The sequence below is a fragment of the Cyclopterus lumpus genome, chromosome 22 (genome assembly GCF_009769545.1).
Source record: "Cyclopterus lumpus isolate fCycLum1 chromosome 22, fCycLum1.pri, whole genome shotgun sequence".
In the NCBI taxonomy this organism is placed as follows: Eukaryota; Metazoa; Chordata; class Actinopteri; order Perciformes; family Cyclopteridae; genus Cyclopterus; species Cyclopterus lumpus.
The window spans coordinates 7014945-7159123 of NC_046987.1; the positions used below are offsets into that span (position 1 = coordinate 7014945).

General features: G+C 43.7%; 5 protein-coding genes and 1 long non-coding RNA gene across 12 annotated transcripts; 2 read left to right on the forward strand and 4 right to left on the reverse strand.

Annotated features, from left to right (window-relative positions):
• Nucleotides 1-10017: 10017 nt before the first annotated feature.
• sdsl (serine dehydratase-like) lies at nucleotides 10018-13050 on the reverse strand. Its single transcript, XM_034563706.1, has 9 exons — nucleotides 12951-13050; nucleotides 11978-12146; nucleotides 11827-11863; nucleotides 11598-11737; nucleotides 11412-11500; nucleotides 11104-11337; nucleotides 10898-11028; nucleotides 10665-10751; nucleotides 10018-10405 (listed from the first exon to the last, which is right to left on the reverse strand). The coding sequence occupies exons 2-9, from the start codon at nucleotides 12122-12124 to the stop codon at nucleotides 10302-10304; spliced, it is 969 nt and encodes a 322-aa protein (XP_034419597.1). The 5' UTR covers nucleotides 12125-12146; nucleotides 12951-13050; the 3' UTR covers nucleotides 10018-10301.
• Nucleotides 13051-14088: 1038 nt separating this feature from the next.
• Nucleotides 14089-54608, reverse strand: LOC117751468 (apoptosis-stimulating of p53 protein 1-like). 3 transcript variants are annotated; one of them, XM_034563352.1, is made up of 23 exons: nucleotides 54073-54608; nucleotides 44432-44579; nucleotides 42674-42781; nucleotides 40667-40728; nucleotides 29922-30017; nucleotides 28013-28069; nucleotides 27718-27838; nucleotides 27433-27512; nucleotides 27164-27316; nucleotides 26934-27074; nucleotides 26638-26833; nucleotides 22247-22314; nucleotides 21820-22021; nucleotides 20602-20823; nucleotides 20267-20479; nucleotides 19791-19941; nucleotides 19641-19678; nucleotides 19173-19540; nucleotides 18826-18963; nucleotides 17520-17653; nucleotides 16871-17037; nucleotides 16556-16755; nucleotides 14089-15850 (listed from the first exon to the last, which is right to left on the reverse strand). In XM_034563352.1, exons 1-23 carry the CDS (start codon nucleotides 54079-54081, stop codon nucleotides 15809-15811), a joined length of 3114 nt encoding a protein of 1037 aa, XP_034419243.1. In that variant the 5' UTR covers nucleotides 54082-54608; the 3' UTR covers nucleotides 14089-15808. The 3 variants fall into 3 exon arrangements, with proteins under 3 accessions (XP_034419243.1, XP_034419242.1, XP_034419244.1); XM_034563351.1 differs by having other exon boundaries at nucleotides 40667-40731; XM_034563353.1 differs by lacking the exons at nucleotides 40667-40728; nucleotides 42674-42781; nucleotides 44432-44579; nucleotides 54073-54608 and adding an exon at nucleotides 33615-33916.
• A 2082-nt stretch (nucleotides 54609-56690) lies between these two features.
• LOC117725231 (protein tyrosine phosphatase type IVA 2-like) lies at nucleotides 56691-61507 on the reverse strand. Of its 5 annotated transcripts, none has more exons than XM_034525268.1 (8): nucleotides 61393-61507; nucleotides 60470-60535; nucleotides 60182-60307; nucleotides 59142-59885; nucleotides 58940-59032; nucleotides 58204-58334; nucleotides 57743-57817; nucleotides 56691-57554 (listed from the first exon to the last, which is right to left on the reverse strand). In XM_034525268.1, the coding sequence occupies exons 4-8, from the start codon at nucleotides 59235-59237 to the stop codon at nucleotides 57443-57445; spliced, it is 507 nt and encodes a 168-aa protein (XP_034381159.1). In that variant the 5' UTR covers nucleotides 59238-59885; nucleotides 60182-60307; nucleotides 60470-60535; nucleotides 61393-61507; the 3' UTR covers nucleotides 56691-57442. The 5 variants fall into 5 exon arrangements, with proteins under 5 accessions (XP_034381159.1, XP_034381156.1, XP_034381157.1 ...); XM_034525265.1 differs by having other exon boundaries at nucleotides 60397-60535; XM_034525266.1 differs by having other exon boundaries at nucleotides 60150-60307; nucleotides 60397-60535.
• A 1381-nt stretch (nucleotides 61508-62888) lies between these two features.
• On the forward strand, nucleotides 62889-65655 carry LOC117725123. Its single transcript, XR_004608905.1, has 7 exons — nucleotides 62889-62989; nucleotides 63681-63818; nucleotides 64035-64129; nucleotides 64482-64503; nucleotides 64715-64759; nucleotides 65117-65220; nucleotides 65302-65655. It is a non-coding gene; the product is annotated as an uncharacterized LOC117725123 (long non-coding RNA).
• Nucleotides 65656-70295: 4640 nt separating this feature from the next.
• Nucleotides 70296-70907, forward strand: LOC117725252 (S100P-binding protein-like). Its single transcript, XM_034525311.1, has 3 exons — nucleotides 70296-70408; nucleotides 70521-70620; nucleotides 70742-70907. The coding sequence occupies exons 1-3, from the start codon at nucleotides 70381-70383 to the stop codon at nucleotides 70869-70871; spliced, it is 258 nt and encodes an 85-aa protein (XP_034381202.1). The 5' UTR covers nucleotides 70296-70380; the 3' UTR covers nucleotides 70872-70907.
• Nucleotides 70908-75473: 4566 nt separating this feature from the next.
• Nucleotides 75474-87526, reverse strand: fndc5a (fibronectin type III domain containing 5a). Its single transcript, XM_034563476.1, has 7 exons — nucleotides 87386-87526; nucleotides 86555-86649; nucleotides 83935-84055; nucleotides 82726-82924; nucleotides 76370-76459; nucleotides 76022-76155; nucleotides 75474-75533 (listed from the first exon to the last, which is right to left on the reverse strand). The coding sequence occupies exons 1-7, from the start codon at nucleotides 87524-87526 to the stop codon at nucleotides 75474-75476; spliced, it is 840 nt and encodes a 279-aa protein (XP_034419367.1).
• Nucleotides 87527-144179: the final 56653 nt, after the last annotated feature.

Genomic DNA, 144179 nt, shown 5'->3' on the forward strand with positions numbered 1-144179 from the left:
ACAGAGGCACCAGAGGACAAATGACACGGCACAGGCACTTCGGCTTCGAGATTTGAAGGATGCTGTCAAAACACACATCATATTTCCACGTGCTAAACACCTCCTGCTCTGCCTTCTCTGTGCTTGGCTGCAGCTCAGGGCTCGACAAGGCTTTCCACACGCCACACACACACACATCGAGAATACCAAGTCAAGCGTTCTTTTTTGAAATCCCAGGACTCAACCAGGATCCATCTCATGCCCCCCCCCCCCCCGAGATAATGTTTGCGAGAGACGATCCTCTTTTTGTCGAATGAAGATAACAGCTTCTCTAAAAGTCTGTGGATTTTGCATGTTTTAATTTCTATTGCCTTCATTTAACGGAAATCTTTCGGGACATGTGCACTCGGTTGAGTCGCTCAGCGATCTTCTCACAGAGCGCATGCTGCATATATCCAATTGATTAGCCTGGGGAGCTCTCATATTTTGGGAATTCGATTTGATGATGGTAGTTTTAAGATGACGATTCGGGGCACGGAGCACAATCTAAATTAGAAAAAGTGACAGACTTGATCACACGCCTGGATGTCAATTCATACATTAACAAAGTCTTTAAATAGCTAGAAATGTCGAGTCACACTTGAGGCTTACTACAGTAAAAGGGAACGTTATACCATCTAAGAGAGATAATATAAACCTAATGCAATGCTTTCACTATTTCTTTTTACATTCAATACGCTCAATGAGTAAATGATTAATTAAAATAACGTGCCATCTTAATTGACAATGGAAATAATTGTTAGTTGCAGCTGTATTGTGCTCCTGTATGTAAATGTTGTATAAGTACTTCATTTGTTTATATTTAGTGATCGTGTCGGCACAGAAAACTTCTGGAGTTGCACTTACATGTAAACTTTAAATGAGACAACAAGTTGAACTGTAAATATTTGCACTTTTCGAACTAGAGGCCCTCTTTCTTTGCGATCACACCAGCCGCAATGCCAAATCAGAGGCTTAAGGTGTGTGTGGGAGGCACATGGCAGCTGTCCCACTTCCTACCCCATTACTTCTCACGCTCCTGCTCGGTACACGGCCAGCTTCAAACTCAACCTTCATTTTGATCTCAAACTACACAACTGTAAAGTTCCATCGCCGCATCTTGCGATACTATCGCGGTGATAAACTCTGTCCACAGACAGAATTAAAAACATCTGGCCAAGTACTCCAAAGTGCTCCCGTGGTTGTTACTGCCACTGTAGGTGTCTCCAGGACCACACATTGCCACGATGACTAGTGCACACACAGACTCACGAGGCGAAAACAATACCTACGTAACTGTAGCGGCCGGGGATAACATAATTACTTGCAAACACTGATTCATGTAGCCACAAAAAAAAACATCAGAACATCATTCTTTGCTCTAAAATTTCAGGCCGAGACAACTTGTTCCTGTTTTTTGGTGACACCTCATGATGTTCATCCAACCTAGCATCACAAGTACAGACGGAAACACAGCCTCCCCCTGGATGCTGCAGGTGTCAGTCAGCCCGACAGCTGCTGCATAACGAGCCAACTAGCAAAGATTAAATATTGCTATGGGGGGGGCCTTTTGCTGACTAATGTGGTGGGAAGTTCAGGACAGTGGGCGGGTCAGAATCAGCTAACTCAGGTGAGGTGGGGTGGCTTGTATGTGAAAACATGCTTGGCAATAAAAGGTTCTGATTCTGATAATGAAGTTATAATCGTAGTGATTTAGTAATGCATGGGTATAGACCGGCCCCTTATAATGTGTCTTATGGGGACTTTATGGTTATAGGAACCTTTTCTTCAACCATTTCTTTCGTGTGGCAAAAAAGACTCAATCTTGGGGGAAAAATAGAAAAGTCTATTAAGCTAAGATGAAAACACTGGGATCCAATTTGTTTTTAATACCTCCATTTGTTTTTAATAGCTCCATTTGTTTTTAATACCTCCATTTGTTTTTGATACCTCCACCCGATGGTTAATGTCAGCAAAAATTGTTCATTAAATAAGTTCCGTATTAGTCCATGTGACTGTAAGGTCTAACACGACTCAAACCAAATGAATCACACTCTCAGGGTGACTGGCATTCATTTTAACTGTTGTTGTCAGATTCTCCAGAACAATGTCTTTCTGAATTTCACAAGTGGTGTTAGCGAAGCCCCGAGGGCTGCTGGGTGGTCTAGTTGCCTAGTTTACAGCAGGGACTGGATAGTTCACATTCACTGTGCTAGTTTCCAAACAGGGCGATCCTGTTTTCCTTGTGGCCTACTACTTTCCCTCTTTCTCCTCAGACTGGAGCTCGACCTCTAACCTTTACAGGTTTGGGGCGTCCTACTGGCCTCGTGGTTTAAATGTATACTATATACGGTGATTACAGCGTTCCCCATTCAATTCCGGCTGGGAAACTTTTTTTTTCCTGTGTCATTTCCCATCCCTCTCCCTCCTCTCTTGTCTCCTCTCTGCTGTCCTTCCACATGAAAAGAAGAAATGAAATGAATCCTAAATGTTAACGGCCTTCATATAATCAGACAATGTGACCAAATTGACTCATTTTGGGAAACACCCTGACAATCAGTGCGGCGAATGGTATTTTTCTTTTTCGGAACACAGCTTTATAATCTGACTGAAAAGTCAAAATGCTTCTCCTCCCTCTATTAATGCGAAACAGCCCATTTGTTTACAGCGCTGTGTTCCACGGCTGCAAGCGCTAGGATATTTAAACTGATCGAATAAACACTAAAGCTGCTTACAACCTGCAAAAGTTACATAAGCAGAGTTAGGTGTACCAGCACATATCTGTTGGGGGGAAAAGAAAGAAGAAGAAAAAAATCACAACAATCAAACGCAAAAGGATCCACACTGGAAATAATACATTTCATCTAAACATCTGAAGCTGAAATAGAGCTTCTCCCAAAGTCCAGGCTTCTGTCCTGGGCTGAAACTCGGTCTGGTTTCACTCTCTGCCTTCCACAACTGCACCCTGTCTGAATGAACCCTCAGACCCCCATCTTGGGGAAGTTCGCCCTCGTCTCGACCCAAAGTTGTGAAGTACCAGCATGCAGCGAGGCGACGGAACGACCGGAAAACACCGAGACGAAGACGAACGTGTTATTGACCGTCAAAAACACAACCGGCGGATGGAGACGTGACGCCTCCGTCGCACTCCGGTAAACGTCGTGCGGTTGGACCGGCGGAGCTGTCCTTTCAGCACCGCCGTGAGAAACACCGCCGACACGAGCACCGTCTGTCTCTTCAACTCTCTCTCACACAGCGGGGGGAACACACGCCGCTTCAAAGAAAGACAACAACTACTTTTAACGGATTACAGCCCGAGCGAGCATCATTTGCACTTTTTTTGTTGACATTTATTATTTCCAGCTGGAGATAATCACGAGGAAGGGAGAAACGTTATTGGCCTACTTACCATCAATCGCCATGATGTTCTGTTTGGGCTTCCACCAAAGCGGGCGGTGAAGAAGGGGGAGCGGCCCACTGCCGGGTGAGGGGAGGGGGAGCTTCATGGCGTGGTACAGTCCACGAGGCACCGCAGATATATATATATATATATATATATATATATATATATATATATATATATATATATATATATATATATATATATATATCTGCGGTGCCTCGTACATATATATATGTATATATAGGTATATATATGTATATATATAGGTATATATATATATACGTATATATATACATATATGTATATATATATATATATATATATATATATATATATATATACGTATATATATAGATCTGAAACAAATGGCTCAACTGTCATTTAGTTAAACGCTAATGTGCTAATTAGTGTGGACAAAGTGCTAATTCATCATAATATAGGAGCTTAGCTGACCAAAAATCTACTTTTATGAGAAAAGAAAGGTTTCTTATCTTTTATCCGGATGAATAATTAAAGATATCTTTGCTAACCCCAGGTTGAATACATATTTCAGCTGTATTAGATGCTAATACACTTTAGCTAGTGGTGAGCTACCAATGCTAGTTTTAGCCCAAGGAAAGATATATTTTTCGGGAAGGTTAATTAAGTTAATAAGCTGCATTATATTCTAACATGCTTCTATTCTAAAACAGCAAAGTGTGAGAGGCACTACAGTGACATTATTTAGCTAATTAGCTAGGTCTTACTTTCACCAGCTTCATCTTTAATTTGAGGCTTAAAGACAGATGGCATATTGTTCATGTACTTGAGGGCAGGGTTCAGCTTGTCGGCAGTGGTTCTCAACGCTTCCTCGCGTAACAGAGCTGCTGGCTCACCCAGTGACGCTACCGTGGGTTCATATCATCCTCCTGATATGCAGATGGCCGGAAAAGCGACCAGCAGGGCTCTGATTCCTGAGAACAGAACGCTGTGTTGTGTCAGGCAGACAGGAAGAAATCCGTCTTCACTGAAAAGCATCCTGGGAGTGACAGGAAGTCAGTACCAGAAGTACAACAACAAGACAACAACATGAATAGCAACTCCTCATGTATCTCCTGAAACGTTCTGATTAGCGCGATGACATATGGGAGTGTAAAAGCATGGGATGCTTGAGTTGAGTCCCTGGAGTGTGAATCCTAAAGGTCAGGTGTTAAATACAGAACTGGAGTAAAATATTCATAAAGCAGACATTAGGCACTGTTACTAATGAGGGTATCTGTTCGATACAGTGATGTTTCCCCTATAGAAAAATAGAAAAAACACCAAGGAAGTTGGAGGATATATTGAAATAGTACTTGCTTTCTATTTGTTATACAATCCCACAATCTGCCGCACAGCAGAGTGTATTGCTTCAATATGGTATTAATGTTCATAAGACCCTCACAGTGAAAACCCATTGAGTCCCATTTTGAGGTTTGATTTACACTAATGTGCTGTAATCGGGTTTCCATGGATACATATAGCAAATGCTGAGCTCTACCTTGTGAAAAGAGAGATAGCGAATCAAAGCCTCACAATAATCAGGGAGGCCAGGAAAAAAAAATCATTATGCTTTTGGCAGTATATCGCCACAGTTCCCTAATCGTATGAGTGCAGCCAAAAGATGTCTCATATGCGTGCACTTATACTGCCATGCTGCAAACTGAATATGATTAGAATGGAAACCTTTTAATGGATGAATTATAATAACTATTATAACAACATCAAGCAGCTCAACACCTCTTTGTCTCATTCTCAATGTGTTCTATATCTATGAGTGAATCAAAGAGTGATCCCCCCCCTCCACTTCAATTTTTCTCATATGAATTATTTTTAGTGGCCTGAAAGGGTAAACAGCATTTCACAAGAAACAAAAAAAGATTAGAGAAAAGTCCCAAAACAAACCATATTTTGTGTACGAGAAGCAATTACAGAATAAATTACCAAAACATGTTAAGATTAATACTTTTGGCATCAAACGTGCACAGGAAGGAATAGGTTGGATTTTGAAAGTTTAAGATGTGTTGTTCAGTTTACTGATACCAAATGTTTTTTTTTAACATTTGTCTCTATTTAAGGACAATTGAACAAAAACCCGGACGGCCCAGAACGCAGTCTGTGAGGGTATCGAGCTACAAATGTGCGCAGATGCACGTGCGCACATTTCCATCTCTGCCTCTAGCTCCATTCATTCTTGTTTACTTCGTCCTATTTTTAGCTTGACTCAAATGCCCTCTGCTGGGCTCATCAAAGCAGCTCCTTCCCGTTGTCATAGAAATGAGCCGGCACTTCCATTAGGTTTTCCTGTCCAAAAGAGCACCTTCGCCAGTGGAGGGGGTGCAGCAGTGGGTCAGGTGGATGTGTTAGACCAGGAAAGGGGATTGTTTATCATCCAACTGTTGTTGGTTGCATCGTGCACGGGCAAAAGAGATCACTGCTCCCATCACAACGACACCTCCCATTTCACCTTCAGCCGTCTCCACCAATGGACTGTGTCTTCGTCACAGTCTGTTAAATCATAGGTTGTGCTGGAGAGCAGCATCTCCAGTACAACCATGTCCACTCCATGCATGCCCTTGTGCATGTGGAAACCAACGGCGCTCCTGGGGGAATCATCCACTTCAATCGGGCCCCATGCTGCTGTGCGGCGCTGCTGGGAGGATCGGTTGTGCAGAGGAATAAGAAGCGTTTCGTAAATGCAACATACTGGACTAATAACACCTGTTTCACATTAAGTGTACTCGAGCCAAGAAAGCAAAAGGTATTGCTTAGCAACAAGCGCCTCGACGTATACCAGATTCCGTTGCGTTTTGCACGCATAAAGCTGATTCTGATAAAGGTCATTACTTGTTCAGGGCTGTTTCACTGATGCGGGAAATCTATTCATGCACACAGGATGCACCGAGCTTTAGGAACACCTTCCCTCGGGATGGATTTGACACGAGGGAACGAGTGAGTGATAATGGATTTTTAAGCTCTTTAATATTCTAAGCATTCATGTATAAAACAAGGCTGGAGGAATACTACAGTTGGTAGTATTCCTCGAGGTAAACACACCTCCGCTGCAGAATGTTTGCTCAAAACAGAAGAACTGAAGGTCAGAGTTGTATTTTTGCCCCCATAAACAAAGCCAAGTAATATCAAAATAAAACCAGACTCATTCTGCAACGGCTGTCAAGGGATGCAGCGGTAAAAAAAAAAAAAAGGGAGAGGAAATAAAATCACACACAACTATTATATTGTCAAATATAACACAATTAAGTCTACAGTAAATATAGCTTTCTATTTGTATTGGTTTAAGTTATTTTCATGTGTTTTGTTGTTGTATTATATCATAAACTAAAACACATAGCATGTTTTTACTGACTTGGTATAAAAGACCTCATATGACCGTCTCCATTTGCAGATGAAGGCCGTGCACGATGTGGCTGAAAGCTCCGGAACAAAAGCTGATAAGCAGAAATCAAACGGAGGAATTTTACAAAGTGCAAATGCTAGTTCACGATTATTTCAGATGCATCTTTACTTCGCTTTCTTTCCCGTTTCCTGTTTGCTATATTTCAAAAAGGAAATCTTTTGTTTTGATCAATAAATGCCTCGAGGAGCTTTTTAATAAAGAAGGCCGTGCTACAGAACGTCACCGTTAGTTATGAAGTATATCTTCCGCTTGTACTCCGTGAACCCGATGTCTTATGCAACTGTCTGAGAGGGAAGAAGGCAAAGACTAACAGCGGGTTGTTAAGTGCAACACATTCCACCTGCTTCTCTGACGCAGACAGAGCAGCGAGGAGCCGTTTCCATAGTAATGACTTCCTGCGTGTAACAGAAGGTATTAACTGGGCTGAAAATTACGCAAAACAATCCATCAGTAAAAAAGGTGCCGAGGCTGTAAATTAAGTTAGAAAAAAGACCACAGGAAGACTAGAATGTTGTCACAGTTCAGCTTCCATTTTCTCCTGTTGACACTACTGCTCTCACTCCCTTCTGCATCACCCCGTCTGCTCCATCACTCTCACCTGTCCACTCTGCTGCACCTACTCCCTCTGGTACATAAGCCCCAGCTTCACTCACAGTCACTGCCAGTTCATCCTCCGTGTTATGCCAGCACTTCTCACCCCGGTACGACCCTGCGGGTTTCAATTCAATTCAGTTTATTTTGTAGAGCCTAAAATCAAAAAAAAAATCTTCAGAGGGCTTTACAATCTGTACACATACGACAGACCTGTCCCAGGACCTCACGTCGGATCAGGAAAAACTCCCCAAAAATAACCTTTGACAGGGAAAAAAGGGAAGAAACCTTCAGGAGAGCAACAGAGGAGGATCCCTCTCCCCGGATGGACAGAAGCAATAGATGTCATGTGTACAGAATGAACAGTGTTACAGAGTTACAACACATTCATTGAATATTACATAAATGATGAATAATGAGTACTAGGCATGGACCACGATCCAGACCTCCACAATCCATGAAACAGAAGGAGGATGAGAGGGAGGGGCATCAGCAGGGCCACGGCAGGAGTCAGGAGTCCGGACCATTACGCAGGAAGCATCGCGAAGGAGGCGGGGCCAATGGGGCATGAGGTCAGGCCCAGGCCACAGCCAAGGGGCAGGAGGCAGAAAGCAGGGGCAAGGATACAGGGGGCAGGGCGCAGGAGCCAGACCGGCTCTAGACACAGCCACGACCAATGGACCCTGTGAGGCGAGAAGGCACAAAGACTCCGGGGAAGAAGTAGAATTAGTAATGTGCAATAAAGGGATGTGAATTCATCCCGGAGGAGAGAGGGGAGAGGAGAGAGGAGCTCAGTGTATCCTAATATGCCCCCCAGCAGTCTTCTCCACCTTGCCTCTGCCCTAGTAACCACCCTCGTATTCTGTCCCCCCGACCCTGAATAAACGTCTGCATTCAACCCACCATTCTGTCGTATTCCTTTTTGGGTCCTTCCACCACCCTGAAAAAAATGTACCAACATATCAGACTCCAGAGTGTTTCTGAACAGTGAACGCTGACTCCACCGTGTGGGGGGACGTAGTCATTGAATTCTGAGTTCATTGAGCCGAGCGCGGTCCAAAACACAGGTATATCTTCCGCTTGTGAACCCGATGTCTTATGCAACTGTCTGAGAGAGACGAAGGCAAAGACTAACAGCGGGTTGTTAAGTGCAACACTTTCCACCTGCTTCTCTGACGCAGACAGAGCAGCGAGGAGCCGTTTCCATAGTAATGACTTCCTGCGTGTAACAGAAGGAATTGACTGAGCTGCTTACGTTTATGTGCCGGTGGAAATGACACAAAACAATCCACCAGTAAAAAGGGTGCAGAGGCTGTAAATGTAATTAGAAAAAGACCACGGGAAGACTAGAATGTACCAATATTTGGGGGTAGTGTGATATTTTGTAACGCTCTCCAGACTGGCAGTGCTGAAGTACAATTCATTTACAACTTACACTCACCGGACACTTTATTAGGTACACCTGTTCAATTGCCTGTTAACACAAATAGCTAATCAGCCAATCACATGGCAGCAACTCAATGCATGTGGGCATCTAGACGTGGTGAAGACGACTTGCTGAAGTTCAAACTGGGCATCAGAATGGGAAAGAAAGGGTATTTAAGTGACTTTGAACGAGGCATGGTTGTTGGTGCCAGGGTCTGAGTATTTAAACATATGCTGATCTACTTGGATATTCACGTACAACTATCTCTAGGGCTAAATAATGTCCAGTGAGCTGGCAGTTGCGTGGACAAAAATGCCTTGATGTCAGAGGAGAAGGAGCAGAATGGTTGGAAGTGAAAGAAATGCAGCAGCAGCTCAAATAACCACTCAGAATACCATCTCTGAACGCACAACACGTGGAGCCTTGAAGCAGACGGGCTACAGCAGCAGAAGACCCCCCCCCCCCCAAAAAAAATGGACAATAGAAGATTGGAAAAACGTTGGCTGCTCTGATGTTCAGATGGTAGGGTTCAAATTTGGTGTTAACATGAAAGGATGGATCCATCCTGCCTTGTATCAACGGTTCAGGCGGCTGGTGGTGTAATGGTGTGGGGGATATTTTCTTGGCACACTTTGGACCCCTTAGTACCAATTGAGCATGGTTTAAACGGCACGGCTTACCTGAGTATTGCTGCTGACCATGTCCATCCCTTTATGATCTTCTGATGGCTACTTCCAGCAGGATAATGCATGTCACAAAGCTCAAATCATCTCAAACTCAGTTTCACTGTTCTCCAATGGCATCCACAGTCACCAGACCTCAATCCCATTGGCATAGAGCCCCTTTGGGATCATCATGATGCTATCATGTCAATATTGACCAAAATCTCTGAGGCATGTTTCCAACACCTTGTTGAATCTACGCTACAAAGAATTAAGGCAGTTCTGAAGGCAAAAGGGGGCCCGACCCGGGGCTAACAAGGTGTACCTAATAAAGTGGCCAGTTAGTGTATATCATATCAAACTAGTATCTGTTTAAAGCAAAGGAAAGAGCTTTTTGTTTGGTTTTCATGAAGTGTTCTGTATCAGACTCCAGTGTGTTTCTGAATAGTGAACACTGACTCCACCGTGTGGGGGGACGTAGTCATTGAATTCTGACAGTTTATTGAGCTAAGCGCAGTTAAAAACACATTGTCGACATGGAATAACTTAATTATGTATCACTTAAGAAATTAGTTTTTTTTCTTGAAATGTTATTGCATTTTATGACCACAACATCAGAAAAAGCACACATTTCCAACATTGCAAATACAAAATGTGCTTCTAAATTAGATAATAGTTATTTTTCTGTAATTGATCTTTCCAATCATCCATCTTTGTATCTCAACACGCACACACACACACACACACACACACACACACACACACTTAAGCCTGCAGTTTGTGTTTGAGGTGTGTTAGCTGCTCCATGTCGATGCAGCTGCCACCGCACACGATCACCAGCAGGGGGCCCAAGAGAGCCGGCAGCCGACCTGAAGAAAGAAAGTAGTACAATTAAACTTATTATCTTTTCCAGAAGTTTCCCCTCATCAAAAATTTTTTTTTTTCAAATGTATTTATTGTATTTTATTTAATTCCACTGCTATAATACACAAATGGAGAAGAAAAATAACCACGATAAAAACAAAGAACCACGATAAAAACAAAGAACCACTAAGAGCTGACCCGGGACATGTTTGCTATGGATTGTCCAACAGACTGAATAAGCAGCGAGACCTCCTGAGTGGTTACCTTCATCCTGTAATCTGCGTATGAGTCCGCTGTAGACGGCTGCCAGCGCCGCTCCGCACGCCATCTCCACCAACACACGCTCCTCATCTACAAGAGAACACCAGTTGGACATTTAAATGTAAAAGGAAAAGAAAGGATTATTTCATTTTCCCAGATGTTATTTGGGCTGTTCATTCCAGTCTTTTCTAGCCAAAAGAAAATGAAAATGCACATTCAAGCAGACACACACAAACCTAGGAATGTTTCCACAGCGCTCAGGGCCTGCTGGTCAGTCACGAGTTCAGAAATGACGGTGAGCTCTCCACATTGGCCGTATTCAAAAGCTCTCCTGCAAACCGTCTTTGCTCCGAGACATTTGGCCTCACTGCGGAGAAACAGGATGAAGTACAAAAAAAAACAAAAAAACATTTGAACCCCCCCGCCCCTCGCACCCTCTTACCTGGTGATGTCATCCAGTGTGACCAGACTCCCCGCCTTGACCGCGGCGTTAAAACTGTCGGCCCCCGCCGTCTCCATGGCGACGATGGGTACATCCGTCCAGCCGGCGTCCTTTAGGCCCTGAGCGACGCCGCAGAGGAGCCCTCCTCCGCCCACAGACACCAGCACCGCTCCGGGCTTGGCGCCGGGACCCAGGGAGGCCGCGACCTCCGCGATCATACTGGCGTGGCCCTGCCTGAGGGAGAGAGCTTGTTGCGGTCGCATTGCAGGAAACCGGAAGACATGGATCATGACTGAGAGTGTTTGTACCAGAGCAGCGGGTGATCGAATGGAGGAACGTAGGTGAGTCCTTCAGTCTCCTGCAGTCGGAGAGCCTCTGCATTGGCGTCATCCCAAACCTAAAAATGTTCTCTTCTTAACTTTGTTTATTCTGAAGACCAATATCTGTGCATCAATAACACAGCACTTGCATATATGTTTGATATTTTACTTTACCTTGCCTGCAATCTTGACAGTGGCCCCCTGATCCTGGAGTCTCTGAACGACCAGCTGAGAAGATGAGGAGGGAACTACGATGGTGGCTGGGACACCCATTTTTCTTGCTACGTAGGCTGCGGCCATACCTGCATTACCACCTACAAAAAAGCCAATATTAAGTTGAATTATAATCAACAATGTCACCTACTGATACTGTAAAGTCTCTGTGTGTGTGTGTGTGTGTCACCTGAAGAGCAGACAACTCCTTTGGATTGGCTGGTGAGCTGCAGAAGAAAGCGATGAAATGAAAAAGGGGCAAGTTAGGGTGATGGAGGTGATGGAGTTTAGTTACCTACAAGCTCTTTCAAGCCCCAGCAGAGAGGGCGGGGGGCTCCTACCTGCTGGCAGAGGAGTCCGATGCCCCGGATCTTGAAGGAGCCGGAGGGCTGTGCATTCTCCATCTTCAGGTACACGGGGGTTCCCACGCGCTTGGACATGCTGGCGCTCTCCAGCAGCGGGGTGTTCAGGTGGAAATGCTTCGCCATGGTCGCACCGGGTTTCTTTTTGCTATAATATTCGAGTAGACGGTTGAGTGTGTGTGAGATGACAACTGATGGGGAAACGCCATCCACCCACCTGACGAGGACTGTGAAGTGTGTTGGAAAGCTCCAGAAGAAGAAGAAGGAAAAAGGAAAAGGAAACTACAGAGTGGACCTTGAGTTAAGGTCAAAGTAGAAAATTAGGACTTTGATCGGTCTTTCAAGACATATTTTCGTCAAGGTGGTTTGGAGATTAGCAGGAAGGCAGCAGGTACAAATACTTTACTGCAGTTATATATTAATAGGTGGTCACACTGTTTTCTGCTCTATTGTGTGCAGGGCATGGGCCAGTCAAGTGCCCTCAAGTGCCTTCAAGTGCGGCCAGTAATAGTAGTAAAACATGTATATAAAGGTAGGTGTGTACACATGAACATGGAAAAGCAAGATACATTGTAGCTAGTTGTACACATGTTGTACACGTGTTGTACATCACCAAGCGACACTTAATGAGCACAGGCTAAAAGTTCAAGCTTGGCAATATAGCTCATTGTTGTTGTTATTGTTGTTGTTGTTCAATGGGAACATATTTTTCTGATTGGGCCGACAGAAAGTACCAACACAGAACAAACTCACGCGACATTCCTTCACACAGTAGAATAATTGTCGTCCTTAAATAAAAGTGCTAGTAAGCAGGCTGGTTGAACAAGAATAGTTATCGCAGACAGAAAGTTACAACATAAACCCCACGACGTAACGTGAACGCATCATAACTTGCGTGACCGTAACGTCGCCTGGTAACAGCGTGCTTTACGTAGCTCCGTGGTTGACTTACGTTCGGTTGAAGCGAGCCTCGGTTCAGTTGACGCAACGTGAACCACAATGCGCGCTTTGTGCGGCGTCTCGCGCGGAGTGGAGTAGTTTCTCTATATCTGAACGGACCGACGAGACACACTCCCACTTCCGGTTGGACTTCCAAAATAAACTTGGCACTTGATTCACCTTTTCAGTTATAATAACAGATATATAGAGCATCGTTGATAATATAAATAATAATGATACTATTAGAAAATAATCGTCAACACTTTCACATCATAATATTGTATCGCATGCATACAACATAGGATTGTGTAACTTGGGGTGGCTCACCTCCATTTCATGTCATGCCTAATACACAAGGCAATATATATAAATTTTGTTATCGGTATAGTACAATATTGAGAATAATAAATCAATAAATGTTTCTATTTTTTTAGAGAAAAGAAAGAAAGAAAAGAAGAGAGGACAAAATGACACCAGGGATGTGCGTTCAGCGGAGGCAGAGCCTCACCTGTTATCATGAAAAGTAAAAAACAATTTAAATTATTAATATTTCTCTACTGATCTGCTCTATAAATATAATTTCTGTATGATTCCAATAATTTCAGGCATTTTTATAATCAAAATTGCTGAATTTGTGCATTTTTGTTCAAACAAAGGAGACATAAAACCACGGTGAAAAAGCAGAGGGGAGGCAAACAGTACCTCTGCCTCAAGCAAGGGGACGCGCGAGACCCCACGAGTGTATGCTTGTTCTGACCATGCATACACTGCAGTAGGCTATACAGACTATTTGTATTTATATTGAATGAGTATTGCGATGGCACAAAAAAAAACACGCTCTTTCTCTGAGCCGCTATAACTTGGTGGAATCAAATACTACCATACCTATGTATGTGTAAATATTGCTGATATGAAATAACAAAAAACAGTACAGGCATGTCAGCATGTTTTAGGAAATTTGCTTGACAAACTCGGTCACAAACTCTAATGGTACAGTCATTGAAATATAAATAAACTTACGTGTAAAGAGAACAGCTGTCGGCGCAGAGACTTGAGTGACCTGTGAACTTTATTTCCCTTCTAAAGTCCACTTTTATTACCAAGGCTTGAATGTGTGCATGTTTTTGTTCAGTCACAGCGTTAATTCTTGGTAGGGATTATAATATCTTTATTATTCTTATTATTATAATACATTAACTGAATAGTTACAGGTTGCATATACACAAATGAAATGAATGGTTCTCCACTCCTCACACCAACGTGCCATTCACACTTCAAACACGCAGCAGGTGAAAGGAAACGAGGCTTTGTGTCAGAACCCTTTCTGTACACTGGGGGGCAGCAGTGAGTGGCGTCACCACTCTCGGCTAATTGCGCCCCATTTTAACACCGAAGCAGTTAGCCCAGGGATAATGTATACATACCATTTTCAACCTTCTAAACTCAGGTTTGTTTAAAATGTGCTGAGCGGTTTTATAATATTGTTAATGTTAGAGCCTGGTACCCGTACCACCCGGCATGAGGGCCAATATGTGCCAGGCCCTAGTCTGGACTAGGTGTATCTTGTTAATGGGTAAACAACTGGCAGAAGTTTGATTACAAATGAGGAAAATGCTGTCTCTTCAAATCCTCCTCCTCCTCCTCCTCCTCCTGCTCCTGCTCCTCCTCCTCATGTTGTAGCTGCTTTGGTTTCACGAAATCCTTTCACAAACACGCTTCTCACTTTCTTGTTTTCCCTCTTTCCTCCACATTTCCTCCTCTCGCAGCAGCAGCAACCATGTTGCCGTTGAACAGATGTTGCTGTGACGTGCATGCACCACCGCTGAGTCAACTTAAATAGACTATCATGAAGGGTTGAGAGGCATCCCTAACCATTCACAGATGCTTCTTTTATCATTTTGTGATACATCTGAATCGAAATATTCTTCTGATGTCAGTTCAAACAAAAACTTCTTCTTTACCATGCCATGATATTATGCTATTGTCAGCATCTTTTCGTGCTTGCGTGGGTTGATGTGGACCAGATCCACCATGCATCAAAAGCTGGCTGCATTTAGTTTCTTAGTCTTAGGGGGATGGACTTCCATCATTATTCCTAACCAACACTGCTAATAGCTGCTCCGCTTACAACCTGAACCCACACTTCCTTTAACACACATTCAGTGTCGCTCTATCCGGTTCTCTCCTCTCACCTTCCTCCCTACCAACTTCCCATTGAAAGTATGTGTGAGCCTGTACAGCCTGTAACTGTACTGCACTTAAAGCTTCTCACCACACAGTGTGACATTCTCCCCCCCCCCCCCCGACATGTTCATTGCCATGCGGTCGGATGGGCTTGGCTTCACGAAGATCCATCTGGGTGTTGAGAATTAACACCGTACAAAAATAAAGTGGGGTTATTGGGATGAGTGTCAGATAGAGGCCTTGTAGAATCCAAGCTCATGCTTTCATGTTCTGAACTCAAAGAGCCCAAAGCTGCTACCAAGCGATAGATATTCGTTCCTTTGTCTTCTTTTCTATTCAGCTTCTCTCATGCGGCTGAACTCGTGTGAAGTTGCCAAAACTACTGTTGCTTTAAATAAGATCCAGGCAATTTCTTTTTTTACTGCTGCAACTGAGTGAAAATATATATTTATGATTCTACCATAAAGTGGCTCTGTGGTTCCAGCATGGCATCCAAACGAACAGGGAAAACGTTGCTTCATTAGAGTCGTGCGCTCCGGCTTTGTTTTCCTCCGTCTGTCTCCCGACTACCTCCATCCTTTGTTCTTTTTTTTCCCGGCTAATGCTCACGTCCACATGCCGTTGCTCCTCTTCTGCTCCGGGTGCATGCGCCCTCCGCGAGCGTGCACGTGGCTCCCAATCTGGGCTTTACGCCAGTGAGCGTTGTCTGGGTTTGATCCTTGGATACAGCTGGAGAGGGAGAGAGAGAGGGACGGGTCATTGCATCATGTTAACATTGTTCTCAAGGTGCCTGAACATCATGAAGGCTGACCGTAACACGACTGTGAAGGGAGATAAATCCGCCAATCAAGAAGTTGTGAATCGTGGGAATTCTCTCAATGCGTTTTGGTCTTTGGTGTAAATTGAAACTTCACATGTACCTCCGACTGTAAATCCAGCATTCAGTTATTTACACTGAAAGTGACTCAGTACAGTCGGTCGCTGGTTGTATAAGGGGCACTCTGACGTACGGTTTTATTTCAAGCTATATTGTTCAGCCTAAGTGGAACAATAACTGTGATCTGACCATTAGAGTGCGTACATACTGAACTCCCCGAGGCTCAAACGGCTCAAACTATCTGGTGAACATTTCTTTTTAACCACCCACTGATGAAACCTGTTCATTCATTCAGCTCCATCAGTTCACCAAATTGAATTTAATAGAACTTCCGTTCAGAAATTAGAATTCTTTTGATATTTTTCTCACAGATTGAAGTGTATAAATTAAGATTTGTATTATTATAATTTAAAGAATATTTGTTTATATTGTATTGAGATTAAAAAATAACTCCTTGACACTGTGCACATTCCCTGTTTGTCTTTTGGCCAACTTCTGTGGCAGCCATGAGCCGAGTATGAACCATGTGAAGGTGTCTGTTGCCAGTGTTCCCTCACCCCCAGCAGGTTTCTGGGTATGTATCCCTCGTGGTCGTTAAGCCGCGCCCACCACCACTCCGTCTCCGTGTCGTCACGCCGACGCAGCACGGTGAGGGCGTCCCCCTCGCTGAAGGACAGCTCGTCAGCTTGCTGGGCCGTGTAGTCCCAGAGGGTGTAGACCAAGCCTTTGTTCATCACACCCAACTTTTCTTGAACACCTGGGAGAGAGGCAGAGAACTTCAATCCTGTTGCTTTCAGTAGTTCACATGTCTCTTGTGGAGGGGACCTGTTTCATTTAGTCGACCCATCATGTGCCTGTCTGTATCTACGTACCGTAGAGAAACTGAGAACACTGTGTGTAGCCCTCCTCCATTTCTTCACATTTGTCCGCCGCAGTTTCGACGTCGCTGATTGTTGTGGCAAAAATGGCGGCCCCCGACTCCACCAGCATCTTACAGAGGTGGACGCTGTTACATGAGGCCGCACAATGCAGAGGAGTCCTGGGAGGGCCAACAATAAAAAATTTAAATTAAATTTAAAAAATATATATACATGACTTTAAACCGATTTACTCCCAGGCTGGAAAAGGTCCATTCATGACAGTGTAAAGATGTTCAAGTGATGCACTCAAAAATCGAATTAAGTCGAACACTATTAATGTCACTGTCAATCAGGCTGACGTTGAATAGATATGAGTTAAGACGAATCCATTGGTAATTAAATAAAGTAACTTCTGAATGCGGATCAGCACTAGCTCTGCTAATCTCTTACAGCAAAGGCAGCTCGAGTCAAAAAAAAAGAAGAAATAAATAATTTAGAAATGCAATTATCTCCGCCATTGTTGCCTCTGAGCTGAGCTCCAGTCTCGCCGCCACAGAGCGTGTTCATTACCCAAACACCCTCTGGCCCCGCAGCAACCACTGTTCTATTATTAGCCCGGCCTATTGAACGCATGATTGAGCGGCTGTTTGAAAGCACTGACCATCCGTCACTGTCGGCTGCATTTACGTTGACTCCGAAGTCCAGCAGGAACTTAACAATGTGGTGATGGCCGGCGCAGACGGCATTATGAAGAGGAGTTATGCCCTCGTCGTTGGGCATACTGGGATTTTCCACCTTAAAGACAGAGGTGATGAGAAAATATACGGAGATATTAGACACAGCAACAATGAAAGACATCAACCTTGAGAAACCCTTCCCTTAAACCCACTAAAGTGTCAAGCACACGATTTTCACTGCAAAACTGCGAACAGCGCAGCACTTTTTTTGAACAGCTTGGAAGCCGTTGAGTCTTACTGCCTCGGGGCTTGATGACGTCAAACTGAGCTTGAAGCATCTGCATGTTTCCTTGAGAGTATCAACTCGAGTTTGCAGTCTCTGTGAGTCCGTAAGCACTTTTGCCCGCTCTCCAACTGAGAGGGCTGCCTTTAAAGATGTCAGACGTTGTTCTTTGTTCTCAGGAGCCCCGTGCTGCTGTGATACAGAGTGTAAGTGTGTCCTCGCCGACCGGCCCATGTTATGTCAATAGGAAATTAGGAATACAACGTAAATAAGTGTACATCGTGCACGGAATACAGCGGCATTGCTTTTATTTTGATTTACAATGTCCGTACGTTAGTACGTTGGTGAATGGAGCGCCAATGTGCTGAGCTTTCAGGGAGATGTGAGTTAGCCGGCAGCACTCAGAAATGAATCAAAAGATTGATACAGAGTGAAGAATGTAATTACTGAAGTCGGAGGTAAAGCCGTGTCTGTGGGGAACAGATCGCAGTGTTTAAGGATTACAATTTGAATCGCCATTACGAGACGAAACTCGCGCAGCAACACAAAAATAATAATTTTTGGTTGAGAAGATGTTGTTTCTCTTTGGATCTACTTCCATATGTGAACGTACATTCTCCGTGATGACGTTGAACAAATCCAGACGATCACTGACGATCACCTGTCCGCTGTCCTTTGCATATCCACCTCAGACATTGTACAGAAGTTGACATCAAGATATTGTGCAGCCCTATTTTGAATTGCCTGTCCGTACAGTCGGTGTCTCCATAGGATTTCTAGGGGGTGCTTTTTATCTGTTTTCTTGTAAAGCACTTGATGGCTTTGGAACCACCACTAATGGACGCTTGTAAAGCCCTTCGACTCGCTCTGATATTGAGCTGAGCAAATAATCGTGGCCTGGATTTGATTTCCAGCTCTGCACCCAGGAAACACGCATTCCAAATAAAAAAAAAAGAGGGAAGGTATTATAATACAAATACCGTGACAACAACGTAATCTTGTGTTACCTCATATATAATCCTCTGCACCAGATCAAACTCTCCCTCCAACGACGCGTCCAGCAGCAGAGCCAGAGGGTTAAATTTCACTCTCAGACCGTGGCCTGTTCGCTCTGACGACGGCTTCTTCAGGTTGGTTCGCTTCGCCTGCGGCACAGAGGGAGGGGAAACTGAAACGTGTTCACGCGCCGCACAGGAACGGCCAAGTGTGTACTTACTGGGCTTTAATCTGCCACTAGAGCGTTCACAGGGAAGGAGCATTTTGCTCAGGTTGGGTCAGTAACGTATTACAAAGTACAATAAAACAGAGTTTTTTTTAATATGTGTACCCCATCCCAGATACACTGCATGCCTACCTTAGGCAGTGAAGGGGGTGTGGGTGGTGACGGAGAAGGGGAGGCGTGGCCGACAGAGTTCTGTGCAGGACTAGATCCTCTCTTGTTGTTATTGTTCTGGTCCTCTGGCCTCTCGGGTGCCGAGGCCGACCTGGTTTGGGCCGGCGGAGAAACAGTAACGGTGGTATCTGCTTTTGCCGTCGTCTCTTTGGGGGTTTCTATGGCGACAGAAGGAGGGGACAAGCGGCGGGAGTTCGCGTTCAGGTTTTGCACCTCGCCCACCACGTTTCCCACGCTGGCGTGCTTTTCACCAGGTTCTACGTTTCCATTTGCCGAATGGATGTTGTCCATTTCCCCCAAAAGGCAGTCCGGCTGGTAGAAAGTATTGCCTGGGAATTAAGAGGGAAACAGCTGATTTAAGCATCACCAAGCCCTTCGGATCAAAGGGAAATGCTATCCAGAACAACTGATGTCACATCAGTGTCTCACCTGAGCCTCCTTCCATGCCTCCTGCCAATGTGTTGAACCTGCACACCACAACAGAAACCAGCTTTAACCAAGCAGCAGAAACCTTCATGCATTGAATGTATTTGCATTTATGGTACAGTACGCCGCAGGGGCTTCTAAATCCAAACAGACCTCTGGTACAGCAGTTTCTGGATGTTTGGCCCCTGTGGGCCTTCAGGCTCGGTGATTGAGCTCCGCTTCTTCAAGGGTCGTGGAGCGTTGCTGAGGCGACGGCGAAGAACCTCCAGGTCAGCGTCACTCTGGTAACGCAGCTGGGAGTGGGCTGTAGAACACAGAGGTGGGATTCTGTACTGTGTAAAAACTGCACGTCTTCTTCTGTTATTCGTTTAATGAAATGCTGTTATTAATTGGTCAGATTTTGGCACAGATGAGTTTTTTCTCCAGTGAAGGACACAAAAGTGTCTAAGGAAATTATCACAAGGGCGAGGAGCCCTTTAACTGAAAATAATGTTGTGACACCAAGCGTATCAAATTATTATTAGACGTATGTCACAAATCTATACTTAAGTTAAACTACAAAATCTAAGAAATCAGACGGAAACAAGATTATGGCAGCAACAGAGTTTGATTTATTTTCTGGTACCTACCAACTGGGGTGAGCTTAGTGGGACTGAGGGGACGAGGGATGTTGTCCACAGTGGGTGGTGGGAGGATTTGCCCATCGCTGCTCTCGCCTCCTCCTTTCCTTCCTTCTTTATCCGTGACATCCTCTCCTCCTGCTCGCCCTCCTCCTCCCCCCTGGAGAAAAGGGACAGGGGACGGAGAAGTGGAGGAGGTTGGGAGGATGGGTTTACCGTAGACTATGGAGGGAAAGAAAATGGGACAGAGCTTGGATGAATTAGTCATTCCTTCACCATAAAAACCTTTATATGTGGCACAATCTGTAAAAACACATATTAATCTAAATCTGCTGTTAAATTACCGGCTTTGACAGTAGTCCTGTTGCTGAGAGAGCCATAGTTTTTGGTCTGAGGCTGCTGGAGGTACATGCTGTAGATGGAGCTGCTGTTCATAGTGGCGGGGCCCTTCCTGGGGGACTGGGGTCTGGAGGGGTGGTCCGGGACGTAGGGACGTACAGCCACTGCTGGAGGGGGATCTGTTCGCTCTGTTTGCGGGGACAAGGGAGCTGGCTGGGAGGTGGAGCCTAAAGAGAGAGAAATATACAATACATTCCCAGATGCAACACCGACATCTCCATAACAACAAAAGGTATCTGTTGGAGCTATTTAATTGATATTAGTATTTAGTTGTTTTATTGACAAGTAGTATTGTTTAATCATTCAGGTTGTTTGCTTATTTAGGTTAGATGTTTTGATATATTAGAATAGCTTTTTTGTTGTGATAGTTTTTAGTTTAGTTTAATTCTTTATTGTTGTTGTCTAGATATATTTAGTCTTTTGGTTGTTCATTGGTTCGTTAATTGGGTAACACTGTGGGCACCTGTGGTTATATGTAGGAGTAGGCAGGTACAGGACCAGCATGCACCTGGGTAGGCCTATGGTTTTTTACCAGTGCAGGAGAGGCAGCGTTAGGAGTTCCTTTGTTCTTTTGTTTGTTTGCTTGTTTTGTTTAGTTAAATAAATTATCAGAAAACCGGAATCCTGAATGGACAATGCATTCTTTTGGCTGCGTAAACCACCAAATGGCCACTACAGTATCCTTTTCAGAGTTCATCATTCAGTTTCCCTTGAAGGCTTGAAATATTATTCTAGAAATGACTGCTTGAATAAAACCAAATCCAATGAACCCTTTGTGCATAACTAGGGCCATTTTGTGGCTTTTTCACTTTTAATTTTATGATTTGATTATTAATTTTTTCTGGGGTTTTTTTTCAGTAAAAAGTTGAAAATAGTAATTTAAAGGGTTAACACTGAAAATGACAATGCATCAAAAATCAAGGTTATTGCTAATCGTTGACATATTCTAGACTGATTCCAGACAAATTTTCTTTAATCAGTCCAATATTGAGTACTTCTCCTTGGACGAGACTTGGTTGAACACAATATCAAACAGTGCAGCTCAATGCTGGACCAGTTTGAATTTAATTAATTTGAACGGTTTTCCACACTTAGACAAGAAGAAACATGGAAAAATAGGTTCAGGTTGAAAATGTTTCCCTTTAAGAAACTCTTTAAATTACCTTGAGATGAACTTGGAGAGACGGAGATCCGCTGCTGTATTTGCTGCAAAGCCGAAGACGATGAGGATGAGGAGGCATTTGCAGCATTGGATCGGGGCCAGCCCAGTGTACCAGGGGCAGAACGGGGCAGGGAGCTGGTGGTACAGTGATGCCCTGCCACCTGGTGGGTGGCACTGGGGTACGTACCATAACCAGAGGGAAGCTGGTGAGAGGGAGGGACAGGAAACAGATTAAAAGCCTTCTGTGAAAACCCGCATCGCCGTTTTGGTAAGAGACATTTCTTGAATTGAAAAGATCACGGTCGTTTACTGCACAGGTCATCAAAGTGGGAGGAGTCTACGAGCAAATTCACAACAATCAGAATGACTATTTCCATGATAACTTCCACCACTATCTCCCCATGTCTTGTGTAGAAACAGCACAGTACCTGTTCTGGACGGTTGGTGCTCCAATCCGACGCATTCTTACTGATGCTAGGCCACGACGCTTCATTAGCTGAACAGACAGAGACAGCGTGTTGAGAACGGTTCAAACGAGAGAGGCAATTTAGGAGAGGAAGAGGCAAAGACAGACACATACTGAAGGGAAAACAAAGTACCAGCTATGTTATTGAAGTAGGCAAGACGTAAGATAGAGATAGAGAGTAGGCGGCCCCTTGGTATGAAGGTAAGTTCATATATGTTACGCTCTGAAGAAGTTGGAAGATGTGCAGATACTAATTAGTGGCCTAAATATTTTAACACTGGCTACCAATTATTTTGACGGTGCCCATTCTACTGTACTAACCCACCTGCTTCTTTGACATGTTATCCGGGCCAAACTAGTCCGCATAATCAACACCACCACCAGGACATCTGATCTCCCCAATACCCCAACCTCCCACAGCTAAATAATAAGGCCAATGCACACACCATAACCTCAATAGAGCAGGACATCACACACCCACTCAATCCCCACCTCACCCTACTGCCCTCTGGGGAGCAGAGGAGTCCGCTGCACCCATATGGCTGCTAACACGCTGAGCTCTTAGAAAAAGAAGCTTGTTAGCAATGGAAGATAGAGGTTTAACCGGCTCCTTCTCCACAGACGAGGTGTTGCATAACCAAGTGGCACCGTGCAATGCAGCACTAAGGTCACAGTACAGGTCGATCACTAAATCTTGATCCACTGTTTCTTTTTAACTCAGGGGTCGAGATTAATGCTTTACAGTTTCACGACAGTTTAACCTCACCGTACCTCCATATAAACTGAAGACTATAGCTGAGAGAAAATGGCCTCGCGAATCTAATCACAAAGCTTTTTAGCTCTGATGAAGAAGAAAAAAACTCTATTGACGTTCCATGTTAGCGTGCTCGCGGGATTTTTGAGACTGAGCCTGATACCAATATTGTCCTGAAGCCTTTGGCTGCCTACATGTCTACATTAATAACTACAAAGCCTTTGTGTGAGCATGCTGAGAAAAAAAACCATTTAACACAAGTCTACACCCATGCTGTACTTTGGCCCGGCGCCACTTTGAGCTCAAAGGTAACTCCAGCATGCTAACATGCTCCACTGAATGTATCCATGTACCCAGATGTATCCAAAGTGTGTGTGTGTGTGTGTGTGTGTGTGTGTGTGTGTGTGTGTGTGTCTGTGTGTGTCAGAGCCACGTTGCAAGACTGGCTAAAAAATAACTGGAAAAAAGTCCATTGAGGGAAATGTTGGACACAATATTGTAAAAGTATCATTTTAATCTGTTACCTGACCGTTTGGTTGAGCTGTCGGTGGTCCAGCCGCGTCACACTTTTGGCACATGTCAGACTAACACTGATTAACCAGAGAACCTGGGAGTCCTGCTTGCCTGTGCAAAGCGTTCCCGGTAAACTGTTGACATCAGGATGAGCAACGGTCACGACAGGAAACAAACAGCTCTGTGCGAGGTGGAAACTTGGCCGTCTGCCCGATTGCCGGATTATAAGCAGTCATGCAGGGTTTTAGAGGAAAGAATGCAGTTTACAGCGCTGGCACCACCACAATGCGTCCTGAGGCCACAGACAAAGGACTAAGGTCATGGTTCAGGGTTTTTAGATCATTGCTCTCTTTAGGGGACATATCATGGGAGTTTTTGAAGACCAATCTCTGTATTCTTGAACTGAGGTAGGATGAATGGTGATAATTATAGGCAATATGAAATATAATGTAGTCAAAAGAACGCACACTCAATAGTGGGACTCTCAATAGTAATGAGAAAGCACAATGATACATATTTATGTTCTGCTGATCTCATCAATGTCTCACAGTTCAACATCTTGGGAAGAGAAGATTGATACCACTCTTGTATCTGAACTGTAAATATAAAGCTACTGACAGCAGCTGATTAGCTTAGCTTAGCAAAGTTTAGCACGAGGACTGGTAGGAGGGGCAAAGAACTAGCCTGGCTCTAGGTGGTGTTGATATGTAGCAAAATGCTCCTTTCAGCTTACGTATCAACAAGATAAGACTACAGGAAGTCACTGAAACTGGACACAAAATAATCCACCGTAAAATGACGTATTATTGCGGTTAAACTTTCTATGATCCCCATGTCTATTATGCATTATGAACATTTTCATGAACATTTTCATAATGCATCATAGAGCTCGTCGGCTGCTGGCTATATAGCTCAATATTTAGCATACAAACATGCGTATCTTATCGATCTTTCAGCAAGAAGGCGAATAAGTATATTTCCCAAAGTGTCGAACAGTTCCTATAAATCAACATATATTTGAAGATGAATCAATACTACATTAAATGATGCGTAGTGTGTACTGTAATCAATCAAGCTGCACCTACCTATCGTATCACAGGTAGCACTGACTGGACCAGATCAGATTTAACATTTTGAAAGTTCATTTCTAAAGCTTTCCTTTTGATCATTAACCATGACTCCCAATAGGACATTAAAAAAGTTTGTTTCTGAAACGCAGCCCCTGGGAACTGTGACAACCTTCCAGCAAATATTAGTTCAGGTCATTGGATCCTGGACATAGGAATATGAAACTATTTCTCTCAATCATGCAGATTTTCAATGAATTAATAATATGATTCACTTCTAATGCTCATGGGAATCCATGGAATTGGCATTCGACTGTAGACTGCTATGCTTACACTAAAATAGCATTCAAACTATTATAGGTATTCAGCGCCAACCTTAATCGATCTGATGACAGCTACAACAGCTAATTTGACCCCCCCTCCTTATCTGACAAACACACACACACACACATGCACACACACACACACACCTCAGCCTTTTTTTAAAGCTACAAGCGTACCTCAGACTTCCTTTCATTTATTATTTGTTGCGTCATTTGTTTGACTGTTGACATGATTTACAACTGTGTGTTTTCCACATTACACAAAAGAATGTAGCTCTGGCATTCAATAGCACAATGGGATTTGTATGAGTGCTGGTTCAAGACACTTATGGACCCGGTAGTTAATCTGAGTGAGTAGAAATACGTTGCTGCTTCCAGCCTGGGTGTACTGATGTATTACGAGAAGCGGGAGTGTCAGACGGGCATACTGCAGGGTACAACATGGGCAGTGGTTAATGAGGCAAGGCAATGTTATGTTGACGAAGGGGATTCTAGCTATTGGGAATAGATGTTGACATTGATAAGTTAAGATAGCGTGATTATTAACCAGACTCAATAATGTGCTGTGTCAGAGGAATGGTTCCACATTTTGGGTAATACACGTATTCGCTCGCAGAGCGTAAGAGGGAGAGAAGATTGACACCATCTCATATGATACGGAGCTTCAGCCACCTGATGTTAGCTTAGCGTGAACCCGCTACAATTCACCGGCAGGAGGACGAGAAGAAACAATTCAAGGCGTCTCAGTCCAGACTGCGGTTTGCCCTGGGTTTATTTTCTTATGCTGGGCGTCCTAACCCTGAGCAGCTGCTGGCTATCAGATGTCATGTGACTCATGTACGTGTCCTTATACACATGACCCTTACATTCAGAGGTTGTTTTTCTGTGGCTCATTCAATTATGTTCTCCGAACCATGTGTTCTGGTTAGTTAGACAAAAACACTGATTTCCTGGGCTGAATGCACCCTTCGATTTTTAAGCCCAAACGAAGAACATCTCTGCTTTGGGATTCAGGCTCAATAAAGCAAATTTAGGACAAATTGTCAACAGACCCACTACACCTTAAAGTGCAGATGAAGGGGTGAGGAAGCAGGTGCTGCTAATCTAACACGATGGAGCTAGTGGGTGGGGGGGGGGGGTGTACGTTTCTCTAGCGCCTACTAGGGACTCACTGTTGTTACCGTCGCCCCCCTGAGGGGACCGAGGTCCCTCCCACGTCTCAGTGGGCTCTGACAGGACGATGTCTAAATCTGACTCTTTCCATTGGCTGGGAGGCTTCCTGCTGCCACTTCTGTCCTCTTCTGCACGGCCACGCCCGACCACCACAGACAGTAACAAGACCAAACCACGACAGTGACAGCCACCAACACGAACACCATCGAGATGATGTCACAAAACAGCAACAGCAGAGCACCCCCACCACATCGACACGTGACAAACACAATGACCACGACATCCAACACCAACATGAAGACATCACATTTAAGATAACGACGACAACAACAACAGACAAGGGAGGAGAAGAAAAAGGAGGCAACACACGGAACAAGGAAACAGACAGAAAATTAGAGCCCAGACAGAGATGCAAGATAAGAGATTGATGAAACTTTGAAATAAAAGGCGGAAAACAAATGATACAAGTCAAGTGCAGCGTTGTGACACCCTCAAACAAAAGGAAACGTAAATATCTACCAACCTGAGAGGGAGCGGATGTGGCTGAGCGGCGTGGGTTTGGGCGGTGGGTCAGCTGGCAGGGTGTAACCCGCCTCCTGTCTCCCCTCCGCTGGAACCTGGATATAAGGGCAGACGGCCGCCACTCGCCCCGAAACTCCAGCACCTGGGTGGGCAGAGGTCTGCGGCGAGGACGGGCCCCCTCCGTTCATGCGGCTCAACTGAACGCGTGCGAAGACAGACAGACAGAATGTTGATCTACGGGAACTGTCAAGCTCACAAAAACACAAGCGAGAAAGACTTATTAGGCGAGTTGTGTACTTCTGCTCTCTTCTTATGCAGTCGCTCCCTCAGGTCTCCGATGCGTTGGTCCATCACCGTCACCTGGGCGTTCCTCTTGTTCAGCAGCTCCTTGTTCTGGGCCAGCTTGCCGCTCTGCTCCAGGTTGTGGCGGTTGCGAGCCTAAAAACGCACAGCAGTGGGAAGTCTCAGACACGCTCTTCTCTTCTTCCCCATGCTGGAAGAAGGATATTACGAATCGGATCATTTACCTGCAGCTCCTGGTAGAGTTTCCTCAGCTCCAGGGCCGCGGGACCGGACAGGGGTGATCCTTTCCCCTGGGACCCGGTGTGTGACCCCTGAGCCGGTGCGACCGAGTGCAGCTGAAGGCGACCCCTCCTCAGATCCTCCAGCTGCTGGGTCAACTGGTGAGACCATTTAAAGAGAGCTCAACAACTCGGCCGACCTAAACTCTGTTTTGCTTGATTTTGACATCCTGAGAACTCACTCCACCTCAGTGACAAACGGGCACCCGCATTACCTGGTCGACTCGGACCACAGCGGACTGCAGTTCCGCCTGCTTCTCCTGAAACAGGCTGCTGACATGGTTGATCTCTGCAGCTGCACACATACACCAGGGCAGGAGAAATAAGACAAGTGAGATCACTACTATTCTCTTTGACGACTAATAAAGACTATTTAAGTTTGCCTCGATGTTTGCATGCCTGCACGCATCTCCAGCAATGTGCACGGGGGTTCCCTCACACTATTCAATATGATAATATTAATATGTAAACATAAAGTGCATTCTACTGTAATCTCTCACAGAGATTCCCGTTGATCAGTTTGCTGTAGTCGACTTGTCCCCTCATGGCTCGGATCTTCTTCAGCTTGGCCTCCTGAGTCTCCACTCGCTCCTTCAGCCGCTGCAGCTTCTCAGCTTCAGACTGAACAAGAAGGAAAAGACACAAGATGATGCTAATCGGCATCTAATGTGGCAAAAACAAAAAAGTGTCTTGACCGACCACCCACAGTATGAATGCAAGATAAAGGGTTTCGACCTGAATAGGTTTGAGTGCCTTATATTTGTTTTAAAGACCGATAAAAGACAGACAGCGCACCTGCGTCTGCCCCTGATTAGATCTGCCTCCCTGGTGAAGGTACCTCAGTCTCTGCTCCTGGAGGAAGAAAAATAAAGGTGAGCACTTATACAATGTTAAGATGTTTATTTCCAGACACATTTTCAGTTGTTGTGGTAGCAACATTTCTTCCAATGGGAGAGGACACATTCCTCCTTCTGCTCTCACCCACAAAGCTAAAATGTGCATTTCCTCAATGGGCTCATTACGACAGCGAGAAGGACATGAACGCAGATGTTTTCTATTTAGGTTTGAACCGCTTTGTTTATTTCACACAAGAAGTATCACGATTGTGCTCACTTTTCTCACTTTTGGACTGTCGGTTTGCTGTCTCACTCCCACTTAAAGCTATTGCAACTTATTGCCACACTTCAAAACCAATTTGTTTCACTGGTTCGTTGTGTTGCAATCGAGGGATTCAATGATGGCAGAGTAGCTTAAAGGTGACGCATGCAATGTTGTTGCATGCGAAAATGTATCGTCTTAGTGAGGCCGTTATCGGCGCCTGGACGTACTGAAAGATGCCTCATGACTTTGTACCAGCAGCATGGCGCATCACCCACCCTTTTCACCGTGTCATGTAAACACGTTAAAAATTATTTATTTAGCGAATTTACACACATCGTAAAGCAGAGGAGGAACAGAGAGAAAGAGAGAGAGCGAGAGAAAGTGAGAGAGAGAGGGAGAGAGAAAGAGAGAGAGGCCTGTCAAGTGTGATGCTGACTAAGGCAGTGTGCACCTCTCTCTGTATCGTGCTGGCACAAAGTACAGCTGACCTGAGTGTCTCTCTCAACACACACACACACACACACACACACACACACACACACACACACACACACAACGCGCAGAGAAAGAGAAAGAGGGGAAACAGGATGTTGGCAAGAAGCCTCCCATCATTCGCTGGCAACACACACGTCCACACACACACACACACGCTCTGATAACCCATTACAACAGTAGCTTGTTTCACAACATAGACAGTGCGGGAGTTTAAGTGCATGCTGTGGGTGCCGGTAGAGTAGCTGTGTTTTGGACTCTTTCTTCCTGGAAGTAGTCAATAAATGATTTTAATGTTACGAGGCCAGATCTGGCAGCTGGGAGCCCTTTCCATTCAGTAGGACAAGGGAATACTAGAACACTTTAGGACACACTTAATAGCTGTCATTTAGTAGCCTACGGTTGCCAAATAATAATAATAAAATGTCAGTACCATTGTTGGCCTTGAAATACCCAACATTGGGTAAGTATTCATTGTTGAAAAAAATCCCAGTTCACCTTCGACTAATGAACTGAGAGACTTTTAATAATTTAAAAGAATCCGATTGCTTTGTTGGCTTCCCCTTTTGTCTCTGGAGTAGAACTCTGCTTCAACTTCCCAGCAGCTTCCCCGATGGCCTCATTTCCTGTCAACTCAAAGGTCACTTCCTAGTGTGGGAATGGCCATGATTGGTGTCTCACACACACACACACACACACACACACACACACACACACACACACACACACACACACACACACACACACACACACACACAACCTGAAGCTGAATGGTTTTCTATTTGCTCAAATGGAGCTGTTCTTTCCTGCCAGTCCTTAAACCCTGACCTGATCACATGTCCTGTTTCCAAGGAAGATGTATGACCTGAGATCCTCACACTCACATGCACGCATGCATGCATGCATGCATGCACACACACACTTGCACACACGGATTCCTACAAGGCCGAATGGTGCCTCAAAGCTGACCTTTTCAGACAAACTCTCAAGTAGATAACCTTACACTCAGTGACAGGCAATCCATCTAACAGCTCTGTCTCTGTGTTTTTTGTGTGTGTGTGTGTGTGTGTGTGTGCGTGTGTGTGTGTGTGTGTGTGCGCGCACAAGTTACCTTGGCGACCAACATCTGTTGCTGAGCCTCTATTTGTTGCTGTTGTCTTGTGGCCATTTCCTGGAGCTCGGAGAGGGTCAGCTCCACACGGGGAACCTACACCACACACACACACACACACACAAACAACACAAACACAAGCATATATTAATGCAGTGTACCACACAGAAAAAGCTGTGTCCCCCCCCCCCCCCTGTGTATCTCTAATTCCTGTTTGCATAGATCACATATAACTGAGTTGAAGACTGTTACTGGCGAGATGAAAACTCCAAACAGCGGCAGGAGATAAATGCTAGACCACAGCTGCACATAGATCACCTCGCATTTCAGGTCACAGAGCGCCTCCAGTGTGCTACAGAAATGTCATTAGGCCCGCAGCTGGTGGCCTTGGCAGAGTGACAGAATTACAGTTTTGGTTTGGGTGGGAAATCCTATCCACTCTGGTCATTTCAGGGGCGTGACACAGAAAAAAATACAAATAAATCTAATCTCGCTGGTCATTTGAGAGTTCTATTGAAACCGGGAAGAACACTTGGTGAAGTTTCTTCTGGGACAAACACGTCTGCGATCGTACTTAGAAAAGCCAACGCGAGTGGGGAGGGAAATGCCTTTTGGAGACAACAACGGAAGGTTTCTGCCCAGTGACATCCTGCTATTGTGCACGGTCACACACACACACACACACACACACACACACACACACACACACACTGCACCTTGTCTGTTGCGTCCATTTTCAGCATGCCTTGAAAAATGACTCTCCTCCGTGTTAATAGTCAATACGTCGGATAACATTTCAACGGCTTCAGAGCATTGATTATCTAAACATCGGCTGTTTCCACGCGTCCAACAGAGGACAGCTTCTTTTAGACCTGTGACTGTATAGTTGTAACACCTCACAGCGCGCCGCATGACAGCTTTATTCCTACGGTATTAAATAAAGCCAAAATGTGGTGTAGAACACAATACAGCAAATGACTCAGTATGTTGTAACATTATCAGTATAGGTTATTGCGTAATGTATGTATCCACTACATCCCAGGCCTACTTAAACATGCCTGGGGCCAAAGCTGTGACGATGTAGTTCCTAACACTTTAATTTCTGTCTCGATCCAGACGAGGAACACTGATTGATTATAGCACCTAGAGAATATGTTATTAGGAAATTGCTTTTTTTGGTTGTTTGAACTGTCCGTGAAGCAAGAGCTTTCATCAAATAAATGTAGTCACGTCAACTGTGTGCTCTGAACATTGCTCTGAAACAGATAATTAGAGAGGCCTGTAGTCAAAAGGATCAATTTTGTTAAATGTTTTTTTTTAAGTATTCATATATATACCAGTGGAGCCTTTGATGCCAGAGGAGCTGATGACAAACTCAATTACCGTCATTAAATAAACCCACTGGCCTTTAACAGCTTGTGGGTTTGGACAGTTGAACTCTGGCGGCATTAGCGCTATATGCCAAAAATCAGCGCCAGTGATTAATGACACTGATAGCCACACGGTGCTATCACGGCCTCCAGGCTGACTCAATTAATTGACTCATAAAACATAATGCAGACGCACAGTATTTCCAACTTCATGCGGGGCCGCATCATGTTTTAGGCGACGACACTGTGCACAATACACTGCTTTTCCAGTCAGCGGTGGCACGTGTCATTAGCTTACTGCTGACCTGTGGGATTCTGCAGATTCTCACCTATGTTCATGAGAAAGAGTCTGCAGATACAAACTGGTATCTTGCCAGAGCATTCTGGTTTCACCTTAAAGGAGACTCCGGCAGCATGATGAGCGGCAATGCAGGGATACATAAACTTTTCCCTGAACATCTATCATCATAAAACCTGAATGTACATGTATGGAAGTGCATAAAGGACATCATAATTAGAATTGGATAAGGGTTTTATATGTAATTGCGGAAATTGAATGCTACGGAATACTGAAAGCTGAAATTTTAACTGAATAGCATGTTTTATTTTGAAAAACATTGGGGTGAATTTATGTGGCCAAAACTCTTTCAAAAAAAGTCTCGATGGCAAGTTTGAAGTTTCAAAATATTTCCAATTCAAATAAAAAAAATGAAAGTTCCCGAGTCTTGGAGCTACACATCTGGTTCACAGGTAAGCTGGTAGGACAGACATTTGAGATCCTCCTCAGTTGCCCAGATGTTTGAATATTCTTGAAACTTGAATTTAGCGGACAGGAAATGATTTTTTTCTTATTTATTTTTACTATACTTGATTCTTTATTTTTTTTATATAGTCAATAATACTGGACTACATTTCCTGTCTGAATTTGCAAAGCCTAAAATCACATTATCCACTATACACACTTATATACTATGTATACTATGGGGAATACATACCACATGGAGCTCTAGCGCAAGTTCAGACAGGAAGACCAGACCCCTCAGCCCGCCATCTATTCCTCACATTCCTGCCAATCATTTCTCACACATGCTCACGCATTGTTTACTTGCTGTCATCGTCCTGCACCGTCAATCATGACACCAGCTGCGCAGATCAGCTGATCCCCTCTATCCAATAAGCACACGGACACAAGGACACGGCTAGCCAATCATCTTGGTGCTGTCCCATTTAAATATGACTGTCTCAATACCTTCAGTTCTTTCATGCTGCTGTTACGCACCCCTCCACCTCCCCATCTCCGCCCAGTCTCCACGGATCCATCAGCTTCATCAACTCATCATTCATCAACTCATCAGCCACCACCAGGTCTGGACTCCACGGGGGGGTCTATCTCGTTGCTGATCAGGGGCGTCGGCCCTCAATTGCAAATCTCCCCGCAGAGTCCAAGCGCCAAAGACGCTGAGACTTCATCATTTCATATCATCTGTTAACAATAACATGCATCCTTTCTTTATATAACTGGTCTCTCCCTGATTGAAATACATTTAGAAAGATGGTTTTCCAAATGAAGTATCGGAAAGCTACGAATTCAGTGGCATTCATATTCAATTCAATACGCTTTATTGGTAAACAAGTGTTGTTGCCCAAGCAGAACAATCAACAATGAAAAACTATATAAGAGAGGATATACATTTGATAATTACATCACACTTTTAAACCTGAATAGTTCTAATCAACTTGTTTTCTCTAGTAGTTGGCAGAATATTAAATAGTGTGCGACTGGATGTGGGAATTGTGCATATTTTCAACACTACAACAATAAAGTAGTGACTCAAGTTCACATTTAGTTGCTTGTAAGATAAAAAAAATGATTGTGGTGTTTCTTTTTGCTTCCCTTTAATTGCACCAGATGCATTAAAAGAAAGTGAGTAAACAGATTCTGAGTTTTCAAAACATTTCACAGTTCTCCCTTGTAAATCATCACCAAAAAAATAAAAGAATATGTGGATACAATAAGCCACACTGAGTTGTTGATTTGTTGTTGATCACTTGACTGCACAAACAGTTTGGTCAGCACTGTGTGACATGTGTGTCTTCCTAAATCCCTCCAATGATGAAATGCATCCTACAGCTACAGAAAAAAAGTTAACAATTTAGCCGGACGCCCAAACAACAACGGTGCCATTCAGTCCGCCGCGTGCACGCTGTCAACACACACCACCCTGCGGACTGCACTGCCGCGAGCGCCTCCGGGGGGGGGGGGGGCTGACGTAAACATGCGGTCCTCTGTCAGCCTCCCCCTGTGTGCTGTGTGTGTGTTTACCTGCAGGCTGTCCCATGTGATCCTGCAGGAGCGCACTTTAATTTTGCTGCATTGTCCTTCAACAGTAAACTCCTGCACCAAATCCACCTCATTCCACTCCATCCTTGCGGAGACACAGCGGACCCCCTTCTTTCGTGGGTTGTTTTTTTCGTGACTTCCAGCGCTGCCAGAGGAGCTCGGGCTGAAGGAACGAGAGCGAGATCCTTATCACAACTTTCCCTTCTCGTCCGGCCGCTGATGTGCTGGGATTTACGACGCACTCTCTCCCCCCCTCTCCCTCTCTCCCTCTATCTCTTTCTCTCTATCCCTCTCGCTCAGCCCCAATGCTCCCACCTCTTCCTCTCTCTCTCTCTCTCTCTCCCTCCCTCCCTCCCTCTCTCTCTCATACAAACTCTCTCCAGCATTGGTGTGCTCTCATGTGACGCGTAAAGCCCACTAATGTGACACTGCATTCAATTACTAAAGTAAAGATACATGTACACCTGAACTAGTACAAAAAGAGGAGAGGGAGTTTAAGGGGGGGGGGGGGGGGGGTCATAACCCCATCCCTTTTTTAAAACTCTGTTTCTATCCTTCCATCTTCCCAGACCTTCGTCCCTTCTTACACCTCTCATCATGTTTCTGTATGAGCCTCCCCCCTTCACCTTCTCTCTTCTTAATCCTCTTTCTAAATCTGCATTCCTTCATCTCTCAATCTCTCCATCCTTGTCATCCATCTGCGGCTTTTTGCTGCAGCGACATCCCCTTCTCTGCCCCCCCTCACACCTCCCTCTTTCTTTCTCCTACTTTCTCTCAGAAGGGGAAATCACTGCACCACAGCCCTGATAAGGGCAGTGGCTGCTCTCATTCAACCTCCCAGATGCTCCAGATGTGTGTTACACTCGGACACACCGTGGAATAATAGCTGACTGCTGCAGCGACATATTGTCCTCGTCTTTTTACACTGTCTCGTTCTCTGCAACACACACACACACACACACACACACACACAAATACAGTGTCATGTGACTGCTGCGTCACACATTTTTGTATTCACTCTGTGAAACAGACACACATCTGTCTCACACAGATAGACACACACACACACACACATGCACACACACACAAACACACACACACACACACAAATACACAGTGGCATGTGACTTAACTGCTGCGTCACACATTTTGTATTCACTCTGTGAAGCAGACACACATCTGTCTCAAACACACACACACACACACACATGCAGAGACACACACATCCAGCACTGAAAGCAGACTATAATTTTTTGCAAGTGCTGCTGTTCCGGGTGCAGCAATCTGTGAAAAACCTTCATATTGATGAGGTATGACTTTGCACATTTTATATTCGCAATTACGACGTGTTATGGGCGTGTCTTCAGGAAGCCTATTTAGTCGCTTCTGCCAGACTTACTTGTAACTTGTTTGGGCGCTTAACTGGTTTCACAGCGGGATGTAAGCATTTCATTAATCTAATGGCTCAAAAGCTGGACTTCATATTTCATATTTCTTGCATACATGTGAAACACTATGAGACCTTGGCAGAGCTTAGCCAGATTGGAAAATCTTCTTTAAAAGTTCAAACTCTTATTTGATCGGATTGATACAGATGACTCCGGGCGACTTGTGATCATTTGGGCTCCTTGGTGAGTTCTCCTTAATTAAATGTTAATGTGAATGTCAGCCATTACTCCGAGCCAGTCGGCATCGAGATCGTAAAGGACACCATTGCTGCTGTCCAATCGGCCGCAACTTTAAAAAAAAGAAGAAGAGGCATGAAGCGGGCACTGACTTGGGTGGGCTCGGCCTACTGGGATTAATCCTCATAAAAGCTTCCACTGGATCATGCAAACGACTGTTTCAGTGTTTGACACAATGTTACCCGAGACTTTCGATTGATTTACTTGGATAACTTACTTTTTAAACACAATAACTCTCTTTGAGTTTTCCCAAACCACAAAGTGCACTCTTTTAAAACAGAAGACCCAAGCGAACACGTCCTCTGAACACTGCTGTGGTTTTTATAGCACCCATATTATTCAGCCACAGAAAAGATGTCTTGGAGGCTCCAGATTTCTTGCAACCACACAGCATACCCGATTATGGCCATACGTGTGTTGTCTAGTGACACAGTGACAAATGGGCATGTGTATCATTATATCCCACAGATATGGTATTTTATAAATACAAACTCCTCTCCAATCCAAAGGAAAAATAAAAACGGGCTACTTTTGTGATAACTGGGGCAGACTCAAGGCTCTGACTGGGCCGGCAACACTGGTACTTACAGGCTTTGCCAGTTGCAAATTCTCACTGTGTCAGGAACAGACCACGTGACACAGAAACGTCCCTCCACACTGTTTCCTCTGTATCATAGCGGGACCGATGCCATGCATTCAGCATGCAGAGAGACTCGCTGCGAGGGGTTTATACGGGATGAACGCAAAGTAAGGACAACTCATGAGTTTGGCTTAGGAAGTCCTGCTTGGTGCTTCAATGTTAAATGCAAATACTGGCCACCGTATATGTGTCAATAGATTATCAAGTCGTGAGAACTGTGACGAGCGATCCTCGTGCACTGACGGCAATCGCTCAGAACAACTCCATTGTAATGGTCACCACGACCCCCTCTCGTGTTGCAGCTGTTGGCTGGTCTTTTGTGGTCCGTTATGTATGTTGAATTCACGGATATAATCTGAAGCACATGGGGATTTTTTGACCTTCTCAGTGTGCGAGTATTACATTTCCAAACAGTGTGTATGCACATATACGAGACAGACACACATGCACGCACACACACTCACACACACACGCACACACCCACACAGACAAACACAGACACGTTGTTCTGATCACACGTCCCTCCAGTAATGAAACCCATCCCCTTCCCATCTGCTGTACGCCTCCAGTAAAAATATTCATCCTAATCTGCGATAACAGCCTTCAGACGTTCCTGCAGCCCTCGGCCGAACCAAACGAGGAAGCTCTTGTTGTCAGAACCGCACTGGTGACCCAAAGGTTCACACAGCGGGGCGGCCTGCTGGTGTTTCCTCCCTGGGCAGAGAGGTGTAGACCGTCAGCAGGATTTAGGAAAGAAAAACAAGGCGACTTGCTGGTTTTAAGAGATGTTTACTTAAATCAGGGGTTGTGCTCGCAACACGATCCCACCGAGTTCATCCAAACGGGGACTTTCCAACAACTACGGCATGATTTTAAATGTTCTGGATGTATGAATAACGTCAAACCGCCATCACAGCATGAGCAAAGTGAACTTTAGTCACATCTAGGGATCCGAGTCCCTGAGCCCAGACTATCGCATAACCTACAGAGGCCTTTCTAGCGATGACATACAGTGAAAGCATTCATCTTGATCTGCATCAACACGACCCCTGACATGTGCGTTTCGTCGAGAGCATCCACACACACACAAATCACACCTGACGCCTCGATATATCCCTCAGCAGTGCCCTCACGCGCAGCTGCGCGGGGTAGAGTTACAAGGGGTCGGATCAAGAGTCTTGATCCAGTTTGTCCGTTTGAACGCGTGTTAACTCAAAACACGCGGCAGTCTCCTGTTTTCGTTCTGACTTCGGGGGCGGGGTTTAAGAACACGAGCGCTAGAACAAGTATCCCTGCTACCTGTTTGAATAAAACAATGACATAGCCTGGTTTCCCGTTTACAGAAAGGAGGGACGACTGCCTCGTCCTGAATTTACTGCATTCGTGTAAGTGATATTGAAAATACATTCTGCTGCAATGAGTAATGCCATTAGTGCTGAGGTGAGCGATGGATAACACATTTCAAACTGTGGTAACCTTTAACAATATGCTTCTTCTCACACACACACTTGTCATCACTGTCATGTTGACATCATACTGTGGGAGGAAACATCATCTGTCTGTGTGTGTGCGTTAGTGTGTGTGTGTGTGTGTGTGTGTGTGTTGAGAGAGACACTCAGGTCAGCTGTACTTCGTGCCAAACTGCCTTAGTCAGCATCAGTGAGAGCTTTTGGATATGATTATATATATAGCCAAGTGTCCCACTCTGACTTGGGGTCATGCATCCAGAAAGAAACACACACGCGCAGAGAAAATAACGCTGTCAAATGACTAAAAGATGCCACACCTCGCCTGCACATAGCGTCCAGCTCAAACCACACTGACCTAAACACACACTGTGCTCTGATTGTGTGACACAAACACACACACACACACACACACACACACACAGAGAAAAGCACTGACACACAGACAAACTGCCTCGTCTGCCAATGTGTGTGTTGTGCAGTCGTGTAGGTTGGATCGTGAACAAAGTGAGAGAACAACTTTGAAAAACTTAAGAAGGGGGAAAAGTAAGGCCCACTTACACACACAAAAAGTCACCTTTAAATTCACTCCTACTTCCTGTTTGTCAAGCATTCACTTATGTACGACAAGCTGATGGGAGAAGAAAGTGGAAGGTGGGTAGACACACACACACACAGACACACCTACACACACATATACACACCAACAGAAGGGAAACACATTTCCAGAACTCACCCGCAACGCTGCTGTCTTGTCTAAAACTCTGTGTTTGGGCTTTCAACCAAATGTTTAAAGGCAGAGGACGAAGGAAGACGGATACCTCAAGGCGACCGTAAAGGAGTGCACGAGGTGAGAGGAAGAGGAGAGGGAGGAGCTGTTTGGCTAGCTAACAATCCTCTTAGCCTGGTTATGTCATGGGACCAAGCTAATCCTACCTTCACTGACTGACTGACACATACCCACTGGCTGAATAACCCGCAGACTGACCAGCACAGATACGCGCCAACACGGTCGGTGACTGGCTAACCGAGGCCGAACCAACGTGCACAAAAACAGTCTCGTCTGGGGTGGAATACAATAGCTGCCATGGTTGAAAATAGCCGTTAGTGACGAATAAAAAGCTGCCAGCGTGAGGTCAGCTGCTCTTTTTACCACATGACTCATTATTGTGCAGGGAAGATAACAGGATAAAGCTAGCAAAACAAAACACAGTTAGCTAACGGCAAATAGCCAAGCTAGGGACAAACGGCTAATTTCTATTTTATTTATTGTCTCTCCGTCTGTGATGACAGTAATTATACTCTATGTGTATATAATATTGTGTACCACGTGTGTGTGTGTTTGTGTTGCCTCGTACTGGTAGAGAACTATAATCATCACTGTCACTAATCCGTGGGCTAATCCGCTAGACTACACATACAAACAGGCGTGCACATGCATTGCCCTGTATACATGCGGATACTCACACACGCACGCAACAACCTTTTAAACGTTGGAATGACATTCCCTGCATTAAATGAGCCGAGTTTAAGAACACTTAAGATCCAAGCTCTCTCTAACATTAAGCTCGGGACACTTAATATTTGAAGTCCGCCAAAAATCACAAGCACCAGGTTATATTATAGTGGATTAACAGCTGAGTTTTTTTTTTACATTTGGACAGAGCTAGGCTAGCTGTTTACCCCAGTTTCCAGTCTTTATGCTAAGCTATGCTAAGCTAAACTATTCTTGTAAGCCCCATGGTGCCCAATTGGACGCCTATTTACACATCATAGTTAGACTGTGTAAAACCTTACAATAAACATGAGCAACTATATTGATGTTGTACATCAAATTAAACAAGAGAACTTGGGCTACAAGACTCAGTAAGCCATTTCCACAAAACTCAAAGACCAACTGAAAGAATTATGAAAATATCATAATCATCATTTTGTCAGGAGTCAGCCTACTCAGCACGTTTCCGGAACTAGAATCCCGTAGCTCGGTGCTATCAGAAAAAGCCAGATAGCAAAAAGCAAGAGGATTTAACACAGATTCTAAATGTCATTTCAAAGCATATCTGAGATATGAGCCAAAGAACACAGCAACATGAATCGATTTAGCGCTTACAGCCATAAATGTTGCTTATTTTTTGCTCTTTGTTTTTAAATTCATTTTTCTTCTTCTAATCAACAAAAACTGCTATATTTGGATGTATTGAACACCATAAGTAATATAAAAGTGAAATATATGGTTTGGTACATGAGAAAATTCAAATTGCCCAAATGCCCATTCGCCTAATTTATCTGTACTAAAACCTCTCTAACTTTGTTCTGCTTTACTTTTTCATAGTCAAACTTTGCAGAGAGACTGATCACATATATATGATTTCTGATGTGCTTTTCTGTTTCTGTGCATCATTCAAAGAGATAATCGTCCTGAAAGTGCTTTTTCTTCTAGGCGAACCTGTTAATTCAACTTTCATCTTTATTTACTCTTAACCAGTAACATATATACTAATATGTACACATCTGAACAGAAGCCCACATGTGTTGCCTTTATTATAACACCAGCATTATTCAAATAGCCTTTGTGGTTGCAGAGATACACCCTTTTTAGTTTGGGTATGATATTTCGAGCAGAAACCTAGAAAATAGCTTGGGGCTTAAAAGGTTAAAGAGTATTTGTATGTGCAGCTTTAAGAGGACTTGTGTAGGCAATAGGTTTAACATAAGTGAAAGAGGGTTTAATACATATTGTACTTTGAAGGCTAAAGATAATGGACGTTAAGGTTTAGAGAACAGTATTTGGTAAATCTGATTTTTCTCGTGCTCTAAATATATGTACATATATATAAACATAAATACATATATATGTATATACACATATATATACATATATAATACATACCTGTATATATATATATATATATATATATATATATATATATATATGTGTGTATATATATATATATATATATATATATATATATATATAATATATATATTATGGTAATTGTGTCTATATATGCGTATTTTTATCACATTTGGGTACAGGTCTTTACCAGGTTGCAGTGTAGAGATCTTTTTATACACAATGCACAATAGAACCTGGATGTTGAGGTTGAGTTTATTAGAGATGCATAACACGGCCTGTCCTGCACCCTCAGCCCAGCATGTGTGTGGGTGTGTGTGTGTGTGTGTTTGTGCTTGCGTGCGTGCGTGTATGCATGTGTGTGTGTGTGTGTGTGCGTCTCCACCCACCTTGTCATTAGCACTCTCTGTTGATTCTGTAGTCCAGCTCTGCTCCAAAGGCTGCGGACTTCCTGCTTATAAATGAACAATGACAAGAAAGTCCAAGCATGAAATATTGATACAAGGTAAGGGTGAGTTGAGCCTTGTGGTCTTTTAAAGATAAATGGAACATATTTTGATATTTTTCCCCATCAGTCACTTCTTGTCTTAGTGTACTACAGTGTATTCTGGTGCTGTGTACACATTACTGTGTGTGTGTGGGTGTGTGTCCTTATTTATATTCAGCCTCTCTTAAGGATGCAGCGAAAGTTGTTGGCAACTTGCCTGAAACAAAGAGGATAAGGTGTTGCAATAAGAGCGGTTATTTATGTTTATCACACAACAACTATGTCGTGCCACTGGATGAAGACTAAACCACATTAAATTTTGAATGGTAAACAAAAGTTGAAGTCTCCCCCATCTTATTTGTACCCAGCTCCATCTTCCTCTCTGTGAGTAATCTATAAATAGCATCATTCCTATTAATTCTACTAAGACCAGACAGGCCTAATGTGGGCTAATCCCAGCCAGCTCCAAGTTTCACCTCCAGTCAATAGAGCAGTCAGCGCATTAATTGAGCTGACGAATTAGTATCTCACAATCAATAAAGAACTCAAAACATGATTTGCATTCAGTTGATGAGTATATTCAACAGAGAAGGTATTGTTAAAATAATATGCTAATAATCTAAAGTAATGTATGCAAACAGGTAGAAGTACAGCATCATTAGTCGAGATTCACTTCTGCCTGATTAATTACCGCTGTTCCTTCCTAATACGAACATTTCGCTGATTATCTGGAAGGTGAGGCAGGCGGTGTCCCTGTGTGGGAGGTGCAAACTCGCCACAGGCCCCTTTCGATAAGCCACAGAGGGCAGATGATGTTAAATTAGCCGGGTTGAAGGCAAGTGCATTACGGAAATGTGTTGCTCCGCTCCACGGAGAGCAGTTGGCTAGTTTAAGAAAGTTATTTTATGAGAATGGGTGAGGAAACAGTTGGCAGCAGACTGTAAGGACCGTTTGGCTCACGCAGGGGAGGGCGGCCATCAACCTGCCATCGACTGTTGCGTGTTGAATAATAAACATTCATATCAAAAGCACATCTGCGTTACAGTCTGGTGCTGGAAACGGGGAAAAAGCAGTATCTTCTCTCCACAGCTGCTTTTTCTTTAGTTTTTTATCTTTTGACCTCGATCTCACACTGCTGCTCCTAAACCTATTACAGATCTGCTCGCACGCGAACTGTGAGAAATTACAGGGATCGGAAAAACCTGCCGAAAGTCTGCTCATCGTCAACAGACCGTTCGATGGGAACGAGAAAAAGCAAAATTGCGTTTAGATGCAGCCACTAAAGCTCAGATATTATTACAAACAATCAAAACACACGTGGGGAAACCTAAACGGACTCTTTGACTCAGATGGGTTGAAAACAAATCTGGCCAAAATAATGTTGTGATTCATTTATTTTTCGCAATACACTTCACAGCTCACAAGCATATGATAATGATGGGATTCTAATGAATGGTGATTGTGTTTTTAATGAATTGAGAGGTGGGGGGGGGGGGGGGCAGACCAGCAGGTGGTGAGGTTGTATAGCTGTATATGTTTAAAAGAGATTCATCGCGACTATTTTGGTTTAGCATCAAAGCTTAATGCTGAATCTATAGTGAGCTGTCTGGTCTTGTCTCTGCCCGCCCTCCCCCCCACCCCCCGTCCTCAGGTTTACCCTGTTCATGTTATGTAACACTAATCATCTTACCTGGCTAATTACTGACCGAGCCCCTGACCTCACCTCTAAATACACACCACTGGCTCTCCGTGTTTGCGAGATTTCTACATTTGAGTTCATGGTGCTCAATACTGGGAACAAAATAATCTATTTGTAAGCTGTAGCTGAGTCAGCGAATATTTTCATATGAGACATCTGGGTAGAATTGTGTGTGTGTGTGTGTGTGTGTGTGCGTTTGTTTTGCTGTACCTTGTGTCCAGGAGGGGCAGTGTCGGAGGTAGAAGCTGACCTCCGGCCTTCTGGCTCCCCACTGCTGGAGTAGATCCAACAATAACACCTCCTGAGGGAGAACTCGCTCTGAGAAGAGATAGAGAGAAAACAATCAGCAGGTTATTGCAGAGTCTACAGGTATATATATATATATATATATATATATATATATATATATATATATATATATATATATATATATTATGTATATGCCCATTACATACTTTAATATGAAGTTCTATTTATCAGCACATTTTCACATTTACAATTAAAAAACACATGTAAAGTTATTTAAATAATATAAATAATAATTAATTATTATTCTCATCAGAGACTTGTTTTTTTTTCATACAATTGTAGATCCAAAAGTTCCAAAAGATGCCAAATATGTCCAGCGAACTTGTGAAAATGTGTATAAAAGTCTTTGGGTTTTAATATTTGACTCGTGAACCATCGTTTATTTCAGCTTAGATAAAAACTAAAAAGGGAACCGGATATTAAGCATTAAATGCTTAAAATAATGTCTACCTATTCTTAAAAGCTTACTCCATGATGCAAATCTCTTCAAGGGTTTAAACCACTTCACAAAAAAATGACTTGTATTGTTTATTCTTTATCTATAACTCAAACTCTTCAATTATCTGTAATTATTATTTTAATGATGAAAGCAGACAATCTGAAAAGATGAAACCCAGCAGTGGCATTTTTTACAGCAAAATCAATAAATAGCTAACAATACACACACACACGCACACCGGTGGTGGCCAGTTGTGGCCTTGAGGCATGGCCTCTCATTGCACAGGCGACACAATTTACGCCACCATTTATTATGTACTGCTTCACAGCGTCACCCTCTGAGAAACAGTATAATATTAGAGCCATTTATAGCCTTCCTGACCGCTCGGTCACACCACAGGGCCGCACAAACACACTGTGTTGTCGTGCGGGTCGCTACTATGATTGACTGAATGTGGGCCACGCTTTAATAGACACAGTGGCTTCCAGTGTTTGCATGAGACGGACCGGTCTATTCACCTTTACAATGGCGTGCGGTATACAGTCTGCACTCTATTGATTTCTCGAGGTGACTTTGTTTACAGTCGGCTTCAAAAGCAGACGATCTAGGCCAAAGGCACACTGTGATTATCTTCTGTCATCTAATTCCAGATTATAATCATATACAAACTTGAATGCTCTAAAAAGACGGTCAACAGGATGTCAATAGTAATTATATTAGTAATCGACATTGTGATGAACGCTGTTTGTATATAAATACGGGTCTTACTACTATGAAAACAGCAAAACAACAACAACAATTATTATCATCACCATACTTATTTAATAGAGCTTCACTCATTCATGCTTCCCGATATCAATGTTCTACAAAAGGACTCAAGACAACAAGATTAGCGTCATATCAGTTTAATTCTTCTAATTATCGACTAGCAGTCTGTTGGCGACTTGTTGCGTAGCTATACTAATAAATAGTATGTTACAGTAAAGTATCAGATGAGCTCATGTGCTGCAGAAAGCTGATGCTACAATTCATATACAATAGTTTATCGTCTGCATAGACGGAGTCTTTCTGAAGACCATATTTTACCTCTCTTAATTATTCTTGTCCGTCATTCCTGGCTTAGTTTGATTGTTTTAGAAACATTCAAAAGGTCCACATTTGACTAATCTGACATATGTCGATGTACAGAAGGGTGTATATGAATGCACGGGTGGACTCACCATGCCCATTCCATACTTCAGCGAGGTGACACTCCCCCTCCCCGGCTTCTTTGCAGTATTCGACAACGTCAATCACTCTGGTTGCCGGGGTAACTGGGACCTCAGTTAGCATTTGCTGGGTGTCATTGAGGTAAACGGTCAGGATCACCTGTAACCACGGAAACAAAGTGAAACATCTTAACGTTTACCACCTCACCTTTTCGGGAACACGGACCCGATGGATGACATATTTCTCATTGGTTACTGATTGGAATCACATAATTAAATAACTTGGCTTATCAACACATCGTCAATGATAACTACAGATACATTACTCAGCCATATTCTTATTTCAGCAATAAGAAGCAACCTTGAAGTGGAAAACCCAGCTGAACGCTTCAAGATTAGCTCAAATAAACCCTGTCTGCGGACAGTTGAAGACGCGTGAACAAACAGAGTGTGAATGCGGAGGGTTTCCAATACACACATGGACCAAGAGAAACTGCATTCAATCCAATCTGGAGTGGCTCTTTTAAATCCAGGAGGTTTAAGGCAACTTGGCCTGGAAAGCAGAAAAAGAAACCTGAGCTGCAGATGTGAATTTGAATCCAATTAAATCTTCAAGACATCAAGAATACAGCATGTTATTGTAACGTGGTGAGAAGATCTCTGGGAAGGTGAAAGAAGCAGACCAATGACAGCAGCTGGTAACAAGATGCAGCCATCCATCGGACTGAACAACACATCGATCATGACTTTAAATACCTATCAATAGCTGCTTGGATACACACGGACACAGAGGGTTAAGGGCAAAGGTTTAACCTGCTCTAAATTTAATACAATTAAAATGTGATGGATTTTGTCTCTCCATATTTAGTCCGTACAGTTCAGAAATCCAGTTAATCCAAGTCTTAAATGTATTTAGTTGAGAATAATACAGCGTAGGACAATGTTATTACAATAAAGCTGTACGTTTGGTTTATCATTTTCGATATATATCCGAAAAAAGCAATATATGACTTCAAAGTATCAGCTTGGTAGTAATGTGATCCCCTCTGAAATCATTGCGTTATCAAATCCTGAGAATTCTGCAACCACGAGATTAAAACAGTAATCAGAAAAAGGACATCCTGTGTTATCGCCAGTGACGTCATCGCCAGTGTCACTCGTGATGTCATGTCAGATAGTCAGTCGGCAGTTGAAAAATAAATTTAGGGTAATCTGGGATAGGAGCAGCCAGGCACACGTACAGATACACTTTTACTCTCTCTATGTGGTCCTTTCTCCCTCCCCCTCCCTCTCAAACATGTTAAATATACACTGAACAGTAATCCACAGTAGTCCATACACCTGTCCTAGATCATGTGAAGTAATCTCTGTTTGCATGCAGACAAACAGAGTGGACACACATTCTCTAAAGCTTGGATTAGACACACACACACACACACGCAAAAACCCAGCAGACACAGCAGGGCTTTTACTAGTCCACAAATCGTTTAAAGCGTGGCTAACCGAGGTCGCCCGAGGGCTGTAATGTTTCTGTTTTACATGGTAGGAAACAGCATTTGTTTCACCGGACGGCTGCTGCCAGAGATGAAAGGGTGTTTTATACAATCAAAACCATTGCTGTTTCCGGTTGGATACTTTTCTTTTTTTTTACTCTAGCGTACTCTTGCTAGTTTCTTAACATTTGCCAACCATAGTTTCAAACTCGGGAAACGTTTTGTTCTGCGGAACAGAACTACATAAGTAGCAAGATTTAAAAAGATCACTGCACTGGACACCCTCTCACATTTTACATTTCACTGGAGTGCATTCACACAGCGCTTTACCCAAAGCACTCGACATTGTGCCTCTCATTCTCCGGAGCAAACACATACATCAAAAGTAGCAACGCAAAGAACTGGCCTCATTATTGGGAGCATTGTTGGGGTCCAGTGCAGAATCTTGCTGGAGGACATTTCAACATGTCGGGGACAGGGGCCCGTCTCTGGTTTCCATCCCTGCAGTGTACCGTTTGTACCGCTAATGAGCTGCTTTGTGCAGATGTCTAACATTCCTTGCTTTTTAGTATAAAGTTACGCTTACACATTACTACTCAATAATATTGGGGACTAAAAAGCCAACACTTTTTACACACAATTAATTAAAAGCGGTTGTTGTGAAATGATGATTTTCCTCATGTGAATTGACCATGTATAGACCATTTTCACAGCATTTAGACTTTTCCATGAAAGAGAAGTACAGGTGTTACTAATAAGATGGCTCAGTTCAAGTGTCCAGGACCTCGTCACTGAAGCAGCTCAATGGAATTCCTCCTCAATCTTATTAGAAAGCCTGTGTGCTGTTAACACCCACACTGGTGGACTTTCAATATGTCCACTACAGTGTAGATTACAATACTGTCTCCAGCCCAAAGAAACCCTCTATAGATAAACCAGACTATATAGGTCAAAAGCTTAGATTTACCAAAGCACCCAACCCCATAGTTTGGTGGCTCCCATCAGCGCACCGGCATATTATATCTGTATAAGAGGAACGTGTCCATGTCTATGCGTGCACAATAGTGCTCGAGAAAACATCACAGAACATGTCATGAAGCGTCAAGAATGAAATACAAAATTGAGTCACAAAAGTGCATTCAACGTATGATCTTTGTGCATTTTGAACATCATGAACTATCAATGAGGACAACTTCTTATAACTTTATCAGTGGACAGGACTCACAAAGAAATAACACACACACGGGCCAATGAAGTCGTGGTTCCTAAATTGGTCCTGGTGCTGAATGGAGAGACTATTTTAGGCATTAGCGAGGGAGAAAGAGATGGAGTCGGGCTCTATGCAGGCGAGAGTGACAAACAGCCTGGTCTTCTCTTAGTTAGTGTTGCTGCAAAAAAACACATCAGTGCTCATTTTATGAGTTACTCCGGGGCAATTCAATGCAGGTTTTTTTCCTTTACGGAGGCGGGGGTTGCGGGATGGCAGTCGCCCCAGTCTGATGCTGCACAACAGCAAACTCACCAAATGTCTGTGCTTTCCTCACGTACGCTGCATGACACCGCGATGTCAGCTTGACCACTTTGGTGATAAAGTATATTCAAGCTCACCGATGGTGTGCTGTTCCTGGTTCTGAGCTTCTCCTCCTCCTTCTTCTCCTTCTTCTTCTGTTTCCTGCACTGACTCAGTTTGAGGTTCTTAGACACAAACACCAGTCGCTCCAACACCAGGCCAAAGAAACGCTTCATTGGAGAACCATCGGCCAACAAAACACACACAGTAGTGTGCGCGTGTGCGCGTGTGCGCGCATGTGTGTGTGTGTGTGTGTGTGTGTGTGTGTTTGGTATCGATAGCTATTCTGTGCTGCCGATAGAGAAAAGGGGTGTCTCTGGAGGGTGAGAGTGTGTTTGAAATGAATGTCAGAGTGCAAGGGTACAGAATACAAATATGAGAGTGTGTGTCAGTGAGGGAGGGGAGGGAGGGAGGGAGGGAGTCACCTTTCAGTGAATATGAGGAGAGGGAGGGACCCTCTCCTCATATTCACTGAAAGGCGAGGAGGAGGAGATTTTTTTTAAAGAGGATCTGGACACTTTTCACGGATGTTGGTGGGAGAAGACCGTGATATTGAACTGATATTGCTTTTTATTAGAAAGATGATGTGGTCCATGAACACCATCCACCTCTGAAATGACGGAGGTGCTTCTGTTCTTATTGTTAGAAGTCGGGCGTAACATTAAAAGTGATTTGAGTCTGGTGGGAGGATTTTACCCATCAGCCTTGAACGTAATCCTTAAGAGGTGGTTTTGCCATTATAGAGAGGTGTACCAAGTAACTTTTAAAAATATTTTAAAAAAAGAAATCCGTATCACGGTGTAGTAATGAAACGGTTAAGATGGCAGTTTAATCAGATAAGCTCATGTGATATACACTTTACATGTTATGAATATACTTTGTTTTCATGCTCATATCTTGCCATATTTTGTATCCACTTATTATTTATTTATTTTCTAGTTAGTAGTATATTTGCAATGCTTAAATGTTGCTGTCAACATTTCCCACTCACCAAATAATGTACAAAAGTCTACACATCATCAGATATGTAGACTACCACACAACTGACTTCTTGATTAGTTTGAGCATGTGTCAACGGATTTGTTGAGTCTTCAAAAAAAACTCCCAGACGCTTCGATGCCAAAACATTTTGTTTTTAGCTCAGAGTCCAGCAGGACTGGAGCCAGCCGGGCCACTTAGGGTCAAGACTAACACCCTCACTTACAAGATCATTAATATACACAATACCGGAACATATTACAGGACTTTGTTTACCTTCTACTTGCATGCTCATGATTTGTAAGCTTTTTATTTCAATGTAATATTGTCATAATTATTAAGAAAACATTTTGCAGAACTTCTCACCATATTTGAACTGTACTTTAACAGTTTGTACAAAATAATTTAATTTTGTTATGTTTCGCGGACAATTACTGTAAAACAACAAGAAAAAAAAGCCGTAACAGTATTTTGAATGACAGGCACCAGTATTGACTTGTGGAATGTAACTTTGAAAATAATCCTGAACATATTACTTCTTCATCTTCGAAATATTGGCAGGATTAATGTTCCAATACGAATATGTCTGTGTATTTGTGGCGTGTGTTGCTTGGTTATGGTGCGGAGTGAGGCTGTCCAGAAGCAGCAGTGGTAACACTGAAGGGGACAGATTAGAGAGGCTACACTGATATACTGCAGCATGACTGCACCGAACAAACACACGCAGTCACACACACACACACACACACACACACACACACACACACACACAGAAAGGACACATAAGGTACATTGGCAGCAGAGCTGTCTCGCTCTCTGTCATACACACACACACACATGGTCACATGTTTGGTGCATGTGCTCCAAACAGAAACATTGAGCCCTCTACTGCATCTATTGGAATTGACGGAAAATCAGTAGACAGTGCGGCGCAGGAAACATAGAAGGTGAAGCAGAAGACATGTGGTGTCATGTCAACATTACCTCGCTAAACAATGAGAAACAACATCCTGAACTCTCTTTTTCTCTCCTCTTCTCCTCTCTCTTGACCTCTCGCTTATGGTCTCACACACACACGCACACATACACACAGACACACACACACACACGCACACACAGACACACAACCACACAATTGTAAATCTTCAGTCGCAGATTACTTGTCGCGTGGATCTGACTGATATTTATGTCCCACAATCCTTTGAAAAAGCTGCTAGGAGACGGCACACTGAACTGTGACCCTTTACTTGAAGCGCATCACAAATCAGAAGGATTAAATTGCAAAAAAGAAAAAGAATCATTAGACAATTGAGGGGGTGGGTGAAAACGGATCATTAGATGCATATCAAAACAGTAAGATGAGTTTATTTGAGAAGAAGCAGTGTTTTGTTATAAATGGTCAAAGCCCTGTCTATGATGCCACATTTATTCTTACAGCACTCAGAGGAAGATAAGAGGTACTGCCTCGTAAGAGAGAGAGTGCGTGTGTGTGTGTGTGTGTGTGTGTCTCCGCAAGAACTGAGATTTTTATAAACAAAATGTTCTTCCAAGTTTGCAAGAGCAAAGGGAAAGTACTGCATTCCACTCACCACAGACAGTACAACACTATACTGTCACTGAGCTAGTCAGATTCACACATACACAGACACAGACACACATGCACACACACACACACACACACACACACACACACACACACACACACACACACACACTGACTTCCAACAGTAAAATCACATTTAGATTTGGAACATTTTTGCTTTGTCTGTATCCGGTAAAATAAGGTCAGCTGACCAGTGTGAATGTGTGTGTCTCGGTTCGGCTCCTAGAAGTGCTTGAAAGGTCACATGACGCCACGCTCACCAGCTGCACACTGAAAGGACAACTGTGTCGAGGGCACACAAAAACTTCCAGGTTCTGTTCCAGACGTAAGACAAAAAGAAAACCTCATACAAAAGCCTATTGCCAGTGTAACAAAGCAATATTACAAAATAGAAAAGGAGCTCACACCAGATGTTTAGATTATTATTATTATTTCTGTTTTTAGTTGCCCATTCCTGCTCGACTGAAGCCGGGCTGCCATTGGTCCCGTGCAACAGCAGGACAGAGGGGGCCCGAACGCTGTCGAGGTCTCCAAACATGTTACAACTAAATTGCATTGGCACATTTTCATTGGCGCTGTGGTTTTCACACAGATAACTTTGTTTCAATTTCTTATCTTAAGTGTGTGCTTCATCTTGGAATATGAAAAGTAAACTCAGAGCGCAGGCCTATTCGGTTGATTGTGCATGGTGAATGTGAATTATGTAATAGATATGATTGGATGCTGTCCAGGTCACTGAAGCTTTTTTTTTTTGTGCCAGTAAATCATTTTAAATGATGATGGACTCTGTTGGGATCTGGGGTGTAGCGTGCTTATACCTGCTGTGCCAACCAATCAAGGAGAGTTATCCTCCTGGAAGTGAAATAGATGTACAGTCTGTTGCATCTGTCTAACTGTTCTTATGTCAGCCCAGTGGCTTTTTGTTCTTCTTTCTCCCAAAGTCCAGTCCATTGTCCCGGCTCTTCCCATGTGTTTGGTTGAAGTCCATAAAATAAATCGCATCTCATCCTCCGCAATCTTGGGCTGCACCTGAACTCTCTTTAGTCTTAAATCAAATCGGGAAGATTATTGGAGAGCAGCTGGTGGAAGCCCACATAATCTTTAATTTGATTTCTGAGACATTTCAAACAACGGTCGGCTCGCTAATGATACATCATGGGAGGGCAGAGCAGCTAGTGTGGGTGTGGAAGAAACGGCAGCCATTTATGAACCACACATGAAGACGTTCTATTTTTATACAGTGCATCAACCAGAATTAGGAAAGTATTACACGTTGGGGAGAAAATAGCTCGGCCACGCTGTGTTTGCAGGGAGGCAGCTTCAAGTAACACCTGCTAATAAGAGTCTACAGTATATCGCATTACAACTACGCTTTATAGGAACTTGGCTGTGACGAGCAACTACGACGAAAGAACAGAGGAACAAACTCTGATCATGTTCCAAAAGTGAATGTGCTTCTCACATCTGCATAATGACGAACACAATGAGGCTCCTGTGGTATTTATCTCTGACAGCAGAATAAAGAATGAAGGTGACAAAAGACAGAAATACATTTGAAGCTTAAGAGTTTTCAATAAAAACAAGAAGAGTCGAGCGAAAAGAAATCCCGAAAGACTAGCTTTCCCCGTTGGCAGTGTGTGTGTGTGTGTGTGTGTGTGTGTGTGTGTGTGTGTGTGTGTGTGTGTGTGTGTGTGTGTGTGCGAGTGCGAGGCACAGTGGAACACAGTGACAGCTGGAGGTGATTTGCTGCGTTTCGGACACCCCCACTGCCCACACCCCAGACACACACGCACACACACACACACACGGTGCCGTCTCTATAGGAACCGTATGTGACCGGTGAAGCATGAGCTTCCAGCTCATTGAGAAAGAAAACAATCCCGACACTTCTGAGTAATACAGTATATGGTGCATCTCACTGCGTGTATGCCTCTGGATCGTTTATGTCAACTTCATGGACTTTCATGAAAGCTTTTCTACAAACGACCTTGTCTTCATTACGTCTCCAACGTAACGTTTGATAACAAGCACTGAGCACAAAAGTGAGGTTGGCAGCTATTTGGTCGTAATCCAAAGTATTGGACCGGTTGTGTTGGCTGCTCAACATTTCAGAAGAAGCCGCGAGATGATATCACGCTTTGTTTTGCATTTGCTGTGTCAATCATGTGAGCTGCCCCATATTTTGCAGTTTTGAAGGCAAAAGCTGAGATGAGAGACGCGAGGAAAGCGCTTCAGGAGCCGATACGTACAGCTTTCCAAATAATTATGTGAACTTGTTAAAAGCAGCTTGAGGCAAATACGTTCACCGGGGAAATCGAGGCTGGACGTCACAGAGCTAGAGGTGGACGCCGGAAGGTAGAAGCTAAAACTTTGTTAACAAAAAGAAAAAGGGATGAAAAGAAGGTCTGAAACAGGAAAAACATTCAGGGTGAGGTCCAAGGTCAAGGTAGAAGGGTTATCTGTCTCTCTCTCTCTCTCTCTCTCTCCTCAGTAAACACATCTCTATATCTTCCGTGTATTGTCCGAAGCTGACAGCAGCCCAGGCCAGCCACAAAGCAGTGTAGTGTTTTCAGTGTGTGTGTGTGTGAGACAGAGAGAGAAAGAGGGAGCAATGAAGAAAGAGGAAGCTTGAGATAGGAAGGAAGCAGGAATACTTGTGGTTTACTCATTTTAACAGTTGGTTTTGCAGGTGGAAACTCTCTGATGATTGAGACTGGTGCAAACAGATTTTTACAATAAACTTACAATGTTCAAACTTTAGCCTCCATGTATGTTACAAACATCTACCCAGCTACCGTTTTCTACTCACCAGAAACGTATCATGCATCAATAAGACAAATTTAAAACAGTTTGACAACTTCATAAAATGCATGCCATTTTAATTCCAAGTATTTGGGCTGATTAATAGTGCATTAATGCATTTCTATGTTTATGTATTATTTATATATGCAAATACATCTCTCTAAACCCAAATATGAAAAAGTATTAACCAATTATGGATGAGCAATTTCACTACACACACAGACTCTCTCTCTCTCTCTGTAGTGTCAAGGCAGCCAGAAGAAAAGTAGGACTTCTGATTGAAACCTTCAAAATAAAAGCCTCATTCATAAACGTGACTATCATTTAGTGATGCAACAAAAGTGAAAACCACAAATGCATATATCCATTGCCAGAAAGAATAGGTATATGGAGAGTATGTATGTAAGGTCGTCTATCTACAATTATTACAACAACAAACAAAAAAACATACTTGTCATATACCTGACAACTTTTTCAGGGTATCCAGCAGTTTCAAAGTCTAGGACATTTAACTTAAAACTGTAGCACAGGTTTGGATTCTGCCGATTGCTACAGATGTATTTAGCAACTTTACTGGCCAAAAGAAAAAGAAAGCTGTCATTTATTTGCATTTCTTATTTAAAAAAAACAAAAAAAACAATGAGTCGTGCACAGACATTTTGTTTAAAAAGTGGGATACTTAAACTTTACATCCTTGGCACACTTGGCTTCCTCCATTGCTCATTGAAAGCTCCAATACTTACTAAAAAAGTTTCCATTTTGAAAGCAGAGCGCGCAACTTCCGGTTTTGATCCGTTTAAATTTAGCGGATTGGTTCAGCCCGGACAATGAATATACACCCCGGTGTTTTATAGTTGTCGAAACGTTAAATTCTTTGTCCATTTAATACACATTACCGTAACGCTTCTTGACCAACGGGCCTTTTCTGCGAAATACAATCACTCTTTCGGGGGAGAAGAAAGTTCCACGCGCCCCTCTCTCCTGCCCGTTATTTAGGGGAATGTTGTGTTGTTGTATTGTATCTGGAGAAAGTGTACAAAACGTGTTCACACCGAACCTTCCTGAATCTAAAACGACAGTAAAGCCGGCGGTAAAGCCCTCAACGTGCGCGAGCTTTGAAGTCTTTGAGCAGGGAGTGTGCGCGTGAAGACGACACACGTTTAAGTTAAGAACATCAAGTTGGGTTCATGTCATCAAGGAAACTCACCGGCAACATTCCTGCAGGTCAGGCTTCCTGTCCCGTTAGAAAATACAACTTTATCCTCTCGTTCCCCTCTTCCCTGTCCTCCACTCTTCTTCTACTGGGCTTTTTAGGTCTTTATCAGGTCATTTTCCATACATCCAAATTCTTCTTCTTCTTCTCTGCAGCCAGATATCTAGATGTTCAGACAACTAAAACTCCTGCTCCTATCTACTTTCCTCTTTCAATCCCTCCCTCTTCCTTCCTCTCTCTCTCTCTCTCTCTCTCTCTCTCTCTCTCTCTCTCTCTCACGCGCACACTCTGAGTCTGCTGTTTTACAGCCGGAGAGGACACGCAAACTGGATGTGAGGACTCCCAGTCGTAGTCGGACGTGTCGCTGGTTTCATCCTTTGGTCCTCCGGTTGGGTCTGCGGGGTGAACTGGGTCACCGTGCCGATGATCCCTCCCATCTGCCCCCGGTCTCCTCCTCCTCCTTTGCGAGAAATAGCCTCCAGGTTCAGTAACAAATGTAGCAACAACAACAACAAAAATATTTGGTGGAACAATCACCAATATAAAAATCGATACTATTATCCGGAGATTCTAAGTCATGTGATTTTGAGCGAGAGCGCCCCCTGCTGTGTGACGATCATTGGTTACCTGCTGTGTGACAGCTATTTTGTGACAGTGTGACAGCTATTCTGTGACAGTGCTCCAATTATGTGACTCTAACACACTCATAATAATATTTTGTATTTTTTGCACCATGACCGTGACAATTAATGCTGTTTTTAGTATAACGTCATGTCACATGGCATTTCTCAATACAATTGTTTGAGGACATGTCTATAACACATGCCGCTCCCATGTATTTCTAACCCGAACTTTCATCTTCATTTGCCTTCATTTGTAATTAATTACTTTTTTTTATCAAATAAAAAAAAGATAGCGGGACGTTGAAAACACACACGCACGGTGCCGTGTAGCTTACAGCTGGCTTAGAGATGTTCAGCTGTCATATATTCAGCAGATTATCACAGAGCTGTCCTTTGCTGCCAAGGACGCTGTAGGCCTCTCTCTCTCTCTGTGTGTGTGTGTGTGTGTGTGTGTGTGCGCGTGTTATGACTGAGGTGACATTGTACAAACTCTAATAATATGGAGCGTCACATTGCAGTACAGTTGGAACTTTGCTGTATTCATCTAACACTCAATACATTTATTGCCTCACTGTGTTCGAGAAATGGAATCACCGATCAGCGCCCCCGAAAAACATGTAAAAAGATTGAGAAAGTGTTATTTTTTACATTTGAACAGTGCAAATTACTTAATTATAAAGTTGACTATTTGCGAGGACGTTGGCGCCCTCTGCTGTCCATAGGAGCTACAAACACACCTGATTGCAATTTGTTTTTACTTATTTTTTAAATGGTATTTGTGGCAGAAAAGCTTTCTTTCCTATTGGTGGATGTGTTGTCTGTATCAGTGTAACAATCTATTTTCTAATGTGTTATCACTCTGCACAACACTTTAACTACAATTCTATAAGATTGTGCTCAACAGATCAAACCACGCGAGCAAATAAGGGAAATTAAACGTTGGACTTTCCTCAGACTATGAAATCCACCAAGATAATTGTATTTCTTCCCGGTTCAGTGCTCTAACGTGGTCTTGAGAAATCTGCTCCAGGACGTAGAAGTGAAATCCAGTCAAGCGTTTCTCGGTCTGAACATGAACAAGGAAAGCAATGAAAAGCAGCATTGTCTATACACCTCATCCTCGATGTGTATTTTAAGAATTAAGTGGTGGGCATGTACTGCATTCATGCACTGTGGCTCTTTTGTTCAAGGTTGGTTCATATATTGTTGTTGTCAGGTCAGTCAATAAAACCAATCAACCTTGAATTGGCTCCATAGGATGCTGTCACCCTGCCCTGACGGCCACGTTCACACAGCATTACCACACCAGAGGCGCACACACACACACACACATATTGGATAGCTATGACTGTGGAACAGATCGGCACTACGTAAGTCGTTGATAATCGGGAAAAAATATTTTTTATCAAAATATTTTTTATCAAAATATTTTTTATCAAAATATAAATATATGACGACTCCTTGTTCTCTAAATTTACACCACAGACAGACACATCTAACTAAAATCAGGGTGATGAAATGTGTTCCGCAACAATTACTAAACACTTTAATTGTTCAACAAGACTACTGGACATTTCACCCCCCCAAAAACAAAACACTGTGGAATCAATCAATAAATGACAAGTACAAATAGTTAAATAAGGAAAGAAAAGTAAAACCTATAGAGAAAAAATAACATCACAAGTTCCCAAAAGCTTCTTACAAAGCACAGCAGCTGACCAGGTAGCTAATACAGAGCTGGAGATAGACCAGAACCAAAGGTTTCCGTGGCAGCCAGGCGTCGGCTCCGTAGTCCAGTTCTGTGGTGGTTGTCGTTGTCGTAATTCAGAAAGTATTCGGCAGATTATCCCATTTGTACACTCATGTTGCATTACATGGTTTAGCAATAAAGTGGCGGTATAGAGCACAGGGGTCAACAAACTCATATATATATATATATATATATATATATATATATATATATATATATATATATATATATATATATATAACATGCTGGCCCTCTCTGCCTCGGCGACATCATGAAGGACAGTGACGAACATTTACAGCCAACAACAAGTTTGTTTTCTGGAGACGCAGACTGCCTCAGCCTCCGACATGGGACATACAGCAGACGGGGCAGATGGTCGCGTTTGTGTAATACAGCACACGTCACATGTAGAACTCGCTAATGGTGGACGCTTTCTAACTGGTCCGAGTTCTCTGCCACCCTTCCGGGTGCAGGGCTTTGATTTGGTCGAGGGGGAAATATTGGAATAAACTAAATCAGCCTGAACCACTGCATGGATTGATTTGCAATAAACCAGCAGGCCTCTGAAAGCACAGACCAGCAGACCAGTTTCGACATCACAAGAAGGAGCCTACGGCCGACAATACCTGACTACTGACAGTGTTTCATGTCTGGCCCCCAATGTCAAAGTTAATTTAAAGATCAAAGGGGGGGGGGGGCTACATATAAAAGTGAGGTCACAGACCAAGGAAAATAAATAAAAACTTTTAAAACCTCAAATTTCATTTTTTTAGGCTCATTCTTTGTATGTAAAGTTGTCTGTTTTCAAAAGATTTTCAGAAGATTTCACATTAGGTCCCTTTCATTTTGGTAAATACATGACATTTTGATTGGATTTCACAGGCCCTAATGTTACCAAACATTTACCCTAAAATGACAATTTCTCCATTTAACATCAAACGGTGAGAGTCTCCTATGAAGCTGCAGTGAAGATGCATGGAGCTGTAGATTCCTACTGTATAGAGCAGCTCTGACCGTTGGCTTCTTTGGAGCGCAGACGCAGTTTAGCTTTGTAGTTCTCCAGGTAGAGCAGCTGCTTGGAGTTGAACGCTCCGCGGCGCTTACTGACAACGAGAAAGAGACAATGTGCTCAAAACATTTCTTTCTTTCAAACAATTACAGGTGTGTGGGGGGGCAATTACAGGTGTGTGGGGGGGCAATTACAGGGACGGCACTGAATATGGTCCATGCAAAGACGGGGCAGTTGTGAGCACGGTCAAGAAAACAGTAGAATCAGTGGTTTAGTACTCACAGTCTTATGAAGTGCACAGCATCTTCATACTCCATCCCACACTCGATGAGAGCCAGGGCCACCAACACAGGAGCTCTGAGGACAAACGGCAAATAGATGCAAACGTGCAAACATCTGTTTGGACAATAGTCCTGCAGCTCCGTGTGAAGCTCAGACTTCAAAAACATTATTTCAACTCAGTGCAAATTTTACTTTTTATCAAGTTAATGTTAAATGTCACATTGGTCCCCTGTAGCTACAGATCAAAGTGGCACAGCGGTGGCCAGTATTTTACCAATTTGAAAATCTAGTGCCATAGAGCTATAGTGTGCAACACTACTACACTGACAATGATTGCATTTAAACAACAGGTTTTGTGCATATTGGGAGACAAAAACAACATCTGAGAACTAATTGACTTGGGTGCATATTAATATGTGGTAAACACAACACGTTCAAACCTGTGTGTCACACATACTAACCTTCCTAATCCAGCAACGCAGTGCACGGCCACGCAGCTGCCCGGCTCATCTCTAAACTTTGTCTGCAGTAGGTTCAGCCAATCATCAACCACCTGTTCCGGGGGGGCGGAGCCATCGTCAAACGGCCAATCCTGGATCGGACATCAAAACGTTATTTGATCGCATCAATTTGTTAAAAACTTTTTGGTTTTCCTAAACTGACAATCACTTTCGCCATTTTGTAGTGCTGTCCGAATGTATAGTAAAAATAGTTTTCAGTAATAAAGTGGAAGCATTAGAACGCAGTTTATTAATGGTTAATCTTGACCAAACCCTGAGTTGGAGATTGTTGAAAAAGTGGAAACGGGAACCAAAGCTGTTTTGGCAGGTCAATTTTCTTTCAGTTGTGTTTGAATTAAATGTGTTTTATAACAGGGTAGAATTACTGCAGCATGTGTATACATTGTGTATACAAGTGTTGATGTGCTGCACTCTGTTAGTTCTACAGGTTTTTTACGGAGAAAGATAAGCATTTCTCCTTTCTAACACTCCAGTCGGACCATGGTCAGCCGACTGATGCTACGCCATGATTGGTCAGTCGGCATTTGAGAGGTGGGACTTAGCAAGGGATTCAATTATACAGACGCTCTAGTATTGTACAACATTACCTTATTGGATTTAGGATCCGCATTGTATTTTAGACTTTGATAGTAAGAAAATGAGTAGGCGGGATCTGCTGTGCATCCGTGTCACTTACCAGGACTTGAATACCTTCTTGCTCCACAGGTGTCTTGTCATATGTGGCAGCACACACTCTCACCAGAGTGTTTACTCCATATGCCTTCAGGTCCTACACATCAAAAACACCCTTTTAAAATGCAGCATGTCACTTTTGCTTCCTCTATTACTGAAAGAAAATGACTGATGGATATGCATGAATTATTACAAAGTTGCGCTACCTCTATAAACCTTCCGAGTTGTGCATTGGTGGGGTTGTGCGTAATGAGAAATCTCAGGCAGTCATAAGAGATCTCCACTGGAGCCGGTCGGTTCATTTTTAGACCCTCAAGAGGTTTATTGATACAGGAAAAGAAAGGTGAGAACAGTTCTGTGCTTATAATTGAGAAGATAAATAAATAATTCAATAAAAGACAGTCTTCAAACAAATCAAAGGGAAAGTATTTTGATTGTTTAAAATGTGTAAAAGGAAAACTGTTCACAAGCTCAAAAAAAGCGAATAATTTCCCTAACTAATGCATCCATATGAATTATGGGCATAAAAACTGTAACCCTAACACTACTAATAAATAAAAAAACTAAAGACAATACAAATTTCCTGGGATAGAAATATTAGGGGGTTTAAACTGTTCTTGGCAATAAAGAAATAACTCAAATTGGCTTGGTTCAAAATAAATATTAAACTCTAGCAGATTGGAATCAAAAAGACTGGAGCGGACCACCAAAGTTCAGAAGGGGAAAAAAAGTAAAATGAAGACAGAAAAAAAAAGATCTGTCCTTCCTTCCTTTCAAATCTACTAGCCCATTCAGAGAAGACGTGGCCGAATCAGGGTAGAAGCAGAAAAGGAAAAGAGCTGTGAGGAAACTCCTGGGTTAAACCCACAGCCTCTCCCACTCCCCAGGACAGGTGACAGGCTGAAGGTTGGCTTGTCTTCATATGGATTGAACAGGATGGCAGTAAGGACCTATGAGGACATGGAGACGCCATTAAGGTTTCCTACCATATTGATTTTTGTTTTGTGACTTTATTGTGAATATTTTCTTTTTGTGTAGAGATGTTAGTGTGGATAAGAAATGATATCCATGTACCTGTCCATTTTGTAGGCCAACACTGGATAACTTAAATGACTCGCTACATATATGGACATGAACTTACATCAGTATCTCTTCTGATTCAGTGCACCTCTACTCTCTGCTACCCCATAGACATGTGAGTGGTGAAAATGCACCTGAATAAAAGACACGACCAGCCTTGACACACCTGTGCAAATCGACGGCAGTGTTTACGCCTGGCTGGCGTCTCCTCTTCACTTGTCCACAATAAGCAGCAGGTGCTGGGCTTGGCAAAACTCCCCTCCGAGTTTCGCAAACGCCATACATGTGCAGCCTGAGAGAAAGACAGAGAGAGAGAGACAATAGTAGTTTGCAGTGCGTCGCGTAGGCGACTGGTTTGCGAGTCGCGGGCGAGACACTCACTGTGATGAGCGCCGAAGAGGTGGTTCATTGAGCATACACAGGAAAATGTGTCGGCTCCGGGATGTAGACACACCATTGATGATGATGCTGCTTCTCTGGGTCCTGGCTGACAACGGCCCGCTAGCGTGCTGCTAACCTGCTACGTGTGAGAGATGGAGAACGCGTTAATAGTGGTCCAGTGAGCGTTTGCCCGACTTCAAGTAACGTCTGCTAGCCCCCTGCATTGCGCGTTCACGACACCGTTTGGTCACGTGACACACGTGTCCCAACGTGACACATATGTCAGCTAACTAGTAATGTGCTGTACGCTCACAAAGACTGACTCGAATTACCCACCAACCGACTTGTGTGTCTGCTTTACGGAACATACAATATTCCACTTGCGTCTTTACGCTGGAGTTTAGCGTTTTAAGAAAGCGAAGATGTTCCGTTAGCTAGCAAGCTAAACTATACGAATTGACACACTTCATAAACGGACACCGCGCATACATTGCTAGAGGCTAAATGTTTCTAGCTAGCTCGTCATGTAACTATGCCCCGAACAACCACAACCGTATGCTCAGAAACGACAGTGGTCGTTACTGTTAGCTTGGGCTCTCAACGACAGCTACCGTTCGTGTTTATAACACAACGGTTATAACATGCCCAGTTTACGTCAACATTATTCAGAAACTAACGCTAGGTTAGCTCACTTAACGTATCAGCAACGCCATATATAATAATATATTTAACGTTATATATGTATATGTAACGCTATGTATATGTGACATTAGAGGCTCAGCCGCCCGCCAGGTCATGTAAAACCAGGTCAACGACCATGTTCCTAGAATAAACAGCGTTAACACCATGTTAATGCGTTGGCTGGTTTTCAATGACAGCCTAATGACAGCGGGAGATGGAGGTCTCGTGAACGCGGCTAACTTCAGTTACACGGTAGCAACGCTTGCTTGCTAGCTGTATCAAACGCACACGACTGACACAAATAACGTTACTTACAAAACGCAGTTGTTTCACGAAAATCCAGACGTTTCTACTGGCAGAGAAGAGTCTGCGAAGGATACATGTTGAACAGAAGTGTCAAGTTAGCCACGATAAAGAAGACGCCTTTTCCGGTGGCGAGCTTTTCAAAATAAAACTGATAAATTAATTCACCGTGAACTGTATGGAAAATAAAGCCTGACCGTTTTAATTTGTAAGTGCACTTCCGGTACTATTCAGCCTGTCTCCTGCTAATTTATATGACGGTTTTATTTCATCACTTTCTTCACATTATGTTGCTTTATTTCAACAAACAAAAGCCATTTTATTCCTTCCGCAGACAGAGTAAGCGAGGTTTAAAGTAATAAAAAAAGTAAGTCAACTTGAATGGATTGATAGGGTCTCTCTCCTATGTCACATTATTTTATCCAGACATAACTGAACATTCTAACTTCCTAAGTCATATTCACTTCATATACTGTTACCTGTATGATAAAATAAGGCTGTAAGCAGGCACATTGTGACCGTCAAGCAGATGTTGAAGTCATTGCTGCCATCTACAGTTTGCATAAAGTAAACCTAACAAGATATATATTGGCTGTATTAAATAAAATAGTCATCTATCTATCTCTCTATCTCAATCCTATTTAATTAATTTGTATTACATTTATTTAGACTTTATTGACATTACAGTTTCTAAAACCAATGTTGCCAATGCATCATAACACAAAAGTACAAAACAAATTTTAAATAGGATATTTAAATAACCATCTCTCATGTTTCTCAGAAAGGTAATATTTAATCAGACACCGGAATATTTCCTCAATCAGTTACAATATACATGTAACAGACATAACCATCACACAAGGAACGCTAGTTTAGGTCACTTGATACCTCCAACCCCAAGAACAAACCTCTTTAAATGTACAGTTATTTGTCATGCAAAGTTCATTCAAAGTGTTAAATACAGAGTTTGCTGTTTTATTACAAACTGACACGAGCACTGAAGAAAATACTGTAATGTAACTGTTCTCCTCTGTTATAGATTTCAAACTCAAACAATGACTGTAAGTGTCACATGATCTTCATCATTTCTTTATGATCTTGAAGGATTTACTGCAGCATTCTGCTAATGTTCATCTTCATGTTGACCAACACAGACCAGGTGCTAGTCTGAAGTCAAGTGTGTCTAAATACTCGACAAGATCTGTTCATTCAAGAGCAAAAGAACAAAGCACTTTAGTTATTTGTATGTGGATACCGGCTCATATAGGTATCATAGGAAATGAACAAGTGGAAAAATTGAGGAAATGCAAAGACTAGGGATGAGAGGAAGAGATCTGAATGGTAGACTGAAGCGGGGCTCTAGTAATCTGGGAAGAATGTGCTTTACAAACTTCCTGCGAACAGCAGGAGTGATGAGGAATGGTTAATAGTGAGGAACATAGATACTGAGTGTGACCAGTAGATGGCAGTATTGCAACAAAAATGATGCAATCTGCCGTTAAATACAACAGAAGAAGAATAGAAAGGTAACCAAGTCGGCTTGTTAGCCTAATGGTAAGAAACCTGACAGCGGAGAAGATGCATATTGTGGCTTGGTGCTTTTTAACATGTGAGTATTTTTTTGTTTTTTGTTATAAAAGATTAATTTGATTGAAACCAAAGCCTGTAACCTGCTCAGTGAAAAACAAAGACGTCAGTGTTCAAAGTTTGACTTTTTTAAAGTTCTTATCACTGTGACATCTAATGTACTCCGCTTTGTAATTATTCTTTTTTTTTTTTTAACTAAACGAAAGTTTGTCATATAGAGACATGTTTATTTTCGAAGTGGTTTCAATGCATGTTGCCTATTGATAGTGTATTTCAAATGTTAAAATGAGGTTAGTGTTGGTTCTGGTCTTAGTTGGAAACGGGGGCGGGGCCAAACATGGCTGAAAATCTTATTTCAGCTTCCTAAATAAGGAATATACAGGAAGTCAAATAACAGCCACTTCCTGTTAGCTCCGATCTGTAGGCTACTTGTAGTTTCCAGACCTTGTTTGGATATATTTATTTTTGTGTTACATAAATAAGCTTTATTATTATCAACCTCACAATAATAATCTTTAGATTAAACATGAGACTAATAGCTAACAATCATGCGTTAAATATACTATTAAAGGGATTATTGATGTTTATCTTTTGAACAGCGGTGTTCTACTTTGTGCAAGTTTGCCTCGTCAGTTTCAAAGGCCCATATTTGCAGACAGGAGCATTTTGTCACCAAATCTTGCTTCTGGTGATGTATTTTTTTCTTTCTACAGCTTGGAAGTGCATGGAGCATTGACTGCACTGCCTCGCCTTCCTTCCCGTAATCTGACCAAACAACCTGCAGCATCTCGGATGACTGTCGTGTCCCAGATGTAACTGGGTCTTACTGCGAGTACTCTTGGGCAAATGATGTGAGTTACACCAGCTGGTTTTCAGATACATGTATGACTCACAATAAATGATCAGTTACTTGCAGTGTGATAGCTGAGCTTGTTCGGATTAACACAAAACTGTCGCCTCCCCGGTACAGACATGTACATGAGGGTTTTTGTTCTGTGGTTTGTGTAACGGACTGATTTTAAATGTTCCTCTCCACATTGACTTGTGCTTGCTAATCACATTACCAGTAACCCTGAGCTGGTGGTGAATAACAGCATCAACGATCTCATCACCCCGAAAATGCTTTGACATTATCATCTACACACAAAACTGCATCTCAGAGGTAATTCAGAGGTGATTCTACCAATGCAAACAAGTAGTCTTGCACACGGCGAGGCTCATTAGAGAGGCTCTTATTATGCAAAGATATAAGTGATGCGGGGGGGAATAAATAATAGTACAGTAAATAACAAATTATTTTCTGAATTCTCTAAAGTAAACTGTTTTAGTCCAAATAGTGTGTTTTGAAGACTAAAGAGGGTTCAATGTCCCTTGGGAATCGGATAATGGCACCATAGATAAACTTTGATAACATTTGACTACTAAAAACATAGAGCTGAAGATATTGATTTGGAAATGTCGTCTTCCTGACAGTAATGAACTCACTGTTTTGCCCTTTTGTTTCTTCTCTATAGGGGATCCGTCACAGGGTTCACTGTAAGCATAAGTAATCTTTTCCTGTCAGACTTAACTCAACTATTAAATCAATATTAACATTTTCAACATTTTGTTCTGCCATATTTACCTTGTGTCAGATCGTCCCGTCCAGTCCTACCGTCGATTTTAATTGTGAATGTTTTCATACATTTATTTTGAAGGTAAATGTGTGTTTCAATGTATCTACTGTTCTGATGTCGTCTTTTTACAGCCAACTGCACTTTAGTTTTCCTCGTGAAGTCTCAGAAGCAAAAAGGTAGGGACATTATGTTTGTTAATCTGTGTCTCAGATCACATCCTCGGGTAGCCGTCTACTCTGTCGCTTGCTCTTTGTGTTTTGCAGCCCAAGCATGAGATGTGTGTGTATGTATATGTATATATATATATATATATATATATATATATATATTACATTTGGTGAAATGCTTATGCTCTTTAAAGTGTGTACAGCGAATGTAAGGGGGCTACATGGCTCCCTGGTGTCTCAGTTATGCATGCTTGCTAGTGAACTAAAAAAAGAAAATGCCATTTATCACGATGGAGAATTGGACTTTTGAGGTCAAATAAAATTATAAATATATTAACTGTCAAACTCTCTTTCCTCCTGACACAGATTCCTGTTACTGTTGGTGCTATTGTTGGTGCTATTGTTGCTATCCTGCTGGCGGGGCTCCTTTGTGTCTGCCTGTGCTACAAATTCAAAGATAACATTTCCAGGTATCTTCATTCACAGTATATAAAAGGCATGCATTGCACTAATCTAGCGAGGTTTGAATAATGCTTTATATCTATTCATAGGATGTTCAACCGGAGAAGATGCAGAACGGTGACCCGAGGGCAGCTGAAGAGGAGGCGGGGAAGATGTAGAAAGACCTTCTTGTTTTCTTTTTTCTATTTGGAATATATTTATACATGCATACATAAAATAGTTTGCTAATATTCTTCACATGTGGAGTTTGTGTCCCAAAAAAACCCAGTATTTTAACAGTCTCAGACTTTATAATAATAGAACCAGTAATTCTTGGGGCAAAGGAAGCAGGCAGACCTCTGAGGACCAAAGCCAAGTAGCACTGCAGTAACCTCCCCGGGTCCAGCCATGTTCCCCATGTTGTTTTTAACGTGAACCAATAATATTTATATGCCAAAATCGGGCTGCACAGTGGTGTAGGGGCCTGGGTTCTCTGTGGAGTTTGCACGTTCTCCCCATGGCAGCGTGGGTTCCCTCCGGGTTCTCCGGCTTCCTCCCCCAATCCAAAGACATGCAGCTCAGGTTAATTGGACTCTAAATTGCCCGTAGGTGTGAATGGTTGTCCGTCTCTATATGAGCTGTGAGATAGACTGGTGACCTGTCCAGGTGAACCCCGCCTTCGCCCAATGTCAGCTGGGCTTGGCTCCAAATAGGATGAGTGGTTTAAATAATAGTATAGAATATTCAATAAGGATGAGAAATGGATGTGAAACAATGCTTGCGCAACAACGTTGAACATCCCCTCACAAAAAAACAAACATCAAAGCTTTTGAGAGAGTCTAAAAAAAATGGAGCCCATCACCAGCGTCTGCATATGTATCTTGACTTTTATCTTACCTTTAGGCCCATATGCACGAGTTTAAAAAGAGTCTTCATTCTAAACTTGATTACTTCAACAAAACCAGACACTCTAATCTCCTCCGGTCATCTCTCACCACCAAAGGTCTCGGTCTCTGTCAGTAGGTCGTGTGAGTGAGAGCTGTGATGTAGTTTGACTTCAGTATAGCCGATCTCTCCGTTAAGTAACATTAAGTTAACGCTTAACCACACCTGACTTACTGTGATCATTTCATTGAGTTTAAATCTGAAACATACTACAGATTCTCTAATGCTTTTCAAAGCGATCGTTTGCCTCCTCAAAAGAAGCGGAGTGCAAAACGCCATTGAAAATCTCCCTTAAGCAGGATTTTTCATGTTCGACAACACTCAAGTAGAGAAGTCTGTCAACTGCCATGATAATTGTAATGTCTTTCTTTAGTAACCCCTGGTCAGGTCAGCCTGGATCTCTGTGTAGCAGCAGCATTTACACAGTTTAAAAGTGTATGTGTGTGTGTGGGGGGGGGGAGATTATTATGCCTCTGCTTATCTGGCCGTATAAAAGATCTACATGTGTTCTCAACTACTTTATATTTAATGTTACATTTCTGTGTCCTTAGCAGATGACTGCGATGTCTACATGCACAGTATACAATTGACCTGTTCGGCAGATAAGACATCAACCAATCCAGCGCCGCATCAGGGATGCCGCCATGGTTCTCCTGACCACGAGAGAGGAGTGGCCCCTGTAGAAGCACTTGGATTCACATTATCCACTCACAAACCATGGGGGAGCACAAGGTCTAAGGGCCTTTGTTGTGGCTCGGTTGCATCACAAATTGGGTCAAATGAAAAGAATCTAAGAGTTTGATTAAAAAATCTGCCGTAAGGGTAGCAAACATGGCTATTAAAATCACCAAGAATAAGAACTCTGTCATATTATAATGACAGAAAAAAGGCCAGAAGGTTCAAGATTCTGTGATCATAAAAAAAAAAGTTGACATTGTTGGTCATGATGAAAACCTGGAAGATTAAAGACTAATTGGCAGGGGATCTAACATTAAGTAGTCTGAGTTGAGCTTTCAACATTGATGTGTGGACTGTGAGAACATTTGGGTTTTTAATATTTCCTTACAGAGATCCTAAATGGAATAAGGGCAGTGAAACAGACACCTGTCATGGACAGGGCTATAAAATGTATAGAGTGCCTGGGTGCTGGGCAGGGTCTTACCTTCCTATTAGGATGCAGCCTGTCATATTTAAAAAGGTCCCACTTAGTCCAAATATAAATGACTAATAAAACCTGTTCCTTTGTAATGTATGTACCATTATATTCAAACTTAAACCCTTTTAAAAGTAGTGCAACAGAACAGCTGTTTTGTTTGCAGTGTGAGAGGCTGCACTGCCATCTGCTGGCAGTGGTATTGTAAGCGTCTCCTGATCTTTGCGAGTCTTTTTTGCCTCAATAATATGTGTTATCCTTAGATCATACATCCAGCTCATCTTCTCTCTCAGCAGAACAAGTGTGGTTCTGACCTTCTAAGGCTTTTCACCAGCTGTTCTTCACACTGAAATGCTTTTTCAGGCATTTTTCCCTGATATTTTGTTTGATTAGAGTTGTCAACATGAGAATACTAAATGATATGACAACAATGTAGTAGATACACTTTAGTTTAGATATGAACTTGAACAGCCCCCGCCCCCATCTGAGTAAACCCGCGTGTGCACGTTCTTGTATCAAGCACTTGTGCGCGCGGCCGAGAGACCAACGCTCTAACCTAATGAGCAGCGGGTAGTTGGTGTTTTCCTGGCTGACGTTCATCCGGAGGTGAGTCACATTTCGGCAGCGCAATAATGCAAAATGCGGTCGACTCGGGCCGGCGTACCTTTACTCGCCGCTTACAGTTCACCTTTGTACGCCACGTTATTAGTGACTAGTGCTTATGGAGCACACGAGCATTAGCGCCAACCAGCTAGCTGAAGGGTATGAACGTGTGTTAGCTCGCGCCGACAGCCGCCTTCATTGGCGAGTTTATTTTCTAGTTGAACAGAAAGTTGAAGGTGAACATAAAGCGACATTTCTAAATGTGCAACTCCACTAGGTTATGGGTAGCTTGTTTTCTTCCATCCTGTGAGCCACATTTTAAAATATTTGGCATGTAGCTAGCTAATGCTAGCTTACTCCAAATATAATTTAGCTAAATAATTGAGCTAACCTAGTTAGCAGTTTAACTGTTGTGTTCATGTTTGCTTTGTTCACAAAAATAAGGACGTGGTGTCCCTAAATGTAACACATTGTGTCTAACGTTAGCTGTTAACATTAGTAACACTTAATGATATATTATAATAATGCTAGCTCATTTCATTTCTAGCTCGAGGGTTTAACAAATATTAGCTTAATGATATGTATGAGGAGTCTGCTATTTAAGATGCCACATACAAATCTAACGTGGTATACACATATAAAACGCCGTGCCACATTTTATATTCGTGCATTTTAATCACCCTGACTAATTTGGTGTCTTTTGAAACTATTTGCTATTTGTTTATTTTCAAATGTAATATACAAAGCTCGAGCTAACCTTGGCTCGCGACATGAGTTTGTGAAGAACCCGCCGGTGTAGAAAGTGTGAGGCCTCTGTATTGACTTAACTGGGTTTGTAGGGATTTGATCCATTGTTAGTCATTCACTTCTTATTGTTTCTACTTATGTAGGATGATGGATCTAACAAAAAAGATTTTCTTTTTTATTGAAATACTCGATCATGAGCTTTTATTTATTCATATTTTAATTAATAATCAAAATATAATAATTAGTATTACTTTGATTTAACTCCATTAATATGTGTTGCCATATTCTTAATGATGATCTGAAGGTGATTTTTCTTTCTTTTCAACAGACATGGAGACAATAACAAAATTGCCACCAAACAAAATCGTCAATAGGCTTGATCCAGCAATGCCATTGACACCTCAGTCTGTATGTTCGAGGATGATCTTGTGTGAGCAAAAGACCGGTCTCCAACAGAGAGAGTTCACAAATCCTTTTATAAATTTTAAAATAGAATATGTAAATGATTGTTCCAAGAAAAGACCATTGCAGGATTCAAGTTCTGATGATGGATATGAGACTCCAGCAAAAAAGACCTGCAGTTCAAAGGATTTGTCCCCAGACCTTGGGTGTTTCATGGACTACTGCAGCCTGTCCGCAACAGAGGACTTGGTGTCACCTTCTGCCATCTCTATGCTTGCATTGCTAGATAAGGCACACACTATTAGGAGTGACATAAATGAAGTTGCAGGTCCCTTGCTCCAGGATGTGGAATGTGGGCCCTCAACAGAGCCGGGGGTTAACAAGGAGTCAGTACCACACAGTGTGAGGTGTGAGAAGGTCCTCTTAAATCTTGCACCTGCCTTTGACTGTGATGTTGAAGACGCCTTGTGTCTCAATCCCCATAGCAATATAGAGAGCAAAAGTAGCAACACATTTCTACAAAACCTGTCTCTTATTGTAAGTGGGTCAGTGTTGCAGTCTCATAACTCTCATATAGAGGCTTTAGAAGGACATACTGAAGAGGCGTGGGATATTGGTTCCCCCATATTTGAGTCATCCATTTTTCAAACTTCACTTGGCGGAGAGGAAGACACTTTAGAAACTAGTTATGAGACGACATTACCCCTCCAAGTTAAGGTAAGCTGTGCACCAGGAGGTACTGGTAATGTGGTACTGCACAAATGCAGTCATGTTTTTCTTTTTTTTTTCTTTACCGAGTTCAATTGGTACAATATGTAGTGTGCATACTGTATATTCACACACACAACTTGTGTGCTTTTTCAAGGTGAAATCAGTTGTTGTGGATCGCAATCAGCAGACCGCCATCAGTAAAACAGCAGCACCTCCTCTGCTAAAGCCAAGCACAGATGAGAACAGAGGCTCCAGGACTGTCAAACTTGTCAGCAGTGCCGGGATTCAAAGGTACCGTAGTAGCCTCTGTCGTGTCTAGGGGGAGCTGCCCGACCATATAAAACACGATGTGGAAATATTTGGCCATAGCTTAATGATTGTAAGGACAACTTTGTCTATGTTTGATAATAGTCCATTTATTTTTTGTGTCTATAAGCCCATATTTAGGCAATGTTTTATTTTCACTATACTCCTAGATTCTGGTCTGAAGCATAAGATGTCTTATATGGCTGAATTTGGTTAAGTATGCCTGTATAGAGATATTGTCTCTTTCAGGCCGGAGGTCTTTGACAGTGAGCATGACTGGGATCATGGCAAACGGCTGTATGTCCATTCGGTCACCAGACACATGAAAGAGCATCAAGGAGAAAATCGAGGTAGACTGACCTATAATGGAATTTTACATAGCAATACAATGCTTTGATGCATCATTAATGTGGGAATAAGAATAAACGGTACAGATGAAAATCCCATTTGTGTTCCCTAAAGGTGTCATGACTGAGCTGCTGACCCTGATGAACCAGGTGGCTGACCAGAGGCAAGGCACTGATGGAAAACAGTGGCAGCATCCCTCGGATCTCACACGCAGGTACATCATTCTCGTTATTTGTCTTTGTGGTTATGAAGAGGTGTGAATTTAAAATAGTCCTAAGGCAGACCTGTTTTAGCCACTGTGAAATATGTGCCTCTGGATGTATGCTTACTTGTAGGAACTACCAAAAACGGTTCGGAAACGGGCTTCCAAAAATGACCCTCTGTGAATGGCAGTCCCAGAACCGTCCATCATACAAGCGCTTTGCTGAGGTGCCGACATCTTTTCAAAGGAGTCACTGTCCCTAAATTGGGAGCAGATAGTCCTATAAACCAATTGCAGTCAACATGCAGTCCTAATGTATTCAATGTTATACCAGGTACAAATTTAACCTCATATGTTAGTACTTTTCTTCGTTGATCTATGCTGTGTGTTTTGGATTGTCAGTTTTCTCTTGCATGTATGCATGTCCCTCTATTAGAAGATTAATGCATGTTTGTGATGTGGAAATTATGCTTAAGACCAAGCACTCGCGGGTTTCAAGGATGTTAAATTCCTTGCATTCTTTTACTATATTTGAAACTATGCATGTTTTAAAAAGTATTTAAGTATGTTTTGTACTACTGTTTGAAATATTGTAAATTTTTTTGTTTATTGTATTCCCCATTCATGTTTACTAATGTCTGTGATGGAAACCGTGCAGGCATGCACTGACAAGTTTCTTATCTGTTCCGGTTGATTTCTTGCCTCTTGGCCCTATTATATCCTCACATGCTCGTAGAATTGAAAGTTATTCAATTGAACAAATGTGTCAGGCTTATTGGGTTACATTATATTTAGTGTTCCTGCATAGTCCAACCTTGTACAACTTGTCAAGCCGAAATATTGAATATTGAAGTTGGTCTAAGGGTAGAGAAAGATGTGCAAAGAATCATTTATGTAAATGTATTATGTAATCCTGGTAATGTGAGGCGCTTGCATACAAACCTCTAGAGTCATGCAAATGAATATCCCTGCACTTACAACTCAATATCGAGGAAACTGATGCAAATATAGGATTGCTTCTTTTCATGACATGACTGTCAACACAACTTAGCATTTATATTGTGATTTAATACATTTTATATGGGGTAAGGCTTAAATAGTTTGTTTTTTGTGCCCCGCACGGTGTTAGCAGGAAGTGATTGTTTATTAAGGTCAGTTCACCCTAGTCTTACCAACATTTTTCAACCGCACCCTAAATTGTAATGGAAAACATGTGTCCTGACTAATCTGGATAGTACAGACCTCTGGACACTTAACTACTTTTACTATATCTTTTTAGAGTAAAATGTTTTTCACTGAAAAGAGACCCAGAAACGCCTTTTGAGCTCTCAAAAGTAAATTTTATGACCTCCACAAACATAAATCCTCTGTACCTCCCTATTGGGAGGTCAGCAGAAGTCTCGGTGGTTATTTGAAAACCCGAGCAAGAAGAAGCTAAACGCTTGTGTGAACTGACCTTTTTGTAATTGTAGAGCAGCAGTGGCCCCAGAGTACGGTCAGCTGCTTGGAGGAGTATCTGCACTGAAGGTGTCACTAAACCCTGTAAAGCTGGAAAATAAATGTGTAAGTGAAACGGGCGCTGATGAGGTATTCTACTCTAATAAAGCCTGGCGTGTTCGACACCACTGTTGTCCCCCCTCCGTTTACTCTGCCTGCGTTCGAGGGCTGTGCACAGGTACGGGCTGACAGGAGTGACGCCAGGGGGCCCAAATACACAGAACCTTTTCAGCACGGGTCCCGTTTGTTGAATAATGCAGTACTCATAAAGTACTCCTGTCTGTACGGATAGTGGGGCGGCCTCTCCCGGGCCAGCCATCCAGAAGGTGGAGGAGGAGTGTGGACGTCCGCTGAAGGCCTCGTGACGCTCGCCACGTCGGACTTTAGCGCACGTGCAGTCTGCAGTGCGTCTAACAACCTTCCGCCCCTCCAGGCCCAACTCCTTTGTTGTGGTTATGTGTGCTCTTGACAGTTGAAGCCTGCATGAGGTTCACATGTATTATTCACTAAGAATTTCACCACTGACCTTTTTTTTTTTATATATATTTTTTTTTTGTCCAGAAATTTTGGTCACTCATGTTTTAGTTTTGAATGTCGCTACTTATTGTTAACAATTTTAAGATCAAACAGACTTAAGTGTGAAATAGTAGGTATTTTGTATTTTATTGAAGCATACACAAGTAAGCATACACCATTTGTGACCTTGTGCACAATAGTTGAACCATGCTAGCCCTCGTTAAGCGATGACTCCTGTACACTTCATACAATTAATATAAACATGGCATTAATAAAGCAGTTCATTTTTCCAAACCATGCTTCTTTGCGGATGTCATTCCTATTTCAAAAACCCGAAAATGAAATGATGTGTTCAGTTTCCAGCCGTCTTTGTGGTCTAATACAAAATAAACAGTCTGTTGTTTTGAAAAGAAATCCAGTGCGCTTTTACTGCCCTGTGGTCTTGCCGCAAGGCAATCCTCCATGACTGATACTGTGCGTGCACTATTTTTCAGGCGTCGTTTCGTAAACCACCGCAGGGCTCGAGGGGAATGTTGAATGTTTCCAGTCTTCCTTAATCCAGAGGGATTATGGCAAAAGGTCAACCGGTGTACTCTTAACCCGGTCTAACCGGGGGGCTGTCCCAATGGCTGTCAATATCTTTAGTTTTATTTAATAGTGGCAACAGTTGATGGACTCTTAATGAGATATATGTCTTACCCCCCCACGGTCACCATCTAACGGAGGCTGTGTGTCCTCTTAAAGTTGGGCATTTTTTTTAACAAATACACTTTTGATGTGATGGAGAATTGGATGCGAGGAGGCGCTCTACAAGAAAGTGAATAGACGTGTTTCGCAGTGATCAATTTAAACCGACACAAACTGGCGCCCACCGGAGGTGTTGAGCTTCCCCTCTTATCCAGGGAGCAGAAGGAGAGTGAGGTGGGGTGTGATGGAAGCCACTGCATTAGTCATCATCATCCCCGCTCCGCTGAACCGCAGCCTGCCCCGCTCCAACACGGGAGTGTGTTGGTCTTGAGTTTACAATCAAGTGACGCGCCAGAGTGAGAGAGCCAAGAGTTGCTGATGTGTTTATCATTTCTCCATTATGTGTTATTGGACATAAAAACAGTGCAACGGCGTCACGCAATAGAAATAGAACAGTAGAGGAGTGCGATGGAAAACAAGGACTTGTGTAGCAGTGTATTGACAAAAACAAGTGCCTACATTTCCAACAGTAGTGGTACCCTTTTACTTTAGGATTCTATACATTTTTCCACACAAGTCATATTTTGTGAAGGCTCCCTAAGCTGACACCACCAAACAAGAATGAAATATAAAATGTGTTTACAATGTTAACCATTTCCTCCGGCTTTTTCAAACTTACCTCAGCTCGGCTCTACATGTCGTCCGTAATATCTCTTTTAACTTCGCACACATATTTGAATTTTATGTGAAAGCTTACGAATATGACACAAATGTGAACTACAGGGCCTTCCATCCTACTAGGTAAATCATAGGATATAATTTGTGTTTAAGGCAGTACTACTGAGTTTGAATCAGCCCTCAAATGCATCATTTGCTTTCTTAAAACAAATTCCATGAAAAGTTTAGTTATTTTGTCAATGCTCCCCATCAGTTACTACAACGGCGCCGAAAGACCTTGCTCTGAATGTTCAGGAGAGGGATCACCTGCAGGCGAGGCTCAGGATTAATCTCCCCACCCCTTTGATGTGCATCTGTCAGAACACTGCATGCTGGGAGGTCGAGTTTTGGACGTAAACAGGCTCCCAAGTTTGAGGCCTTGCTTCCAGGCTTCACTGAAGGATGTTATTGCTGATGTAATGAGGGATCTCTGTAGAGGCCACTTCTCCGTAGACGTCCTTAGAGTCCGGCCCCCCTTTTTTTAAAAGTCCCCTATTACATTACATTACCCTCAAAGAGAAAGACACAAGGGAATACTAAAGGGCTGATCCTGGATGTGGAATGTAACAAGTTCACAAATCCATAATAAAAGCATGAGAGAAGTTGGAGGATGAAAGCGCGTGTGTGTGTGTGTGTGTGTGCAGATCAGAGATGCCTTTTCATAAAGCGCTCCATCTTTTCTGACTGGCTTTAGTCAGCCCTGGCGCAATCGCATGCAACACATCTAAGGAATGGCTCCCAAAATTAGCCAGGTGGCGCCTGGATTCCCTGAGGGGGGAAGAATGAGCAGATTGAATGAAAACATTTCCCCCAGGAGTTTCTGCCTGATGAGGTGAGGTGGGGGGGGGGGGGGGGAACAAAAAAAACAGGACTGCTCTGGTGGCACCTTGTTAGAATTAAAGAAAAGAAGAAGAAAAAAATCAATAACACACTCGAATGGTCGAGAGTGTTTATCTTCAATTCTGAAAAGCGTAGAGAACAACATATTCTGAGGGACATAAGGAGTGGAAGAATAGATTGAAGTACAGGGGACAATTTCAATAAAGTTGATGCATCTCACGCTGGTCTGGGGTTGTGTTGATAATGAGAGAGAGAGAGAGGATGAAAGATATCTAGCGCTGTTCATGGGCTTTGGTCCCGGGTGTGTGTGTGTGGACAGGGGGGGGTTTGGTTTATCTGGAGTCTCTCCACCACCGGAGCCTACTCTCTGAATCTCTGCTGCCCCGTGGCACTCTGAACTCTCGCTGCTCTCAGAGAGGCTCCGGCCGTGCCGGACCCTCCGGAGTCATGCGGCCTCGGCGACGGGCCAAAGCAGAGCAAGCGGTCGCCGAGGGGCCCATGAGTCCCGGCCTCATCCCGACGAGCAGATGGGCTTCAGAAAGGGGGGCCCGCTTGTTTGTGCGAACACAAGGACTTTTGGGTATAGAGGAGGCGTCCCTTCCTGGCTGTCACACCTCGATGATGTTGACGGATGGCATTCTATTGTTGTTGTTGTTGTTCTTGGGAAACTGTGGGAGGAGAGGAGAGGAAGATGGCAGGTCTGAGAAAGGCTGGGGGACTCACAGGAATCAAACAATAATAATAATAATAATAATAATAATAATCAAACAATAATAATAATAATAATAATAATAATAATCAAACAATAATAATAATAAACAATGAGCTTCTCCAATGAGCATGAGGATGCCTCTGTACGCGGTTGTTTTACTGATGTTTGCAGCGAGAGCGTGAGAGGGATACAGATTTGTTCTCTGCACTGGTTTGGAGACAGGAAATGGGCCTCTGTGCATTGATTATAAAAATAAAAATCAGAAGCCATGACTTGTTTCTTTGCAAAGTCATGCACATAATGGTGTCGTGTGGAAGCACTGTTAAAGCCGAGGTTTGACGCCATGATTGTGCATGAAGGGTCGGTGGCCGGGATCATTCACCTGCCCGGCGCCGCTGTAGGGGGGAGGCACCCTGGGGGAGGGAGGAGGAGAGGGGGTTATACCTTACTGCGCAACAGCCCCCCCGTCGGATGCTCAGGAGTACTGCACTCGGAGGAGTTTTTGGCTTTGTCCTTGTTGTTGTTAGGCTCGTTGTCTTTGATTATGTCGTACTGGCGACAGAAGAGAGCGATCACACCTGGAGAGGAGAGGAGAGGAGAGGAGAGGAGAGGAGAGGAGAGGAGAGGAGAGGAGAGGAGAGGAGAGGAGAGGAGAGGAGAGGAGAGGAGAGGAGAGGAGAGGAGAGGAGAGGAGAGGAGAGGAGAGGAGAGGAGAGGAGGTCAAACACAAATGAACGCTCCTGCATTTATATTTTCTGATCCTGGTTTCAATGACCAGTGTGGCTCCTTTACCTGCCCACATGATGAGCACCACCACGATGATGATGAGCTCCCCCGCCCTCAGCTGGGTGCTCTGGCCCACTTCTTCCATCGTCACCTCGTCTGAAGGAGTCAAAGGGCGACATGTTTAACTGACTGTCGGTGGGACTGAAACACCAGTAAAGAAATTAGCAATAGTTATCATGATTTATCATTGAGGGATTTGCTCCCGTCACACTTGCCGCCTCCCTGTAAAAGAACCAGGTTTGCTGATCTTCACCAGAGCCCATAATTCAATTACATTTTCAATTCCGCCATTATCCGCTCAGTGGCCTGTCGTAAGGTTTTTGCGTCATGGCAGCCTGTTTTTATTCTGCATCGAGGCGCCAGTGGTTCCTCGCCTCGAGGCAAGTCGTTGATCGGGAGACGGAGAGCTAATTGGCTTCGAACAACATATCAGGAAAACAGTTTCCTGTGCATTCAGGATTTCCACTGGAGCTGATGACTGTCACTTCAAGCCCACTGAGCTTGGAAGCAAATAAGCCGGCGTCGCTGTGTTCACGCCGCACTGCTCTCTCGTAACAGGAAGTTCCGGTTCGCTCTATCGCAGAACGAGCACCCAAAGCCCGAGCATCGATTGGACCGCTTTGCATCGACCGCCCCGTAAGACGTGGGGAGATCAGAGAAGGAGGTTTGGAGTGTGTGACACTGCTGATCTAACATTCAGATACCGGACGGTAAACATCTACTGACGTCCATTTCTTCTTGAAATGGACTGAACAACAATCATTATTGAAGGAGGGAGGTCAGAAAAGGGAAACGTGGGGTTATGTAGCTTTTCTTTTGTCTTAGAGAGCTGGGTTGCACAAAGGTATACTTTTATTTTGGCCTTCACTTGAGAGACTAATTGAAGAATTGGCTTCAGATTCCAGAGAGGGTTATAAAAGGTGCACTTTAACATAAGCAGTTTCAAGGCTTCATTTTTCCCGTCAAAGTCGCTCTATCGCAGAACGAGCACCCAAAGGGAACAATATCTCCATGAATGTAGCATGGTTGAGATGAGATGATGCCACCTTAATGCTTCTTTTGGTTTGAGATATTTGGGGAAAGGGTGGAGGCCATCCAAAGAAAATATGAATGATGTAGGGCAGTAAGTGTAGGATTGAATCCTGCTCCACTGCAAAACATTCTGTACAGTCCCTTCAGGAGAATAAACCACTGTCTGCATACAGATATTAACTGGAGCCAATACTATCACGGATAATATGCTACTACAGTTATTAACTGTTTCATTAACAGGCTTTCAAAACTACTTCATTAGTTAGATCATTAACTTTGTCACCGCTATTAATATCTGATCACATAACAAGCTCTCGTGTCTCGGCGGGGCCCACCTTTAACTTTTAATAGTGTGTTCAATATTAAAGGAACTACTCTTCCAACTTTCTTCCTCTTTTACCTTTGACCATTCTATTCGGGGTTTCATTGTCAGTCGCAGTTCTACACTTTGTTTGATTGTTCTTACTCTGAGGATCTTGAACTTCCTCACACAGTCCTACAGGGCTGGTGTCACCATCTCCACAACTGTCTCATTCCCTGAACGCTCAGATCTCAGTCTAGACTTTACACCCATAAGGAATACTGGCTCTCTTATGTCAGCTATAGTCTTCACATGCCGCTATTATGTGTTAAATTACAGGTGCAGCGGCGGAAATGTCAGGGGAGCCGAAGCACACAAGAAAAATACAGATTTTTTCGAAAGACTGTCTTCACACATCTCGAACAGAATCAACACAGCCAGACACACGCAGGCGGGAGCGGCCATGGAGATGTGATCACTTATAAGACAGGTTCTGTGAGCGCCCGCTGGAGTCAAAAGATCACAGGCAAGGCAGAACATGAAGGGAATAGCCGAGGCTTCGTCGAGGCCACTGGGGATCCTCCGTACTAGAGCGCAATGGAGCGATAAAGCAATGCAAAGAGTCAATCACACCACTCTGGATCCGTTCTTCCCAGACTCAATTAAATCCCATCGTGGTCTTTGAAATCGTCTGATCATCAGGATGAATATCAGATGGAGTAGCGCTTGTTTTCTCTGTGTGTGCAGCACACATGTTGGCAGGTTTCCATCGGGGCAACGGGACTTTTTCTGGTGTTTGGCAAGTCAGGAGCTTAAAGTGTGCCTCCCCTCCTTTTTGTTCAATGCAGTATGTGATATTTCGGAGGGTCCAGTGTGGTGGGGGCCCCACGCTCCTGTAGATCCATTGACCTCTGTGGCCTTTGAGCTCACGGCTCGACACGAGAGCTGCTGTTTTGTCGCTTTAGTATAATCTGATATTCAGTTTTTCATATTTAAGCCCGAAGCTCCGACAGATGGAGACCACTATATGGTCGGACCTACATTCTGTGTTGTCTTCATGATTTTTGCATATAAAGAATATCCTTTGACAGTTGTGTCCTCCATTACGTAAACAGCATCTTTTGAAGAGGTGATTTTTGGGAGTTTGGGCCTTGACCTTTCTGTAAAGTTTTTTTCTTTTAATTTAGATGTTTTTTTCCCCATGTTTAATACATTCAGCTTCTTTTTCATATGTTATGTTAATATTTGATTTATCTAAAAACTGCTGCTGCAGTTTCTCTACATTCCACCTGGAATAAATTGTTTGATTACAAAAGAAATACATTGAATTTATGTATTTCTTTAATGTTCTTTGACCCATTTAATAAGTTTAAAGATATTAGCATCTGTCTTTTGAGGTGTCACTGTAAATTGCAATGTGTATACTGCACTTCAAGTCCCAGAAAACAACACAAGGACATGAAGTCTGTGCGCTACAGTAAGACCCTGCTCTTGTTTCAGGTCTTTATGCTGAGCTACAGATCCCTCTTATCTCACTGGAGGAATGAAAGCGCATGAAAGTGTATTTACCAAAATGTTGAGCTTTTCCTTTCAGGCGTCAAAGCTATATAGGAGACTTCCTCTGTCTTCTTTGTAGGCTGCTTCTACTTCAGTGGCCACAAAGTGTAAAAGAAGAGTAGTTTTGTTCATCCGACGGGACGCAGCAGAGCTGAGGAGGGATGCTGTCTGGGCGGATATCTCACAGTATTTAGCTGCAGCCCTGTTTTGAAAAGAAAAGTTTCCTTCCTCCTTGTTTTAGGGGAGTTTTTCTGTGGGCCGGGGGGGAGGAAGTTCTCCATTTATCAGATCTGAGGAGACCGAGGAGCCTTTTGATCGATCGTGTACATGGACATCTGTGCAAAAGCCCACATATAGACTTTAATTGTCTGTTACTCACTGACAACCACTGCATCCTCCGTGGTTTCTTCTCCTTCTCCCCCCACCACCCCCATCTCTCTCGCTTCCTTTGATATCCTGAGTCCTAAACCCATTGTTGAAGTGGAAATTATATGAAAGATGTAATAATTCGCATGTAATTCTCCTGTCATATCGCAACAATGGACGGCCATCTGTATTCACAGATTCTCTATCTCTGACAATTATCTGCTCTGAAAGACAAACTACTTTTCTCTTTTTGCCTCATTTTGTGCACCAATTCTTTACAATAACCCCTCAGCACCTTTGTTGTCGTCAATGTGCAGAGTGATGAGCTGTATCCTGCAAAATGAAGCTGGTCAGTATAGAAGCCCAACATATCCTAGTAGACTTGAACAAATCCCCACCTCGCTCTTGCGAGAAAGCGAGCACTCGTTTGGACGCCGTGTCGTGGATCCTGACTTCCAATGACTCTTGATTTCCCACTGATTTACAAAGTGTTGACAGGAAGAACATCTGCTCATCTGCCATCAAAAGGTTCTGTTACGCCGACGTAGGTCATCTAATTAAACAGACATCCAAATGAGACAGGGAGGGGTGTGCAGAGCGGAGCTGTGACGTTGTTGTTGTTGTTGTTGTTGTAAGAGCGAGGGGCGATGAATCACAGACATGCCCTCTGTGGAGACTTGCTTTGTAAAGCGTGTGCATGGTGGGGAATGTGTGTGTGTGTGTGTGAGTGTGAGTGTAGGAGGGGGGTGGAGGGGTCTCTTGTTTTGCAGTGGATAGGGATCTTTCACTCGCTGTGTGTGTGCACGTGTCCCTGCCAATATGTGGAAATCGTAACAATTTTTGTAAACGGATGAGTGGACCGAGGCAGAGGACTTATTCATTTTAAGGGAAAAAGTCAATGTTTTGGGAGAAATGCTTATTTTGATTGCGACCACTGTAATATTCGTTGGGTAAATACGAAGCCACTGCCAGCAGTTGGCTAACTTAGCTTAGCATAAAGACTGGAATCAGCAAGACTGGGTCTATCTTTTTACCACACTACATTACTTTTTTTCAGATTGCAAATTTTTCCTTCTCCTGTGGAAAACATCTATCTCCAGTTGTGTTGTTTTGAATGTTTCTGGTAAACTGAAGGATGAGTTGTTCCTTTATGTGATGATAAAATGATCCTACTTCTTCAACCAAATCAACTGTTATAGAAACGTCTAGGATCACCTTGAATATGCATTGTTGCAAAGCTGAAAGCCGTGTTTTGTGGACTTTTTAGAGACACGTGGTTCTCAAGGGACAGAGATGCAACAAACACATGATGATCTTATCGAATGGGATGCATTGATGTAGATTAAAGGAGGTCAAATTAGGGCAACATGTACAGCAGTAAAGTGCACAATAATGCAGCAGTAATATTAATCCAGAAACATCATAAATATAGTAAAACACAGACAATTTACTGACCTTTTACTTTTCATACTTTAAGTATAATTTGCTGATAATACTTACATACCGTTACTTGAACAAGGTTTTACTCGTAGTGGAGTATACAGGGTTGTATTTTTACTTTTACTGAGGCAAAAAAGTATTTGAATACTTCCTCCACCACTTCAAAATCTGCAAAAGTACTGTCAACAAAGCACAGACAACAACAGACCTTACTCCACTACATCTTTACATGTGCTCTATCAATGCTCTGAATAAAAAAAGAAATGAATTACCAGCCTCAATATAACTATGTGTTATGAGACACTGTTTATTCCTGTGCATTGTGCAGTTGAGTTGGAGGCGCTGTTGTGTCTTCACGGCTTTTAAAAGCAGCAGGAGAGAGAATCACAACTGCAACCTAAAGGACACGAGCATGTGCATAACTCCATTGTTTATCCGGATGCTCGGCGGTTATTGATTTCAGTCAATTCTTCCCCTCGCAGAAACAACACCACCTGTGCAAATTGGGCATCGGCGTTGAGAAGATGATGTCGTCAGCGCAGTGATTGTATTTATCTTGGTCATGTCTCTGCCCATTGGCCGCCATGACACAAGTTGCCTCTGGCTCCACATCCTGCAAGTATCGAAGTATAGCTCACACGTTAGATGGACCTGCACTTTTCTAGTCTTCCGACCACTCAAAGCGCTTTAACACTACATGACATCATTCACCCAGTCACACCCATTCATACACTGATGGGAGGGGCCACCCGCCCATCAGGACTAACATTAATTTCATTACATTACATTACATGTCATATAGCTGACGCTTTTATCCAAATTGACTTACAATAAGTGCATTAAACCATGAGTCCAAACTCAGAACAACAAGCAAGTACAATTTCTTCAATGAAGTTAAACTACAAAGTGCTATCAGTAAGAGCTATTTAAGTGCTACTAAAGTGCTACTACGGCGCTACCTTCTCTATTCAAGGTATAGTCGAAAAAGATGTGTTTTTAGTTTTTTTGCGACGGAAGATGTAGAGACTTTCTGCTGTCCTGATGTCAATGGGGAGCTCGTTCCACCAATGAGGAGCCAGCACAGCAAACAGTTGTGATTTTGTTGAGTGTTTAGCTCGAAGTGAAGGAGCTACAAGCCGATTGGCAGAAGCTGAGCGAAGTGAACGAGCTGGGGTGTGAGGTTAGACCATGTCCTGGATGTAGACCGGACCCGATCTGTTCGCAGCACGGTACGCAAGTACCAATGTTTTGTAGCGGATGCGGGCGGCCACGGATAACCAGTGAAGGTCGCGGAGTAGTGTGGGTGAAGACCAGTCGAGCAGCTGCATTCTGGATGAGCTGTAGAGGTCGAATGGCATTAGCAGGTAGACCTGCCAGGAGGGAGTTACAGTAGTCTAGCCGTGAGATGATCAGAGCCTGGACCAGAACCTGTGCCGCCTTCTGAGTGAGAAGAGGTCGTATTGTCCTGATGTTGTACAGCATGTACCTACAGGAGCGTGTTGTTGCGGTAATGTTGGCAGTCAGGGAGAGTTGACTGTCGAGTGTCACACCGAGGTTCACACACATTCACACACCGTAGCACAGCTACGGGAGCAATTGTGTGTGTGTGTGTGTGTGTGTGTGTGTGGGTGTGTGCGTGCGTGTGTGTGTCCTGGTGCCACTTTACCTTTACTCTTAGAGGCCTGAGTCTCGGCCTCCTTCGGCGTTCGGAAGCGCAGGGTTTCGCTCAGCGGGCTCGTCCCAGACATGCTGATGGACTGGACATGCACAATGTAGTCTGTCTCGCCCTCCAAGTCCCATAATGCACAGGAACGCGTGGTGGTGTTGACTTCCTGGATGAATCGCAGCATGCGCACGTCTTTCTTCTGTTAGGAATGTGTGACACGGGAGAGGAGAGCAGTGGTTCTGGCTGAATAAAAAGTACACTAGCATATTTTACCACCGAGGGCAAAGCGGCTGTTGTACCTCGCTGATAAAGCGCTAGTTCAATATTTGAGGAAATTATACATTTTATTTATGACTGAGAGACAGATGGGCAGATTGAGACCACTCTCGTGTCTGAACGGTGAATATGGAGCTGGAGTCCGGGGTTGGTTAGCTTAGCTTAGCATGAAGTAGGGCGAAGGAGCGAGGTGCTTTCAGGTGCCGGCTGCAGCTTCATGTTTCTAATGCAAGAGCGGCCTCAATCTGACAAACTATTCCTTCAGAAATCTACTACTATGAAAATCTGACCGTATATATATATATGTATATGTATATACATATATATATATATACACGGTCAGATTTTATATTCCTGCTGGCACTTGCTTTTCTGGAAAGAGCACAGTTGTGTGAACATGTGGAACATCACAGTTCAGTTCTCCTGGACAGCATCTCTACTTCCTCTGCAACGCTGTGACCCGCACTGACTGAAGCTGTCCTCCTCAATCCCGTCACTCCCAACTCCTGTGTGTGTGTGTGTGTGTGTGTGTGTGTTTGTTTGTGTTTGTACATATACGCTTGTCAAGTAATGTGTTTGATGTCTGTGTAAACCTGACTAATGTGTGTGCGTGAGTTTGTGTATTTATGTGAGCACAATGGCAGAAAATGATATCAGGTTTCACCCACAACACAGAGCTGTCAGAGAGCAGACAGGCAGTCCGACAGGATCCAGCATCCTGTGATAATTCCCATAATGCACTCTGAATCCCAGCAAGGAAATGACGAGGTAAAGAGAAGTGCACATGGCAGCAAACGGCCAATGATTAATTTGATTACTGTGTGTGTGTGTGTGTGTGTGTGTGTCTGTCTGTGTGTGTGTGTGTGTTTGCGTTCTCCATCCACCCCGTTGTTTAGTTCTCCATCCAGTCCGTGCTGTGTGCGCGCTGCTCACCTGCTGTGTGATGGCAAAGCCAATAACGGGGTCTCCCTCTGGGATGTCCCATGTCACCACAGCAGAGTTTGCTTTCACCGCTTTGATGGTCACATTGACAGGAGGCGACAAGCTATCTGCAGAGAGAGAGAGAGAGAGAGAGAGAGAGAGAGAGAGAGAGAGAGAGACAGAGAGACATGAAGCAAATGAAGACAGGAAGACAAATAACACCTCAGACACTGCAGACTGGACGTATGGGAAAGGATCAAAACTGTCCGTGAGGTTAAATTTGTTAGCTTGGAAATGGATCGAATGGATTCCATGAAGTGTTGTCCAACTATTGGATGGATTGCCATGAAATTCCTCAGATATTTCCTCCAGCGCCACCAGCAGGACAAAAGTTCAACTTGTCCGATACGTTTTGGTTTCTGCCCAAGAGACCTGCAGAGCTTCCCATCAGCCCCTGCTGCACTTTGTGTTGAGGCAGAGGGAGCTAATGTTAGCTAAACTAAGATGGTGAATATTGTGAACCTGCTCAGCGTGTTCTTCTTTGTGAGTGCGTTTCCATGGTGACATAATCAATTAGCTCAAAGGGCTCCTAAGTGCAGCCAGCAGGCTTTTATCGTTTGGACACTCAGCACACACCTTCCCCTCAGTCAAAACTTTCCTTTTCAGTAGTGCGTATAATTCTAATAACACAGTTCTAAAGGATGAAGAGAGTCTTCAAGACAGAGCAGCACCAAATCAACTGGCCCATGAACAGTTACGTTTAATTAACCGTAACTGTGCCAGTGAGAAATCTTTCCGTATTGCACTCTGGTTTTATTCTTTTCCGTCTGTCTGTCTGAGCAGAGCGAATGTCAACAGAGATTTCCAGCTATTCAAACACCAAAAAGCTCCCAATTCTACATTTGGTTTTGTCCCTCTAAAACCCAAAGAGACATGAATGCAGTATTTCATGCTTTTTAATTCCACACCAAACGCATCATGTTGCATGATGATGCCAGATAAAAGTATTTCTCATAATGTGTTCATACTTGAACCGAATGAAAGTCTTTCCACCGACAGGGAGCCCTCATAAAATGTCAATATTTTGAAATATTTTTGGTAAGCTCTGAATCCGAGTGAGAAAACCAGTATGGTTAACTGAAAACAGAGGGCAGGGTCACAGGCTGCACGATTGGACAAAAATGAATAATGACGTGAAATAATTAAGTGTGAGACCGTGTGTGTGTGTTCTTGTGAACTATGGTGGCCTCAGCTGCTGCAAAATAGGACTCTCTAATTACTGGTCATGTTGCTCCAGAGTGCACAATGGAGGAAACGGCTCATTGAGATCATTGCCTCGCAGTCCAGGTGTGACAATCGCCATATAGTGTGACACAAACAACAGAGATGGATCAGAGCATCATGTGAATGTAATCCGTCATGACTACCAAAGTCCTACTCTTTGTTTTTCGTTTCGAGGCCCGAGGCGCTGATTAAACTTCATTCACGGAGGTCGGACCTGCTAAAGAAAGGCCAGGGAATAATCAATCAATCAATAGAACCTGTTGGGTTGAAGACGCTCCATATGAATCAGAACCTGTGACCAACTACGGATTTTATCTTATCGTCTGAATGAGAACATTCTCAATTAAGCATGCGTTATTTTTCAATTTTACTGATTTTAATTTCGTATACAATGCTTATTTCCTTTGGACAGAGCCAAGCGAGCAGACATCAAGTCTTCTGAGTGTCTGAGACCTTTTTGGGGACGGATTGATATTTGTAATGTGAAGCAGGACCCAGAGAGAGAGGCGAATAGGGACAAGGAGAAGTGGCCACTCTCAGCGAGGCCGCTGCTCGGTCTTCAATGGGATGTAAATCTAATCTAGCCCACCAAATGCAGTTAAAGGGTTATTGAGCGAGTTAACGCTCACTTGCCCTTCGACGGGTACAATTCACGCAGCCGGTAATTACGGGATGATGGGCCGCTGTAGCACTTGCATACACACGGACGCTGCCCTGTACATTCAGAGACAGCGCGCCACATCCGAGAGGGGCCTCGTGTGTCACGTCTCCGCCCGCCTGCCGCTGAACGTTTTTGATGGACGGCCAGAATAACGGCGGATGACAGGACGGAGACCCGCTGCATCTCTTCATCAGCTGGGAGTCTGGTGATTGAAGTGGCTTTCAAACCGTTTTTTTTAAATTGCAAACGTCTATGTTTTCTTTCTCCTCTTCCCGATCTGACGAGAGCCGTAAATGACAGCGGGAGACTTTAGCACGTTCATAAGGTGGAGGACTGTAAAGGTGTGACAACCAGACACAAATAAATAGATACAAATAATAAAACATTGGTGCAGCGGAGGCTGAGATGTCCCAACTTTCACGTCACTTTCACATCTGTAGTTTGTATTATTTTTGATCTGGACCAGAGAACAAGTAATGCTTCATTCATGTCTTTTAGTTCCACTAATTGCATTACTTAACTAGTTACTCAGCAGCGACAGTAATGCGTTACAATACATCATATGATACTTTACTTTCATGACTCAGCAGCCTCAGTGAACACAGACAGCCAGAACTGATATCAACCCTCCAACAGCTTCCACATAAAAGAATTTAACCAAATGTGCAGACGCAAACAGAACTGCACCCGACAGGTTGGGTGTGAAAGCACCAGCGGTTCAAATACAGGCTCTCCGGCGTGAGGTCGGGCCCAAGGGGCTCGACGAAGGCTCCATAAAGCTCCTGCAGAACCACAGAAGACATACGTAAACCACGAGAGCTGTTGATGACATGAATATAGTATCTTCCAGAAGGATAGCAGAACCAGTCTGGTGTCACTCCATTTCTGATGCCGATAATCAATCATTTCATTGAGTATTTGCTTTATTTGTTTTGTATGGTTCGACGGAGCTATTTGTCAGACGAGACTCTGACTGGCACCTCTCCGATACTTCATGTCTTTTGAATCCTATGATTTAGCACAGAGCCGGTTAGCTTGAAATAAAGCCTGCTGTATATTTCTGATATTTGTGTTCATTGTTTGTTTACATGCCATGAAGCAGATCTTCCTGCTGTATCCGCGCTCGCGAGTTCTCTGCCGTCATCACGGTTGTTGTTGAATCGTTCCTCGTTCGGCTCGGCCAAACGCTACATTTCATTTTCGTCACAAGGCAGACCGCCGGCACTAGAGCTGCTATTATTTTCTTTCACTGTCGGATATTCCTTTTAATATTTGAATGCTAAATCAAGATTATTTTGGAGGAAAAAAACAGATACCCATATGTGTGTGTGAGTTTCCAAAGGAAGTTTTTATTAAAGTCTCCTTTAATTAAAGTGGAGACAATGGTAAAACAATATGATTAAATATATATTTATATATATATATTTATTTTTTCTGTTTTGTTTTATTTGTCACGTTTTTGTTGTGTCACAAATAGACATCAACAGAATTTCGCTGTGCATCCTTGAATCCTCGTACCTTTGAGACTGCAGGAGATTGTGGAGAAGGTGGAGAAACAAGTGACCCCATCGCTTTGAGTGTCCTCACGTCCCACAGGTTCACTTTTCGCCTGTCTTTGTCCGTCTCCTCTCCCCCCGTATGGCCCTTAAATATCCACATGGCACGAGAGTCCGCTCTAATGAAACACCAGACAGATGTCTTCGTGAGCTCTCGCTCATCACGGTGGCACACGGGCGGCCTCCCGCTGAGAGATGGGGGTGACTTTGAGCCATGACCGATGTCCCTCGTGTGTGTGTGTGTGTGTGTGTGTGTGTGTGTGTGTGTGTGCGTGTGTGCGTGTGACTTCGCAAGCCCAATGATGATCAGAGTGACAGCTAGTTGTCCGTCCCATGGTGAGGAGTCTGAAGGGCTGACAGCTCCTTACTATCCCCGTTCATTAGAGAACGCACTGGGAGTGACTGTATACAGTCAAGGAGAGAGAAACACAAACACACACACGCACACACACACACACACAAAAACACGGTGAACAGCCCTGATTCATTATTTAATTAACGTTCCCCTCGCCTCTCTGACCTCAGAAAGACAGGATCCTTCCTCCCACTCCTCCTCCAGGCCGGCTGCCGTCTCTCCCTCCTTAACTTTTCCTCCTCTCAGTCTGTTGTGTGTTCAATGCTTTTAGGGAAAATATTGCAGGTAAGATGGGAGGATGTCACGTGGAGATCACATGGTGCCTTTACCAGCTTTGTGTAACGTCGTTTTTTAATGACGTTTCCGAATTGGTCTCTCTGGAAAATGTTTTCTTTTCGACAATCGTTGTGTTTAACTGACCACATTTACACCTGTGATCTGTCTCCGGGTATCCTGAGAAAAGACAATAAATAAGATGAAAATGCAGAAGGTGAGTGTCAGTCAGAGCACATCTTGCAGGACATCCCATTGACGGTTGACGGCCAGCTCTGCCTGCAGCCTTTGCATATTGAGTGCACAAGGCCTGTGAGCAGATGTCATTACCCAGATATCCGGTAGACAAATCCTACGCTAATATAGGGATGATGGCGTTAAGGCAGAGACGGAATAACCCACCAGGAGGAAGATTTCTTGATTTCTTGAAATGATGCTATTCGGTTTCAAATAGGCCACGAATGAATGACGGCTGAGTGAAGCTGAAGCGACTTCAGCTTACTGGGAAACTTGAACAGAACCAAGCTATCTATGTTGTTTGCGACACCCGTGCTTTTCCTACTTTGGTCAAAATGACCTATTTGATTTTGAGTTCGGGGAAAGTTTCCTATGTACAAACCGAGGACATCTTTGTATGTGCACCTGAGCAGACAGCGGGGGCTTTGAATGAGAGATCCTGAAAGGGCGGTGTTCCAGCCTGCATCCGCCCCTGTGGGGAGATATTACCGGTTTGTACCACCTCATTAAAGCTCTGCAATACTTGGAGGCGCATTTCAGAAGTCAGGCCTCTGGCTTGGCTCGTCTCCGCGGGATGCTAATGAGTCGGGCTGTGGGGCTTGTGAACTAACATGAAATCTGCCCGTTAGCGACATCGTATTCCGCCGCTATCTGGCGCTTCAGAGGCGCAGGCGAAAAGCCTCGGGGCGGTCGTTTCTTCCTGCTCCTTCATTCGAATCCCTTTCGGGGAACAAGGCGCCGCTACTAATTCACGTTTCGCACCTCAGACCACTTTAGCTCATTTCACGGCTAACGGTCAGTAAACAGTCGCATTGAAGGTGTGGTAATAAGCAGCTGTCGGGGGGTGAATAGCATGCATTTGAAGGAAGGAGGAAAACATCAAACAGGAACAACAACTGCTTGCCGCTTGTTTCCTCCCGCTAGCATGCTATTGAGTCTCAGAGCTCGTGCATAACTGCGGTCGCACTGTGCTCTAGGGGGGTTTGGCGCACATGCAGCTGGGGGGGGGGGGGGGGATTAATGTGCCATGATAGAACCATCAGGATTTTTTGTGCTGATCTGGTGTTTGCCTTTGTGTGTTTCTGAGGAAACCGTGATGTCATCCTCTCCAACGCTCTTTGCTATATTTCGGTACAGCCGCTGTACGCCCTTTGGCAGCTCCTCCATAGCCTGGCGTGTGAAGCTCTCTGCCTGTAAATGACACTTTAATGGGAATCTGGGTGGAGAGGGTGGCTGAAAAGAGAGAGACTGCTGACTGTTCTGCTATTGATTAGCTTCATGTTACTCTCACACGTGGCGGCTGATGAGCTGGTTCACCATGTGTTATGAATGGAAGATGTGCATTAAGTCATGCAGATTATTGTCTTCTTATAGATTTCCATTTTGGGTTCACACTGGACGTTACAGGCAACATTTTGTGCGTGCAGGGAGGCTTCATGTGTGCATGTTTTCTGCGTGTGCACCATGACGACGTGAGCCTGTGGGTCCTCTCACACAGCAGCCCGGACCGTCGGATAATCACACCTACGGGTCTTTTTGTCCTCCTTTGTGGAAAAATGAGTTATTTACTGATGGGAAATTCATTTTCCAGCCCCCACCGGAAAACAGATATGCTGACGTGGGGAGGGCGGGATTGCTAAACAGAATCTTTCTCCCTCTCTTTCCATCGGATGAACGCTCACACACGCACACACACACGCTTTTCTCTGATTAAATGTCAAAAGGCAGGGTATGAAAACCGATGCAGCATTGTGTGCAGAAAGAATGCAGGCCAGCTAATTAAAAAAAAAAAAGGTGCCGCGAGGTTGATTATTTGAGCGGAGATGGGGCCCGGTGATGCCAAAGGAGCCCTCAGCTTGAAAGAAGGCTACTGTATGAATATATTAGATATACATAACTGCATTTTCTCCAGGCACACGTCTCGTCTCTCTCTCTGTCTCTCTCTGTCTCTCTCTGTCTCTCTCTCTCTTTCTCTCTCTTTCTCTCTCTCTCTCTCTATATATATATGGACACAGCTGGTAAAGCAACATTGCAGCCCCAGAGGATTGATGTCACAGACAGGTGGAGGGGAGAATGTGTATAACTCTCTCTGATTCCTCCATGTCTCACGCTCCCTCCTGTTGCCGTGAGCGCTCCCTGCGTCTCTCCGGGTTTGTCTTTCTCTCCTGTGGCTCCCTCCCTTCTCTCTCTATCCATCTACACATGCTGTGTGACTGACTACTGGATCGAGGCCCCCTCCCCACCTAAAACCAGACTGACAGCTCCAGTGTTAAAAGCAAATGCAAATAATTACGAAGCAAATTGAAACATTCCTATGACGAATTCAAATTCGTCATAGGAATGTCTACCTCTTCCTCCGGCAAGTCCAACCGGAGCACATTTGCATTCGCAATACTTGACATGTGGACTTAGAATTGTTGTAGAACAAGATGTAAGATACAATAACGGCGCAGGAACACACATACAATGACTGTTGATAAATACTTTGCTCCAGTGCATGCTGGGAAAGGTTTTTGAGACGTTAAAATACGGAGAAAAATAAATGCATTTAAAAAGTTGTCTTTGTCTTCAGGGTCAGCTCTCAAGTTGCTATGAAGAAAAGTGTCTCCATGTCTTAAGGGGGTTTCAGGGAGCCTTTACGGTGTGGAAGGAAAATGTTTCTTTAGAGGTGTTATATAATATAATATATATAAGAGGTAATAAAAAATATTTAATACTGAAGTATGTTTTATCTAATGGTTTATATCACACACTAGAATGAACACTGAAGTTATAAAACATCGCAGTTGGGAGAGATAAGAAGGGTGGGAGTGAGCATGGTCATCCTCAGGACCTGGTCCCAGTGACCTGGCACAGTTCCCTAAAATGACCAATAGACCAATAGGATGAGAGGAGAAGCAGTCAACAAGCCACAATGGTCTGGGAAGTGGGGGGGGGGGGGGGGGGGGGTTGTGAAATAACCATATCCTTGAGAAGACCCAGCTGGGCCTAGTCTCCATGATGAACGTGAGCGATGAGAGGGAAAGTGGGGGCTAAGGGGAGGACCATGGTCCGCATCTGAATCACATGTAAACGATATATGAACGTTGGTGTTTTGACCTTCGATCGTGATAAACCGGAGCGTTTTATTTGCACTTTGTATTCTGCAAATAAAATCCACGTGAACTGAACGTTGCTTCAACCTCTTTCGTATTCTGTGGGGATTCGATTGCTGAAGTCCAGGAGTGAGTTCCTGTGGTGACTCACACTTAGTTAGATAGGAAATAGCAACTGAGTTTATACAGCCCCAATTTGTAATAAGAATCGATTCGGAAGCAAGAAAAGAATTTATCCACAACAACGGGATAGTCTCATTTTCTCAAGTTTGTTGTAAACACCTCTCGTAATCCATCTACTGTGAGTGATGAGAGGTGTTTGCTGTGGATTCAGAGTTTAAAAGATATGTATTGGTGACTCGTGGGGCGATAGGGGAAGTGAGGAAACGTGTCCAAAATGTTTGATTTGAAAAGAAAAGAAACATAAAGGTCCGCCAAACCGAGTGGAAAGCTCAGCAAAAGAAATACACTGTTATTATAAGGATCATCAATGATATTTATGCCTTTTATTAAACCAAATACAAAATGTACGGTCTGTCAGTGAAGGGCCAGACATATGATTATTAAAAACTGTAGCATGAGTACAGGGCCTGTGTTTTTCTGAACTGGGCCCAGAGTTTTACTGACCCAAAGGGAGATTCATCATCTGGATTGTGCAGTCAATATATGATTTTCTGGATATGACACGCCAACACGTAGAGTACTTCCATTTGATTTATACAAATGTTCTTGAATGCGCGGACAAATGCACGTATGCCGCTGATTCCCTCCAAACGGCAGCTCAGACCCCCCCTCCACCGGCACACATTCAGACGAGTCACTGGACAGACAACAGACTGCGTCAACAAGCTGCCGCGTCAGTCTGTTGGCGTTGTCATCTCTTTCTCCCACCGGCCCGGTGTCCAGATGATCGCACCAATTGGTCCTCTAACGCCCGTTTCTTTCCATTTTAGTCCTGGTTGCACAGTTACAGAAAAAGCTTCCAAGTCAAAATGAATCCAAATTATAATTTTTTCTGAGAAGAAATACATTAAAATCTGAATGATTTTCTTTGTGTTTCCTGCTGTTTGTTCGTAAATCCTTTAACAACATAACATATGAGCCGTCCAGCCAATGGCGATATCTCAAGGACGCTCAGCAGCACTTATGTAAGAGGACTCTGACGGGACATCACGAAACTGCACTCTCATCTCGGTTCTCTTAATTCAGCCGGTCAGGTGACAGTCAGGCTAAAATTAAAAGTGGGAGCGTGAAGAAGAAGATGACCGGGGGAGCTTTGACACAGAGAAGCTTCTGAATGGGGACACGCCAGCTCTGTCTAGCTGATCAATTAGTTCTGGCTCCATCTTTCTAAAGCTCGGTCCGTGTACACACAGATCCACACTTGCCTAAATACCTGTGTGCGTGCAGCCCTGTGGCTTGTTGAAGCTGGAAGAAAGTTACTGTGTTGAAAAAACCGAAGTGAAGCACATATGAGAAAAAGAGTATAGCCCTGGATCATATCTTACATCCTATCTCAAAGCCAAATGTTTTCAGTTTCATTGTTGTGAGCAGCTTCCTCTGGTTTTTGAGGTTGAATAAAAGATGTTCAGATTTGGGAGAAGTGTAAAGGGACTCGTTTAAACCCGCCGATAATCTGGCGTACAGATGATATCTTTGACTTCTTTTAGTTCGCTAGCTTTGTCTGAAAAGAAGCCAAGATATTCCTTTAGTGATTTAGTTGTAGACGCAAAGGTCAGAAAATCAGATTTCCCAAAGTTTCTTTGTATCTTTCAATCCAGTTTTCTTTCTTTTTTTAAACGTGTGAGCAGCCATTAGGATCTGGCGTATGTGATTCTGCGATGTCTCGAGGTGACGCGAACATTAACGTACTGGAGTTCTAGTGTTGCACGCTATTGTAACACAATAAGGTACTTACTTCCCTGCGAAAAGCCTCCAAACCTGACGCAACAAGAACAAAAGGACATGACCATGTGGTACGCTGTGAGAAGCTTCTATTAAAAAGAAATAAAAAAGAAAACAGCAACAACAAAACAGCAATAACAAGATTACAAACAGCTAGTAATTGAACAGATAATAGCATGCACACACACACACACACACACACACACACAGTAATGATTCCCTCCAGTCAGGAGGATAAAGGACTCGCATTTGAATAACATCAGTAGCTTTTGGAGGATTAGAACCGCACCACAAGACGCTGCTATCTGATGTGGGCAGTAACGCTAACGACATCATTGTTTCAGTGTCCTGCAGACTGTGTGCTTATCCTCCAACTAGTGCTGGACAATATACACAGTATGTCGATGTTACATTTATTGTGAGATGAGACTAATTATAGACTTTAGACTTTGGATGAAGCAATATATGACATATTTTCCTGGTTTTAAAGGCTGCGTTACAGTAAAGTGATGTCATTTTCTGAACTCTGCTCCAGTTGTTCTATCGTCTGTCGTCATGTCCACATTACAGCTAATTATATATCAAACACTTCACTGTGTAAGAACCAATGGGCTCACTCTGTATTGAGGTATTTGGTAAAAGATATCGTGATATTTGATTTTCACCATACCGCCCGGCCCCATACCTCTGTCACCAATGAGCGACTTTGTGTTCGGTGACGATCACTCGTCTCGTTTCAGGCATGTGATATAAAAAATAATCTGCCAGATGGAAACACGAACAACAAAGACCCAACGGCGGTTTTCTCTTTTTAAACAAATAATGTACCTTGTTGCATCTACCGAATAATCCTTAAGGCACACACAAGTACCTTTCAATATGTGATAGAGAAAAACAACTGTGTGTGTGTGTGTGGGGGGGGGGATAAACAGCTGTGGCCTCGATAACTTTTCTTTCATTGCTCAGCGCTTGACACATAATGTATTGGTACTCCCAGCTAATGCATCACCTCGCAGGTGGTTGCCAAAATGTTCCTAGAGTTTATTTTTTGTTTACAGCATAAAAGATGACCTTTGATGACCTTATCTCAAAGAGCCTGGAGCCTTTCCACCGTTTGCGTCACTGTTCAGTTCGATTATTGATTCGTTGATTTGTTGTTTTGTTTTTTGTTAGGACCCGAGGAAATCTGCCTGCGAGGATTTATGGCCTCATGCAATGTGTTAAAGAGTCGATTTACAATTTAAATGGAAACATTACCTTTTCCGTTTCCCAGGATCAACGGACAGTTTATGAGTCACTATAGACGCAGACACAGTAAAGACGTCATCACAGTGTACATTTGATGGCGCCTGCCAGTCCTCTCCGCCTCGACATCGATTTGGCCCGCTTTTCCTGGCGGAGGCGTCTGACGGAGTCTTAAAATAACCTCGGATCGACTTGGATTGTGAATCCAACAGGAGTGCAGTTACTCTTCAGGCCGCAAGATTCAGGAGTTGGTCACATAAACATTTAAAGCTCGTTGGGCTTCATCATTTATTATTGAAACAGCAGCTGACACAACTCAAAAAGGCCTGACATGAAGCAAAAGAAGGTTGCTCCGTTGTCATAGAATGGACAGTTTTTTTCCTTGCACTTTTTTGGGGCATTTTATGCCTTTTATTACATCTTTACGGTAACAAAGGTACTGGAGCACACTAATTGATTTGCAGCTTTTCAAAGTGCAAACATACCAACACTTCAACACCATTGTGTTAAAGAGACAAAGACTTAAGGGATCATTCTGATTATTTTACATTTGGTTGGATGAGTTATTTACGGGGGCGGCAGCTAAACGTATTTTAGTCACATAAAACATTTATACATGTTTATGTTAATAATTTGAACTTTATGTTAATAATTTGAACTGAATTACTCATCAGATACAGAATATATCAAACACATTAACAAATTTGTACAAATGGATATAACAAAGCAATCTAAGCTTGTTAGTGTGTTACGAACCTTTTGTGACGTGATAAATACATGCAGATAAAGTGTTTTCTCATTCAAATTCTGCTCCTCATATTGGACAATCCAAAATAAATCAACGTGCCAGAGTCCATTACAGACATCCCACAGTTTACCAGTAAAATGGACTAAATACTGGAGGGAATATTAATGTGTGTGTGGGTGCGTGCGTGTGTGTGTGCGTGTGTGTGGGTGTGTGTGTGTGTGTGTGTGTGAGTGTGTGTGTGCGTGAGAAGAGCAGCTCAGCAGTGATCCGTCGCCATGGGAGGATGCCGAGCAAACCAGAGTTGCATTTTTGATGGCAGGAGTGAAGTTAGGCACGCCATCACAGTAAGTGGTCAAAGTGTGCATGTTTGTGTGTGTGTGTGTGTGTGTGTGTGTGTCTGTCTGTCTGTAAAAAGCATGTTTTTATAGATGCACTCATACAGTGTTGGACATCATTACAAACTAACACACACACACACACACACACACAAACACACTCACACACACGCATGCACGCACACACAGTAATGGCGTTTCCATGGATCTCTTTGAAAGAGGACCACTGTCACTCCTCTGGTGATCCAATCATGTGTTTCCAATGGTCAGCGGCAGTCCGTCACAGTTTGGACTAAACGTCTCGTGATCGGTGGTCAACAAATGTTAATAACAATAATCAATTATTCTCATCGACTGACAAGCTCCGGTCAACATTGAGCTTGCAAATGTGCACGTGTGTGCAGCATATTGCATACCTGCCTAAAATTAGATATAACGGTGAGCTTGGCTTACATCAACCACACACACACACGCACACACACGCACACACACACACACACTGCTTTGCTTTGAGGCAGACGACAGTTGGTTGCAGGTCATTTCAGCCCCACTCACGTCATCAATCCACCTGCAGCTGTCTGCACGCCGTGTTGCTCTCTCAAGTGTGACTCACTCAGATGCTCTTTTGTTTCCTTTGGAGGTGACAAACACGGAAATGCCTGCGAACACATCCGCTACAGCCTCCCTCTCCACACAAAAACACCAGACGATAGCAAACGTCTCATAACAATACCGGTTGCAATCTACAAAAACTCCATGCTCCGTGTGAGACGGCGGCATGTCTCCCACTCCGCAATCCCTCCATGGTTACCTTTATACAAATTAAAATAAAATATTAATAATTAATTTTTTTTAAAACACTCTTTGTGAGCCGCACGGAAAACACCGTCCGTCCAGATGCACATGAACAGAAACTTACCCGCTGTGACTCGAGGGACGCAGAGACAGCTGAGGACGAGCAGGGGGACAAATCTCTCCATCTTTGTAACGCTCGCGCGACGTGTGGTCCCATTTACTCCGGCCGGGGACGCTGCGTTCACCGCCGGTGTGCCGCTGAGGCGCCGCTCGGCATTCTCGTCAGTTCATGCGTACCGTCTCGACTGGGGGGGGGGGGGGGGGGGGGCTGGGCGGGGGGGGGGGGGGGGGGAGGGGGGGTGAGAAAGGGGCACTGGCGACCAGGTCTGCCAGGCGGCTTCTCAGCACCTCGGACAGCGCCTTTCAAGAGCCTCGCATATCCCCAACGAGCCACCGGCGCAACCCGGCAACCAAGCCGGTAAAGCCGGTGAGATGTAACCTGTCGACTGTTCTCGAGCCTGCCGCTGTCCCCCCCCCCCCCCGCAACACACACCACCCCAAACAAAACCCTCCCAGATCTGCTGCTGCTGGAGGTGGTGGTGATGCTCACCGCTCAGCGCCGTTCGGCTGCTGCAGACCGAGTGACACGTTGCTGGCTTTGTGTGTGACTCTAGACGGTCCCTGCCTGCCACTCGGACTCCTGCGGGCTTCACGGCGACACAGAGAGAGAGAGAGAGAGAGAAAGAAGGAGAGAGGGAGGCTGCAGGAGTGTCAGGACAATCATCCTCAATAATTCAGAGCCAAATGTCAGGAAAAAACCTGGAATACATAATGACAAGTTGTGGATTTTCTATACTTACAGAATCCCTTTGTTTTGTCTATTGTTCGACAGCTATGGGGGACCACCAGAACAAAAAACAGCCACCTGGTCCAATGCAAACTTGTCACACAGAAAGCCCCCTCCCATCATCGGCTATGTCTCTTTCTCTCTCTCTCTCATCCTCCTGCTCTACTTGCCCACTTGGTGAGCCGGTACTCACTGCCCACTCACCCGTTAAATATGCACACACTGGCCCACGCAAAAAAAGTCTATGTGGCGCTGCTCGCAAACACTTTTGTTTCTCTTTCCCTCCACTTCAAAAACAAACACGTGCACTTGACTTCGCTGATGAGTTGACCCCCCCCCCCTCCCTTTCCCTGCTCACATTGTTTTAGAAGCCAGAGCGCTCATGATGAAGCGAGTGAAGAAGTAGATAAAGTCTGCATACAGTACCTGATGGTTTCCCTGCAGCTCGCTGTGCACTTGAAGCATCCTGGGATATGATCGTATGTGCGTGTGCGTGCGTGCGTGTGTGTGTGTGTGTGTGTGTGTGTGTGAGAGAGGGAGAGTATCAGTCCCGAGTCAGGAGAGACCCGCACTGTCCCCTAGCTGTGTTCCCAAGAAGTGTTTGCTTCACCCCGCTGTGTGCCTCGATTCATAGCCTGATGCCTCTGACGTGCTTCAGAGGCACACTGTTGGTGGTGGAGGAGGTGGTGGTGTGTGTGTGTGTGTGTGTGTGTGTGTGTGTGTGTGTGTGTGTGTGTGTGTGAGAGAGAGAGAGTTTGTCCTGTACAAAACACCTCTATCACCAGCAGCGGTGGTGGAGGAAGTATTCACATCCTTATCTTAAGTTACAGTGGTATATGCGTAGAAATACTCCTTTACAAGTAAAAGTCCTCCACTGAAAAAGCAAAAAACAATACAAAATACTGCAAGTATCAACAAATAAATGACACTATATGTATTATAGTCGGTATATACTGCTATACTGCTGAGATGTGTAGAGGTGGACAGGCTTTTGACAGTTTCAAATCATTTTAGTAATTGGAATTGTTACCACTGGATCATATGCTATAAGATAATATTCACTGAAATACTTTTTAGGTTTTGTTTAAAAAAGCTAATAGAGCAGTGTTTAAGTCAAGCTCGATGTTAAATGATCCTAATGTCTTACACAGAGAGGCACGCAGTTTATTAATTAAATCGGTACTCGGTATCAGCTGATGGCCAGAGTCAATGTATCAGGAATTGAAAAAGTGGGATATTTATTCCTAGTAAAAAGTACAACGTTTTCCCCTGAAATGTGGAGGCATAAAGTCACAGGAAATGGACACATGCTGCTCAAGTAAAGTGCAACAAATATGTTCTCTTTTAGTACGAATGCTCTTGGAACATTGTCAAGGCACTTTGTTTAGTGTGTGAGCTAGTAGAGCAAAAATGTTTCCCTACAATGAGTAGGTGTCACACCCAGTATGCCATATCATTTAGGGGAGTTTTGGCCAACATGTTGCTTCACACAGTTCACACTCTCTCTAACCATTTGGGGCGGGAGTCAGAAAGAAGCACTCGCCTGGTAGCCGCCCATCCTCACAGGCTCGGGCATCCTTTGTCCACTCTCGTCCTTATTTTGTGCGTCGGATCTCTTGGCTTCATGCCACGTTGTCTTTCTTCCTGGACCGAACGAGTGGAGAAGGGACGCAACCCAGACTTGATGTAACCTTTTAAGCATGTGCTGGTCTGGTCATACCAAAACAATGGAATAAATTGGAATAAATACAACACAGTTAGTCCACAGAGCTGAACAGATATTCAACCTCGTGACAAATGCAATGCAGAATGTGTTGGTGATATGTCTTTGAGGTGAAAACGGTATGGATTGGATCTTGAATATATAATTTAAGTGTTCTCATCCAATTTGAGAACACCATCGGGATACCCCGAGAGGAAGTGGCTGGGATTAAAAACCTCTTGGGGTATTTTGCTTAATCTGCTACTGCCATCTCGTCAAAAGTCAGCAAATAACCTCGATCCCGAACCGCCATTATGGTCTACATTTACATTTTTTGTGGATATGAATTATCCAATCTTATGTACTGTATGTTGCAGCCCGTGGGTAATTAGTCTGTGGTAGCTTGAGACAATTCAGAAATTCTGTTATGCGTTTAATTTCAAAATCGCTGAGGCATGACACTAAGTCACAAAGTCGTCGTACCGAGCACTACGGCCACAGAGGATTATAAAAAAAGCCAAAACAGCTGCTAAAATCCACAACCTGATATACTGTAGCATTTTTCTTGAATGAAACAGCAACTGGAACACCCCAGCATGAATATTTTACACGCCCCATCGGAGCTTACTGGGACTTTTCTGCCTTTCAAAATGAGTTTGGATTATGAGCTGTGGCAGGTCGCTCAGAGGTAAGGACCAGGACCAAGAGGGTTTTTTTGTCCTATTTTTGGGGAGATTGGTACGGGGTGGATGCAGGGATGGAGGGAGTAGGGAGCGAGGAGTCTTTGCTCCTGTATCAGCTTGATGGGATTGGGACTGAGGCCCAGAGAGAGGAGACACAACATATTCTGAGCTGTGTTGGCAGCGGAAGGTGTGATTAAACCTGCGACAGGAAGACAAGTAAAAAAAAAAAAAAAACACCTCTCCTTTCTCTTGTCCTTTTTAGTCTTGAAGGTTTTGATTGACAGCCACTGTTGACACACTAAGAGGAGCGAATGTGTTGGTTGCGCTCACACGTGGAGCAACTATGACTGCGTTGCCGCTCATCATCCCATTACAGCGCTCACAGATTCAGAGTTAATTTGTGGCGTTGTGGAAAGACACGCTCCCGTTGGAAAATACGGGGAATCTGAACCCGGCATGCAGCTCACCGACTCAACGCGTCTTATGGAAGAACACGGAGAAGATGAGGCTTTATGAAAACTAAACAAAAATGAATTACACCGGCAGCAGAGGGCACAGCCACCTCTGACAGGCAAAGAAAGTGAGCTCCTCTCTCCAACAGCGTGCTGTCTCCTGACTGAGCCCAATTACTCTTGTGTGTTGCTTGAGTCATTTTTTACTATATTTGATGAGCGGCAATTCCATCTGTCAACATGCTCTGTTGAGACGTGTGACAGCACACGCCTGTTGGATTATACAAGAGCAGAGGCTGGCAGTGATGGATTACCACAGTTTGTTTTTCTCTAATTTTTCACTTTGCCGGCTTCTGTTGACGGCAAGTTATCAAGCGACATTCGGCTGCATTTTATTGGTTGCGAGGACAACGTCCTGTGACCCAGTGCAGGCATTGCATTTGTGATGGTTCAGTTGACCTTTTGTTTAACCCCCTCCCCTGGACTGCAACAGTCCTCTGTCGCCCCGCCCACTTTTAAGTGGCCCAATTAAGCACGACTGACTTGATTTTAAAACCCTCTGTGCACCTCTTCACTATATCTTTTATAACAATCTATACACAGTATTTTACAGTTGAAACAATACACTTTATTATTAATGATGACAACAAAAGTAATTAACAGTCTATTTTTATCTTCTTCTTTTTTTTGCATAGCTGCCAACATACAAAAAACATGCAAAGACGAAGCAGGATTTGGCTCACATTGTGCTAAACGTGCATGCAGTTTGTTTTCATACAGTAGTCTATAGGCGCTTACCTGTGTGTGTGTTAGCTGAAGGCCATAAGACTGTAAATCACTGAAGGCAGGAGGCAGACCTGACTTCTCTCTTGAGCAAAGAGACCGTATCCCTCTCTGGGACAGATAAAAGGATTCGGGTCAAGGATGCAATTACATCGGCCTCCTCTTAGCCACCCTCCCCAACCTCCGCTTCCGCTGACTGAGTCCGAGGAAGCGGAGGCTCATTAATGACATTCAGTCTCTCCCCTTGACCACGAGAACGCCTTATCTTTTAGTTTAGTTTTCTTTCACTGCAGTCTTCCCTCCTTTTATACTCTCTTTTATCACCTTTGCCTTTTACTACTGTTTTATCTATTCATTTCCCTTTTTGTGTTTTGTAATCTTTTTTTAAATGGCTTTTCTGATACCATCTCGCAGTCTTTTAAGCGTTTGCTCATATGAGCCAATGAGATTTAGAATGGGCATGCGGGTCGGGGGCCGTTACGCGGGCAACGAGGCCGTTCGCCCAAATAATGACCGCCATGAATCAACCCGTGAATGAGACAGCCATCGGATTCAGCACCACGGTCAGCACTGCTTTTAACTAACCCTACGAGTGGACGACAAAAGCAGAGTGGGGGCTGTTTGTGTTGGAAATGAGTGTCACAGGCGTCTGCTCTCGGATTCAGTTTGCGCTGACTGACTTGATTTGGCTGAATAGTTCAAGTGGAGAGGGAGCTTTCCTTCCCTTGGCAGTCTAATTGGCCACGTTTTGCATCAGAGTACAATCACACAGCAATTTAATTAAAATGTTTCATATGGGAGACTGTTGCTGGCCTCATTGGGATAAAGCTCTTTGATTCCTGCTGCAGCACATATTCATCAAGACTGCAATCTTTACTTTAATAGGGAAGAGTTCATGTTTACTCTGTTAAGTGAGGGACATGACCTGCTGTGGATACGCCAGGCAAAAGATAGGAAACCATTCCTTTTTTATTGTGTTGTGGAAGTACTGTCTCAATACGCAGGTGCTTTCATTCAGTTTTCTTTTCTTCTTTTTCTTACAGCTCTTAGGAGTAGAGCATTATAGTGTGCTCAACTTACAGTCATTGAAGTTCCCTTAAATGATCTTTAGAAGAGCAGAAATAAAATTTAGCAGCTTAGGTAACTCTGTGGGCGTGTGAGCGCTGAACTCTCGGATTCAAAGCCCAAAAAAGTAAAAACCCATCACTTTATGGGGAGAACCGTGTTCTGCTCACACTCGCCACTGACGACAATCTGATATCCAAACAAGAATCGGCATTTGCAAATCCCCCCCCCCCCCCCGTAGTGTTCATCAAAGCTGGGCCGAACTCTTCTAAAAAGCTCAAAGTGTGCAGAGTTCATCTGAGATGAAACGTCAACGATTGATTGAGAGAAATCCCCTGAGCTGCTTCTGCATCTGGTTTCTGCCTCTCCGACTCTTGATCAGCAATGTCATTGAAGTCCAAGAAAGCACTCTAGAAAACTACTGCGGCTACTGGAAAAGAAAAAAGACAAGCGGGAAAAAAGGCTGACATCACCTTCCGCTGTATTATGAATATTCATAGCGCAGGAGGAGTGGTGAAGGTGTTTATTGTGTGGTGTGGCGTGTGTGTGTGTGTGTGTGTGTGTGTGTGTGTGTGTGTGTGTATAAATAAAGTTAAAAGATGAAGACATGATGAAAGTGCACATTTAAGAAGCTTATCAACGGTTTGTGACAAGAGAGAGGTCACCATATTCTCTTTGGCACTGATGGGTCTCATCTACTCACGTCACTGACCCTCCCTCTGACACACACACACACACACACACACACACGCACACAAAATAACTTGGTTATCTTTGTCTAAAGAATAAAAAGCGTTCTAGGTTGAGATTTTTAGTTTTGCCTTGTAGAAGCATGCATAATGTTGAGCTGTATAAAGATTCCAGATTCAAATAACTTGGGAGTCATTTTCACGGTTGGTTTTGGCCATCTTCTCTATAATTATGACATTCTACTCATCAAAAATATGAGTGGCAAGAAGCACGGGAGGGTCAGAGGATTATGTTTTACATACACTAACCACAGTAAGATAAAAGGAAGCCAAACAGTCAAACGATTAACCAAAAGCTTTTCATCATATGACCCCATGAAATATTCCATGTAAAACAACTTAATTAAAATGTAAACATGCCTAAATACAACATGCTGTGCCCCTGTGGGGCTAAACCCAAACGAGACCAACAGGAGAATGGAATAGCACCTTGTAAGCTTGGTTGGGCGGACTCACTGAACACGATTACTGACACACCACAGCGCTCATTTGCCTCCTGAAAAGGTGCATCGGCTGTTGTATTCTGGAGTGTGTCTCTCAAAACGTGCTTCCCAAAACAAACAACAACCTCAAAGCAACACTGCCCTCCCTCTAGTGTGTGTGTGTGTGTTCTCTTTGCCCTGCTGCTGTAAGACACTATAAGGATGCTGCTGCAGCTGTGCTCCGCTGTTCACACTGTCTGCCTTTTCACTTCAGCACCTCCTCTATTCCTTCTAGACATTAATACTCTGAGCAGTAGCAATGTTTAGCCTAAAACAGACAGACACACACACAGACACACACACACGCACACACACACACACAGGCAATATATGTCTTGCATTGACGTCATCTAGCTTCTGTTTATGCATTCTGCTCAAATGGATGCGCACACACAAACACACAGACTTGTTCCTTTTTATCGTTCATTTCCTTGCACATGAATTTCACATTTTCGAGATTGAAGACACTAGAAAGCAACATCCTTTGCATGACACACACACACACACACACACACACACACACACTCAAACGCACACACACTTAGTTACACTGAAACACATAAAAAGGAGCTGGAAGAGGAGCCTCTGACTATGCGTTTGCCATTTCTCAGTGTTCTTCCGTGGCAGGTCAGTAAATTGAGTGAATGTACACATCCCTCCTCCCTCTGGCAGCAGCATCCCCATTAACCCGCTCACCTGTCAATCAGTGCCTCTCTCAATTAAATGGACCATGTAAGATCATAATCATTACATTTGTCATTAACAAACAGAATAATAAAACAGTGATCCTCTCTTATGCTTCATAATACATTTCTCCAGAATATTCCTCATAATATCCCAAATTAATTATCATAACTTTCTTTATGTATTCATTTAAAACATAAATGTCTCTTATTCACATGTGCAAATATATATAAAATCCACTACAACTCAACAACCACTAAGCACCGGTGTTTCTTTGGGGATTCGCGGGGCCGAGCCACAGGGCGGTCAGGTGTTTGTGTTTGTCGGGCTGGTTGAATCATGTGTTTTTTGTGTATGTCTGTGTTCACACAGGAGCTGGATTACAAGCCTTAGTGACTCTGATCTTTTCACGGCTGTCTAGCCTCGGAGCAATCCGATCCTGTGGGCTCGCCCTGTTAAGGCAGACGCGAGGACAAATTCAGGACTTTCAATCTTTGTGTAATCAATCAAACGTCGGAGCCGAGGAACGCCGTTAGAACCCCGAGATGAAACGCGTTCCCAAAGACACTCTTGGATGGCTTCCTCGGAGCGATTGAACGTGATTTATCTCTTGATATTACCGCATCTGTGTTTCTTCTTTTCCTCTCCTCACTCTTCTCCTTCCTTCTGTTGCATATACCGTTAAAACCAGCATGTGTTTATTGTGTGTGTGTGTGTGTGTGTGTGTGTGTGTGTGTGTGTGTGTGTGTGTGTGTGTAGGTGTGTGTGTGTGTGTGATAAAGGGAGGGAGAGCACTTAAGGAAGGCAGCCCGCTGGGGACCCATGCTCACTTCAGAGTGTGGGCTGAATGCTGGCCTCTAATCGAAAGGCTCTCTCGATCCAATCGCCCCCTCGGTCCAGCCTCTGATGTAACGGGTCACTTTCACACACCTACACTCTCTAGCACCCTGTTGTTCATCCTCCATTGAACTTCAGCTGGTCACAATTGTAGTAGTAGTAGTAGTAGTAGCAGTAGTATAGGCGAGTAGGAAAGCAGTAGTAGTAGTATGAGCTATTCATCTAGAAGTGTTTTGGCAACAGTCTGATTTTAAGATAAATATAGGAGGCACAGTAATGGTAATATGCCTGTACTTGAAGTGCTTTAACACTACATGACGTCATTGACACACTCATGGGAGGAGCTAAGGTTCCACCTGCACATCAGGAGTAGATAACATTCATCTACCATAGGCACTGCTATGGGAGCAATTTGGGGTTAAGTGTCTTGCCCAAGGACACATCGACGTGGACTAGCGGAGCCGGGGATCGAACAGCCGATCTTCTGATTTGAAGAACGACCCTGCTCTCTACTGAGCCCACAGTCACCTGCACGTCTCCACTTTGTGAGCAGCGTGTCCGGCGGCATTATCGACCCTACGGAGCAGACATTTAAAGTTAGCCGCGGTGTTGAAGAGGACGATGGAGATAAAACATGACTATCCTTTTTTAACAATGCCTATTTTACATTAAATTACATTACATTACATTATTTTATTCTGCACAACTATTGTGAAGTTCACAAGGAAACTGTAAACGAACAAAAGCATAAATGCTGCCCTCCAGCACGACGAATGTGAGAACAGAGAACCACGAAACAATTAGGAGAAACAATTAATTTCATGTGCTGACCAAACTTCTGAGATCTTAAGTATCAAACAAGACCGTTATGTGTAATATATAAGTGCAATATATTTTTCTAAAATGGTGCTGAAAAGCTTGTGTGCATGGAGATCGTGTAGCCCCAGCCACATTGACCTCAAGGACACCGTCAGAACACCATTTCATGAAGCTTCCTCTTCTGCAAAACACAAGGCTGTATCATCTGCATACTTAAAAAAAAAGGTGTGAGAAGAGACTGAAGCCCGACGCTCATTGGTTTACATATGGGAGACAAAACACATTATTTATGAACTACTGCTGCGTCCAATTCAGGAAGCAATCATTAATCCATAGAATGAGCCTTGGACCCATAGGGTTTGCCTCCCAGCAGGATGGTGTTAAACGCATTGCTAAAATCACCCAACACAGTCTTCACAAGACAGTGAGCTTGTTCGATATACTCATATTGTGGTTCATTACCAGCACACAGTGCATCCTCAAACCCTTCTGTTATACACTGTGAGGCCAAGTATGTAAACACTTGCTCCCGCTGCACTGTAACCTCAAATCATCCGCTCTTTCCCTCTGTCTCTTTTTCGGTCCTCTTCTTCCTCCCCTCATTGTCTTTGTGCCTCCCTGTTTATTTATATTGGACATTATTCAGCATGTGGCTGACAAAGACCTGCCTGCTGCATGCTGATAAAGCCACGGAGTCGCGGACTGCTCCAGCCTCTCCTCTCTGATGCTACGCCATGCACGCACACACACGCACACGCACACACACACCCACATGCACACACGCTCATACAATAACTCCTCTTTGTATTTAGAGTGGTATGGTGTGTGTGTGTGTGTGTGTGTGTGTGTGTTTCTGTGTGTCGAAACTGAGAAAGACAGGAAGGTTTGAAGCATTAACAATTGAATATTTCCCTTTGCTTGGCCGGAGTTACAGTGGACAATGGACACGACACACAGATTTAGATTCTAGGATAGCGGTGCAATCGGAGGGAGACAGGCAAAGGGTCGCAGACAGTGATGGATGCACGCAAGCGGTGGGCGACAGTGACAAATGAGAGGATGGGAACGGTTATTGAAGTGACGTGTTGGCGAGGGATGAACTAAAAGAGGGCTACAGGCGAGGGGTGTGTGAGATGAACCCGAACTAAACACAGAGTATAGCTGAGGACGATGGGATTGTCAAGTTTTACAGGTCTTGGGTTATAATCATTGGCTTTATATGAGAAGTGGGAGGTTCTGAAGTGGTTTTTGGCCTTCCCCCAACGTGCTTTTTTTTGCCACCAGAAGGCGACACGAGAGGGTCGAGCTAAAACACGTACAACTCCCAGACCGGACAACGGCGTGATAGCGACCTGTCAATCTCAAAGCACACCCTGCATTATCGTCTACTTTACCATCATTTATTAAAGATTTATTGAAGAAGACTTGAAACTAGTGACCATGAACACATGTTTACAATGTAATAAATCAAGTGAGAAGTAGGGTCCTTTCCTCATAGATTTCTAAAGACATTTTACAACAAGAGGAGTATTCCCCTGATGGTCATTAGAAATAATTTTTGAGGCATTTAGAAATTCAAATTTTGATCTGAAGATGACGTGAGATGAAATATCAGGGGAACGCCAAAGTAATTGCTTTACTGTCTGAGTAAGTCATGCATGTTTGTACCAAATGTGTCATGTCCATGAAACACTGTCAAGTTAATTTAATCAGTTTGTCTTGTGTCCATGTTGTCTCGTGATTTCCTCTTTTATTTTGAAAATTAACTTTCCTCTTGTTTCAGGCAACTTGCTCCTCCCCCTGTGCGTTTCCCCTCTGGTCTGATAGGCTGCCTCCTCGCCTCTGATTGTTTCCACCTGTGCCCTCACCCTGTGTATATATTGTCTGCATCTCCCTTTGTCCTGGGCCAGCTCGTCTTGTCCTTTGTGCCAGAGAACCAGCGTATCCCATGACATTTGCCATTTGCCATTTGCCAGGTCTTGTTATTTTGTTACTTCAGATTTGTTTTTTTGCTATTTGTTCATATTGGTTTTCTGTTTGTTTTTTCCAGTTTATTAAACTGTGAATTTTTGTTGAAACTTTGCCTCGAGTCGTGCATTTGAGTTCGAATCCATAGTTCAGTCGTGACAAAATGACATCCACCCAATAGTTATTATTATATAACAGTGGACTTTCTCTTAAACCTCAACTTTCAGCAAAATACATGAGATCAAAGTTCATCACCACCATTATGATTCATCCTCTGGGAAACTTTAATATTATAACGTTAATTAATTTAGTGGATCACCCTAGGGTCCCCATTAGAGTAATTTAAAAAAAAAAGAATATATATATTATAGATTTTTTTTACAGAAATCAGGGATTTAATAATATATCATACACTTGTACATGCTCTGAACACAACTTGAATAATAAAGAAAAGATTACAGAAGGAAGGGAAGAGAAAATGCCAGATCTCGTCTGAATTTTCTTTACTAAATACTAATTTCTTTTCTGCTTCGCTTTATTACAGCAGAGAGACTTATCACATATTGTACTATGATTTAGGAAAGTTTTAAACAGTCAGCTGCATCATTCCTAAATATATTTCTTCCTAAAAAGTGCTTTTGAAACATGAAACTTTTTAATTTGTGTGCCAACTTAATTTAATAATAACCAGTAACATATAGACTGATATTTACATATCTGAACAAAAGCTCACAATTATTTTTGTAATAATATTGCAATTTTCGAGCAGAAGCCTAATAAATATGTTAATTTTCAGGAGGTTTTTAATATTTATCCTTTTGGGCTCCAGATATCTGTATTTCATGGCAAGAGATACAATAACGGTCCACAGCTTCAATGTGACTGTGACCCAACATAGGCATTCATGTGATAATAATGGGAGAAATATATATATACAGTATATTAATATCATAAACATATACTGTAGTTCGTATCCAAGCGCAGAATGTAAATTAAAGATAATTTATACCATGTTATTAAATATGTATGACGAGGGAAATTAAAAGGAAACAAATATATTTTCCCATTAAGATTATGTTTGTGAGACATGTAAATATTTCAGCATGTATATATGTATATGCGCAATGGAGCATAGATACAGGCATTTGTGTTTGCGTGTATATTAGTGCATGCATGTGGGGATGAAATGCAAATGTTTCAAAACAGAGGAGGAAAGAAAAGTGTGCAGAAAGCCAGGTGAGAAGCTGGCTTGAGCAACCTGCAACACACATGATGACTCACAGATGTGTGTGTGGCTGCCAACAAACATCACATGAGGCCCAAACTTCCCGACAAGAGGCAATTAAAGAAGAGAAAGTCTAAAATAGAACTTTAATTAAACCAGTGTGACAGTCTGCTGTTCGCCCAAGTATTTCACTGATTGGACTTTCTCTTTGGCGGCGGGCCTTTTTAATCTAAATACCTGCAGCGCCAATATATTTAAACCCTGTTAGTGCCATAAACATACTTCTCTGCATCCGGTGAAGAAATGCCCTTCAGTGCTGAAGCAATTAAGAAAGTGAAGTATCTCAGTTTGATCAGATCGATCACAGCACGGGGGAAGTGCTTCTTATTTAAAGTGTCCGAGCTCAATAAGGTACTCGTTAGCGCGTGATGGATAACCAGCGCTTCCCTTAGACGTCACAAAGTACATCTCCTTCTAATATCAGCCATAAACAACGTACAGCGCGGATTTGGCGTCCATCAGCCAGGCCATCAATCTGTCATTCAGTCGGGCCCACTGAGGACGACTAAAAGGCACGTCGCTGAAATAGTGTGCCGGGCTGTCAACCTGTCAGCGTCTCTGCTACAATATACCGTAGTGCACTCTGAGAGTCAGAGTGGAATTTGGCAGTCGAACGACGTGCTAAGCCGAGAGAGAGAGAGCGAGAGAGAGAGAGAGAGAGAGAGAGAGAGAGCGCTGCCGGGCCAACCGAGAACCGAGTGAGGGGCCGCAGCCAAGAAGTACTCCACTGGGGTCTCATCGTACACAATACACGATGCCCCGCGTGGCATCAGTTCAGTGTTGTCTCGCTAGTTTCGATGCACTTGTGTCTTTTGCTTTTGTTCTCTTCACGGCACAGGGGAGCAGCGGAAAACACAAACTTCAATCGGACGGCGATGCCGCGTGGCCGAGTGACTGGCTGAGCTTAATGAGGGTATCTGTGGAGACAGGGGGGCTTTTCCTTTGTCGTCTGGTGGTCCTGTCTTCTGACGGCTTCATCAAAGCCGGCATTAGTGTGCGGTTGACTTTTGTTTCCCCTCTTTTTGCTTTTTGATCTCAAGGGATTCCTCTCGGTATGAAATCCGTCCGTCAGCATAGTTTCAAAGAAGTAATCTCCGAGTTGTTCATCTGTGAGAAACAAAAAAAAACTGCCCTTCATTTTGACAAATAAGAAAACAAGTGAACCGTCAAAGCCCCCCGACCAGTCGTCCTAACGAAGCACGTCCACCTCCACACTGTCCACACTGGCCCAGTCGGCCTCAGAAAGCTTCAGCATCGCGTTTCGGGCCCGGCCACGTCTCTGTCATTCACCACCACTCGGCCTCTAATGAACTAGAGGACGGAGGGAAACAAGGAGGGAACTACAATCAGTGGCCCTTTGTTTGAATACCGAGACTCTTCCCCTAATGAGAGTGGCCACTCTCACAGGAACGGGTCTTAGCGGTCGAGGGGATCTGACCACTCGCACATTCAGCTCTGTGACAAATGGCCAAGCCGTGACTTATTTCTTCCTTTTGTGAGGTTTTTCTTCACCGCGTGCGCCAGCTCTGAATAAAGCTCTCATTTTAACTGATTGGTTCTTTTGTGCCTCGGGGTTCACGCGCCACACTCGCAATCTCTCATCCTATGAATGCAAAATGTACATTTCTTGGCCGACGCAGCTCTTTTGCACTGACTGGGAAAGTCTCAATAAATCAATACGAGAGGAGAGACCGTGAACTCCTGAATCACGAAATGCTTACTTTTCGTTCATCAAGGCCCAAATCCAATCATAAAACTTAGAACTACAACGGAGGTGCTTCTCAGAAAGAGTAATTAGCCGAGATGTATCTCCACTTAAATGTTGTGTTTGTGTGTGTGTGTGTGGAGAGGGAGGGGGGGTCAAGGAGTGATGAAGACTATTACTTACAGCACATTCCATGTTATGATCGAGCATATTCATCGAGAGAGATTGTGTCTCTAAATATAGTCCATCCTGTTCTCTCTCTTCCACACACACACACACACACACACACACACACACACACACACACACACTTGTAACGCTTTCCCTGTAGCCATGTTGTCTCTCTGATTGAGCTCCCAGTATATAACTCACTTTCGTATGGACAGATGCCAGAGGGAAGCCAGTCAAGTTGGAGCAGGAACACTATCTGTCTCCTCCCGGTGTGTGTGGGTGTGTGTGTGTGTGGGTGTGTGTGTGTGTGAGTGTGCGTGCGTGCGTGTGTGTAAGTGTGTGTGTGTGTGCGCGGGTGTGTGTATGTTTCTGATCAGCCGTAGGCCGCAGAACTTGATGCCCCGTTTAAACGGCCGTTTTTTTTAAACACACTTGATTCATATGGTTATTCTCGTAAAGTAAGCCATGGCGACGACGGTGGTGCATTTCCATGTAGAGCAGTTTTATTGAGGCTCGAGAAATGATAAAGCGAATGATTTATGAGCCGGAGCGACATCTAATCCCGCGGTGGGTTGGCCGACTCCAAATTGCAGATAGCGCGAGGAGATGAGAGCGATGTAAAGGGATAAAGGTTTTGTGTGCAGAATATGAACACTTCAACGCGGTGGCTTAATGCATCGCAGATTTAAATCTTTTGCCCTGCTGAATATCAGAATACGACAATCAACACGTTTCTCATCGATGTGACAAACAATGTGACGCAGTGGCGCACGCGAGGAGGGTTCAAACAAAGTGCGTCCCAAAAAGTCCTTTTTTTTGGGACGTGCCCCCTAACTGTAGCATCTGCCAGTGTCTTCTGGCTAGTCTGCACTCATTAGCAGGCAGACTGGTACAGGTCCTTCTCCATCTGGTAGCCCCGTGCACTCAGAAACGGATCACTAACTACCGTGCATGCACACGGTGTATGCAGAGTAACGGAGGCATGTATGTTTCCTCAACAGATTGCTAAGGAAGTGGCCTCTCTGTGAAGATGACACAGTTCATGTAGACTGTTACGTCTGTATTAGCTTTTGCAGTCCTGTATGCGGCAGCTGACGCTATCAGACAATCCCATCAAAGTTAGCACTAAACTGATGCTGACAGCGATAAATCGTAAACAGGTACGACAACAACAGCCTGGACCATATTTTCATCCAGTTCTTCTGGGAATTTCGTCTCTCAGAAGAGCCACGTGGTTTTGGTGTTTTGTTTATGCGGCATTGAACGAAACCTCAACTCTTCTTGAACTACTCTGTAAAAGTATGGCCGTCTGTGAATTATATAAATTGGAAAGTGATGTGTTAGCGCAGCCAAAGCAGCTTTTAGTGAGCCGGGAGTTCCTGTAAAAAAAAAAGAAGAACAAACGATACCGCTTGACAGCAACTCCTGTAAATGAATAACAACCACAATCTTACTTTTTAATGCATCAAGCTTCAAAAGCTGCATTTTGACATTCTCAAAACTTCAAAGTGAGCAACATCCATATTCTGTGGTTGCTGCTTTTTTAATGCAGAAAAATGCAACTATGGCTTTTTTAGTGTGATTATAATGTGGCTACATTATGACAGTAGAGGACAAAAATATCAAAAAAACATTTTTACTGGGATTTCTCCCAGTGGGAGCAGAACCACTAACCTTGGCAGAGATAACGGCTTCCTCTCCAGGCCCTTATGTGTTTTTCACTTGCAAATCAGCTATTTTGGGGGGAAATATGGAATACTTTTGGCTGAGCAGAAAGAGCCTCTGTCTTCGCTGTGTACAGAGCAGAGCCGCTCATCTGCAATCTGAATGTCGTTAGAAGCGCTGACGGTTCGTGCTGTTTTCTGTCTGAAGTTATAAATCACCCATGAGGAGTAATTAGCAATTCTCTGTAAACTTAGTTTTCTCTGAAAAGCTGCCCAAACCAAACAAATAATATGGGTCTGTCTGTCATTCCTCTCATACATATTGCAACAGTGGATCACTGCTCCTGTAATGCTGGATGGGAGATGTGACAGCATGCGCTGTGGCACTTCAGGAAAGAAATCGATGATCAAATTGAAATCCTCTAATGTGCCTGATAAAGATCGATGAATAACTTGTATTGGCTGCGTTCCCCTGACCCTGCAAGCCGTGTCACTTTGAAATGATTCAGTGCAAATATATCTATATAACAGGTGTCACACCCAAACCAACTATATGATAAGAAACACAGGGCTCAGCATGTGACGGCGAGGACAACTCCCCATGCAATTCATGTGGCACAATGGCAAGATTAACGCTTTTACATTCACTGGAGGGATTACACCGAGGGGCGGGTGGGGGGGGGGGCACAGACTATATCTGTCTGCAGATGAGACTTTTCTCACACACTGAAGATGATTTATGGAATGGATTGAAAAGGCCGGAGAGGCGAGGAAACAGAGGAGGAGGAACGTGGGACAGTGTCTTGGGAGTGGGAAGGAAGCTAGAAATGAGGTTGGCTTGAGTGACAGTTGGCTGAAGTACCCGTAGAGAACAGATAAGGTCCACAAGGTACAACATGCAGTTCCGCTGTAATTACACACGGAAACGTAATTTCCTTTCTAAAAATATTCGTGACGGGATTCATTGCATTTGCATTCACACACGTGCGTGTTCACGTCATGTGTTTGATCTGCTGGACATTTTCAGCACAAAGCGCGGCCATTAACAAGAGCGATGTCTGCTGAGACAGACCCAGCATGTGCGTGCTTTCAAATGAATATGGTGCAAAATTAATGATTGTTTATATAATTGGGCCTTTTCTGCAGTCCATATATTACAGAATAGCCATCTCCTATAGAGCCATGCCTGAAGTTCAACCCGGCTACAAAATATAAAAGACAAAGAAGAAGAAGAGGGAATTAGAAGTAGAAGCAGGCAGCTTTGTTTTCCGGGTACCTCCATCTCTTCTGCTTCAAAGGGTGACAGAGCCAAGACAGAGCTGAGAACTTTGAGTGAGCAAAGTTGAAACGTTAGTAGAAGGACGGCTGGAAGCTCGTTCCTGTGACATTTCTTTGAGAGAGAAGTCTTTCTGAGGTGCGACTCCTTTTCCTCTTCTTACTCTAAGACACATAACTACACTTGAGACAGTGGATACCTACACTTGAGTGTTTTACTAATTAAATGCCACTTCACCGGCCCACCTGTGTCCCCAGCTGAGGAGTGGCAGCTGACAGTGAGGCGTGATGTCACTGACGGACGAGCCTCCTCCTCCCCACGTCTAAAGGCCACCGGGACCGATGGAGACCCGATGGGTGGTTCCTTATTGATGGGCGCCACACACCGGGGGAATGGGTCGATGGAGAGGAAGAATGACTTCACCTGTGAATTTGGAATGGCTTTGACTACAAATCAAAATGGCACCCATGGGGGTTAGCTATTATTATTATTATTATTATTATTATTATTATTAGCCAGCTGTAATGTCTGCAGCATTTAGCAATTAGGGGAGAGCAGGTTTAATGATCTCATCAGGGCTCATGGATCTGCCAGAGGAAGGTTGTGGTGTGATGTGGCCACTGACTGAGGGGTAATGCTGCTTCTGAAGGAAGTCACACAGAGGTGTTGGCATGTTTCAAGGAAAATGCCATTGCATTTGTTCACAGTGCTGATCAATGAATGAACAGTAGACAGTTTGTAAATTGGATTAGTTTAAGGGTTGGGGTGCACTTCAGATTTCAGTTCTTGAATCATCCGAGGATAGTGACCTTAAATCTTCCACCTCGCTGCTCTACTTCTGAAACAAAAGCATTGTTGTGAAACTGCTTTATTCAAAGTGAACTGTGGAACTGTAATAACTGATTTTGTGTAGTTGCCGTCTTTTTGACCGCGAGATAACATATTATAGCTCGATCAACAAGATCTCTTTTATAGCTCACAGAAGAGCCTATAGGACTAGTTCAACACTTTGGGAAGTTGGGATAAAACGTCCGTTCATTCAATGTGAAGCTACACTCAGCTAGCGGTTAGCTTACCGTGGCACGAAACACTGTGATCAATACTTTGTTTGTCCAGATGTTTTTTGACCCATCCATCCACCCCGACCTCTTGCACTTTGTATGTTGTGTTTAGGGCACTGGCTGAGCCGACTAATTCATCTTCAAACAAAAAGCACTTTCGCATTGATCCATGTGTCCATGGATCGATGCACATATTTGCTTATAAATGAGCTGAAACTGAACACTGCCAAGTGTAGGAGTCGTCGGTACACTGATGTTCTTATTATTCCAAACTAAATGCAGAAATAGTTGATCACATCACTCCTGGGTGGAAGGTGAGTGTGTAATATGCTTTGGAGGCAACTTTAGTCTTTCATCAATGCAGCAGCTCGCACACTTCATTTTGAGACGCTACTGGCATCGCCAGCAAACTAGTGCCGGCCCGGTTAATGCAACCCCATCGCCAGACAAGAAGCCTGATATCGGATGATGTCCAATGCCGCTGTAATCAATGTCAATGTGGAGGTAACTAATACACTCAGTTTAAGTGAGGGAATCACAGTTAATGAAAAGGAAAGAGACGCCTTGTTATGGTTCATGCTTCTCCCTGCATTGGCTCTGAACATTAGCAGTGTTGGTATGAAAGCCGAATGCGTGTCTGATCAGGCTGGCCCCACACCCAGAACCGTCTGTCAGCTAATGTGGTCCTTCCTTCATCATTTGCTGTAAATCAGCACCGATTACCCCTCCGAGCCTCCCCTCCATTTCCCCCAGCAAGCCTCTCACCCGACCTCTAATCGCTGCCAGCCTCAGCACAGGAATACTAACAGTACCCTGTGTTGGGAGGACTCCAAGTTGACGGCTCCCCAAAATAATAAACGCCTCCCATGTTCTGCGTGGAGCAAAAATAGAGCTCAGACACCAGCATTATTTGCATTGATGGCCAGTTAATTTACCCTCAGGACAAAACTATCAGCCACTCCTGCATTCCTCTCACACAGGGCAGTAAGTGGAGCTGTGAATCATGTTTGTGGCCATTAATCGAGATGAATAATAATCTAATTAACATTATATTCTAGCGCTGCTGGCCCCACTGCCGGAGGGTTACAGCCTCGGACAAAGATGATTTGAAATCCATCGATCTTAGCGAAGGAACTGCAAGTTCCAGTGGAAAACGGAGTACATTGTTTTTTTCCGCTGGCACGTTATCAATCAGGAATGTTTGGGGCTTTTCATACCGAATGAGGGAGGAAATGAGTAACAAACAGAGAGTGAGAGACAGAGACATTTTCAAAATAGATACCGGCGTGAAAAAGATTAAATAATATTCTCTTATTATCAGAATCCTCTCTGTGTTTCATTTAATTTCTCCCTCTTGCCAGAGTTATTAATGTTTGGGCCTTAATTAGTTTGTGGAACGTGGTGAGTCGACGCTGTTATCGACAGTTTTTTTTGTGAAACATGGAGAAGCTCTTCACACAGGCTCTTTTTTTTTAGGAGCGCTCCAGAGCGTAATTAATGGCCGGGACACAAACTATGAATAGCAATGCAGTTAAGTGTGTCATTTATTTTGAACGCCCTCCACTCTGGTACCTCCTTCATCTCTTTTCAGGGAGTACATCGCGCTGGTTGACGGTCGAGGTAATTCATCTGTGGGGAGGCTGTTTAAAAAATGACTGTGTGTTCAATCATGAGGCCTGTGTGGTGCTCACTCATCGTTTGTCATCTTAAACCAACTCAGAGGTCCTGGTGACCCTGATGATGTGCAGCCAGAGGCACGACAACTGCACAGTGGATGGTCAGACATGGCCTGATTAAAAACATACACGATTGCCTATATAGCCTTTTGTAAATGTCCCTCATTGCCTGCTTTCATTCAGAGCTATGGGGGCTTGGATTGCGGATGCGAGAAGCAACGTCAGCTCTCGCGGGTCCGAGTGCATCCCCCTCCTCGCGCAGGTTCCCTCCATGGATTATCCATGCGTGAAAAAGGCTTGTTGGATAAATTACCAGCCATTTGAACAGAATGGACGACCGGCAGGCTCTAAATCATTCGGCCTGATAACGGCACAGGTCGTGATGGCTTTGCCTATTGCATTACCGCACGCCAGCGGACCCTGTAATCATCACAACTTCACAATCGACGAGGTGTCCATTCGGAGCTCCGATTGACAAATCGACTCCTTAGCCTCCAGCTCACCTGCTCCTCTCTCTGTCGCCGGCTCCACATGTAAGTAGAAAGGACTCTGTGTCTCTTTTTATGCCACATTGTGAGCGTAACCGCCACCATTTCCATACTGTATTCAGCCTCTGGATGGAAAATAGCACCGGATTGTTCAACCTAAGCATTGATAATGTGACTGCTGACAGCTCTTGGAGGACGTCGAACACAATGGTTCCATTAAGTGTTCAGCTCCGCACCGGCTCAGAGGCCAACGCTTGGCTTCCTCAGCTCCGTCCTCTTCATCACAGAAGATTCTGCCTCTGTTGCTGACACATGCAGAGCCGGCATAGCCGATAACCATGTTTCCATGAAAGTGGGGCTGACTGGGTCGAGACTCGAGGAGATGCACCTGGTGGTTTAACCACAATCTCTGAACGGGCGCTTAGGGATCAAAGTGAACCCTGCTGCCTTCATGCACATGGAGTCAATGACCTACATGTCAGTCCCTGAAGCTCACACCGTTATGATTGACTACAACTTAGGGCCCCCTAGGTGTATTTAGAACCAATTGTCTTTCTGCCTATCGCACTTGTCAGTTCAGTATGCTCTAGGGTGATTATTAAGACTAATGGAGGAATGATTCTTTGGCAGTGGGTTGTAAGCCTGCCTCACAACGCTGATGTACTGTATGAAGGGCTATGTGAGGGAGTGCAATGGGAAGACGATATCTCTTTTCTTTCTTTTCAAAAATAATAACAAGCCCTTTTTTATTTGCATTAATTTATGGTATCAGTGGGAAAACTGAAAACACCAGCTAACCCGCTATTACCTACCCACATACCTTGAGAAATCTATATTTTGTAGTTTTTAACATGTTGACACTAGAAAATTCTTAAGGGAATAGAAGAGACCTAGTTCTCTTGACGTTCACGCTTCTAGGAGAGCTACGGAGGCGACGCGTTGCAGTTTGTGCAGAAATAAGCGCTGCAGCTCATGAAGACCAAGAGAGGTTTTCATCGTGTTTTGTTTTGAGGCCCCGGAGACCAAAAACAACGATGTCCCTGATGTGTTTTCTGTCTGCGGCCGGCTGGTAGAGGGAAATTAATTTTTAGTGTAGAAACATGTTGGCTGGCTCCGTCATGAGAAATTATATATGAACGGCTCATTCTACGCAACGTTTCTTATTTTATAAAGTGATTATACACTAAATAAGACATCCTTACTGATATTATATTTCATTTCAGCCAATAGATCTCCCTAGATGTTACACTTTGTTGCTTCAGTTAATGAAAATGTCTGAGTTAGATGCACTCTCTAAAGACCCATGCTATTCGATTGAGGGCCACATTCACACACCCAAAAGACGAAGTAATTGCATTCACACACTTATATTCAGTTTGTGTATCACTAAAGCTCAGACAAATATTGTTTTGATATATGTTAATGGTTCAAACCAACTGAAATTTGTGTTGTTGTTTGTAATACAACATTATCGGCCTGACATTATGGACTGTACCATGTAAGTGACCCAAGAGGGGGATACATGTGGTGGTGAGTGGATGTCATCTTGCAATGCTAACAATTGTTGAAGCCTCCACAGGACTGCCACTACAGATGGCTCATTAGACCAGCGTTTGATACCACCCCCCACCCACCTCTCCCTGCTCTCCACTTCGCCTCGATCTCCCGTCCCGCCACCCCACTGTCATCCCTCTTTCATCAGCCTTAACACTCTACCAGCTGCTCACATCCAACAACCACCAGAGTTCAGACACCGGAAAGAAAGGGAGAGCTGTGAAACATATTGTGCCATGAAAACTGCAACTTAATAGTTGACAGAACACCTTTCTCAAATTATGCCCACACAGGGGATTTGAAACCATCTCCCGGTATCTCCTGGGAATCAGAAACCAGTTGCACCGGCTTGTCAAAAGGGTTGCGCTCTGTAACTACCAGGTGGAACGGTCAGTTAGTGTAACCACATGGCCCATTGAGATGGAAGAGTACATTATGTAATATCCATTTAATGTATATAGCACTTATTAAGATACTCAAAGACACTTTACATTATACACCGTAGACACAGCTACGGGGTAGCAATGCAGGGTTAAGTGTCTTGCTCAAGGACACATCAACTAGGGCAGGGATTGAACTGCCAACCCTCTGATTGAAAGACGGACATGCTAACCACTTACCCACAGTCGCCCCATTATCTTTGGAAGTGACTGTATGTTACAGCTTGTGATGCTGCAGTGACTTCTTTGCATAGCTAACTACTTTCTAAGAGACAAAGGCTTAAGACGTACCACATTACTCTTTACTAGATGACACATGTATTAAGTTTTAACTGTGCAACCTACTCTACTGTGAGTTTGAAACCAATTAGTTGTCACTCGGAGGGAGAACTTTATTCACAAACTTTGAAGTAGATTTATGACCAGTTGGTGCAAAGAAGTCCAGAAGAGAGAAGAGAGAGCAGGATGATGAGAAGCCTCGTCACCAGGAATCAATGCTGAGGTTGTAAACTTTCTGCAAACTACAGATACGATAAATGTTGCCGTTTTTACATCCGTTAGAGCAAGTACAAGTACAACAAGCGTCCGTTATTGAATATTAAGGGGTATAATAATAGACGTGGATGTCCATTCTGGGTGGGTGGGAGCGAGTGTGAATGGGTCAGCAAGCGCTGGACTGTCACTCAGGAAGCCACTATTCGCATCACATAATACTACAACTGTAATATTACAACTGTCACATAACATTACACATTACAACTGTCACGTAACATTACAACTGTCACATAACATTACAACTGTCACGTAATGTTACAGCTGTCATGTAACATTACACATTACAACTGTCATTACACATTACAACTGTCACGTAACATTACACATTACAACTGTCACGTAACACATTACAACTGTCACGTAACATTACACATTACAACTGTCACGTAACACATTACAACTGTCACGTAACATTACACATTACAACTGTCATGTAACATTACAACTGTCACGTCACGTAACAATGGCTCCCAAATGTTTGTATATGCACTGCAGAGACTTATTTCATTATCGCTAAATGTGGTGCCTCATATTTCATCAGACAGCAGCCGTGCATTGCTCTTCATTGTGGCCATCGAACAAGGGTGTTTTACAACACTTGTATCATCCCAGTGTGTGTATCTCGGAAGTTTATTGGACATTGTTTACGGCTCTGGGGCTAAAGACGCCATGCGGCTGAGTTATTGGTGTGTGTCGAGTGTGTAATTGTGCTGCGACGTGTCTTGTCTATGATCAGGTCATTACATGTAGCCGTGTGGTGACAGACTAGTGCCCTTGGTTGTGAATGTGTCACTAATTAAATGGGTCTGATTTGCAATGCGTCGCCAGTGATGGGCCTGACCCGTGATGATCCAGCAGGGCCACACTGCCTCAACGCCTCTGTAACAACCAACCATCATTTAACACGCACAAGCCTGTACTTTACAGCAGTACAGTATGAACGCTTGAAATGTCCTCATGACCTCCAGATGGGCTCGCCGTTCATGCCTGAGTGAGCGAGATGCAGCCACAGTGTTGCGTCATGACTGAACTCCGCTGGAACACTCTGGGCTCCAGAGGGAAACAATATATTTGAGCAAAAACATAAGCAAAAGCATGTGAGCGAAGATCAAAGGCGTTTAAGATGCAGGTAAATAGCAGGAAATTTCCTTCAATATTTAAGGGTGGCGTATCAGCTGTCTTACTGAGGGATGGGAGGGAGAAAGAGAGAGAGAGAGAGAGAGAGAGAGACTAAGACGGAATAGTAAATAGAATCTCTCAATGTGGTTTCAACCTTTTTTAAATATGTTTAATTCACAGCTGTAGTAATTAGTAGGACCATCTTCTCTTTTCTTTTCTATTTGAGGAACATTAAAGGGGCAAACAGGATAGTGGTGCCTCCTTCCTCCTTCTCGCAGACGAGTCTTGGAAATTGACTCGGGGTTCTCAACGTGTGAAAGTGCAGAGGTGGCTGCAGCACATTGATTGCATCTGTAAGGCGCTTTTGGTTGGGTGTAGATAATGTGTCCAGGGACTCTGGAGATGGTTACGTTGTCTAATGAAAGCTCCATTTTCTCTGCCTTTGAATCGGGCTCACCTCATCCATCACCAGGAGCCCATCAGTGAGAGAGACGCTGGGGAACGTGTGCAGCCTCTGGGACTCCCTCCATGCCCATCTCTAAAAATAAGAAGAGTAATAATAGAACATGGCTTGGGATTATCGCAGAGGGACCATAGTGTTTGCTTAGATGTGGGTTTTTTTAGGTAGGTCAAAGGTCAGGATCCAAACTACTCCTACAGTGTGACACATACTTTGTTTCAGATTGTATGAGTGACCGTTGCATGCTGCTAAGAATGGCTGCTGTCATGGGCTGCTTTGACAAAGAAAGACAGAGTGAGCTTGAGATGGAAGGAGGGTGCACAGATCCTTGAGGGAGTCTGGCGGAGGCTCCACTACTAATAAACCCTGACTTGGCTGACCTCCCTGGGCTCTAGAGAACGTTAGCAGCCACACACACACACACACACACACGCCAATTAGAGCCAACCCGGCCCCGAGATAACACAAGAGCACCGACAGAGCCACTGCTGACCTACACTTTCGTTTTTAACTCTCAATGTTTATGAGCTGCTCGGTTCTTGCAACAGTCCCTGTAAATAGCCAACTCTTGACAGGTTACCAGGGTATATTTGATCCTAAATACAATATATTTACTTTAAAAATGTTCACGTTTGTATGACGCTATAAATGTTGGTACGGGTAGTCACACAGAGCTACATTTGTACGGAGCGTGGGACATGGGGTCAGAAAGGGCAGATGGTGAAGTCAGCGTCTCACCCTAACCCTAACCCTCACTCTCCGATAAATGGTTTGGAATGGCACTTAATATGCCCCCAAAAATCCCCAACGATGGAGTTGCTCTCAGCACGCTTTATCCTCTTTTAGCTTCCTGTTTTGGCTGAGCGGCCGGCAACTTTAATGTTTGTTTGCAGCAAAACGGCTCTGATGAATCAGGCTAACTGCCGGGCCAAATGGCAGACAGACAAAGTTAGCGGCTATAGCTTGTGAACACAGTGAACTGTTTCACAGATAAAGATGCGTACATTTCCCTCAGGAGTTGGCGAACAAAACGGAGATGAAAGGAGAACGAATATTGGACTTGCAAATTAATTGAAAACTTAAATAACCAGAAATACAATCAGTGAGGGCAAATCTTCGGCCAAGACTAAAAGTTCAGTCTTCCACGATATGAAGATCTGCAAGCACAAATCCTTTATATGGCTGGATTTATTTCCCAAACCATTCAAATAACATGTGTGTATTTAGGATTACATAAGTGAAATAGTGCCTGTATCCGCCCCGTGATTCAGATCAATTCTAAATTTGAATGGGTGCTTCTGTGGCCCATGCTACACCCTTTTTCCTTAAATCCTGCTGACAAACGGACAAACAGAACGACAGACCAAACCGAGAACATATGACCTCAACGACGGAGGTTAATTAACGCAGCAACTTTGACGATTCCAAGAAATTGTCACTTGGAGCCTGTGTTAGTGCAAGATATTTGGCTTCAGGACAGCAATTATACCTGTCTCAACCTGGCTGCACTTAATGGTTTTAGTGTCTGGTGATTTTAATGACAATTTTTTATCCTGCAAAGACCAGTGAAGCATCAAATTATCTTTCATGTTTAGCATTTAAGTTATTAAAATGTTAAATAGTAATGTGTGTTTTCTGCACCACTTGTATTTCCCCAGTTCCTTTTTTAAGGTGGGTTTTAGAATCTCTCTCTCTCTCTCTGTCTCTCTGTCTCTCTCTGCCTCTCCCACTCTCTCTGTCTCTCTTTCTCTCTCTCTCACAGTGCAGACGTTAAGGCCAACTTCGCCTCCTCCACAACGCTCCCATTGGGATCTCATCGCGCCCACCATCTCCCTTGGATACCTCACTTCTCCCTCTCATCACCTTGGAGACCCAGCGAGACGTTTGGTCCCAGCACCCATTGGCCCATAGCACAAATCCACCAACCTGCCGTTTTCACCTCCACTTATGAACGGACTGACAACGGGTTCATTGTTCCGTGTCCAGATGCACTTCATTTGGAAAAACAAACAATTAGGGGTTCACAACCATCTAATTAGCATCTTATTTGCATGTGATGATGAACTCAGCTTTGAAACTTGTTTTCACTACATTCTCCACACCAGTGCTGTATCTTTTCCCCATTTCCATATGTTGTGTGTTATAACTGCAAAACAGAAAACAAATATAAAGAGAAGGGAATATTTCCCCCCTACGAAATGTTCAGATTTCTTCCCCACAGTAATACTGCTGTGGCCCTTATATTCAACATGTGCGTAATGTATATTACATAGGTGCCAGAAACCCCTCCAAGCGGTTTGCTGCCCCCCATCTGAACCAAACTGCCTCAAGCAGACTCATTTCCCTCATTAGAAGAATTAAAACCTGTACTGTTAAATTTGCAAAGATCAACAAGTATTCCTTTGGCAGCCCGCGAGCTCAGTATTGTTCAACAAATCCTAGTATATCTTAGTAATCCCCAGTAATCTTCTATTTCAGCTCCACAGCCTTGAGCCTGAACGACTGATCGACATATCATATGCTCCGCACATCCTGACAAATACACATTCAAGCCAACTTGACACATTACTAGTAAGCTCAAGAGCTCCGCCCCAGAGGACTATCACCCTTCTTAAGCCAACCTGTACGATGGTGTTTTAGCTCACTTGAAGGACAAGGCCGTTCATGTGGGAGGCCTCGCTTCAATTTGGCCTTCAGCGAGTTAGTATGTTATAATAATAATAATAATTAAAGCTGCAAGCAGTGATGTGCGGGTCCTCGTTCCTCCTCGCACATCGGGGGTACAGGCTGGACAGCTGGCTCACGCGGTCGAGAATGTCTGCGACCGTCGGAGTAAGCGTCTATGAGTTAACCGTTTTTTCCTTCATGGAGCGATGCTGGAAATTATACATTGCAGACAGTCCACCACTTGCTGTATCCACTGTATGGCACGAGACAACATGCATCAACATAATACATTTGAAGGGGATCTGATAAATTCCCTTCATCAGGAGTTCAGTAACGTATAGTGGCATGAAATACACAAAAATTAATGGAAAAATCACACAAAAATCTAAATGGCTGACTTCCGGTACCGTTTAGAGGCTCTTGAAGACGAGAGCGTCCAGAAAGAAAAGAGCTGGGAGTCAAACATGAATACTTTGCTCTCAGAAAGCTTAGCTCTGGAGGAAAATTGAGAAACTGGACTCCCAAACCGAGCTGCTCATCCAGAGCAACAAGGACTGGCAGGACAAGTATGACGCTCTTGATCAGAAGAGCGTCCAGAAAGAAAAGAGCTGGGAGTCCAGCATAAAGGATTTGCTCTCAGAACGCACAGCTCTGGAGGAAAATATCCACAGTCTCAGTGAGACACTTGACACTTGACAGCCAGGTGTTCAGCCAGAACAACAAGGACTGGCAGGTCAAGTATGACGCACTTGATCAGAAGAGCTTCCTGAAAGAAAAGAGCTGGGAGTCCAGCATAAAGGATTTGCTCTCAGAACGCAGAGCTGTGGAGGAACGGTTGAAGGAGCAGTTCGCCAAGACAGAACATTTGGAGCTGGATAACCAGGTCCTGGCTCAGTCACAACAGAGCCACGTGGCAGAGGTCCAACAGGTTAAAGATCAAAGCAAGATCCTGGAGGACATCTGTCTCCGACTAAAAAAGAAGACTCTAGGCATCTTTGGGAGAAGGATGCAGGACAGAGTCACCGAGTTGGAGAAAATGAAATAAAAGATGCAGGCGAAGGGAGAGTAAAAAGAGAGGCAGATGGCGTAATAAAGTTGGAGGACACTGATTCTTCAGCTGAGGTTGCACGACAGTAGCGCCTCTTCCTCCCTCACCTCCACCTCCCCATCCCTTCTCCCATGGACGACTCTCCGGCTCTGGTAGCCAATGTCGATGTGTCCTTGGGCAAGACACTTGACTCCAAATTGCTCCCGTAGTTCAATTCAATACAATTTATTTTGTATAGCCCAAAATCACAAATTACAAATTTGCCCCAGAGGGTCTTACAATCTGTACACAAACGACATCCCTGTCCCAGGACCTCACATCGGATCAGGAAAAACTGCCCCAAAAAATAGAAAAAACCCTTTCACAAGGAAAAAGGGAAGAAACCGGCTCTGGTAGCCAATGTTGATGTGTCCTTGGGCAAGACACAACCCGTAGTTGTGCCTATGGTGGATGAATGTGCTACCATGATGGTATCTATGACGGCTTAAAAACAAGCGCTCTTCATTTACCATTCATCCATGTTGGGTTTTTTATCCTGGTGCTCAGGATTTTCCCAAAACAAAAACAAAGAATGAAATTGTGGTGGCTGGGGCGTGGTTAGGCTCAGCTACGGAGGGGTTTAGGGGAGTGGTTCAGGGAACAGGTGCCGGGAATAGGCCTAATTGGCCTCAGCTGCAGGGGATCAAGCGTTGCGTGGCTCTGTCCTAGGGATGGGGACAGGAGGGGAGAGCAGAGGGACAGTCTGCAACAAAATAGTGGGGGTGCGGGGTTTTACATTTTTAGCGTGAAACACGACGATTCTAAGCTATTACCTAAGAGGTGAAGGGGGTCATCAGGATGTTTGTTTGTTGAATGAATGGTGATGCACGGGTGAATATATGTTGAATGGAAGTTACGTGCATTCCGGTTGTCCTCACTGGTTAGATACTGGTTTTCCATACAGACACGTGGTTGAATTCCAACAGAACTGACGTCTATTATGCCCGTAGGAGCTAAGATGTTAGCGGTCTGCAGTGGGAAAAGGTTAGAAGTTTGCTGAGGAGGCAAAATCAATCAAAGGCTTTTGAGGACTTTCACGTGAACGTTGGTCGATATCACCGTCTTGGTAGTGCTGCTGAGGTTCGAGGGTACGGAGAGTTGGAGAATTCAAAAGGGAGTATGGCTGTTGCACCATGCAAGCGTGAGCTGCTATACAACACAGCTGTGGCGAGACAGTCGAACTTACACACACTAACTGAGTTGATGTAACGAGCAAACTAGATTTCTTATATTATTTTCTGATGTTTTATAGACCAAATATGTTTTTTCTTCTAATTATCATACACCTCAACACACTGCTTCTAATCCTATTTATACAGTTATGTATTATTCCTATCTTACAGTGTGTAAATACGTGTTTATCTTATATTTAATTGTTTTTACTCTCATTTTATCCATTTGCATGTATTATTTTCGGTTTAGCTATATATTAATATTAATTGTACTATGTATAGCAAAGCTATTTCAGGTATCAAAAGAAATCTCTAAAAACATGTTGAAAAAAAGACCCATATGTAAGAAATAGTCTGAACTATTCCTGCAGAAACAGAGATGTTCTCCACACAGTGCATTGAGCGTGTGTTTTATATGCACGATGTCTCACACCAACACGTTTATATCATGCAGTAGTACACACAGAGGCCGGACAGCTTTGATATATTCTGATCTGATCTGTGATCCCTTCCATGTTTAGACATTAATCATCAAAGATGTTCTCCTGTGACATCCTGGAAGACATAAACTGTAAATCGTGGGCATTTCGATAGTTAAAGGGTAGAATAATGATAATGATTTACAGTTTAGGGTTTCCACAGTCACATATATAGAGCATGGCGGAGAGTTACTGATCCAAAACCACAGGAGCTGAAAGCAGAGTGTTTCTTCATCTGCCCGGGCTCCAGGCCACAGCAGCACCTAACTCAAGTTGACACCCGACATTACGACTGCTCCATCTCCACTCCTTTCTCCTGGTTCAATCTAAAATTTAAAAAAACTCTCTCCTGATTTCCTCCGCTCCTCCCTACCGCTGCTTTGACACTGAAATTATCAATATTTCTGTGAAGTTATTATATTCTAAGGATTTAAATCAATTCCACCCAAAATGTTCTCTCGTGGCGTCCTTTCGTCTACTGTGCACCGGAGGAGAGAAAGCCCTCTGCGTGACGGGCTCGTAAAAAATAAATAGCAGCTACAGCGTCATGGTGGAGTGAACGGGATGGGGGGGGGGTTATGAGATGTGGTGGCCCGGTGTTAAGCCGAGAAGCGTATGGGACAGAGCCAAGAGCCAAGTACACCTCACCCCAGGGGGGCTCAACCCCAGTTAAGGCCTTTCTGTGCATAGGAAGCCACTGAAGCTCAACTGAAGCCTACATTATTTATCTTCTAATGTAAGCAAGTATTTCCCAAAATGTCTTTAAAACTATATGTCTACTTCACAGGTGGACCAATGAGGGACTTTTCCCCGTGTTCTCTTCGTATACTTTTTAGAAGTAATTTATCCAGAAATTCACGTGGAAGATTAGCCTTGAATAAAAATAAATATGAATGTGTTTTTCTGCTTGCCCGTCCTAATCCTGTTGGGAAACACAGCCTGCAACATCGCTATGGTTATTGAAAACATTTTCTCTTCTTATTTCTGTCTTCTCCACATTCATACTGTGCCATGTCTTTGGGTCTCACGGGGATGCTGACAACTCCATCTCCTCTCCCTCTGTGACACACCCTGCAGGTGGAATAGCCCTCGCAACTTTCCGGCACCGCTGGAGACAACCCCCCCCCCCCCAGGCAACTTCTTCCTCTCTTTCTGGGAAGGGAAGCAAGTCCACAGCTCCCCCTGTCAGTAACTGTGGTCAGTGCAAGAAAGACATTTCACATGTGTTTTATTGCACGCCATTAGCCTTGAACAAGTATGCACACACACACACACATAAGATGCAATTACTTTTCTGAAGTCCAATTAACTCTTTCAGGCACAATACTTCACCTCCACCCTCTCTCTCTCTCTCTCTCCCTCCCTCTCTCTCTCTCTCTGCACGTCTGAGGTCACTGAAAAGGGCTCGTAATGTTTGTTCGGGGCGAGGATGCTGATGGAGGCACGAGATTGTACACAGATGAATATAATATCATAATAATAATATAAATATAATTTATCACCGCTGAGAAGTATAATTCATCAGGAGCTTACCTTTTCTGCCAAACTGGTTAAGGGTCAGGCTGTGATGACTGATACAAAAAGTGAAAAAAGGGTCTCTTGTGGTACCTTCCTTCGTCCTTGTCTGAACCTCATATACTTTTCTAATGTCATCGGACGCAGGTGTAATTTGGGAAACTTCAGTGTGTGTAAGGATTTGAATTTTAGTTTGTTATAAAGGGCTTGCTGACATTAGATGGGTAACATGTTGTATAGTGTCCTTGCCCATGATCTACAAAGTCAGATCTACACTCCTGTTCATTTAGCATGAAAGGCAGTGAAAGAAAAGGACAAAGTTAACACAACCGTGAGCCCCTCTCCCTCTCCTCCTCTCCTCCTCTCCATCTCTTTTATTCACGGGATAAAGTGGCAGCAGAATTGAATTACTTTTCGACAGAGCGAGCGGGGGGAGGAGAAAAAGAGGCTTCCTACACCCCCATGACTCCACCGCTGTCTTCTTCCCTCAAAGTTGAAGAGCTTTAGATTTAGGGAGCAATGGGAGGCGATAATGTGACAATTTATCTGCCAAATATGAGTGGGATTCCATAATCCTCTTCTGCTCTCAACGGGAAGAACGGGATGGATTTTCCTCGGGGATGTGCCACCACTAATAGTTATGTTAAGGCTGAGTGATTGTCTTCTTATTTAATCAAATGATATTTTAGTGGATGGAAAATTAAGATGTGAAGGGAATTACCTGAAGCTCAGTGGATGATCTGTGTGTCGTTTCTGAAGGACCTTTTTATGGAAGCTCATCCCCGCCAGTAATAGAAACATAAAAAAATTATGAGATAGTAAGTGCGCATGCGCTTCAGTCACGCTGTCTTTTTTCACAGGTCTCTTCATCACCTCACTGGTCTAACCATGCAAACGACATTATACAGTCTTTTAATCAGTCCAACGATAATAACAATTGCTATCGGAAGTCAAATTTGCATTTTTCTCCCGGAATGAAATGGGAAACAAAAGAAAACTTCTTTCTAAAAAATTCAATGTGACACAGGCCCTGAAATGTTAATGATCTCGATCTAGTTCATTGTTTATGAGACGTCTAAGTTCGATAAACAGGTTCACTGTTTCAAACACATCATTTGTTAATTTCAGATTATACTCATTAGGTTCACACATATATGAAACACATCTTCATCACATGGGAAGTCCTTGAACACACACTCTTCAAGGCAGACTTGAACCTTCTCCAGGTCCACAGGGTGCAAACAATCCGCCTCCATTCAGCTGAGGGACTGCATGCAGGATGGAGGGGCGTCCACGAGGTTATGGTGAGTTGTGGACTTGACGGACCCAGGCTGTTCCAAGTCAATACAACCTCATTAAGTTCTTCCTAGGAGGCAAATCATATTCAATTATTACACAATTCTCTGCACAGAACATAAGCAATGACTTTCTTACACAAGGTAATTTGTGGATCTTAAAAATAGTATTGGGCAATCACCTGTATGTATGTGTGAATTACCTGTATTGTTTGAATAAAACAAAACTGGATCAAAGAAGTTGTCTGAGAATTAGCCATCTTTTCAGGTTCATCCAAAACTGGACACACTCACTTCGCAAGATCAGCCACCATCGCTCAATCTGCCGGTTTCCAGTGCTTGGACCAAAGATCTCAGCTTGGGTCTCTGAACAATGCAAACGCCTCTGCATTTCAGCCATATGTCCATTTTCTGTTCCTAAACCAAGTCTGAGTCACAGGTCATCCCCCAGCATTGAGCAGCCAGCCATGATCTGTGGATCATTCTTTGTTTTGTAAGCTTCAAGCCATCTTTTCTGGAAAACCCATCAATGCATCCACTGATTGCAATTCCAAATGGCTTAAGCTCGTCGTAGCCGTCAATGTGCCAGACATAGGTTGGACCACAGCTGGTAAAATCGCCTTCGCAGTCTGTTTCTGGACCTCATCAACACCTTCACCATCCAATAACGTTAGCAATATTCAAACTGTTTCTCTGTCAGTCACAAGTTCATGTAACCAACACTGTTAGTGCATCCAGACGTAACCATGACACTGACCAGATGTTTCCAGTTGCTGTTCAATGGAGTTGGCCACCTCAGCCACATCGGTTTTATTCTTTCTACGCCAGAGCTGCTTCTTGCTTAAAATCCTTTATAGGGTGCGTTTGCTTAATACAATCCCATGTGAATTAGCAAGAAAATGAAGTATTTCATCTGTTTAAAGTCTTCAATGTACTCACAATCCATTTATATGTCAAACAGAGGGCAACCTATGCAAAAGAGCTGCTTCTGACTTTCATAATTATGACTTTTTCTTTCTTTTTCCACAGCTACATTTTATTTTTATTTTTCTATTACTGCCAGAAATGGGCTTCCATACTTTTTTGAAAATGTATGGAAGCTACCTGAAAAGTTTGGCTGAAAGTTTGCAAAGGTCTCTGTGAGGAGGGACAGATAAACCGGATGGAGGTCTGTTTACGAAGAACTTTCTGCACCTGAAAAGCCGGCTGCGGGACTGTTGGTGCACGGGATGAACCTCCTGTAACATTATGCACGAAGAAAGCAGGTTGTGCAGCCAAGCCCGCCGCCCTTCCCTCACGGCAGCATGGTAGTGCTGCTGATTTGCAATTATCTATTTCCTATTTCCTATTTCCTATTTCCTAGGGCCTGCGGGTCTCCCGTGGGAGAAGGCTCTCTGCATTAACTCTCATAAATGATTGAGAAGGCACGTGTCGACCTCGGTCTGGAGCACTTCTCGAAACACGCCGATGCACGCTGATGCTACTATATATATATATATATATATATATATATATATATATATATATATATATACATATTAACTTGACAGACAAATGTGCCTCATCAGCTGTCTGCGCTGCATTATTCATGGCGCGGTGGGAATGAGTGGCTCTGATACATTCTGGTAAATGAACGTCTTCGCCTGTGGCAGAGCACAGAGAGGGAAACTTCATTTATTGGAGCTGGTAAAAAAATCATAGACTGATTTTCTGTTGTTATCATGTAATAGAAAATGACTTCATTCTAATTAAGATTTGCATTAAGATGTGAGATCTTAATAAGCTTACTATTATCCTGTGAATGAAACATCATATTTTCAGCTTCACCCACTCTCAACTCACTGTTAGTATCCATTAAAGAGTTAAATCAGGGCTGCAGCGACCTGTGTCTCTCGCTCTGGCTGAGCGCAACCACTAGTGGGCGCTTTAACTCCTACAAATGTGTCCCTGCAGTCCTCTCTGAGGGGTTAATCGTAGTGATGGCCCTCTGAAAGTCAAAGACACATGTTTGAATGAGCTGAGAATAACACAGACATACACACTGTTTAATGGAAGTGGGCGGAAACAGTAGAACGTGGCACTCAACAAGCTAATTGTAATGATCAGGAAGCAGAAGCAGAGTTGTAGTTTTCCACCCTTCTCTGCACTTCCATTCGAGCAGTTACCCACCCTTAACCTTAACTCTATAGAGACTGTGTCTGTCCCACGGCCACTTAAATTAATTAAATCAAAAGTAACCAGAAGAGGAGTCATACAAAATAACCTCATACAGGTTAACATCACTATTTCAAAAGTGCAACAAAACAAGAGAATTAAATGTGGACTCCTAAATATTAGATCTCTGTCATCTAAAGCTGTATTAGTAAATGATTTAATATCAGACAATCACATTGATTTATTGTGTCTTACTGAAACCTGGCTAAGCCATGAAGATAATATCAGCCTAAATGAATCAACTCCTCCAAGTCATATTAATACTCACATTCCTCGAGGCACCGGCCGAGGAGGTGGAGTAGCAGCCATCTTTGACTCAAGCCTATTAATGAATCCTAAACCTAAACTAAACTACAACTCATTTGAAAGCCTTGTTCTTAGTCTTTCACATCCAACCTGTAAAACATTACAGCCAATCCTATTTGTTATACTGTACCGGCCACCAGGTCCATATTCAGAATTGATATCTGAATTTTCAGAGTGTTAATCAAGTTTAGTCCTTAAAAGTGATAAGGTTATTATTGTAGGAGATTTTAATATTCATGTGGATATTGATAATGATTTCCTTAGTACTGCATTTATCTCATTGTTGGACTCGATTGGCTTCTGTCAGAGAGTACAGAAACCAACTCACTGCACCCTCGACCTTGTTCTTGCATATGGCATTGACATTGAGCATTTGGAGGTCTTCCCACAGAACCCTCTTCTGTCAGACCATTACCTCATAACTTTTGAGTTTATACTCCCGGAGTATACACCGTTAGTCAAAAGTTTCTACACCAGATGTCTAACTGACAGTGCTGTAGCTAAATTTAAAGAAGTGATTCCTTCTGCATTTGATTCAATACCATGTCTCAATGTGACGGAGGACTCCTGTGCTAACTTTAGTCCGTCCCAGATTGATCATATTGTCGATAGTGCTACAGGCTCACTGAGAATGACACTAGACTCGATAGCCCCACTGAAGAAAAAGACAGTGAGGCAAAGGAGGTTTGCTCCCTGGTATAACCCTCAGACCCGCGACCTAAAGCAAACTTCACGAAAGCTCGAAAGTATATGGCGTTCCACCAATCTGGAAGAATCACACTTAGTTTGGCGAGATAGCCTTAAAACATATAAAAAGGCTCTCCGTAATGCCAGAGCAACCTATTACTCATCAGTAATAGAGAAAAATAAGAACAACCCCAGGGTTCTCTTTAGGACTGTAGCCAGGCTGACAGAGAGTCACAGCTCTGTGGAGCCGTGTATTCCTATAGACCTCAGTAGTAATGACTTCATGAACTTCTTCAATGAAAAGATTTTAACTATTAGAGGCAAGATTGATGATCTCTTGCCCTCAACTACTGCCGATCTGTCATCAAGAGGAGTGGCCTTGGAAACGGCTGTATGCCCTGGTGTATATTTGGATAGCTTTTCTCCCATTAACTTAGACCAATTGTCTTCAACGTTTCTACTTCTAAACCGTCTACCTGTCTCTTGGACCCCATCCCAACGAGGCTGCTTAAAGACGTGTTGCCTTTAATTGGCATCTCTCTGCTGGATATTGTTAATGTGTCTTTGCTAACAAGGCATGTACCACATTCCTTCAAAGTAGCTGTAATTAAACCTCTCCTGAAAAAGCCCATTCTTAATCCAGAGGTGTTGGCTAACTATAGACCAATCTCTAACCTTCCCTTCCTCTCTAAGATCCTTGAGAAAGTAGTCGCAAATCAGTTGTGCGACTTCCTACATCAGAATAGTTTATTTGAGGAGTTTCAGTCAGGATTTAGAAAACACCACAGCACAGAGACAGCACTGGTGAAAATTACAAATGACCTCCTAATTGCATCAGATAAAGGACTCATCTCCGTACTGGTATTATTAGACCTTAGTGCTGCGTTCGACACCATTGATCATGACATCCTATTACAGAGACTGGATCAGTCGATTGGCATTTCAGGTACCGCACTAAGTTGGTTTAAATCCTATTTATCAGATCAATCTCAATTTGTATTTGTAAACGATGAAGCCTCAATGACCACCAACGTTAATCACGGAGTTCCACAAGGTTCTGTGCTTGGACCAATTTTATTTACCTTATATATGCTTCCTTTGGGCAATATTATCAGGAAACACTGCATAAACGTTCATTGCTATGCAGACGATACTCAATTATATCTATCGATCAAACCAGAGGAGACCAACCAGCTCGCTAAAATTCAAGAATGTCTTAAAGACATAAAAACATGGATGACCTCCAACTTCCTGATGTTAAACTCAGACAAAACTCAAGTTATTTTACTGGGCCCTGAACACCTCAGAGATCAATTATCTGGTGATGTGGTTTCTGTAGATGGCATTGCCCTGGCATCCAACACCACTGTAAAGAATCTAGGCGTTATCTTTGACCGAGACTTGTCCTTTAACTCCCACGTTAAGTAAATCTCAAGGATTGCATTTTTTCATCTACGTAACATTTCAAAAATCAGGCACATCTTGTCTCAAAAAGATGCAGAAAAGCTGGTTTACGCGTTTGTTACTTCCAGACTAGATTACTGCAACTCCTTATTATCAGGCTGCTCTAATAAGTCTCTTAAATCCCTCCAGTTGATCCAGAATGCTGCAGCTCGTGTACTCACAAAAACTAAGAAAAGAGATCACATTACTCCTGTATTAGCTGCTCTGCACTGGCTTCCTGTAAAATCAAGAATCACATTTAAAATTCTTCTCCTCACCTACAAAGCCTTGATTGGTGATGCACCATCATATCTTAAGGAGCTTGTAGTACCATATTGCCCCACTAGAGAGCTGCGCTCACTAAATGCGGGGCTGCTTGTGGTTCCTAGAGTCCTAAAAAGTAGGACGGGAGCAAGAGCCTTCAGTTATCAAGCTCCTCTTTTATGGAACCAGCTTCCACTTTAAGTCCGGGAGGCAGACACAGTCACCTCATTTAAGAATAGACTTAAGACTTTCCTGTTTGATAGTGCTTATAGTTAGGGCTGAATCAGGTTTGCCCTGGTCGAGCCCCTTGATATGCTGCTATAGGCTTATAGGCTGCTGGGGGATGTTTTAGGATACACTGAGCACCTATCTCCTCTTCTCTCTCTGCTTATGGATGAATTTACATCTCTCCATTGCACCTTATTAACTCTGCTTCCTCCCCGGAGTCGTTGTGACTTCACGTCTCATAGGGTCCATTGGACCTGGAGGTGTCTGATGCCTGGTGAGCCGGCCTCCCGCGTTAGCCCTGCTGATGCGCCCCGCCCCCCCTCCTCTCTACCTCCTTCTGTTTCATGGATTGGAGTTCCATTCATACATTGTCATATTCATGTAATGTGTTTATGTAACTTTGTAAATGCTGTTCATTCTGTACACATGACATCTATTGCTTCTGTCCATCCGGGGAGAGGGATCCTCCTCTGTTGCTCTCCTGAAGGTTTCTTCCCTTTTTTCCCTGTCAAAGGTTATTATTGGGGAGTTTTTCCTGATCCGATGTGAGGTTCTGGGACAGGGATGTCGTATGTGTACAAATTGTAAAGCCCTCTGAGGCAAATTTGTAATTTGTGATATTGGGCTATACAAAATAAACTGAATTGAATTGAATTAATGTAGTCGCAACATCACATTATTTCTCCTTTTCTGTGCTTTTAATTATCCTTAAGATTGAGAACAGTTAGGAGCAGAACAGCTGTATTTAATGACATAAAATATGTGGACGGTGCAGACCAACACCAATCCAAATGAAGTTCAAAGTGTGCATTTATTCTCTGTGAACTCTCTTTACTCCAACCGACATTTTCTCCTCCCAGATGGACTTCACTGCTGCAATTCCACAGCATGTGCAGTGGAGTACCAGCTCCCACGCAGCCAGCATTGATCTCCAGTTTTCATCCATTCTGTTCCTTGCTGGTGTGACATTCACCTTCTTTGGTATTCTTTAACTGTAAGATTCACTGTGGCGTCCTTGTCCCATCTCCCACTGACGGCAGTGTACGGTGGCTGAGTGGGAGAGTCGGGTAAAACAAAGCTGAACTGTTTTGTGTTCATCTTTTGTCTGTGGTTCAATAAAAGAGGTCCAGCCACATGTCTGTACATTCTTTTTTTTTTTTTAAAGAGACGAGAGACGGGGTGTCAATGCATCATGTAACCAACCGGTTGCTGAGAAAGTGATCTGATGTGTTTGTTTTGATCTCGCCCCTCTCTCCCCATGCTCCCTGTGTGTGACCTTTGGCCCAGCCCCACCCAAAGCCACGTACATTTTCTTTGGGGACAAAGGCACGTCCCCGAATCCCGCTGACTCCTTGGCAGTGGTCTGGTCCCAGGGCCGCGCCACACTGAGCCCCCTCGAAGGCCCACAGCCTGGAGGCCGCGGCATCAAAGGGATCCCGGGTCAGGGGGCCGAGTAGAACCTGGTTTAACCCTCCCGTGCCCTTTGCATCACAATGTCCTGATACGTTCCCACTCTTTAACCCTCACTTTCCCCGTGGTATGCGTATATCAATGACCTCCACTCCGCCACCTCCCTAACAACCTCATGTGCTGCCTGACATACAGGTCACAGATTGAGCTACCTGACTCTCGTTGTGCACTTCTTTTTGGTGAGAAAGTCTGACCTTGCTGGAGATCAGGGGTCTCCATTTCCTCTGTTGAATGAGAGTAAATATATTAGAGAATATGTCAAATACTTCATATTACTGTCAAAAAACTGTGTTTGGATAATGATGTCGGAAATCTTAGATGCGAGTGAGCGCACAGTGAAATAATCCATCTGATTTGAATAGTTGTTGTTTTTTTGGCCTTGACGTTTTTAAAACGGTTAATTTGTCAACATGAATTATGTTGATTATTGTTCCCGAGTTTACCTCTTTAAGACCTTCTTTGTTTCCATATCAAGCAAAACGTACACCGGCGATGCATCCGCTAGACGGAGATAATGACCCATGATGAGGTTGTCTCGTCACGCATCACTCACGCAGGATGACATTTCAAATCGGAGGCGGGTAGACGGCCCAAACTTTTCTGGGGGAGCTTATGGTCCCACCAACTATATTACACCATCCATAAAGATGTCACGGCATCACAAATCCCTTTATCTCACCGCCATTTTCACTGAGATGGCGATTATTCATGCCGTGCAACAGAGTGAGAGACTTGCCGTTCGAAGTTAATGGGATTATATTTCGGTCTGTGCCGCTCCGACATGTCTACAAACGGGGTTTTGCTGAAGGGGGGGGGGGGGGGGACGACACTTTTTGTTGCTACATTTCTCAAGACACAATGGCTCTACATTCAGGAAGTGTGGTTCATCTATTTAGACGCGTTTTTCAATCTCTCACTCTAGCCCGCATGGTTATTCAAATAGTTGCTGCGGAAGTTAGGTTTAGGGGGAAGACAAAAAGGAATGAGTCTCGCACCATAAATAGACAAAAAAAACTAAACAATAGTTTCCAGTGAAAGTGAGGCACAGATCCCAAGCCATGGAGCGAGATGACACCGAAGGCCTCCCTTCTGGCCGGTTTAGCATAACAACATTCAATGTATTATCATGAGTTCACTCTTCCGTGGCCGAGCAGAGGGCAATTGTTTCAGAAGGCCGATAGACTTGGTTAACTGGAATGGGAGGAGGAGAAGTGGAGGGCAAAGGGCAAAGTCTTACATGAGTTTCCTCTTTCTCTGATGCCCAATAAAGTTGTGAAAGGACTGAAGTTGAATGGCAGGGATGGGGTCACTGAGAGGCACAATGGTAACTGAGGAGAGAGGAAATCTAATCAGCTTGGAGATGCTAATTTTATGGAGCACCAATTAAGGAGAGTTTTTTATGACACTTTTTTGAGAAAACAAAACAGCGGAGGGGCCCCCTCCTGGTGTGTGTGTGTGTGTGTGGGGGGGGGGGCCTGGCCGAGTGGCCCTCTGCACCAGTGAAATGCCCCCCTGCTCTTTGCCTCAGCCCCGGCAGCATTGAGCCCAGGCTCTAATGGGATGGCACCTCCTTTCTGCCTGCCCTCGCCCACATTGGGTAAATGAGGCCGTGTCTGTTTGTTGTTCTGGAAGGCCGTGTGTCCCGTTTATCACTGTCGGAGCACAGAAACACACAGAAAGAGGAGGACTAAAAGGAGGGAGGGACGGAGGGGGCTCTTCTGTCCAATCTGTCCCGCTCTGGGCTTTACGACCACGGGCCCCACGTGGCGTGTACCCCACCCTGGACCCATACATCTCCATCTCTGCCTTTCGGGCACCGACAGCCTTTGTATCGGCTCACTCCTGCTGCCAAGATATGCGTCTGCGCTGCTAACGGGGGCCCGGGTAGAAGTGCTAACTAGACAATGACGGGAGATCCAACACGGCCAATGTTTAACCAGTGAGCGGCCCACTCACGGCCCTGCCTGGCCCCGTAGCCCCCTGTGCCTTTGTGGGCTCAGGGTTAATCTTTTAAAGGCCGGAGCTGGGGCGCACCCCCTCCTGCCCACTGTCCCCCCAAATATACTGCCAGCAGTCACTAGAGCTGTACTTTTACGGGAGCTTTTGTTTAAATGCTGCGTACCCGGCCTTTAAGTCTACAGTGCATCATTACCCTGGGATCCTTAAATCTTTTTAGGAATTAACACGTCATGAATAATAGATTACTTGGTAAATGAAGCAGAGTGAAAACTTAAAAAATATGCTTTGTGCTCGCTAGAGCACATTGGCAAACATAAATAGAGTCAGTCATTAATGCTGGCTGAAAATTAAAGATATACTCCATAATAGGGTCTGAAACTTAAAATGGGCTAAGTTGTTTGACAGAAACCCAATTATCAACAGCTGCAACAGCTGTTTTCTCATCCTTTTCTCATGCTTTTCTCTACTCCTTTTCTGCCGCCGGCCCCGCTTTCCATCTTCACGCACACGGATCTCCCTTTCACCGCTTCTCCCCTGTACCGAGTATTTACGGGCCCTCGTAAACATGTATTGATATTTAATGCTGCACTCAGCAGGGCAGGGTCCGCCGGGCCAAACTTAGAGGCCCGCGCCTCTCCGAGACAGGAAAAGTGAGACAAAGAGTGATATCAATAACAAAGGTGCCCTAAACCTACATTCTGCTCCGATGCCACTGAGAGGCCACAAAGACATGTGACAGCGGACTGCAGTGGCATCTGAAGGACAGGCGTGTTGTTCTTTGCTCGGAGGGAGTGGTAATATGGCCATATGTCATAACATATGTCATCAGGGCTTTTTTTTTTGCCTGTCAGTGCATCAGTATTGAGAGTGTCAGTAGTCCGATGTCATTCCAATGTTGTGATGCACTAAAGGAGTGAAGGGAAACCACAACTAAGTGTATTTGTTATAAAGAGAATAATATAAAATGTTACTTCCACTGGTAATTAATTATTTCCGTTCATTTGTATTTATTCTCAGAAATGTTAAGAATACATTTAGATTTATTAAGATTTCTATTTTTTTTTAAATATTCTCACGCACTTCCTTGCCTCAAATTCCTCTGTGTTTGAAAGGTTCTCAATTGGCCGAGCCATTAATAACATTTTGCAACACAATTGCATAACATTTCATATTAGCAACCTAGAAATCCCCACAGTTTGTTTAGCGGCCACTAATTAAAGATTTAAATAATAACAAGGTAAAGAGGGCAGTTATACAACTACATTGTATAACTACGTAGCTGTTCAGAAAAAAGGGTAACAACGTGATTTGCAGAGCGTCAGCAAATACATAAATAACAAACAACATTGTCATTACAATGTGTGCAGAGTGAATAGAACAAGCATCACTAGTAATACAAAACTCCAAGATGATGAATATATGTAATCAGTGTGACTAAAGTAAAAGTATGTTGTTGTTGTTTGTTTTAATGTAGGGACTGGTTTTGTTTTGAAGGATGGATTCACATATTTTCAAGATGTTCTTAAAACAATACAGACGTGTTGAGAGACTGTAATCGTTCCTCCTGTTAGCTCAGATCCTTTTCTAATGTTATTCCAATGGGGCACATGGGAGAAAATGATTGTGTTTAAACGCTAAAACGAGACTTGTAGCCCTTCATGTTTCACGAAGCAACACAGAGAATTTTGCAAAAAGAAACACATCAACATTTTAGCATATCTATTTGATTAGACTAAATCAGATTGCGGAAGTCTCTTCGAATAAACTCCGAAATGTATCTTTTCACAGGAAGAGGATGCTGGATGTCTGCGGAAAGGGACCTCATCACGGCAAGCATCGAGACAAGAAACAATTACTGAGAACAATAACTCTGGATGGGCATGTGAGTACTCCTTTAAGACACATGGAATATGAATATGAAACATCTTCAGTCAATGACATCAGTGTCAGGCCAAGAACACTGTCCCCCTTCTTCCTTCCACGAGTTAAACAACAGGAGGTGTACAAACCACAGGATCATGGCCTGCTTTTTGTCAGAAGAGCAGCCACTCTGGAGTTTGTGCTTCATATTTCATATTTTGTGGTCACGCGTTTTCCCATCATGCGTCTCCTCCTACGGGACACGGTCCCAGATCTGCAGTCGCCGCTGTGCCTGTTCCGTCCGCTGGATGATGATGTGCCACAGGAGCAGATCTCCTCATCAGTATTCAGATCCAGCCATACGTGAATTAAGGTTTAATGTGCGTCCATAATCGCCCACCTGAGCCCCAGTCTCGTAGAGGGTCTGTGAGTGTGTGTGTGTGTGTGTGTGTGTGTGTGTGTGTGTGTGTGTTGGTGCCATAAAAGAAAGGGAGCAGGGGGTAAAGAGAGCAAAAGAGCAAGACAGGAACGGAAAGATGATGAGATGAAAATGACTGGGGAGATATAGAATTCAAAGTGGATGTTCTCAGATTCAGTTTTTGCACTTAAGCTTCAGTCGAATAAGACACAGATAAGAGTACAAAAACAACTGAATATCTCTGCAATAAACCCCACTGTCATCGTTTTCTAATGCCCAGAACCAGGAGTGTGCCAATTGAGCTACATTGCAGTTCTTCATGCATCAAGCCAAAAGCCAAAGAAGTCAATTGTGTGTCACTAACAAGTCTGGTGCCTTCAAAAGACTATTACTTAAAACACAGACACGCTTGATTCAAAGGGCCTGCAGCGGCTGTATAGAGTATGTGGGCGCGCACACACTCTCACTGAACATCGATCAGCTCGTCAATCACGGTCCAATGAGGATAGCCAGTGGCCACCAACACTCAGGTTTTTGTGCGTGGTGACCCCCGGGGTCAGCGGCAAGTAGCTGAGGACTGAGCCCCACACAAAAGACGACAGCATCATGTACTATCCACATACAGTGGCGTCGCCGCCGGCACCCTCATGAATGGACACATGGCAGGCCTATCCACAGATGGGACAGAGACGAGGGAGGAGGGGGGCGGCTGGTGTGTGTGTGTGCATGTGTTGCCGTGGTGAAGGAGCACATGTGGAGGTAACAGACTGAAACAATGGTGCTGATGAAAGGCATGAGTCGTGCCTGTGTTTCAGGGAGGGAGATTATTGGGCGAGCAGGTCCCCTGTTTTATCAGGCTGGATGAAACAGATACGAGGGGGATGGAGGAGACAGGGTTGGAGGGGGGGGGGGGGGGGGGGGGGCAGCAGAAGTCGGCAGGCCGCCAACACAAAGCCACCCCCATGCACCAGTGAGCGGCCAACTGTTCAAAAGTGTGACCGGCACAATGCTGAACAGATACACTTTGTGTGTGTGTGTGTGTGTGTGTGTGCGTGTGTGTGCATCTGTAAAGGCTTGTGTGTGTGATTATTATTTTTTGATTGATTGATTGGGTTTTGCAGAGTAACTGTTTTTATTCCGAATTTACCACAACGATATAAATTCCTACACTCATCCTTATGCATGTACAACTACCCTTTCTTGAAAATTAACCAAATCCATGTCATTGTACTGTTGATTTATTAAACAAGCTTGATTGCATCGGTTTAAAGAGACAGTTCACCCCAAAAGAAAACATACTTTTTGTTACATACTTCTAGGGGTTCCTATCCATGCAGATGAGTTTCATTTGAGATAAACTCCAATGCAATGGAGGGAAATAGACTTTTACTTGCGATGCTCTCTGACCTAAAGAAAAAAATAATTACACAAATTCAGCAGCCACTTATCTTTCCAGAAATTGTGCCCCCAGTTCTCTGGACATCTCCCAGACCTGTGTTCAAGCAGTCATTGTGAATATGATAAATAACAGTCCCCTCTGCAATCTGTAACACACTACATTGTTTGAAATGTTGTATCACAAATTAAATCTCATTTACCTTCATTGTATTGGGGAGCAGTGAGAAACCAAAACTACATGCGTGGATGGAAATATTTTTGCTGGATTTGAGTGAATCGACATTTTTAAAGCAGCAGGTACTTGGATGCAGAATGTAAAAGTCGTCATAAATAGACTTTTTCTGTCCTTTAAGTCAGTTGTCGACACTCATCACACACGTAACCACTGATTAGAATTTCTTTGTATCATTAAGAAAACCAGACGTGTGTTTGTGCCTGTGTCTGAAATCACTGCCTATATTTACCATATAGTGCACAACATTTATTTGTTCTATTTCATTGTGTCTGAATTCTGCATGTGTAAATGGATCCACCATATGTGCCCCTTTGCTAAACACATGATACATGTTATGTAACAGTAGAATAATAGAAAGGCATCCCTCTAATGAATGTAATGTCTGTTTGACAGCATTATCATGAATAATAATGGAATAATAACATTAGCCACACTGAGCTGCTTGGTCATACCAAACCCAAATACGGTGAACATGGTGCATTTTGTTGGGCACCTGTCTCAGAGGAAGACCATGTTGTTTCGTCTTCTCAGAAGTCGCATAGTCTTTCTTTAAGATGTCAATCTTTCCCATTTTGGAGTGACAGTCCTCAGGAGGCAACCGTCACTTGGATCCCGGCAACCTGAAGGCCAACATCTGGACCCGGGCCCTGCACCTCCTGATGGCGGTCTGCTTGGCAACCGGTTCTGCTTTTTCCCCTTTCACCGTCTCCCCCACTCGCCTGTCTTTTCCCCCTCGGTGTCCCCCCGGGGTAATTGTGGGGTAATTTATGAAGTTCTAGCAGCATGGAGCAGGCCAGTGTATGGGACAGCCTGCTGACCGAGCCCCATTCAGCTCCAGAGGAGAAGGCCTGGACTCCTTTTATCCCAGCCATAATCAGCATCTCTTCCCTGGGCCTGCATCCCCCTCATGACTCCCCTCGCCCTGCAGCCCTACACAGCATGCGACCCTCCGTGGCCGCTTAAAGATGAAGGGGAAAGTTATTGGACTCTTTAGTGACTCATAAACATCCTATGGGGATTTTCATAGCGCCTTTGTGCCTTTTTTTTGTGTTGTGGCCGAGATAATGCAATTGTTTCAGGCAGTGTAAATGAATAAATCACCGAGCAGTTTGTCCCAGCGGTGAGAGATAACAAAGGGCAGCACTCCTTGTTCTCAGAAACACTTGTCGGCCCGTTCAGACACTTTGTGAAACAATTTTATATCGCTCTCCCACCAGACATCGCCCTCAGAAGGGAAACGTTTAGATCCATAGATGAAGCAAACCAAACCAATTCCACAAGTCTGCTGCTCTCGCTGATCACTCCTCCGTCTATGATCCTGATGTCAGAGCCTCGATATCAGAGCCACATTGAAGGAAAATGGTGGTAAACAAAGGCTGCTGTGCGTCCTCTATCTATGGGGTCTGCTCCCGACCGGATTAAAGCCCAGTGTGTGTACTGAATATCTCGCCACTGATCCTGTTAAACAATGACCAGCAGAGAGAGATGGAAGCCGTACGGTACACAGCACAGGTTTGCTCTTCAGCTTAGCGCTTTATTGAGCCATGATGGGCCCTAATCTGGCCTGATCCTCTGTCACTACAAGCATATGACTGTGATAATGCTCTCATTTTCTGGTCACCTGAGCACTTTCATTGGAGTGCACCCAGTGAGGCAGCAGAAAGGAGGTCTCTAAAGCCGAAAAAAAAGAAGAAGAAAAAAGGCTCTTGAATTGGATGAAGGGTCCTGGAAGGTGGCATCCAGAGAAGAAAGTCAAACACTCTGATGCAGGGTTAAAAATTGAAGGATTATGTGGAAACATGGAGGGTGGCTACGCTTTCATTTGTAAAATACAAAGCTCGCAGATCCTTGTGTCTCTCTGTGTGGCCCGTTGCCTCTGTAAACACATGAATAAGAATAAGAATGAGCAGGAGAATGGGATTTATCTGGCTCCTGCATATAGTAATGGAGCAGGAGAAGGACTGAGTACGCTGCCTTCACTCAGCTACTCCCGAACAATGATCCATATATGTGTTCATAGAGCAACTTCCCTTAGCTGTATCCCCCTCAGTTGGTGACAGTCTCACTCATCTAACTTTGTGTACAGTTAATGAGCAGCCTTGGCTCGATGTTCCTGAATTTATAGATAATTTATTAAGAACATTAAATAAAGATTATTGATTGTTTTCTTGTCTTCGGAGTGTGGAGAGCACAATGAAAGATGTGGCACAGAATCAGCCACTAAAAGCTCTGAAAGGAACTGGGAAAGAATGAAATCTGGACTCTTTGTGTCCAACGCAGTTAATTAGGAACTGACCCAATTAGCAGAGGAGAGTCCAGCAGCCATGTTGGCTCAGAGCCTAACGATGGGGAAATCCATATGCTCCATATAAATGGCCCATGTTGGCTCTCAAAGTTCCCCAATTATAGTATCACTGAATGTTGGCTGAGCCAAAGCACCCTGCAGGGGCCCCTCATGGAGCTGTGGTGGGGGGTCCTGAGGGCCCTCTTCATCCCACCTCCTAACTTTATTTGGGTCTGTGTGTGTGTCGGTGTTTGAGAAGGAT

Excerpts from the sequence above, each read along its gene's own strand:
- LOC117751468 (XM_034563351.1), bottom strand. Across the intron at positions 40,732-42,673 it reads CTGCCCCTCCTGGACACAAG|CAGGAAGTCCGCAGCCTTTG; the intron begins GTACAGCAAAAC and ends TTCATTTATAAG. Across the intron at positions 22,315-26,637 it reads CCACATCCGCTCCCTCTCAG|CTAATGAAGCGTCGTGGCCT; the intron begins GTTGGTAGATAT and ends CTGTCTGTTCAG.
- LOC117725231 (XM_034525268.1), bottom strand. The coding sequence starts at position 59,237 with ATGAACCGACCGGCTCCAGTGGAGATCTCTTATGACTGCCTGAGATTT. Across the intron at positions 59,033-59,141 it reads AACTCGGAAGGTTTATAGAG|GACCTGAAGGCATATGGAGT; the intron begins GTAGCGCAACTT and ends TTTGATGTGTAG. Across the intron at positions 58,335-58,939 it reads AAGAAGGTATTCAAGTCCTG|GATTGGCCGTTTGACGATGG; the intron begins GTAAGTGACACG and ends TGTCCGATCCAG.
- sdsl (XM_034563706.1), bottom strand. The coding sequence starts at position 12,124 with ATGGCGAAGCATTTCCACCTGAACACCCCGCTGCTGGAGAGCGCCAGC. Across the intron at positions 11,738-11,826 it reads AGGAGTTGTCTGCTCTTCAG|GTGGTAATGCAGGTATGGCC; the intron begins GTGACACACACA and ends GCTTTTTTGTAG. Across the intron at positions 11,029-11,103 it reads ACACTGGATGACATCACCAG|TGAGGCCAAATGTCTCGGAG; the intron begins GTAAGAGGGTGC and ends GTTTCTCCGCAG.
- fndc5a (XM_034563476.1), bottom strand. The coding sequence starts at position 87,526 with ATGTGGATATTTAAGGGCCATACGGGGGGAGAGGAGACGGACAAAGAC. Across the intron at positions 76,156-76,369 it reads GGTGCTCATCATGTGGGCAG|GTGTGATCGCTCTCTTCTGT; the intron begins GTAAAGGAGCCA and ends TCTCCTCTCCAG. Across the intron at positions 75,534-76,021 it reads GGGGGCTGTTGCGCAGTAAG|TTTCCCAAGAACAACAACAA; the intron begins GTATAACCCCCT and ends CTCCTCCCACAG.
- LOC117725252 (XM_034525311.1), top strand. The coding sequence starts at position 70,381 with ATGAAAGAGCATCAAGGAGAAAATCGAG. Across the intron at positions 70,409-70,520 it reads GCATCAAGGAGAAAATCGAG|GTGTCATGACTGAGCTGCTG; the intron begins GTAGACTGACCT and ends TGTTCCCTAAAG. Across the intron at positions 70,621-70,741 it reads CCCTCGGATCTCACACGCAG|GAACTACCAAAAACGGTTCG; the intron begins GTACATCATTCT and ends GCTTACTTGTAG.